At 45.4% G+C, this 123,643-nt stretch overlaps 4 protein-coding genes and 1 non-coding gene across 10 annotated transcripts; 4 read left to right on the top strand and 1 right to left on the bottom strand.

Annotated features, from left to right (window-relative positions):
* Window positions 1-3,300: 3,300 nt before the first annotated feature.
* Window positions 3,301-21,595, bottom strand: ANKRD16 (ankyrin repeat domain 16). 2 transcript variants are annotated; one of them, XM_058191922.1, is made up of 8 exons: window positions 21,392-21,595; window positions 19,047-19,413; window positions 15,820-16,040; window positions 12,565-12,607; window positions 10,178-10,286; window positions 6,703-6,864; window positions 4,529-4,607; window positions 3,301-3,488 (listed from the first exon to the last, which is right to left on the bottom strand). In XM_058191922.1, exons 2-8 carry the CDS (start codon window positions 19,382-19,384, stop codon window positions 3,319-3,321), a joined length of 1,122 nt encoding a protein of 373 aa, XP_058047905.1. In that variant the 5' UTR covers window positions 19,385-19,413; window positions 21,392-21,595; the 3' UTR covers window positions 3,301-3,318. The 2 variants fall into 2 exon arrangements, with proteins under 2 accessions (XP_058047905.1, XP_058047906.1); XM_058191923.1 differs by having other exon boundaries at window positions 3,446-3,574.
* Window positions 21,596-25,706: 4,111 nt separating this feature from the next.
* Window positions 25,707-25,778, top strand: TRNAP-AGG (transfer RNA proline (anticodon AGG)). Its single transcript has one exon. It is a non-coding gene; the product is annotated as a tRNA-Pro (tRNA).
* A 5,923-nt stretch (window positions 25,779-31,701) lies between these two features.
* On the top strand, window positions 31,702-70,048 carry LOC131201862 (F-box DNA helicase 1-like). Of its 3 annotated transcripts, none has more exons than XM_058190176.1 (21): window positions 31,702-31,766; window positions 33,762-33,926; window positions 37,405-37,550; window positions 39,441-39,571; window positions 41,741-41,879; window positions 42,687-42,877; window positions 43,787-43,891; window positions 45,959-46,047; window positions 49,428-49,596; window positions 50,539-50,719; window positions 51,215-51,302; window positions 52,473-52,559; window positions 54,294-54,430; window positions 55,318-55,414; window positions 55,499-55,614; window positions 55,878-55,965; window positions 58,749-58,955; window positions 60,585-60,698; window positions 61,806-61,909; window positions 64,738-64,869; window positions 68,002-70,048. In XM_058190176.1, coding segments are annotated over exons 1-21 (2,625 nt in total). In that variant the 5' UTR covers window positions 31,702-31,765; the 3' UTR covers window positions 68,140-70,048. The 3 variants fall into 3 exon arrangements, with proteins under 3 accessions (XP_058046159.1, XP_058046158.1, XP_058046160.1); XM_058190175.1 differs by having other exon boundaries at window positions 61,803-61,909; window positions 68,002-70,047; XM_058190177.1 differs by lacking the exons at window positions 60,585-60,698; window positions 61,806-61,909; window positions 64,738-64,869; window positions 68,002-70,048 and adding an exon at window positions 59,140-59,375.
* Window positions 70,049-70,083: 35 nt separating this feature from the next.
* Window positions 70,084-79,800, top strand: LOC131201863 (uncharacterized). Of its 3 annotated transcripts, none has more exons than XM_058190179.1 (3): window positions 70,084-74,017; window positions 77,175-77,336; window positions 79,277-79,800. In XM_058190179.1, exon 1 carries the CDS (start codon window positions 70,609-70,611, stop codon window positions 71,692-71,694), a length of 1,086 nt encoding a protein of 361 aa, XP_058046162.1. In that variant the 5' UTR covers window positions 70,084-70,608; the 3' UTR covers window positions 71,695-74,017; window positions 77,175-77,336; window positions 79,277-79,800. The 3 variants fall into 3 exon arrangements, with proteins under 3 accessions (XP_058046162.1, XP_058046161.1, XP_058046163.1); XM_058190178.1 differs by having other exon boundaries at window positions 77,170-77,336; XM_058190180.1 differs by lacking the exon at window positions 77,175-77,336.
* Window positions 79,801-81,098: 1,298 nt separating this feature from the next.
* FBH1 (F-box DNA helicase 1) lies at window positions 81,099-118,635 on the top strand. The gene is made up of 20 exons (XM_058190174.1): window positions 81,099-81,691; window positions 83,626-84,155; window positions 86,801-86,931; window positions 88,670-88,808; window positions 94,865-95,055; window positions 95,911-96,000; window positions 98,151-98,239; window positions 99,424-99,592; window positions 100,799-101,021; window positions 102,425-102,512; window positions 103,121-103,207; window positions 104,199-104,335; window positions 105,644-105,743; window positions 105,827-105,951; window positions 107,041-107,101; window positions 108,978-109,172; window positions 112,791-112,916; window positions 113,699-113,814; window positions 114,863-114,994; window positions 117,730-118,635. Exons 1-20 carry the CDS (start codon window positions 81,331-81,333, stop codon window positions 117,898-117,900), a joined length of 3,261 nt encoding a protein of 1,086 aa, XP_058046157.1. The 5' UTR covers window positions 81,099-81,330; the 3' UTR covers window positions 117,901-118,635.
* The last annotated feature ends 5,008 nt before the right edge of the window (window positions 118,636-123,643 follow it).

Raw genomic sequence — 123,643 nt, 5'->3', positions numbered from 1 at the left:
TAGAGAGTATGGTGGCATATCAGTTTCCCTTGCACCTGGATGAAACTGTCTATCTAGACCCGTTCCAGTCCGGCTTCTGGCCCGGTTACAGCACTGAGACGGCTTTGGTCGCGTTGGTGGATGATCTCTGGAGGGCCAGGGATAGGGGATGCTCCTCTGCCCTGGTCCTATTAGACCTCTCAGCGGCTTTTGATACCATCGACCATGGTATCCTGCTGCGCCGGTTGGAGGGATTGGGAGTGGGAGGCACCGTTTATCGGTGGTTCTCCTCCTATCTCTCCGATCGATGCATGAGCAGTGTTGACAGGGGGCAGAGGTCGGCTCGAGACACCTCACTTGTGGGGTGCCGCGGGGTCGATCCTCTCGCCTTCTGTTCAACATCTATATGAAACCGCTGGGTGAGATCATCAGTGGCTTGGTGTGAGGTACCAGCTGTGCGCTGATGACACCCAGCTGTACTTTTCACACGGGCCACCCAGCGAAGCTATCAGTGTTGTCCCGGTGCTTGGAAGCCGTGCGGGTCTGGATGGGAGAAACAGGCTCAGGCTCAATCCCTCCAAGACAGAGTGGCTGTGGATGCGGCATCTCGGTACAGTCAGCTGAGTCCTCAGCTGACTGTCGGCAGTCATTGGCCCCGATGGAGCAGTCGCAACTTGGGCGTCCTCCTGGATGAGCGGCTGTCTTTTGAAGATCACTTGACGGCCGTCTCAGGAGAGCTTTTACCAGGTTCGCCTGGTGCGCCAGTTGCGCCTTTCTGAACCGGGATGCCCTGTGCACGGTCACTCACGCCTCGTGACGTCTCGCCTGGATTACTGCAATGCTCTCTACATGGGGCTCCCTTGAAGAGCATCCGGAGGCTTCAGTTAGTCAGAATGCAGCTGCGGGTGATAGAGGAGCCCTCGTGGCTCCGTGTGACACCTATCCTGCGCAGACTGCACTGGCTGCCTGTGGCCTTCGGTGCGCTTCAAGGTTCTGGTGAACATCTTCAAAGCGCTCCATGGCATAGGGCGGGTTACTTACGGGACCGCCTACTGCTACGGATACCTCTCACCGTCCGTGCGCTCTCACAGAGAGGGACTCCTCAGGGTGCCGTCAGCGAGACAGTGTCGTCTGGCGACACCCAGGAAGGGCCTTCTCTGTGGGGGCTCCCACCCTCTGGAGCGAACTCCCCAGGACTTCGTCAACTTCGGACCTCCGAACCTTCCGTCGCGAGCTTAAAACTTATTTGTTCATCTGCGCAGGACTGGATTAGTTTTTTAAATTCGTGGGTTTTTAAGGGGTTTTAAATGGGTTTTGAATGGGTTTTTAATGGGTTTTATTATTTGCTAAATTTTAATTGCGGCCAATTTGAATAAGTTTTTTAGTGGTATTTTAATAGTATTTATTTTGTAATAGTACTGTCATTTTATCTGGCTGTAAACCGCCCTGAGTCCCTCGGGAGAAGGGCGGTATAAAAATTTAAATAAAATAATAAATAAAATACAACACAATTGATGGTCAATATATCAATATAAATCATAAGGATTGCCAGCAACAAAGTTACAGTCATACAGTCATAAGTGGAAAGAGATTGGTGATGGGAACGATGAGATTAATAGTAGAGCAGATTCAGTAAATAGTTTGACAGTGTTGAGGGAATTATTTGTTTAGCAGAGTGATGGCCTTCGGGGAAAAAACTGTTCTTGTGTCTAGTTGTTCTAGTTGAGTAGAATTCTATTCTACTCAAAATTACAACAGCACTGAAAAAGTAACTTAGGACCGTTTTTCACACTTACGACCTTCACAGCATCCTCATAGTTGTGTGATCAATGTGTATGCTGTGCAGGACTTATTAATATGGAGGGCTGAATAAAGCATAGATTTCCACACATTATGTGATACCGGCTAGGTTCTCAGCAGGGGTATGGTCCACTTACCTTCGCTTACTTACTTACTTACTTACTTACGCTTGCATCCTGGACATAAACTGTTTCAACTCCTACCCTCAAAACGACGCTATAGAGCACTGCACACCAGAACAACTAGACACAAGAACAGTTTTTTCCCGAAGGCCATCACTCTGCTAAACAAAAATTCCATCAACACTCAAACTATTTACTGAATCTGCACTACTATTAATCTTCTCATAGTTCCCATCACCAATCTCTTTCCATTTATGACTGTATGACTATAACTTGTTGCTGGCAATCCTTATGATTTATATTGATATATTGACCACAATTGTGTTGTAAATGTTGTACCTTGATGAAGGTATCTTTTCTTTTATGTACACTGAGAGCATATGCACCAAGACAAATTCCTTGTGTGTCCAATCACACTTGGCCAATAAAAAATTCTATTCTATTCTACCGGTGCACAACAGGAGCTCATGCGCAGAAGCTTCTGCACATGTGCAGAGCATCCGTGATGATGTCCAGGCGGGTGGGCAGAACCTCCTGCCCAGGGGGGAAATGCTCCCGGATCGGACCGGATTGTGCGATCCAGTAACGATCGTAGCCGGTGGTTCGGCGATCCGGTAGTGATGGCAGAGCAAAGCTCCGCCCACCTGCCTGGGTGTCATTACTTCCTGGTTTTAACCAGGAAGTAATGTGTTTTTTACCTCCTATGCATGCGCATGGCGCATGCACTTCCAAACCGGTAAGAAAGATAAGTAGATTTCATCCATGCTCCCATTGCTGCTACTACCGGTCCTAAGAACTGGTAATTTGAGTATACGATCGATTGTTGGATAAGTGATTGTACTGTACACTGGTCAAATTGTTGGAATTATTATGGAAAATAAAAACTTTTTTTGGAAGAAAGAAGAACCGGAGCAAACCGGTAGGAACCAACTACTGGTTCTCAGCCTTAGAATCTTTCACATGGGTGAACTTCAACTCCCAGAATTCCCCATCGACTAACAAACTCCTCCCCCTACTACCGTGTTTTCCTGAAAATAAGACCCTGTCTTATATTTTTTTTGAATCCCGAAATAAGTGCTTGGCCTTATTTTCGGGGAGGTCTTATTATTTTGGGGTGTGTGGTGCAAGATGGGGCTCCTCTGGCCGTCTTAGCTGATTTCCAGCTGTCTCCCTAAACCTAACCAATGGCAGGGACTGACTGTGCATGCGTTTAAATATTTTCGGGGAGGGCTTTCTTTTTAGGGGGGGGGCTTATTTTAGCGCATGCACTCAAAAGCCCAATTGGGCTTATTATCCAGGGAGGTCTTATTTTCAGGGAAATAGGGTCCAGCATTTTGGGAAACAGCCTCTGGAAAACTTTTGCTCGCAAATCATATCAAAAAACAGTTGAGAAGGTGTGTGGTTTTTTTTTTTTTTTTTAATGCTCATTCCCAGAAAGTCGGTTGTCCTCAAAGAGTTGGACAAGGTCGGTCTTCTTGGCCAGCTGCCTGGCGTACGTCCAGGCATCGTCCGGAGAATCCTTTAATCCTGCCTGCAGGAGGAAGCGCACGCATGGGGTGTGTTGTCTTGCGGAAGCCATGTGCAGCGCTATGGGGCAGAGAGAAAGCAGAGCGACGGTGAAGGTTTTCTGTGTCCCACGGGAGGACGCAGCCATGCGATTTCGGTCCCACCAGCTGTTATCAAAGTCAACATTTAATCTTCATTAACACAGTATTTTTATATTTATTGCTTAACTGATTAGCCTAGGGGTCTGCAAACGTGGCTCTTTTAACACTTGTGGACTTCAACTCCCAGAGTTCCTCAGCCAGCTTTGAACTCTGCCAGCTTTGAACTCTGCCAGCTTTGGAACTCTGGGAGTTGAAGTCCACAAGTCTTAAAAGAGCCAAGTTTGCAGATCCATGGATTAATCTATAGGCCATATCAACGTACAGGTTCAAACACATATTAGCAATAAAATTCTAAACAAACAATTTAAAATGAGAGTAGGGTAAAATACAATAGTTCTAGGGTAAAATACAAATTGTAAATTGGAATAAAATGTCGTAAAATTATATTTCGTTATCACCTCTGCAATCTACCCCAACCAGGCCCACAAATGCTGATTGCAGTCATTTTAGTCAGAAATTGTGCTGTATTAAATGCCGTCAAATGTGGTGAAGACATCAGGCGGGAAACCAAGAGTGGTGAGTTCTAGTCCCGCCTTAGATATGAAAGACAGCTGGGTGATTTTGGGCCAATCACCAGGAGACGGTGAGTTCTAGTCCCGCCTTAGGCATGAAAGCTGGCTAGATGACATTCAATCAATCACCAGGAGATGGTGAGTTCTAGTCCTGCCTTAGGCATGAAAGATGGCTAGGTGACTTTGGGCCAATCACCAGGAGACGGTGAGTTCTAGTCCCGCCTTAGGCATGAAAGCTGGCTAGATGGCATTCAATCAATCACCAGGAGATGATGAGTTCTAGTCCCGCGTTAGATATGACAGACAGCTGGGTGATTTTGGGCCAATCACCAGGAGACGGTGAGTTCTAGTCCCGCCTTAGGCATGAAAGCTGGCTAGCTGACATTGAGATTACTCCTTGACATTGCAGGACCTGTGGGGTGCTGTAGGGACAGAGAGGCAGCCTTACCAGTTCGATGCTTCTTGTCCTTCATGTGCAAGGAAGCCCCCAAGGAAAGCAGGCATCGGATCGTGCCCTGGTGCCCTTCCTGCATGGCAGAACAAAAACCCACAGATCAGGTCTGAGCTCCTTGAATTGTCATGTATGCAATTCATTGCAATCCACTGAGCTTACCCAACGGGTTAACACGCTAACCACAGTTGCCATCTTTATATATTATTCATCTATTGAATTTCTCCTCTTCTGTTCTGTCCCCCCTCACCTCCGTCCGAGCGATGGCTTAATTAGCTGGCACTATCAGCTCTGGCAGCAAACTACCGAGCGTCTGCCAAGTGACTCTGTTATCTCCCTTAATGCTGATGAGTCACCCAGGAACAAACAGTACTTAGGGTCCAGCCAGGCCTGATTGCCATCAGCTGGGTCTGGAGGCATGGCCTGGGGGAGGGGGGAAGAGTCAGGGGATGGAAGCCTCATTATCTCTTCCACCTGGCCTGCCTCTGGCTCCTGGAGCTGAGCCAGGGAAGCCGGTGCTCCCGAGGTAAGTCCTGACGGCCCTTCCCCCTCACTGTCCAAGTCACTTTCTGGCAGGGGGCCCGGCTCGGGGGGGGGGGCGCAGACACAACATCTTCCCTCAGCTCAGGAGCAAAAGATAGAATAACAGAGGTGGAAGGGACCTTGGAGATCTTCTAGTCCAACCCCCTGCTCAGGCAGGAAACCCTATACCATTCCAGACAAATGGTTGTCCAATCTCTTTTTGAAAACCTTCATTGAAGGAGCACCCACAACTTCTGGAGACAAGTCCTGTTGTCTTAAGCTTAAGCATGAAAGCCAGCTGGGCAAATTTGACCCAATCACCAGAGGAAAGGGAATTCTAGTATCGCCTTAGGCATGAAATTGGTTGAGGGACTTTGAGCCAATTGCCAAGTCCTGTTCTAGTCCTGCCTTAGGCACAAAAACTAGTTGGATGACTTTGAGCCAATCACTAGGAGACGGTGAGTTCTAGTACCGCCTTGGGCATGAATGCTGGCTGGGGGACTTTGGGCCAATCACCAGGAAAGAGTGAGTTTTAGTCCCGCCTTAGACCTGAAAGTCAACTGGGGGAATTTAAGCCAATCAGCAGGAGACAGTGAGTTCTAGTCCCGCCTTAGCCATGAAAACCAGCTGGATGACTTTGGGCCAGTCCAACCCACCTCACAAGGTTGTTGTTGTGGGAAAAAGAGGTAGAAGATATGTTGGGTACTTTCAGCTCCTTGACTTATTTGTAAAAATAATAAAGGCGGGATATAAACAAACAAAATATTTTATTTATTTATTTATTTATTTATTTAAATTTTTATACCGCCCTTCTCCCGAAGGACTTGGGACGGTGTACAGCCAAGGTTAAAACAGTTAAATATACAAAATTAAAATATCAATTAAAATACATATTCAATAATGGCCAAATTAAAACAGTCAAATTGACCCAGCCTAAAATACCCCATATAAATTACTAAAAATTAAAAAATTTGAAAATTTAAAAATCAAGCCAGTCCCGCTTGGATAAATAAATAAGTTTTTAATTCACGGCAAAAGGTCCGAAGGTCAGATAGTTGGCGCAAACCGGGGGGAAGTTCGTTCCAGAGGGTAGGTGCTCCAACAGAGAAGGCCCTTCCCCTGGGGGCCGCCAGCCGACATTGCTTGGCGGACGGCACCCTGAGAAGACCCTCTCTGTGAGAGCGTACGGGTCGGTGGGAGGCATAGGGTAACAGCAGGCAGTCCCGTAAGTACCCGGGCCCTAAGCCATGAAGCGCTTTAAAGGTGGTAACCAGAACCTTGAAGTGCACCCGAAAGACCACAGGTAGCCAGTGCAGACTGCGCAGGAGTGGTGTTACCCGGGAGCAACGTGTGGCTCCTTCAATCACCCGCCCAGCTGCATTCTGGACTAACTGGAGTCTCCGAGTGCACTTCAGGGGTAGCCCCATGTAGAGAGCATTGCAATAATCCAGACGAGAAGTGACGAGAGCATGAGTGACCGTGCATAAGGCATCCCGGTCCAGAAAGGGGCGCAACTGGCAAACCAGGCGAACCTGGTAAAAGGCTCTCCTGGAGACAGCCGCCAGGTGATCTTCAAACGACAGCCGTCCATCCAGGAGAACGCCCAATAAAAGGAAGCCACCCCAAATCCCAATGAAAAAGGCAGGTACCTTTGCGGCGTAATGCAGGGCAGTGAGACCGAGGTTCGTGGCCCCTTCGTCAACCTCAACCCCAAGATCGGACACAAGGAACCGAAGCCCATCGTCCTGTCCGGTGATCGCAGCTCGGTGCAATGGCTGATTGCCAATAGCATCTCTGATCTTGTAATCAGCCTGCAAGAAGGGGAACAGAACGCAGAACGCGAATATTTTTTTTATTATTTGCATTTATATCCCGCCCTTCTCCGAAGACTCAGGGCGGCTTACACAGTGTTAAGCAATAGTCTTCATCCATTTGTATATTATATACAAAGTCAACTTATTGCCCCCCCAACAATCTGGGTCCTCATTTTACCAGCCTTATAAAGGATGGAAGGCTGAGTCAACCTTGGACCTGGTGGGACTTGAACCTGCAGTATTTGCAAGCAGTTGCTGTTAATAACAGACTGTCTTACCGGTCTGAGCCACAGAGGCCCAAATGAAGGCTGGGGAGGACAGAAAGGATGTCACAGAAATCTTGGGATGGCATACAGGTAGTCCTCGACTTACAACAATTCATTTAGTGACCGTTCAAAGTTACAACGGAACTGATCGTTTTTCACACTTACGACCACTGCAACATCCCCATGGTCACATGATCGAAATTCAGTTGCTTACCAAGTTGTTCATATTTAAGTCCACGGTTGTCCCAAAAGGGGGCTTTTTCACAAGGCAACTGCACTTTAGTTTTTCCTTCAAGACGTTTCACTTCTCATCCAAGAAGCTTCTCCAGTTCTGACCGAATGGTGGAGGATGGAAGGATTTCTATTCCTTGCAGTCGTCTGGTTGTTAGTACTCTTTCTGAGAGTCGCTGAGGCCACTTGGAGGTTTATCTGTGCCTATTCTGTTCCCCCCCAACTCTCCAATGAGTACACGCCAGCCGAGGCCGTCCGCCAGCAATTTATTTACAATCGGCCGAGTGTCCTTTGGCAGAGAACAGTTCTGGCATCGTTTCTTCACGTGCCTGGCAAGTCTCTCATCAAGCAGCAGAGTGCTGACAATCCGTTGCCAAAGCAACCAGGAGCCCGCAGAATAATCCAAAAGTTACTCACACAGAAATCCCAGCCTTCAATCCAAGAGTATGAAGAAGCTCATCCTAGTAGCTCGTAGCTTTGTCCGACACAAGGGCCTACAGAGCAACCCCACCTGCTTTTATCCCCTGTGGGGTGTGGCTCCGTGACTCAGCACTCCCTGGGCCTGCCCTACCTCCTCCTCTGCAGCTCATGCCTTTCTCGATATCGCTGTCTCGGATCGAGCCAAGATTGATCCTCCGCAGCTGGCTCTTGGGGCGTTGCCAGGGAGGAGGAGGGGTCGGGGGAAAGAGGCCTTGTTAGCTCCTCCTCCTCCTCTTCCTGGCCTGCAACTGGAACCTGGGATGGTGCCAGGGAGGAGGAAGGTCCAGAGGGGAAAAGAGGCCTTGTCAGCTCCTCCTCCTCCTCACTCTCTGAGTCATCTGGCTTTAGGAGGCCAGGCCCAGGGGTCGGAGCCACAACAGTGCCCTCCAACTTTCAAGTGGTCTCAACGACTCTCAGAGAGAGTACTAACGACCAGACGACTGCAAGGAATAAAAATCCTTCCATCCTCCACCATTCAGGTCAGAACTGAAGAAGCTTCTTGGATGAGAAGCGAAACATCTTCAAGGAAAAACAAAGTCCAGTTGCCTTGTGAAAAAGCCTCTTTGGGACAGAAAGATCGCAAAAACGGATTGCATAACCACGGGACACTGGAACCATCATAAATATGAGTCAGTCGCCAAGGGATACTGCAGCAGTCCCAATTGTGGATAAAGAGATAAAAGTAACTTTTTTCAATGCCATCGTAAACATTGAATGATCCAACTTTTTTTACTACCGGTTCTGTGGGTGTGGCTTAGGTGTGGTGTGGCTTGGTGGGCATGGCAGTGGAAGAATACTGCACAATCTCCATTCCCACCCCACTCTAGGGGAAGGATACTGTAAAATCTCCATTCCCTCCCCACTCTGGGCCCAGCCAAAGGTGGTATTTGCTGGTTCTCCAAACTACTCAAAATTTCCACTACTGGTTCTCCAGAACTTGTCAGAACCTGCAGGATTTCACCCCTGGTTGAATGGCCATGTCATGCACCCATCGGAGACAGAAAATGAACAGCGGATAGAGAGTGGGAGAGTAGCTCCGTTGGCTATGGAGGAAACTGGGGAAGGGCAAAGTCAGGCTGGGCAGAGCAGGGGAGAGATAGAACAATGGAGAGGGGGTTCAGATGAAGACCAAGGCCCAACCCCTCCTCATCCTAGGGCACGCAGGGAAGAACGCAGAAGAGAGTAACATGGGTTGCGTGGCTTACGAAGAAGGAAAGGGCCCTGATTCCCTTCAGAAGGCACACCTGGGGATGGAGTTTAAAGGAGAGGCGTTTGTCGGGAACAAACACTGAATTCTGGGCTGCATAAACAGAGGGATAGAATCAAGAACACGTGAAGTGTTAATAACACTATATGATGCCTTGGGAAGGCCACCCTTGGAATATTGCATTCAGTTTTAGTCGCCACGATGTAAAAAAGATGTTGAGACTCTGGAAAGAGTGCAGAGAAGAGCAACAAAGATGATTAGGGGACTGGAGGCTAAAACATATGAAGAACGGTTGCAGGAACTGGCTATGTCTAGTTTAACAAAAAGAAGGACTAGGGGAGACATGATAGCACTGTTCCAATATCTCAGGGGTTGCCACAAAGAAGAGGGAGTCAAGCTGTTCTCCAAAGCACCTGAGGGTAGAACAAGAAGCAATGGGTGGAAACTGATCAAGGAAAGAAGCAACTTAGAACTAAGGAGAAATTTCCTGACAGTTAGAACAATCAATAAGTGGAACGACTTGCCTGCAGAAGTTGTAAATGCTCCAACACTGGAAATTTTTAAGAAAATGTTGGATAACCATTTGTCTGAAATGGTGTAGGGTTTCCTGCCTGGGCAGGGGGTTGGACTAGAAGACCTCCAAGGTCCCTTCCAACTCTGTTATTATTATTAATTCATCTAGTATTGAGAGTTGTGGCCTGCATTCCTGGCATTTCTCCTGACTGTTTGAATTATTGTCGTGCTTCTGTGTGGCTATCTTGACTTGCTGGAATTATTGCCGTGAATTCTGTGCTTCTGGGACTCCTTACCTTGTCCTGCTGGAGTGACTGATTTGCAGTCATTCTGCTTACAGCGTTTGGACTGGAGTGTCTGCAGCCAGAAGCTGCTGCAGTTTCGTGGGAGAGCTTTTTTGCCAAGCCGGAGAGTAAACGGGATGTTGGGGGCAAAGTTGTTGCCCGTAAAAGGACTCGTACCGCTTCTCTGGCTGTGCTGCCTTTGTGCCACGCCCCGGGTCATCACAGGCCACAAAATGCACTGTTGTAAGTCGAGAGCTACCTGTACTCTTAAGTTACCAGGGATAAAACTTCCAGATACACCTGTCGGACCAAGTAGAAGACAAACGCACCTGATGTTTCTCTAGAAGCACCCTGGCAATGTCCAAGTGGCCGTTTTGTATAGCGTCCATGAATGGGGTCACCCCACAGTGGTCCCGACTGTCCGGCATGTAGTGGCACCTTGGAATAAAGGCAGAAAAGACAGTAAAATTGACAGTTTGAACCCAGCCCAAAGCACAATCAAGAGCCAGCTGGGAAAATCAGTGAAGGTGCGGGACCAGAGACCAGGCGGACGGTGAGTTCTAGTCCTCCTCTAGTCACAGTAGTTGGCTGGGGGATTTTGGACCAGTCGCTCAGCCCATCCCACCCTACAGGACTGTTGTGCTGGGACAAGTAGCAAACGGGGGGTGGGGGGGCACACATGCTGCCTTAAGTTGTACCATACAAAATTGAACCGAAATTGTAATAATCCATCAATTAATCAATGGGAAGGAAAGAGAAGATTTTACAGATTAACAGAGTTGGAAGAGACTTGGTAGGTCCCTTGTAGGTCATCTACTCCAACCCCCCGCCGAAGCTGGAGACCCTACACCATTGCTGACAGATGGCAGTCCAGTCCAGTGATGAAGCTCCCACAACTACTGAAGGCAACTGAAGGGCCTCTGTGGCTCAGACTGGTAAGACAGAATAGAATAGAATAGAATTTTTTATTGGCCAAGTGTGGTTGGACACACAAGGAATTTGTCTTGGTGCATCTGCTCTCAGTGTACATAAAAGAAAAGATACGTTCATCAAGGTACAACATTTACAACACAATTGATGGTCAATATATCAATATAAATCATAAGGATTGCCAGCAACAAAGATACAGTCATAAGTGGAAGGAGATTGGTGATGGGAACGATGAGAAGATTAATAGTAGTGGAGATTTAGTAAATAGTTTGAGTATTGAGGGAATTATTTGTTTAGCAGAGTGATGGCCTTCGGGAAAAAACTGTTCTTGTGTCTAGTTGTTCTGGTGTGCAGTGCTCTATAGCGTCGTTTTGAGGGTAGGAGTTGAAACAGTTTATATCCAGGATGCGAGGGGTCTGTTATTAACACAGTCTGTTATTAACACAGCTGCTTGCAATTACTGCAGGTTCTAGTCCCACCAGGCCCAAGGTTGACTCAGCCTTCCATCCTTTATAAGGTAGGTAAAATGAGGACCCAGATTGTTGGGGGCAATAAGTTGACTTTGTATATAAATATACAAATAGGATGGAGACTGTTGCTAACTTAGTGTAAGCCGCTCTGAATCTTCGGAGAAGGGCGGGATATAAATGCAAAAAAAAAAAAAAACTTCTGTTCCATCGGTTGATTGTTCTCACTGTCAGAAAATTTCTCCTTATTTCCAGGTTGAATCTCTCCTTGGTCAGTTTCCATCCATTATTCCTTGCCTGGCCTTTGGATGTCTTGGAAAAAAACTTGACCCCCTTCCTCCTCTCTGTGGCAGCCCCTCAAATATTGGAAGACTCCTATCCTGTCTCCCCTGGTCCTTCTCTTCACTAGACTAGCCAGGCCCAGTTCCTACAACCGTTCTTCATATGTTTTAGCCTCCTGTCCCCTAATCCTCTTGGTTGCTCTCCTCTGCACTTTTTCTAGAGTCTCCACATCTTTTTATAGTGTGGGGATCAAAACTGGATGCAGGATTCTAGGTGTGGTTTTACTAAGCTTTATAGAGTGGTATTATACCTCACTTGATCTTGATTATATCCCACTGTTAATGCAATTTAGGATTGTATTGGCTTTTTTGGCTGCCGCCACACACTGCTGGCTCATATTTAGCTGGTTGTCCACTACGACTCCAAGATCCCTCTCACAGTTACCGCTATTAAGCCTGGTTTCCCGCAGTTTGTGTGTGTCCTTTTTCTTGCCTAAGTGTAAGACTTCATTTTTCTCTACATCGAATGACCAAACACCACGGCAATGAAAACACCTGGATAAGACTTGAAGGACCAAATTCAGGCCAGTTTCTCCAGGAGAAAGTCTTATGTTTGTGGTCACTTAAGATTCCGCAACGATCTGATGGTATATCCAGGTAGTCCTTGACTTACAACAGTTCATTTAGTGACCGTTCAAAGTTACAACAGCCCTGTAAAAAGCGACTTAGGATTGTTTTTCGCACTTACGACCGTTGCAACTGACTCGTATTTATGACGGTCACAGTGTCCTGGGGTCACGTGATCCCGTTTGCCGACCTTCTGACAAACAAAGCCAATGAGGACGCCAGATTCACTTAACAACCGTGTTACTGAGTTAACAACTGCAGTAGTTCACTTAACCACTGTGGCAAGCGAGCTCATAAAAATAGAACCAAATTCATTTAAGGACTGCCTTGTTGGGAGCAGAAATGTGGGGCTCCTTTGTGGTCGTAAGTCGAGGACTATCTGCAAATCGGGAGGAGCAAAACTCAGCTCACCTTTCAAGGAGAATTTTCACGACCTCCAGGCATCCGTGCATCGCTGCAACAGAGAAGGAAACGTGGCTAGTTTTGAACACTGGCAGCAGCTTCCATCATGTGGGCCCTTTCCAGATATCTTACACTCCAGCCCCCGTCATCCCCAGCCGCCCAAATTCCCAGGAAGCTCTAAATTGCAAAAGAAAGATTTTTCTCCTGAGATATTTACTCATCAAATTCGATCCTTAAACTTAAGCAAGTATCATGTTTCCCCAAAAAGAAGAGCCAACCGGAAAATTTTCAGGATGCTCGTAATTAATAAGCCCTACCCACAAAATAAGCCTCTTAAGATTGTCGGTCAGATGGATGCATTTAGTACAGTATTTCCCCAAAAATAAGCTCTAACCCGAAAATAAGCCCTAATGTGTCTTTTGAAGCAAAAATTAAGATAAGACCGGGTCTTATTTTTGGGGAAACACGGTATATGTTGAGGGCAGCAGCTGTTTTAAATCACAACAACCCTGCAAGGGAGGTTGGGCTGAAGTCCCTCTGCTCGGTTCTAGACTCCGCCTTCCCCACAATGGTGAAGAAAGTCAAGACACCACAGGAAACTCTGGCCACCCTCTTTTGACTAGCTAAAATCATTCCTGTTGACTAAATGAAAGATTCCTTTGTTAAGGTTTATTTACTCAATTTCTACAGCTGCCCGTCTCATTTTGACAAGATTCTGGGTGGCTTAAAATAAAATAATGCAGGGATTATATAAATAATGCATTTATTCAGTGATTGTTTGAAGTTACAACTACACGGTAAAAAGTGACTTAAAGGCCTTGAAGGAGGCGGTGGTGAGACCTCTCCTGAAGAAGCCCTCCCTGGACCCAGCTATTTTGGGAAATTATCGTCCAGTCTCCAACCTTCGCTTTTTAGCAAAGGTTGTAGAGAGTGTGGTTGCATGGCAGCTTCCCTGGCACCTGGAGGAAGCTGTCTATCTAGACCCGTTCCAGTCCGGCTTCCGACCCGGTTACAGCACAGAGACGGCTTTGGTCGCGTTGGTGGATGACCTCTGGAGGGCCAGGGATAGGGGTTGTTCCTCTGCCTTGGTCCTATTAGATCTCTCAGCGGCTTTTGATACCATCGACCATGGTATCCTGCTGCGCCGGTTGGAGGGATTGGGAGTGGGAGGCACCGTTTATCAGTGGTTCTCCTCCTATCTCTCCGACCGGTCGCAGACAGTGTTGACAGGGGGGCAGAGGTCGTCCTCGAGGTGCCTCACTTGTGGGGTACCTCAGGGGTCGATTCTCTCGCCTACCCTGTTCAACATCTACATGAAGCTGCTGGGTGAGGTCATCAGTGGTTTCGGGGTGAGTTATCATCTGTACGCTGATGATACTCAGCTGTACTTTTCACCCGGACCACCCCAGCGGTCAAGTGCTGTCCGGAAGCCGTACGGGTCTGGATGGGGAGAAACAGACTCAAGCTCAATCCCTCCAAGACGGAGTGGCTGTGGATGCGGCACGGTACAGTCAGCTGCACCGCAGCTGACTGTTGAGCAGTTAGTGGCCCCAAAGGAGGTGGTTCGCAACTTGGGCGTCCTCCTGGATGGTCGGCTGTCCTTTGATGAACATCTGGCGGCCGTCACCAGGAGGGCCTTTTACCAAGTTCGCTTGGTTTGCCAGTTGCGTCCCTTCCTTGACCGGGATGCCTTATGCACGGTCACTCACGCTCTGGTTACGTCTCGGCTGGATTATTGCAATGCTCTCTACATGGGGCTGCCCTTGAGGTGCACCCGGAGGCTGCAGTTAGTCCAGAATGCAGCTGCGCGAGTGGTAATGGGAGCCTCTTGTGGCTCCCACGTAACACCACTGCTCCGTAGTCTGCACTGGCTTCCTGTAGTCTTTCGGGTGCGCTTCAAGATCCTGGTTACCACCTTTAAAGCGCTCCATGGCTTAGGACCCGGCTACTTACGAGACCGCCTGCTGTTACCGCATGCCTCCCACCGACCCGAACGCTCTCACAGAGAGGGCCTTCTCAGGGTGCCGTCCGCCAAACAATGTCGGCTGGCGGCCCCCAGGAGTAGGGCCTTCTCTGTGGGAGCACCAACGCTCTGGAACGAACTCCCCCCTGGCTTACGTCAAGTGCCTGATCTTTGGACCTTTCGGCGTGAGCTAAAAACATATTTATTCATTCAAGCAGGACTGGCATAAATAGTTGATTTTAAATTGGGGTTTTAGTAATATTTTAAATTTTTAAATTTTTTAAATTATCGGCCGTTTAGTAATAGTTTATTTTAAATTCTTTTAATTGTATATATTCTGTATTTTATTTTGGCTGTACACCGCCCTGAGTCCTTCGGGAGAAGGGCGGTATAAAAATCTAATAAAATAAATAAATAAATAAATAAATAAAGAGAGAGGGATGGAGGGAAGGAGAAGGAGAAGGAGAAGGAGAGCAAGATAAGTTAGGGGATAAGAGTAGGAGAGAAGGTGAGAAAGGAGGGAAAGAGGAGAGGAGTGGGGGAGAGGAAAGGGAAGTAGGTATGAGGAGGGAGAGGAGGAGGAAGAAGGTAGGAAAGGAGAAGAAGGAGGGAGGGAAAAGGAAGAAGAAGACTTGCTGTAAAATGGAGGGAAAGAAAGGGTAGAAGAGCAACTCCAAATGCAATTAAAATGTTTTATTTTTGTGCTATCTTTAGAGAAAATATGTATGATTATCTATGAATAAGAAAATGTACATTTACTATATGTGTATAAGAAAATAAAAAATAAAAAACTTTTTACCAAAAAAAAAGTGACTTATGACCGGTTTTCACACACTTAACCATGCAGCATCCCCATGGTCACGTGAATCAAAATTCAAATGCTTAGCAACCGTTTCATATTTATGACGGTCGCAGTGTCCCGGGGGGGGGGGGGTCACACGATCCCCTTTGGCGATCTTCTGACAAGCAAAGTCAATGGGGAAGCCAGATTCCCTTAACAACTGTATTTCCAACTTAACAAGAGCAGTGATTCACTTAACAACTCTGGTCAGAAAATGAGGCAAAACAGTCTGACTTAGGCAGCAGAAAATTTGGGCTCAGTTGCGGTCGTAAGTTGAGGACTGCCTGTAGATTGCAACTCCTGGTGGATGGATTGAACCCGGGGGGGGTCAGGATAACCACCAAGAAAGTTCAAAGCAAAATCCTGTCTAAGGAATTGCACCCATTTCCCAGAGTGACTTATTCACCGACTGCCGATCAAGCAACTCAAACCCTTTTAAGAGGGGCGCACGCGATGCAACCTGCTGTGTGGAGAGGGGTCCTTCGGATCCGGCTTTCCGTGTCCCAAATATCCGGAGAAGCATCCAGCAAGTATTGGACGATCCTTGGATCTCCTTCGCGGCTGGCGATGTGGAAGCAATTCCAGCCGTCCTTGTTCTTCAGCCGCAGGTTGGCTCCGTGCTGGACAAGATCTCGGATGATCTCCAGGTTCCTCCTCGTACAAGCCATCATAAGAGGAGTCCTAGAAAATGGAGAATAATTAACCTTCTCAAGACTCTTCATGGGAGATCATCCAGACGTATCAGAAAAACAGCTCCCAGGTGGATCTCCGTAGACTTGAACTAACAAAATGAATAGAATAGAATAGAATAGAATAGAATAGAATAGAATAGAATAGAATAGAATTTTTTATTGGCCAAGTGTGATTGGACACACAAGGAATTTGTCTTGGTGCATATGCTCTCAGTGTACATAAAAGAAAAGATACGTTCATCAAGGTACAACATTTACAACACAATTGATGGTCAATATATCAATATAAATCGTAAGGATTGCCAGCAACAAAGTTATAGTCATACAGTCATAAGTGGAACGAGATGGGTGATGGGAACTATGAGAAGATTAATAGCAGTGCAGATTTAGTGAATAGTTTGACAGTGTTGAGGGAATTATTTGTTTAGCAGAGTGATGGCCTTCGGGGAAAAACTGTTCTTGTGTCTAGTTGTTCTGTTGTGCAGTGCTCTGTAGCGTCGTTTTGAGGGTAGGAGTTGAAACAGTTTATGTCCAGGATGTGAGGGATCTGTAAATATTTTCACGGCCCTCTTCTTGATTCGTGCAGTATACAGGTCCTCAATGGAAGGCAGGTTGGTAGCAATTATTTTTTCAATGTATGAAATTCAATGAAATTCAATGTAGGAAAAAAAAGTAAGGCAAGAAAAAGTCAATTGTACAGGTACCAACTAGGTGAAAATTTTGCTCTGTTGTAGTAATTGTGAGAATGATCTTGGAGGCCTAGTAAACAAACACTTAAATATGAGCCAGCCGTGTGCGGGAGCTGCCAAAAAAGCCAATGCAATCCTTGGCTGCATTAACAGAGGGATAGAATCAAGATCACGAGAAGTGATATACTGCTTTATAATGCCTTGGTAAGGCCACACTTGGACTTCTGTATCCAGGTTTGGTCCTCACAATATCAAGATGTTGAGACTCTGGAAAGAGTGCAGAGAAGAGCAACAAATTTGATTAGGGGGCTACAACATACGACGAAAAGTTGCAGGGCCTGAGTACGTCTATTCTAATGAAGAGAAGGACCAGGTGTGACATTATAGCACTCTTCTAATATTTAAGGGGCTGCCACAAAGAGGAAGGGGGTCAACACATTTTTCCAAAGCACCAGAAGACAAGACAAGAAGCAATGGATGGAAACTGAGCAAGGAGAGAAGCAACCCGGAATTAAGGAGAAATTTTCCTGACAGTGAGAACAATCAACCAGTGGAACAGAAGTTGCCTTCAGAAGTTGTGGGAGCTTCATCGCTGGAGGGCTTTTAAGAAGGGACTGAACAACCATTTGCCTAAAATGGCATAGGGTCTCCTGCTTAAGCAGGGGGTTGGACTAGAAGATCTCCAAGGTCCCTTCCAATGCTGTTATTTTGTATTCTGTATGATCTCTGGCCTCCCTGGGACCAGCCAGAAATCTCTTTGAGAGGTTGAGGAACCTCAACTGAGAAGGTTCGTCTTCCCCTTTGATTCCTCCTTAAGTGGTACAATAAGCCTTTGGCAAGTTCATGCCGGATTTGCTTAAGTGACTGTGTGATTCCCTTAACAATTGCACTGATTTGCTTAACAATTGTGCCAAAAAGGGGGTGTAAAATCAGATGTGACTTACTGAACAAGCACCCGCAACAGAAATTCTGGTCCCAATTGTGGTCGTAAATCAAGGACTACCTGTAGATTAATATCTACATCATCTTCATCTAGAAACCCAAAATTTTGTTTATTATTTCGCTGTACATGGCCCCCTATCTCAAGTTCATGACTCTAGGTGGCTAAAGTAAATTATAATATAAACACCCACACCTGAAGCCCTTATAAAGAGAACAACACTAACACATTCCTTAAACTCCACTGAAGTTGTTACCTAGCCTGGTAACGAAATGTTCAGAAAGCTTGGAGAAGAAACCTTCACCCTCATAACATAAAGCTATATATATATATATATATATATATATATATATATATATATATATATATATATATATATATATATATATATATATATATATATATATATATATATATATATATATATATATATATATATATATATATATATATATATATATATATATATATATATAAAAATAGAACCACACGCATGAAACCTCAACTGGAATTAAAAACTGACCCATTGGTCAGAATTAACATAGCCAATTGCATGGGCCCAGCCCCATATCCTGCCCCTTAGAACCAAAGCAAAAGGCCAGCAGGGTCTGGGCTCTTGTGATCTCCTCGTGGTCTCCCAAGAATGTTCTTTCTGCGCCAAACTGCCCAAGGAGCTGCTGATCCAGTTCTACAGAGGAATTTTTGAGTCTACCATCTGCACCTCTATAACTGTCTGGTTTGGCTCTGCAACCCAACAAGCCAGACACAGACTTCAGAGGATCATTAGAACTGCAGAAAAAACAATGGCTATCAACCTGCCTTCCATTGAGGACCTGTCTACTGCAGGAGTCAAAAAGAGGGCTGTGAAAATATCTACGGACCCCTCACATCCTGGACATAAACTGTTTCAACTGCTACCCTCAAAACGATGCTACAGAGCATTGCACACCAGAACAACTAGACACAAGAACAGTTTTTTCCCGAAGGCCATCACACTGCTAAACAAAGAATTCCCTCAACACTGTCAAACTATTTACTAAATCTACACTACTATTAATCGTCTCATCGTTCCCACCACCAATCTCTTTCCACTTATGACTGTATGACTGTAACTTTGTTGCTGGTATCCTTACAATTTATATCGATATTGGTTCCTGATTGCTTATTTGTACCCTATGACTATCATTAAATGTTGTACCTTATGATTCTTGATGAAAGTATCTTTTCTTTTATGTACGCTGAGAGCATACGCCCCAAGACAAATTCCTTGTGTGTCCAACCACACTTGGCCAATATAATTTTTTATAAAAAATTCTACTCTATTCTATTCCATCTGAGAAAAATTCTTCAGACCAACCCACCATACCAGTCTGCGTTTTTTAAGCAATCTACTGTGGCTTTCTGTTCCAAAAGGTATAAGAGGCAATCCCGGTGGCCCATGGAGGCAGCTTCATGGAGGGGACGCTTGTAGTCCCTGTTCACCAGCTCAACGTTCATTCCCACGATCTCCGTGAGGTAACGCAAGATATCCAGCTTGCCATGCCTGGCCGCGAAGTGGAGAAGCGTGTCTCCCGACTTCTCCCAGTGCTTCTGTCTCACGTCTCTGTCCAGGTCAGGAATTTTTTCCATCGCTTCTTGGAGAAGGGTAAACCTCCCTTCCCGTATTAGCCGAGGGAAGAGATTGGCGATTTTTCCTTCTTCCATCGCCGGCCCAGAACTCCAGAGGGAAAGACCTAAAGCCCGTTAAAGGAAGTTTGGCAGTTTAGAGATATGTATATTTACATACGCTGGCATATATAATGAAATATATTTCTACAATATATAATTTAATTTATATACAAAATATATATTTTTCTAATATCATATATAAGATATATATGTAAATATGAAATATATATATTGTACAATATACAGTTACATATGTATCAAATATATCTTTTTATAAAGGAGCTGCTGATCCAGTTCTACAGAGGAATTATTGAGTCTGTCATCTGCACTTCTATAACGGGTTTGGTTCTGCAACCCAACAAGACAGATACAGACTTCAGAGGATCATTAGAACTGCAGAAAAAACAATGGCTACCAACCTGCCTTCCATTGAGGACCTGTATACTGCATGAATCAAGAAGAGGGCCGTGAAAATATTTACAGATCCCTCACATCCAGGACATAAACTGTTTCAACTCCTACCCTCAAAACGACGCTATAGAGCATTGAACACCAGAACAACTAGACACAAGAACAGTTTTTTCCCGAATGCCATCACTCTGCTAAACAAATAATTCCCTCAACACTGTCAAACTATTTACTAAATCTGCACTACTATTAATCTTCTCATTGTTCCCATCACCCATCTCCTTCCACTTTTCACTGTATGACTGTATCTTTGTTGCTTGTATTCTTAAAATTTATAGTCATATTGTTTCCCAGTTGCTTATTTGTACCTTATGACTATCATTAAGTGTTGGACCTTAGAATTCTTGTTGAACGTATATTTTCGTTTATGTACAATGAGAGCATATGAACCAAAGACAAATTCCTTGTGTGTCCAATCACACTTGGCCAATAAAAAATTCTATTCCATTCTATTGTATATTCTATATATATGATTGCTTATTTGTAGCCTATGACTATCATTAAGTGTTGTACCTTATGATTCTTGATGAACGTATCTTTTCTTTTATGTACACTGAGAGCGTATGCACCAAGACCAATTCCTTGTGTGTCCAATCACACTTGGCCAATAAAAAAATTCTATTCTATTCTATTCTATTCTATTCTATTCTATTCTAATAATAATAATAATAATAATAATAATAATAATAATTCCATCAACACTGTCAAACTATTTACTCAATCTGCACTACTATTAATCTTCTCATCGTTCCCATCACCAATCTCTTTCCACTTATGACTGTATGACTGTAACTTGCTGCTTGCAATCCTTATGATTTATATTGATATACTGACCATCAATTGTGTTGTAAATGTTGTACCTTGATGAAGGTATCTTTTCTTTTATGTACACTGAGAGCATACGCACCAAGACAAATTCCTTGTGTGTCCAATCACACTTGGCCAATAAAAAAAAATTCTATTCTATTCTATTCTGTTCTATTCCATTTTATAAACTATATGTGTAAATATGAAGTATATATTTTGTACAGTATATAATTTACATATAATGAAATGTCTTTTTAAATATCTATTTTATATATAAAATACATGAATACGTAAATATGAAATATTTTTACCATATATAATTTACATATATATATATATATGAAATATATATCTATTATTATTTTTAATTTTTTTTGCATTTATATCCCGCCCTTCTCCGAAGACTCAGGGCGGCTTACAGTGTGTAAGGCAATAGTCTCATTCTATTTGTATATTTACAAAGTCAACTTATTGCCCCCCAACAATCTGGGTCCTCATTTTACCTACCTTATAAAGGATGGAAGGCTGAGTCAACCTTGGGCCTGGTGGGACTTGAACCTGCAATATTGCAAGCAGTTGCTGTTAATAACAGGCTGCATTAGCATATTTGAATATGTAAATATATTTTATATATTTGTAGTACATATAAACATATAAATATGAAATATATTTTATAAAAGTTTTAAAATATTTGAAAAATGAAATAATAAATTAAAAAATATATTTTTATAAACTATATATCGATATGAAATATAAATACACACATACTGGCACAAGGTTCAACTCAGCTTTGGGCGTCCTCTTTTATCCAAAAGGGGAAGAGAACACCGGAGTTTTCACGTTCAGACAGATGCCTTTCTTTATAAAAGCACATTAGCCAAAAATATCTGGAAATTAGCTGGGGAGAACAACTTTATTGGGGTAACCTGCATTTACGGCATAAAGCGCAGTGCCGCACCGGAAGTGACTACTATAAAGCACTCCATATTTATGGCTGGTTCCAGCACTTTTATAGTCTTTCGTGCATTACGTCATTAACTACGCGCGACGCCTCATTGGTCCGCACCTGGCAACTCTTCCGCTTGAAGGAGGAGCCATAGGGAGCATGCTCTGCGATAGGGCGATAGCGGCACCACTCTCGGAGAAGCATCAGGCTCAGAGGGCGGGTTTCGCGGGCGGAGTCGTCAGCATGTGTTAGGTTGCGCGTGGCCAAAGGGCGGGGGAAGCAAGTTGAGGTGCGCGGGCAAGAAGGGGCTGGTGGCTTGCTTGCAAGGTAGAATAGAATAGAATAGAATAGAATAGAATAGAATAGAATAGAATAGAATAGAATAGAATAGAATAGAATAGAATAGAATAGAATAGAATAGAACAGAGTAGAATAGAATAGAAGAATAGAATAGAAGAATAGAATAGAATAGAATAGAATAGAATAGAATAGAATAGAATAGAATAGAATAGAATAGAATAGAATAGAATAGAATAGAATAGAATAGAATAGAATAGAATAATATTGGAATGAAAGGATAGGATAGAATAGAATAGAATAGAATAGAATAGAATAGAATAGAATAGAATAGAATAGAATAGAATAATATTGGAATGAAGGATAGAATAGAATAGAATAGAATAGAATAGAATAGAATAGAATAGAATAATAATGGAATAGAATAGAATAGAATAGAATAGAATAGAATAGAATAGAATAGAATAGAATAGAATAGAATAGAATTCTTTATTGGAATAGAATAGAATAGAATAGAATAGAATAGAATAGAATAGAATAGAATAGAATAGAATTTTTATTGGCCAAGTGTGATTGGACACACAAGGAATTTGCCTTGAGAGACGATTGAGATAATCAAAGTAAATCCAAATAACCAGGTTTAATTAAAAAAAAACTAATTAATCGCTAATGAGATCTTGGAGGCTAGAGCTGGAAAGGATTGGCATCCAATCCTTTCCAATAAAGTAAAGATTTGTTCCTTTAAAAAAATGTCTATTCTCTTAATAGGATTTAAACAATAATAAGAACTGTTAGTATAATGAAGATTTTGAACATATTAATATAAAACTGCAGCAAAACAGAATTAAGTTTGCAGGAGTTGACTCGACTGATGATTTTGTTCATTTATTTAAAAATAGCCCAGGGTCAAATAAAACACAGTCTTGGTTACATTTGAATCCAGGCCGAATCATTTGCTATCCTGATTTTGGAGAAAAATAATTGAATTATTTTTTGGGAAAGGAGGGTGGGGGGGGAAAAAGTGAATTGCAGCCCGGTGTTCGTCAACCTGGCGCCCTCCAGATGCTGAATTCCTTACTACAGCTAGTCCTCGACTTACGACCACAATGGAGCCCAAAATTGCTGCGGCTAAGCGAGAGGGGTTGTTAAGTTAATTTTGCCCCATTTGACTGCCTTTCTCGTCAACAGTTGTTAAGTGAATCACTGCAGTTGTTAAGTTAGTAACACGGTTGTTAAGTGAATCAGGCTTTTTCCCCATTGACTTTGCTGGCCGGGAAGGTCGCAAAAGGAGATCACGTGACCCTGGGACATGCAACGGTCATAAATACGAGCCAGTGGCCAAGCAGCTGAATTCTGATCATGCAGAGGCTGCGATGGTTGCAAGTGTGAAAAATGGTCATAAGTCGGCTTTTTCAGTGTCGTTGTAATTTTGAACAGTCACTAAGTGGACTGTTGTAAGTCAAGGACTACCTGTACAGTCCTGTCCTTCTGAGCATCCCGGCTATTGCATCCCTTCTCATTCCTCATTGGCTTAGGTACTATGAGGTTACACTCTCCCCACCCACCCCCCGCCTCCTAAAAGTTTGCTGAGATCCTCCCCAAACATACTAAATCATACATCACATGTGTATAATAATTAGCATATAATATAATTAATATGTAGTCTATTAAACATGTGCTTTGCTTCCTGTTGTACTACTGTTACTTCTCAGGAAAACCACCTGTAACTAACAATTTCCTCTTGCAGCTGTGGGAAGCTGCCCCTTTCTAGAGAATGAAATATTTTGGAGGATATTAAAAGAGGCAGAATAAGAATTTATTATTATTATTATTATTATTATTATTAATTGAATTTTTATACCGCCCTTCTCCCGAAGGACTCAGGGCGGTGTACAGCCGGAGATAAAATACAAAATATGTACAATTAGAACAAATTAAAACACATCAAAATTACAAAAACGGCTAATAATTAAAATTAAATTTAAAATATTTAAGAATATTAATAAAACCCCAATTTAAAATCAAACTATTATGCCAGTCCTGCTTGAATAAATAAGTATGTTTTTAGCTCACGACGGAAGGTCCGAAGATCAGGCACTTGACGTAGGCCAGGGGGGAGTTCATTCCAGAGCGTCGATGCTCCCACAGAGAAGGCCCTACTCCTGGGGGCCGCCAGCCGACACTGTTTGGCGGACGGCACCCTGAGGAGACCCTCTCTATGAGAGCGTACGGGTCGGTGGGAGGCATAGGGTAGCAGCAGGCGGTCTCGTAAGTACCCGGGTCCTAAGCCATTTACATTCCCCCCACCCAAATTCTAAGGACAGGACAGGACTTTTACAACATAATAGGATTAATAGAGGACAGGAAGGCCTGGAGGAACATTGTCCATGGGGGCGCGATGGGTCGGACATGACTTTGCAACTAACAACAAGGATTAACCCATCGCCATTAGAATAGCAAAAGACACAAGGCTCACTACATTGCACAACCCCCTGGAGCATCTCAAACACCAAACTCCCAAACCCTATAAAAATCCATCCTCTGACTCCGGTATTTTGCCAGCCACCCCAGAAACATGCTGCTGCCACTGAAGTTTCTGGAAAACCAAGAAAACTGAGGCCTCATTTCCTTGTAGCCAGCCTCCATTTTATTTCCAGCGTTTTTATTCTCCTGGCTTGGAACCGGACTGGGTTTTTCTTCCGACACAGCTATTTTGCAACTTGAGTGGTGTGGTGGCCTAGAGGTGGAGCTCTTGCCTCACAATCAGGAGGCTGTGAGTTCGATCCTAGGTAGAGGCAGATATTTCTCTCTCTGGGCACAATGAGAATATATTTGCTGCAAAAACTCTGCATTGGTGACAGGAAGGGCATCCGGCCAGTAAACACTCAACTCCATTCAGTTGCTCCAACTCCACCATTCAAAGAATTATGGGGTCTTTAAGTGATGAACAACAGCTATTTTGCAGCTTAAATCCTTACTCTGAAACCTCCTCTGGGTGGTTATGCTATGGTTATCATTGGAGTTTGAGGAACTTTCCTGTTATTCTAATTATTTACTTCTGCGGTTAAGTTAGCTATTTCCTTTTGATAACTTTCCGAAAACCCTTCATCCATATACTCTATCATCACTAAACCAGTAGTACTTATAAATCTTTTCTACTTGCTTTGCAAGTAAGTAGGCTAAGTAATCCCTCTTGCTCCCTTTGGAGCCACCACCAAATTGCCATGGTACTCCTTGGGTTTCACTTAGCGACAGTTTCATTTAATGATCAAGTTGCCAGTCTCAATTGTGTCTGCTAAAGGGGAACTACTTTTTTTCCTCTGGTCCATAAATTTGATTGAGTTGTTTTTTTACAAAAAAAAAAAATCCTCATGAAAGAATAGTTGGGGCTGCAGGGCCATCATCTGAATGCATGTTAGAAGGACTCCCTCTCCCATAATCCCCTACCCCAGAGTCACTGGACTTGAGTGGCAGATACATTTAATAAAACTGTAGATGCGGTAGCATATTTCTTCCCAAGTATCTCCAGCAAAATTTAAAACTTTTGCATTTGAACGTTTATGCAACGAAATAAATTTCAATTCATTTATTTACGTAAATAAATTTAAATGTTTATGCAGTCTCTCATCATGCTCAAACTTTCCTGGATGATGTGCTTGGTTGACAGTCCAAATCCCAGTAAAGAGTTAAGAATTTTTCTCTCCAAAAAATGTGCAGGCAACAAGCGCATGAACTTGGCACATCACTGGCTCTACTGGTTGCCATGAGCCAAGAAAGAAATTTGAGCCTCTAATTAGCCGACTGTCTGAAGCAAACATCTGGAAGGCATCTGAAACAGCTGGCTCGTTGGTCTAGGGGTATGATTCTCGCTTAGGGTGCGAGAGGTCCCGGGTTCAAATCCCGGACGAGCCCAATTTTTTTCTCTCCCTGGAATAACTTCTCCAGGAAGCAGAGAGAGAAAGACAGAATTTTGAGCGGTATTTCTTGGTGTAGATGCTGACTAGGGGATTCTGGGAGTTGAAGTCCACCCACCTGAAAGTGCTAGCTGGGGAATTCTAGGAGTTGAAGTCCACCCACCTGAAAGTGCTAGCTGGGGAATTCTGGGAGTTGAAGTCCACCCGCCTGAAAGTGCTAGCTGGGGAATTCTGGGAGTTGAAGTCCACATTTCTTAATGTTGGTTGGCTGGAGAATCCTGGGAGTTGACCGTATGATGGTTGCCTTCAGAGGTGGGTTCTACTTAACTCTACTATCGCATGCGCAGGTCGTCCATGATGACGTCGGGGCAGGTGGGTGGAGCCTCCCACCGGTTTTACTACTGGTTCGCAAGAACCGGACTGAACTGGGAGCAACCCGCCACTGGTTGCATTGTCCTGAGATCATCTGATCCTCTTTTCTGACCTTTTGATGAGCAAAGTCAATGGGGAAACCAGATTTGCTTAACAACTGTGTTACTAATTTAGCACTTAGAACACGGGTGTCAAACTTGCGGCATCATGTGACGTATCACGTTTTTTCCCTTCCCGGAGCTGGGGCGGGCATAGCCTGCATCTGATACATCCGGCCCACAGGTTGACACCCGACCTAGAAGAATCATAGAATAGAGCTGGAAGGGACCTTGGAGGTCTTCTAGCCGTTTCCTGCTCTAGCAGGAGACCCTATACCCGTGATGGTGAACCTATGGCACACGGGCCACAGCTGGAACATAGAGCCTTCTCTGCGGGCACGCGAGCCGTCACCCAGCTCAGCTCCACTGAACATGCTATGCATGCACCTCCTGCCCGACAGCTGATTTTCGGGATGAGCAGGGGTGTTCTGTCCTCCTTCGCCTCCGTCCGAGCGATGACTTAATTAGCCGGCACTATCAGCTCTGGCAGCAGAATAGCGAACATCTGCCAAGTTCTCTGATATCTCCCTCGACGCTGGTCAGTCACTCAGGAACAAACTTCAGCTCTTAGTTAATCAGTTGATTTGCCTGCTACGAAGAGACACAGCAGTGCTCACTGCCTTTATATCCTGTGGGGTGTGGCTCCATGACTCAGCACTTCCTAGACCTGCCCCACCCCTGCTTCTGTTGTTCTCTCCTCTCCTGCCTACGAAACCTAGGGTCCAGCCATGCCTGATTGCCATCAGCTGGGTCTGGAGGCGTAGCCTGGGGGGGGGGGGGAAGAGTCAGGGGATGGAGGCCTCATTATCTCCTCCACCTGGCCTGCCTCTGGCTCCTGGAGCTGATCCAGGGAAGCCGGTGCTCCAGAGGTAAGTCCTGATGGCCCTTCCCCCTCACTTTCCAAGTCACCTTCTGGCAGGAGGCCTGGCTCGAGGGGCGCAAACACAACAAGGGGGGTGGGGTGCATGTGGGAGATGCGTGCACTTGCACAGAGGGGGCAGGGGGTAACGCACGGATGCGTGGGGGGTGGAGCACAGGTGGTGCCAGTTTTTGAACCCAGGAAGCTTCCAGGAGTCTCCATGCGGCCTGATTTGGATGTCAGGTAAGCGCAGGGCCCGTGCGGTGCCTGGGGAGGGCAAAAAACGGGCCTTCTGGAAGTCTTGAAACGGGCCCATTTCTGGCCTCCAGAGTCTCCGGAGCCCGGGGGAGGCTGTTTTCGCCCCCCCAGAGGCTCAAAAAAAGCCTCCGGAGCCTGGTCCCCCCGAAAACATTCCCCCCCTGCTGTGGTGCAGCAGGCCAAGTAGGCGTAGCGGCAGAGGTGGGTTTCAGCAGGTTCTGACCAGTTCTGAAGAACCGGTAGCGGAAATTTTGAGTAGTTCGGAGAACCGGTAGTAAAAATTCTGACTGGCCCCGCCCCCATCTATTCTCTACCTCCCAAGTCCCAGCTGATCGGGAGGAAATGGGGATTTTGCAGTATCCTTTCCCTGAAGTGGGGAGGGAATGGAGATTTTACAGTATCCTTCCCTTGCCACGCCCACCAAGCCACAGCCACCAAGCCACACCCACAGAACCGGTAGTAAAAATTCTGACTGGCCCCACCCACATTTATTCTCTGCCTCCCAAGTCCCAGCTGATCAGGAGGAAATGGGGATATTGCAGTATCCTTCCCCTGAAGTGGGGAGGGAATGGAGATTTTACATTATCCTTCCCTTGCCACGCCCACCAAGCCATGTCACACCCACCAAACCACACCCACAGAACCATTAGTAAAAAAATTTTGAAGCCTACCACTGCGTGGCATTGCTTTGTACCAGCTACAAGGGCCTCTGGTGGCTCAACAGGCTAAGTCTGTCTGTTATTAACACAGCCGCTTGCAATTACTGCAAGTTCAAGTCCCACCAGGTCCAAGGTTGACTCAGCCTTCCATCCTTTATAAGGTAGATAAAATGAGGACCCAGATTGTTGGGGGCAATAAGTTGACTTTGTATATAAATATACAAATAGGATGAAGACTATTGCTTATGGGTGGAAACTGATCAAGGAAAGAAGCAACTTAGAACTAGGGAGAAATTTCCTGACAGTTAGAACAATTAATCAGTAGAACGACTTGCCTGCAGAAGTTGTGGATGATCCAACACTGGAAATTTTTTAAAAAATGTTGGATAACCATCTGACTGAGATGGTGTAGGGTTTCCTGCCTGGGCAGGGGGTTGGACTAGAAGACCTCCAAGGTCCCTTCCAACTCTGTTGTTATATTATATTACATTACATTATATTATATTACATTTTATTTTATTTTATTTTATTTTATTTTATTTTATTTTATATTAACACATTGTAAGCTGCCCTGAGTCTTCGGAGAAGGGCGGGGTATAAATTCAAACAAACAAACAAATAAGTATAGGGCAGCAGAAGCCCTGTTTTATTTTGGAACTTTCTCCTTTGGGTTTTTAAGCATTAATTTGGAAATGCAGCCCTAAAGGCCTCTGCAATGTTAGCTTTTAAAAGCTTCTCTGGCCTTGTATATAAATAATGAAGTTAAAACCTAAGATGCAGTTATTTGGACATCTTGCTTGATCATCTCTTTATAAAGACAAGAGCTCAAGAGAGAATAGTTGCCCGAGGAAAAAGGCGGAAGCACAAAATTGTTGCTTCTTGTTCTGGGCAAAGCATGTTAATAATAATAATAATAATAACAACAGAGTTGGTATAACTAAAAGGACCAGCTGGCTGCAAGAAATATAAATCCTTCCTTTCCCCACCATCCAGTCAGAGCTGAAGAAGCTTCTTTGGATGAGAAGCCAAACATCTTCAAAAGAAAAACAAACAAACAAGAAATGTCCAGTTGCCTCTTGAAAAAAAAAAAGCACCTTTGGGACCTCAAAGGAGACTTTGACCAGGGCCCAAACACGGGGGTGGGGGCTCATAGAATCATCTATTACAATGTCCTTCCTGTCGAAGACTACTTCAGCTTCAATCGCAACAATACACGAGCACACAATAGATTTAAGGTTAATGTGAACCGCTCCAATCTTGATTGCAGAAAATATGACTTCAGTAACAGAGTTGTTAATGCCTGGAATGCACTACCTGACTCTGTGGTCTCTTCCCAAAATCCCCAAAGCTTCAACCAAAAACTGTCTGCTATTGACCTTCCCCCTTTCCTAAGAGGTCTGTAAGGGGCGTGCATAAGAGCACAGGCGTGCCTACCATTCCTGTCCTATTGTTTCCTTTCGTTATATCCAATTAATATAGTTATTACATACTCATACTTACATATATGCTTCTATATTGTATAATTATTTCATGTTTATGCTTCTATATACTGTGTGACTAAATAAATAAATAAAAAATAAAATAAAATCACTCTGCTAAATAAATAAATAAATAAATAAATAAATAAATAAATAAATAAATAAATAAAATCACTCTGCTAAACAAATAATTCCCTCAATAATGTCAAACTATTTATTAAATCTACACTACTATTAATCTTCTCATCGTTTTCATCACCAATCTCTTTCCACTTATGACTGTATGACTGTAACTTTTTGTTGCTATCATTAAGGGTTAAATTGCAACTTATGACTATCATTTGTGTTGTAAATGTACCTTTGATTAAGGTATTTTTTTCTTTTTTCTTTTCTTTTATGTACACTGAGAGCCTATGCACCAAAACAAATTCCTTGTGTGTCCAATCACACTTGGCCAATAAAATTCTATTCTATTCTATTCTATTCTATTCTATTCTATCTTCATTCTATTCTATTCTATTCTATTCTATTCTATTGTATTCTATTCTATTCTATTCTATTCTTTCTTCATTCCTCCTATTCTGTTCTGTTCTGTTCTGTTCTGTTCTGTTCTATTCTATTCTTTCATTCCAATGTCTATTCTATTCTATTCTATTCTATTCTATTCTATCTTCATTCCTCCTATTCTATCCTATTCTATTCTATTCTTTCTTCATTCCTCCTATTCTATTCTATTCTATTCTATTCTATTCTATTCTATTCTATTCTATTCTTTCATTCCAATGTCTATTCTATTCTATTCTATTCTATCTTCATTCCTCCTATTCTATTCTATTCTATTCTATTCTATTCTATTCTATTCTATTCTATTCTATTCTATTCTATTCTATTCTATTCTTTCTTCATTCCTCCTATTCTGTTCTATTCTATTCTATTCTATTCTATTCTATTCTATTCTATTCTATTCTATTCTATTCTATCTTCATTCCTCCTATTCTATTTTTTTTTTGTTTACATTTATACCCCGCCCTTCTCCGAAGACTCAGGGCGGCTTACAATGTATAAGGCAATAGTCTCATTCTATTTGTATATTTTTTACAAAGTCAACTTATTGCCCCCCCAACAATCTGGGTCCTCATTTTACCTACCTTATAAAGGGTGGAAGGCTGAGTCAACCTTGGGCCGGGCTCGAACCTGCAGTAATTGCAGGCTCTGTGTTCTAATAACAGGCTTCTCTACTGCCTGAGCTATCCTGACCCCTATTCTATTCTTCTATTCTATCTTCATTCCTCTATTCTATTCTATTCTATTCTATTCTATTCTATTCTATTCTATTCTATTCTATTCTATCTTCATTCCTCCTATTCTATTTTTTTTTTGTTTACATTTATACCCCGCCCTTCTCCGAAGACTCAGGGCGGCTTACAATGTATAAGGCAATAGTCTCATTCTATTTGTATATTTTTTTTACAAAGTCAACTTATTGCCCCCCCAACAATCTGGGTCCTCATTTTACCTACCTTATAAAGGGTGGAAGGCTGAGTCAACCTTGGGCCGGGCTCGAACCTGCAGTAATTGCAGGCTCTGTGTTCTAATAACAGGCTTCTCTACTGCCTGAGCTATCCCGGCCCCTATTCTATTCTATTCTATTCTATTCTATTCTATTCTATTCTATTCTATTCTTTCATTCCAATGTCTATTCTATTCTATTCTATTCTATTCTATTCTATTCTATTCTTTCTTCATTCCTCCTATTCTATTCTGTTCTGTTCTGTTCTGTTCTGTTCTGTTCTGTTCTGTTCTATTCTATTCTATTCTTTCATTCCAATGTCTATTCTATTCTATTCTATTCTATTCTATTCTATTCTATTCTATTCTATTCTATTCTATTCTTTCTTCATTCCTCTTATTCTGTTCTGTTCTGTTCTGTTCTGTTCTATTCTTTCATTCCAATGTCTATTCTATTCTATTCTATTCTATTCTATTCTATTCTATCTTCTGCATCCCTTTGGGGGAAAGGAGGAGTCCAATTTGCGAGCGCCTTGTCATTGGTCCGGACCAGGCCAGTCTTCAGCTTGAAGGGGGAGGAGCAATAAGGAGCGAGCTCTGCCATAGGCCGGAGAGACCCATCAGTCGCAAAGAGGCGGGGTTTCGTTGGTTGAAGTTTTCAACATATGATTGCGCTGGCTGGGCGGGGGCGGCTTGTGGTGCGCTTGCAAACAAGGAGCGGTGGCTTATTTTGCAACTTAGGCGGAGGTCAAAGTAAGTCCAAGTCGCTTCATTTAAATTAAAGTGTAATTCATTGCTAATTAGAGCTGGGAAAGGATGGCCATCCGGGCAGAATTATTATCTGGATTTTGGAAAAAAAAACTTAATTTCTTTGGGAGGAAAGGTGGGGTTGGGGGGGGGGGAAATCCATTGCAACCCGTCCATCGTCAACCTGGCGCCCTCCAGATATTGGGGGTATTACACGTCCTATGGTCCCCTGCGTGCAGGGTGGGGGATTCTGGGCGTGGGAATCCACAAGCGTAAGGCTGCCAAGCGTGAGAAACGGCGGTTCAAGGCATCTTAAAGCAGGGGTCTCCAACCTTGGCCACTTTAAGCCTGGAGGACTTCAACTCCCAGAATTCCCCAGCCAGCAAAGCTGGCTGGGGCATTCTGGGAGTTGAAGTCCTCCAGGCTTAAAGTGGCCAAGGTTGGAGACCCCTGTCTTAAAGGCAAAGGCTTGTTAATGGGATGTCTTGAAGTTTAAAGATCAGGGACATTAAAATCCCTTTTTGACTTTTATTACTGTTGAGCCCCCCCCCAGAGTCGCTTCGGATAGTGAGATGTAAATGCAACAGGAAGACAACGGTCCCTTTGCATGAAAGGCCAACCTGGGCACTGAACTGCACTCTTCCGTATTTCTTTATACTTTTGTTACTTATATTTAGTTTTCCCAACTTTACTCTTTTTGCTAAAAGGAACAGTGATTAATGTGTCTGTGTATGGGTATCTATGGGTACAGGTGTGTGTGTGTGTGTGTGTGTGTATACATATATACATACATACATAGAATAGAATTTTTTATTGGCCAAGTGTGATTGGACACACAAGGAATTTGTCTTGGTGCAAAAGCTCTCAGTGTACATAAAAGAAAAGATACCTTCATCAAGGTATATATTCTGAGGTTTTCGCGGGTGTTTGTATGTAGGTCTTTGGTTATTCGGGTTTTCTCCTGCATAAAATTGGAAGTGTCTTGGCGACGTTTCGACGAAATCCCATTCGTCATCTTCAGGCTAGGTGCTTACAGCTTCATGCTTCGAAATCTCCAGAACCGTAAAGCCTACAAACTTGAAATTTGGGGATAAGATAGGGGAAGCTTCTGTGGAGTAAGGGAGAGAGGCTTCTGTGGGGCAAGGCTGAGGGAGAGAGGGGGATAGGATAGGATAGGATAGGATAGGATAGGATAGGATAGGATAGGATAGGATAGGATAGGATAGGATAGGATAGGATAGGATAGGATAGGATAGGATAAGATAGGCTTCTGTGGGGCAAGGCTGAGGGAGAGAGGGGGATAGGATAGGATAGGATAGGATAGGATAGGATAGGATAGGATAGGATAGGATAGGATAGGATAGGATAGGCTTCTGTGGGGCAAGGCTGAGGGAGAGAGGGGGATAGGATAGGATAGGATAGGATAGGATAGGATAGGATAGGATAGGATAGGATAGGATAGGATAGGATAGGATAGGATAGGATAGGATAGGATAGGATAAGATAGGCTTCTGTGGGGCAAGGCTGAGGGAGAGAAGGGGATAGGATAGGATAGGATAGGATAGGATAGGATAGGATAGGATAGGATAGGATAGGCTTCTGTGGGGCAAGGCTGAGGGAGAGAAGGGGATAGGATAGGATAGGATAGGATAGGATAGGATAGGATAGGATAGGATAGGATAGGCTTCTGTGGGGCAAGGCTGAGGGAGAGAAGGGGATAGGATAGGATAGGATAGGCTTCTGTGGGGCAAGACTGAGGGAGAGAGGGGGATAGGATAGGATAGGATAGGATAGGATAGGCTTCTGTGGGGCAAGGCTGAGGGAGAGAAGGGGATAGGATAGGGGAGGCTTCTGTGGGGATCTGCAGTGGCCGCACTAAACCATCATTTGCGGTTTGCAAAGGGCAGGGTCTGGGTTTGCAATGGGATCCTGGTTTTGTCTTTTACTAGGAGGTCTTCTGTCCTCCAGTGTCCTTTTTCTCTGTTTTCTCTTGTGGCTCAGTGACCTCTTTCAAGCAACCCCACCTGGCAGCGAGCGATTGTGAAGATCCTCCTCAGAGCCCAGAAGGCACAGCCGCCCTGAAGCAGCCCTTCAACCAGAGTCCGGACAGCCAAGATGCCTCTGGAGGCTTTTGCGAAACTCCTCAGAAAAACAAAGATTCCCAAGGTGACGAATCTTGCATCGTGTTGCAAGACTAAGCAGCTGCTTTCCTGAAAAAAATTAATGAATCAGTGAATGGTTTCGGGGTAGCACTTGCTGCTTTTCATGTTTTGGTTAAATCAATCAAAAAAGCATTGTGCTGTTGCAATGCAAGGCTTGCAGGATTTGTTACAACATGTTGGTGCTGCGTTTGTCATTTGTTTCCTGTAGTTAGAGGTTGACTCCCTGTTTATATAGCCAGCTGTATATAGAGAGCAAACCCCACCTCCTCCTAGCACTGATGATATTACCTAGAAGGGTCATGAAACATCTACAGGAAAACCACCAAGCTCAGGGAGCACCAAGGACCCCACAGCCCTTCTCCTCCTCCTCTTCCTCCTCCTCCTCTTCCTCCTCTTCCTCCTCCTCCTCCCATAAACCCCATTCTCTTCTAGCACTGATGATGTTCCCAGTGCCGTTGTAACTTCGAACGGTCACTAAATGGAACTGTTGTAAGTCGAGGACTACCTCTACAGATCCCTGCCATTGTCCACCTTGCTTTTCTGCCGGGCGCAGCTTGTCCTTTGAAGGTACTATAATTTGTCTTCCCTTTTCTGCCTCTGTTGGGTTTGCAGGCCACCAAAGGACCATCACAGATTACTTCAGGGCAGGGGTGAAATGCTCCCAGTTCGGACCGGATCGGGCGAGTAGGTAGCGGAGATTGGGGCTGGTTCGCCGAACCGGGAGCAATGGCTGGCTGGCTACGCCCCCAAACCGGTCCATGGCAGGCGGATGTCTGCAGCTGACAACTATAATGAATATGTCCACCTGCCCTCCCGAAGCTGCACCGCGGCGAACAAAACAACCCCATTGCTCCACACCTCTTCCTGCAGCCAAACGCGCCCAGCCATGGGTGCCCTTTCCTCAGATGGGCTGTGCATGGGGCGCTTGGAGAAAGAGCGAGCGAGAGAGCTCTCCAACCTCTGTTTTTTGTATGTGTGTGGGTGTGTGAAAGGGAGGGAGGGAGCGATCCGAAGCCGAGCCACCCAAACTTCTGGCAGAAGTGTCGGCGGCTTCTGAGCAGCCCTGAGTAGCCAGCTCCACCCGACCTATTCCCTGAGTCTCGCCGTTCTCCTCGCCCCACTCAAGCAGCGGCTTAGTAACCTTCCCCTGGAGTGTGTGGGGTGGAATGGGGATCTTAGGCTTGCTGTCAAACATCAGCCATAATACTAATGACTGTTTTGAACAATACGCAGGTTGTGTTACATGACTGGCTATTTTATATGTGAAATTATGACTGAAACCTATATAGGTTCACACTGTCAGGAAGTTTGTCCTTAGTTTTAGGTTGCTTCTCTCTTCGTTGAGTTTCTATCCATTGCTTCTTGTTTTGCCTTCTGGTGCTTTGGAAAATACTTTGCCCCCCCCCTTTCTTTCTAGCAGCCCCTTAAAACCTGTTGCCTATCACACTCTTGGGCAAAGCATGTGAGCCATTTCCTCCTTTCAGTGGTCCGTGAAAGGGCATCTATAGCAGAGGTCTCTAACCTTGGCCACTTTAAGACTTTAAGACAGCAAAGCTGGTTGAGGAATTCTGGGAGTTGAAGTCCATAAGTCTTAAAGTGGCCAAGTTTGGAGACCCCTGATCTATAGTATGCAGATAATAAAGTTGAAAAAAGGTGAACAACATTTTTGCAGAACTATAAATACGTTGAGGTTAGGTGTGACAAGGAATGGCTGGGAGGGGAGGGGCCAGGCAAGGTACTCCTTGACGTGAGTGACATTGAGTTGGCCACGCCTACCCAGTCACATGACCACCAAGCCACGCCCACTGTCACATGACCACCAAGCCACGCCCACAAAAATAAGCCACGCCCACAGAACAGGTAGTAAAAAAAAATTAGAACCCATCCCTGGGTTGGGCACATTTGACTGCAGGAGGAGGCCCGGGTGGAAGGCAGCTTTTTCTGCAGCATCCCCCCTCCCCTCTTTGGATCGTCCTGCAAGGGGGAGGCTGTGCCTTTGCAGAAATGGGGCGGGCGGTTTGTATAGAGGATTGGCGGGGGAATGCGCAGCCCTCCGGGATGAAGAGCAGAGTGAGAGAAAGCTTCAAAGTTCGCTTGGGCACTTGAGAGGGAAACTCAAAGCGTTGGGGGCTTCAGAAAGGCAGAATGTGCTTTTGTGCAGCTCCTGGCTTCTGTGGCAGTCTGTGAAAGACAGAATATGCTTCAGACTGTGGATGTTCTGTCTCCTTCCCCACTTCAGACCCACGAGCTGGCCTTCAGCCAGTGGATTCACGGCTCTTATCAGTCCTGGCAGAGAAATCGCAGCTGCCTGCCAAAGTTCAAACAAGTGACTCACGTAGCAAGACTTTCAGCTCTTTTTGAAACGGTTCAGCTAAACTTTTGCTTCCCGTGGAACTGAGAGCAGTCCCAAAGCTCCTTATATATCCTTTGGGGTGGGGCTCCTGCCCCACCCTTCCCTTTGATGACGCCGCCTCTCTAATCTTCTGAAACGCGGGTCAAGCCAAGCTTGATTATTATTATTAGTTGGGTCTGAAGGCGTAGCCTGGGGAAGGGAGGAATCAGGGGATGACGGCCTCATTACGTCCTCCGACTGGCCTGGTTCTGGCTCCTGGAGCTGAGCCGCAGGAATCGGTGCTCCCGAGGTAAGCCTTACTGGCCCTTCCCCCTCACTTTCGGAGTCACTTTCGGGCATGGGGCCAGGTTTGGGGGCTGGAGTCACAACAATGGAGCTCCTGGCTCTAGCAGTGAGTTACATGGGTGATGTCAAGTTGGCCACGCCCACCCAGTCGCATAACCACCAAGCCACGCCCACAGGGGTATGTGGTAAATTCAACCTCTCTAATTGTTGCTTGCAAATTGATGAAACAGGTTAATGATGAAGCCTCTAGCCATGGGAAAGAAAACTTTGGTCAAGCTAAGGAAATGCCTTGTCAGCTATACTAAGAAACTGCTCTCCCAGCCTGATGTATGGCCCTGTGACACCCATAAATATGCTGAGTTCAGATAACCATATTATGTTTTCTTGCAGTAACGACATCCTGTTATCGTTATGAACATACTTGTGCTACCTCCCCTATGTCTGGTATCAGTTCCCCAATATTCATTTCTTGGAATTATAACCATATATGGAATGTAACATGCTGAGATAATGTATATGCATCTTACACGTAACAAAAGGGTATATAAAGCCCTTGGAATTCCCCTGCTTTGTTCAGACCCTCAGCTTTGTTCTGTATCCTGAACCTGCGCATATAATAAACCCTTCCTTCCCAGAGGAGCTGGCTTGTGTCTCGTCTTTCTACAACAGAACCGGTAGCAAAAAAAAATAAAATAATTTCACCCCTGCTTCAGGAGTAAATCCCACATCTCAAGATGCTCCAATAACGTGGCGGAAAGCCACAAAATCAGAAATGAGGAACATCTGGAGAACTTCACTCTTGACTCAGCATCCGACTCAGACGGCTCTTGTATTCTTCTTGCAGATGAAGGAGACACATCGGTGCCCCCCAGGAAACCTAGCGGCTCCAAAGGAAACACTGGCCAAGAGGTCCAAGAACCATTGTTGGTGAGGCTTCTTGAAGAGAGCTCATGCGATGGAACTGTCCAGCAGGAAATTCAAGATGTTGAGGTGGGTCCTCTTCCTGATGTCCAGTCTGAGCTCTCCAGAACTACATCTGGGGATTTATTTATTATTTATTTATTTATTTAATTAGATTTTTATACCGCCCTTCTCCCGAAGGACTCAGGGCGGTGTACAGCCAAAATAGTTAAAAAAACCCCACAATATACACGTTTAAAACAAAACTTAAAACCAAGCATATAACTTACATGGCCAAAATTTAAAAGAATTTAAAACCTTAAGATACATAAAACCCCAATTTAAAAATTTAATAAAACTTTTAAGCCAGTCCCGCTTGAATAAATAAATGCGTAATATCACGTAATAAAATGCGTGATAAAACAAAACAACGATGAATAAATACAAGATAAACCAATAATTAAAAGACTTATTAAATTTGGCCCCAATTAAAATATATTTAAAACAATAAAACCCCTAAATAAGATGATGTATCTCAGGTAACCATGGAGAAACTGCCACATGAAATCCTTCAGGAGATCTTTGCCCTGGTACCTGTGGTTGATCTCTTCCAAAACCTCTGTTTGGTGTGTAAGCATTGGAAGTGTTTCATCTCTGAAATGGATGTCAGTGATGTCTTTATTTCGTCTTCCAATATTTGAAGCGTTGCCACAAAGAAGGGGGGGTCAAACTATTCTCCAAAGCCCCTGAAGGCAGGACAAGAAGCAATGGGTGGAAACTAATCAAGGAGAGAAGCAACTTAGAACTAAGGAGAAATTTCCTGACAATGAGAACAATTAACCAGCGGAACGACTTGCCTCCAGAAGTTGTGAATGCTCCATACTGGAGGTTTTTAAGAAGAGATTGGACAACCGTTTATCTGAAATGGTATGCCATCTCCTGCCTGACCAGAGGGTTGGACTACAAGACCTCCAACTCTTGTTCTCAGGAAGATGGACAGGACCTGGTGCAGACATAGTCTCCCTTACAAAATTTCTTCCATGGTCTAACCCTAGTCAGGGACTTACCCCTGTTTAAAAATCCCTTCTGTTTACAGAATAATAGAATTAAATCGGACCTTGGAGGTCTCCTCCTGAGCAAGAAAACCCTATATCTTTTCCGACAAATGGTTCAATCTCTTCTTAAAAACTGCCAGTGTTGGAGCATTCACAACTTCTGGAGGCAAGCCGTTCCACTGGTTAATTGTTCTCACTGCCAGGAAATTTCTCCTTAATTCCAGGTTGTTTCTCTCCTTGCTTAGTTTCCATCCGTTGCTTCTTGTCGTGACTTCAGGTGCTTTGGAAAATAGGTTGACCCCCCCCCTCTTCTTTGGGGCAGCCCCTCAAAGTTTGGAAGATGTACTCATGTCTAGGCTGGCTGGTGAATTTGGGGAATTGAAGTCCACAGGTCTTAAAGTTGCCGGATTTAACCAATATTGATCTAACAGGTATCTGCTAACCACACTTTGTAAGTGATTAGCCAAACAATGGTGCAGGTAAGTAATGTTTGAATTATACCAGACTTCTTCTATTCTTGGAAGTCAAATCTCCTATTTCTCCTCTGACTAAGGTTTTTATGAGTCAAGACAATCCCAAAGACAATTTAATTTCTAATTTAGGGGATCTAATACCAGGAATGCTTCCGAGAGTTCAAATCCCTGAAGCGAAGATTGTGCCCGATCCAAAGTGAACCTGATTCAGTTTGGAACATATGAAAAGATTAAAGACGGGATTTTAAAAAATCTTTTTTAAAAAACGATGTGGAAAAACGTGTTGTTTCTATGTGTCGCATAATGTATGTGGGTATATGCATAATTTTGTATGCATTTATTTATCTGGTCATGCTTATGTAGCAAGTAGTATTGGAAGGGGTGACCTTTTGAGAGCCATACGCAATGAAATTTCATTTTAATGTATGCTGATTAGTGCTCTGGAATTTTAGTTAATTCCTTGGAAGACGCTGTACAATCAGTATTTGGAAAAAGCTGACCATGCCTCGCAGACCGTAGGAGTCATTCTGCAACGGTACGGCCTAACCAAGGAGCACCACCAGTGCATGCTGGGATTTATTCGGTGAGTGGCCAGCTGCACATCATCTCCTTTGTTTTAATTAATGGGGTATCCGGATACGGGTCAATTGAGCTACACATTTCTGTTGCTAAGCCAGACAATTTTATTTATTTATTTATTTTTATTTATTTTTATTTATTTAATTTTGTCATAGCAATATACACAAGCATCACACAAAAAGATTATATAATATGTAAACATATATATGATGAGAAACAAGGAAGTATAAGCATATATATATATATATATATATATATATATATATATATATATATATATATATATATATATATATATATAGGGAAAGAAACAATAGGACAGGAACGGTAGGCACATTTGTGCTCTTATGCACGCCCCTTAAAGTCGTCTTAGGAATGGGGTGAGGTCAACAGTGGATAGATTTTGGTTAAAGCTTTTGGGGTTATGAGAAGAGACCACGGAGTCGGGTAATGCATTCCAAGCACAGATAATTCTGTTACAGAAGTCATATTTTCTGCAATCCAAATTGGAGCGGTTGAAAATAAATCTATTTATTTTCTATTTTAAATCTATTGGTAGCTCTTGTATTATTGCAGTTGAAACTGAAGTAGTCATTAACAGGAAGGACATTATAATGGATGATTCTATGAGCTAAACCCAGGTCCTGTTGGAGGCGACGGAGTTCCAAGTTTTCTAAACCCAGCATATCAAGTCTGGTGGCATAAGGTATTTTGTTGGTTACGGAGGAGTGGAGAACTCTTCTCGTAAAATACCTCTGGACACGCTCAACTGTATTGATGTCAGAGATGTGGTATGGGTTTCAGACAGGCGAGCTGCAATCAAGAATTGGCCTAGCAAATGTTTTATATGCTCTGGTCAATAGTGTGGTGTTTTTAGAAAACAAGCTACGCAAGATTAGGTTTACAACTCTTAGAGCCTTTTTTGCTATGCAGTTGCAGTGGGCTTTTGTTAAGCAAGTTTTGCCTGATGTTATGACCTTCTTTGACAAAGTTGTTAAGTGAATCCCTGCAGTGTGAAATTAACAACACAGTCATTCAGCAAATCCTCGACATTGCTCATTGGATGCTCCTGGGTGATGAGCACATGACTCCCTGCCAAGCTATGATTCCACCATATTTTATTGTGTGTCTTAGCTTCGGTGTGAATCTAAATCTGTGTTTCTCAAACTTGGTCACTGTAAGAGGGATGGACTTTGACTCCCAGAATCCCCCAGCCTGGGCCGGAATTCTGGGAGTTGACGTCCCATCTACCTTAAACTGGCCATGTCTGCCGCTCTAAACCCTGGTTTGTGCACCGAAAGTCTTCTGCCTTCTGACCTATTCTCCGTCTCTCCACAATCCATGAAAAGGGGATCACGTGACCCCAGGACACTGCGACTGTCGTAAATATGAGCAATGGTCGTAAGTGTGAAAAGCGGTCACGAGTCACTTTTTTCAGTGCCGTTGTGACTTCGAACGGTCACTAAATGAATCATAAGCCAAGGATTCGTCATCCTAGTCCCGTGATGGCGAACTTACGGCATGCGTGACACAAGTAGCACGTGTAGCCATATCAATGGGCATGCGAGGTCAATTCTGGCGCGCGCACGCTGATTTTCGGGCCTTCTGGGCCCACTACAAGTAGGGAAACAGGCTCCGGAGGGCCTGGGGGTTGGTGGGGAAGGCCCGTTTTTCTTTCTTACCTGGCTCCAGAGCCTCTGTATGAGTCTGGGGAGGGCAAAAATGGCATTCCCCAACCGCCTGGAGGCCCTCCAGAGGCTCCTAGAGAGGCTAGGAGGCTGGGGACAGCAAAAAAGTCACTTCTTGTCCAACCGGAAGTTGGCAAATAGGCAGTTTCTGGCCTCTGGAGGACTTCTTGGCGGGTGGTGAAGGCCATTTTCGCCCTCCCCAGACTCATACAGAGGCTCTGGAGCCAGGTGAGAGAGAAAAACGGGCCTACTGGGCCATCACGTGCCAGGAGCAGGAGAGGAGTGGGGGGGTCACATGCGCAGGGGCGGGGTGCATAGAATTATGGGTGTGGGCATGCACGCGCGTGACCCCCACCCCCCGCCTCCTAGCACGTGATGGCAATCCTCTCCTATTAGGTTATCTAGGGGCTGCCATCCTGCGAAAATGACAAAAATTAGTGGAACTGGGGAAGCAGTCCACGTCTGTATTTCTCTTCCCCATCCAGGTGCGCGGCTAATGTTCGGAGCTGCCGCTGCCGAGATCCCACCGCTGCCCTCGCGTGTCTGAAACGCCACTCGCTCTTTCCCAAGGCGGAAATCTGCATCGCCAAGAACCTCCCGGATTTGGATGGGCGCAAAGAGAAAGTATGTCTTGGCAGGCTTAAACGCTCCCTGGAATTGAGGTTTTGGGGGTGTTTCCGTCCTGTTTTCTCTTGGATGTGGATTTTCTTGGCTCAGAATTTGGGGATGTCACTCAAAAGGCAATGGATTCCCGGACAGATAATTCCAGCAACCATTTGTTTGAGCAACTGTTTAGTGCTTAGTCTAAGTGCTAGGCTTCCAAACACCAAGATCTCATCGTTCTTTTCCTCCTCCTCCTCCTCCTCCTCCTCCTCCTCCTCCTCCTCCTCCTCCTCCTCCTCCTCCTCCTCCTCCTCCTCCTCCTCTAATCCCTCCCTTCTTCCACTGATAATGTTACTTAGTTGGGTCATGAAATGTCTGCAAGAAAATAACCCAGCTCAGAGCACCAAGGACCCCACAGTCCTCCTCCTCTTCCTCCCTTCCTCCTCCTCCTCCTCCTCCTCCTCCTCTTCCTCCTCCTCCCCCTCCTCCTCCTCTCTGCAAAAGCCACTCTTTTCTAGCACTGGTGATGTTAGCTAGTTGGTTAATAAGATGTCTGCAAGAGAACAAGCAAGGTCAAAGAGCACCTCCCCCTCCTTCTCCTCTTCCTCCCACAAACCCCACTCCCTTCCAGCACTGATGATGTTACCTAGTTGGGTCATGAAACGCCTGCAAGGAAACGACCAAGCTCAGAGAGCACCAAGAACCCCACATTCCTTGATTAGTTGCAAGGGGAGCCCTTCATCCTGCTCCCCCGTAGGTGTCAGACAGGACAGAGAGAAAAAATGGTTGCCTCCCACCCCTGTAATAATCCAACCGATGTTCTTCCAGCCGGCCTACGTTCGGGCAGTGACGGCGGCCATTGTGCTCTTTGCTGGAGGCGTTCGCGATATTCAGGAGCTGGTGCGCTGTCTCCAAAGGCCCAGCTCCACCATGTCGCTGATGGACGCCCTCGAGATGTTGTATTCTACGGCCACCCTACTTTACGCCATGCGAGAGAATGAAGTCTGGATCAGTAACAGGTAAGTTTGCAAAGGCTCAGGAGGCTCCTAAGACAGATACCTGTAGTTTACGGCAGTAGTAAAACTAGGAGTATCTTTGGTGGAGAGGAGCTGTGCATGCTTTGAAAAAAAAGTGCACAATCTAGCATGAGAGCCAGTTTGGTCCAGTGGTTAAGGCACCAGGCTAGAAAGCAGGAGACTGGGAGTTCTAGTCCCGCCTTAGGCATGAAAGCTGGCTGGATGACTCTGGGTCAATGAGTAGGAGACATGAGTTCTAATTCTGCCTTAGGCATTGAAAGCTGGCTGGACCAATCACCAGCAGACAGTGAGTTCTAGTTCTGCCTTAGGCATGAAACTCTGGGCCAATGAGCAGCAGACGGTGTGTTCTAGTTCCGCCTTAGGAATGAAACTCTGGGCCAAGGAGCAGCAGACGGTGTGTTCTAGTTCCGCCTAAGGCATGAAAGCTGGCTGGGCCAATGAGCAGGAGACATGAGTTCTAGTCCCGCCTGGGGCCTGAAAGCTGGCTGGGCCAATGAGCAGGAGATGGTGAGTTCTAGTCCTGCCTTAGGCATGAAAGCCGGCTGGGTGACTTTGAGGGTTGTTGTTGGGAGGAGGAGGAGGAGGAGGAGGAGGCTGCATTGGATATTTTCACCCCCTTGAGTTAAAATAAAGGCAGGATACCAATAAATACAACTAAAAATAAACAACTCTCCTATTCATTAAAGCAGCTGCAACTTTGCTCAGGCATCTGCGAAGCGATGCTGCTGCTTTTAAGCGTTGGTTCATTAAAACAGAAATCTGCCGAGCTGTGTTGATTCCCTCCTCTGAATTATTTTTCCTGGGTTTTATACAATTTTATACAGTTTTATACAATTTAAGAGTTTACTTTGAGGTTCATTTTAATTTTTCCCCATTTCTGTATCCTCCTAGGTTTCACTACAATGTTTTTTATTGCTTGCATCACTTGGAGAAATCACCCGACAACATGCCTGCCATAAATGATCTTGAATTATCCAGCAGTAATGGAGATCTTGGGTACGTCTGTTAAGATTCTGTGTTTGTTTAGTGACCAAAGTTACGACGACATTGAAAAAAGTGACTCATGACTGCTCTTCACACTTATGACCAATTGCAGCCTCCCCGTGACCATGTGATCACAATTGGGACACTTAGCAACTGACTCGTATTTATGACGGTCGCCGTTTCCCCGGGGTCACGTGATCCCTTTTGGCGACCTTCTGACAAGCCGAGTGAAGGGGGGAGCCAGATTCACTTAACAACCGGGTCACTAACTTAACAACTGCGGTGATTCATTTAGCAACGGTGGCAGGAAAGGTGGGGAAATGGGGGCAAAACCCGCTTAACAACTGCTAACAACAGAAATGTTGGGCGCAATTGTAGTCATAAGTCGAGGACTACTTGTTTGAACAATGGGATTTTACAGAATGTTTGCAAACGTGTGCAGGTAGTCCTCAACTTACATCCGCAATTGAGCCTAAAATTACTTGTTGCTAAGGGAAACATTTGTTAGGTGAATTTTGCTCCATTTTACGACTTTTCTTGCCACCGTTGTTAAGTGAATCACTGCAGCTGTTAAGTGAGTAACCCGGTTGTTAAATGAATCTGGCTTCCCCCGTGACTTTGTTTTTCAGAAGGTCGCAAAAGGAGATCACGGGACACCCCCCCCCCCAGGACGCTGCAACCGTCATAAATATGAACCAGTTGGCCAAGCATCCAAATTTTGATGACGGATGCTGCAACGGTCGTAAGTGTGAAACACAGTCATGAGTCACCGTTGTCAGTGCTGTTCTAACTTTGAGCGGTCACTAAATGAACTGTTGTGAGGCGAGGACTCTTGCATAGCTTTTCCAAGGAGAACTGGAGAACAGTTTAGCCCAATGTGTCTCAACCTTGACAAGCGTAAGCCGTGTGGACTTCAACTCCCAGAATTTCCCAGCCAGCAAATGCAAATGCTAGTTGGGGAATTCTGGGAGTTGAAGTCCATACATCTTAAAGATGCCAGGATTGAGAAACCTTGAATTAGACCCTGTTTGCTTTGATGGCTGAGGGACTCTGGGAGTTGAAGTCCGCAAGTCTTAAAGGGACCAAGGATGGAGACCCCTGTTCTAGACTCCCAGGAGGGAGGGGCCGCTGGCTGAGGGACTCTGGGAGTTGAAGTCCACAAGTCTTAAAGGGACCAAGGTTGGAGACCCCTGTTCTAGACTCCCAGGAGGGAGGGGCTGCTGGCTGAGGGACTCTGGGAGTTGAAGTCCACAAGTCTTAAAGGGACCAAGGTTGGAGACCCCTGTTCTAGACTCCCAGGAGGGAGGGGCTGCTGGCTGAGGGACTCTGGGAGTTGAAGTCCACAAGTCTTAAAGGGACCAAGGTTGGAGATCCCTGTTCTAGACTCCCAGGAGGGAGGGGCTGCTGGCTGAGGAACTCTGGGAGTTGAAGTCCACAAGTCTTAAAGGGACCAAGGTTGGAGATCCCTGTTCTAGACTCCCAGGAGGGAGGGGCTGCTGGCTGAGGGACTCTGGGAGTTGAAGTCCACAAGCCTTAAAGGGACCAAGGTTGGAGACCCCTGTTCTAGACTCCCAGGAGGGAGGGGCTGCTGGCTGAGGGACTCTGGGAGTTGAAGTCCACAAGTCTTAAAGGGACCAAGATTGGAGATCCCTGTTCTAGACTCCCAGGAGGGAGGGGCTGCTGGCTGAGGGACTCTGGGAGTTGAAGTCCACAAGTCTTAAAGGGACCAAGATTGGAGATCCCTGTTCTAGACTCCCAGGAGGAGCAGCTGGCTGAGGGACTCTGGGAGTTGAAGTCCACAAGTCTTAAAGGGACCAAGGTTGGAGACCCCTGTTCTAGACTCCCAGGAGGGAGGGGCTGCTGGCTGAGGGACTCTGGGAGTTGAAGTCCACAAGTCTTAAAGGGACCAAGGTTGGAGACCCCTGTTCTAGACTCCCAGGAGGGAGGGGCTGCTGGCTGAGGGACTCTGGGAGTTGAAGTCCACAAGCCTTAAAGGGACCAAGGTTGGAGACCCCTGGTATAGACCACATCATTACTTATGTTAACCTTTTACTATCTTCTGGTTCTGTTCACCAACAGCTCTGTTTTACGACCTACTAGTGAACAACAACAGATCTTAAACCATGAGCTTAAACCACGAGAGCGGGTAATAATTGAAGGTTTCGCAGGTAAGGCAGCCCGAGCCCAGAAGATTCTTGATTCCCGCTGTAGGTGCAAACTCACTAATCATTGCATATTTCTTGAGCTGCTGTAACCTTGTCCAGATCTTCATTTCACTGGCTAAAGATTCTCTCTGTGGCTGATGCATGCTGCGATGGTTCTTCTCCACTGTTATGGAGATTGTAGCGTTGCTGATAGAAGAGAATATTTGTAGCTCAGGGTTGAACTGTGGAGGGTCCTGGGTGCTCTCTGAGCTGGGTGGTTTTCTTGAAGACGTCTCGTGACCCAACGAGGGAACATCATCACTGTTTAGTAGCCTTTTAGCACAAACCTTCTAGCACTGATGATATAATCTAGTTGGGTCATGAAACATCTGCAAGTTCAGAGAGCACCAAGGACCTCACTTTCCTCCTCCTCCTCCTCCTCCTCCTCCTCCTTGCAAACCACCCTCCCTTCCAGCACTGATGATGTTACCTAGTTGGGTCATGAAACGTCTTCAAGAAAAACACCAAGCTCAGAGAGCACCAAGGACCCCATGGTCGTCGTCGTCGTCGTCCTCCTCCTCCTCCTCCTCCTCCTTGCAAACCACCCTCCCTTCTAGCACTGATGATGTTACCTAGTTGGGTCATGAAACGTCTTCAAGAAAACCACCAAGCTCAGAGAGCTCTAAGGATCCCACAGTCGTCGTCCTCCTCCTCCTCCTCCTCCTCCCCCCACTCCTCCTCCTCCTCCTCCTCCTCTTCCTCCCCGCTCCGCCGCAAACGCGACTCCCTTCTAGCAGTGATGAAGTTACCTAGTCTGGTAATGAGATGTCTGCAAGGGAAGCAGCCAAGCTCAGAGAGCTCTAAGGATCCTACAGTCTTCCTCCTCCTCCTCCTCCTCTTCCTCTTCCTCCCCCCACTCCTCCTCCTCCTCCTCCTCCCTGCAAACCCCCCTCCCTTTTAATAGTGATGATGTTACCTAGTTGGGTCATGAAATGTCTTCAATAAAACAACCAAGCCACAATTTTTCCTTTTGGGAATTATAACGGATTGTACAGGGATTGAGACTAAATTGATTCTGAACTTAATAACAGCAGCAAGACTGTTGATTGGACAATACTGGAAGAAAGAAGAGATACCTACAATAGAAGAATGGATATTGAAAGTTATTAATTTGGCTGAGATGGCTAAAATCTCAGCGTTTTTAAAAGACAATACGCAGGAAAGATATTTAATTGAATGGAAAAAATGGATTGATTATCTACAAAACAGATATCGGATTAAGAAATATCAGATTGCCTTTGAATAATTAGAAAGTTATTTTATGTAATGGGGAGGGGGTTGGGAGACGAAAAGCTTTGGATGTGGTTATTTGGATTGGAAGGGAAAATTTTATTCTATGTTTGGTTTATGTATAACTATACCTTGTGATTGACCTGGGAAGCCGGGTGGGGAGGAGGGGTGTTTTGTTTTGTTTTGGGAGGGGGAAAAAGGGGGGAAAAATGTTTTTGTTTTTTTAAAACTCTTTCAATAAAAAAAAAAAAAAAGAAAACCACCAAGCTCAGAGAGCACCAAGGACCCCATGGTTGTCGTCGTCGTCCTCCTCCTCCTCCTCCTCCTCCTCCTCCTCCCCCTCTCCCTCTCCTCCTCCTCCCTTCAAACCTCCCTTCCTTCTAGCACTGATGATGTTACCTAGTTGGGTCATGAAACGTCTGCAAGAAAACCAACCAAGCTCAGGAAGCAGCAAAGACCTCACAGTCCTCCTCCTCCTCCTCCTCTTCCTCCTCCTCCTCCTCCTTCTCCTCACCACAAACCTCCCTCCCTTTTAGGACTGATGATGTTACCTAGTTGGGTCATGAAATGTCTGCAAGAAAACAAGCAAGCTCAGAGAGCATCAAGGACCCCACAGTCCTCCTCCTCCTCCTCCTCCTCCTCCTCCTCCTCCTCCTCCTCCTCCTCCTCCTCCTCCTCGCAAACCCCATTCCCTTCTAGCACTGATGATGTTACCTAGTTGGGTCATGAATTGAATGCAAAAAGACAACCAAACTTAAAGCGCATCAAGAACCCAAACATTCAACCCTGAGCTACGAATATTTTCTTCATTTACTCTCTCTCTCTCTCTCTCTCTCTCTCTCTCTCTCTCTCACACACACACACACACACACACACACACACACACACACACACACACAAACACACACACACACTTATGCACATCCTTCTCCACTAGGCTAGCACTCCTTTGAACCCACAAAATCCTTGCTTTGTAAACTGACGGCTACTAACATACAGGTACAACAGTTCACTTAGTGACCATTCAAACGGCACTGAAAAAAGTGACTGATGAGCATTTTTTCACACTTAAGGCGGTTGCAGCATCCCCGTGGTCATATGATCAAAATTCTGATGCTTGGAAACTGACTCACATTTATGACGGTTGCATTGTCCTGGGGTTCCACGATCCCCTTTACCAACCATTTGATAAGCAAAATCAGTTGGAAAAGCCAGATTCAATTAACAACTGGATTACTAATTGTAACAACTCCAGCGATTCACTTAACAACTGTGGCAAGACAGGTTGTAAAATGGAGCAAAAAGCACTTTAACAAATGTTTCACTTAGCAACGAAAGGTTTTGGTCGTATCTGTATTGTTGATTTTGAAGCACCTGAGGGTAGAACAAGAAGCAACGGGTGGAAACTAATCAAGGAGAGAAACAACTTAGAGCTAAGGAGAAATTTCCTGACAGTTAGAACAATTAATCAGTGGAACGACTTGCCTGCAGAAGTTGTGAATGCTCCAACACTGGAAATTTTTAAGAAAATGTTGGATAGCCATTTGTCTGAGATGGTGTAGGGTTTCCTGCCTGGGCAGGGGGTTGGACTAGAAGGCCTCCAAGGTCCCTTCCAACTCTGTTATTGTATTGTATTGTATTGTATTGTATTCTATTCCTATTCTATTCTATTCTAAGTCTGATAGCCGTTGATGAGATTTCTGACATTTTTTTCTTCTTTGTTTTTTTAATGACTTGGTTCCTTTGCATCTGAAGGGATCTATTAGACAAGATTCCTGGATTTTATCCACCTTGCTTAATTTCATCTTTACACATAGAAGCTTCAGCCTATAAAATCCTGGGAATTTTTTCTGTCACCCTGGCTGTCTGGAAGGAACCAGGCCAGGGGGAAAAAAGCAACAACAACCCAGAAGGACTTAATTTTTATTTATTTATTTATTTTGTCAGACACAACAGTATATGTAAGTATAAGCCTGAAATAACCATACGAGTTGGATACAATCAAAGGGAACATTAGGACAAGGACGGTAGGCACGCTGGTGCTCTTATGCACGCCCCTTATTATTAAATTTAAATTTAAATTTAAAATTTAATGTTGTTAATTTTTCACGCAGGCACCGGCAAAACATCCACGCTGATCCAGTATGCCAGGAAGTGGTCCGAGCTGAACTTCTTATACTTGGTATTCAACAAGACCATGGCACAAAAGGCGTTGCAGGTTTTCCCTGCCAACGTCACCTGTAAAACCATCCACTCCTTAGCTTATGCCAAAGTCGGCCGAGAGTAAGTGACTGCATCCTATTTAATGAATCTGCCCTGTTTTGTTTTGTTTTTTTAAAAAAACAGCAATAAGATTTGGTATAAAATAATGTGGGGGGGAGAGAGATAAACCCACTAAAAATAATAGCGATAAAACCAAAGAGATGGTAAGATCCCAACAAACCAGAAACGAAGCAATAATTTATTATTTTGAAATGGTTTCTTAGAACAGGGGTCTCTAACCTTGGTCCCTTTAAGACTTATGGACTTCGACTCCCAGAGTTCCTCAGTCAGCTTTGCTGGCTGAGGAACTCTGGGAGTTGAAGTCCACAAATCTTAAAGTTGCCAAGGTTGGAGTCCCCTGGTCTATTCAACAGAGCAAATAGGCAGCAAGAGGCTGACTCTGTAAACTGCTTAGAGCAGGCTGTAAAAGAATAGAATAGAATAGAATAGAATAGAATTTTATTGGCCAAGTGTGATTGGACACACAAGGAATTTGTCTTGGTGCATATGCTCTCAGTGTACATAAAAGAAAAGATACGTTCATCAAGGTACAACATTTACAACACAATTGATGGTCAATATATCAATATAAATCATAAGGATTTCCAGCAACAAGTTATAGTCATACAGTCATAAGTGGAAAGAGATGGGTGATGGGAACTATGAGAAGATTAATAGTAGTGCAGATTCAGTAAATAGTCTGACAGTGTTGAGGGAATTATTTGTTTAGCCCTGTGAAGCGGTATATAAGTCTGAGGGCTATTGCTATTTAAAACGCCAGAGAATTCCTGCCATGCAGAAGAAGAAGAAAAATCAGCCATCAACAGGCACATTGAGGGAAACAACAACTACATACCACTGAAAACAGACAATCAAAAAGCCAAAAAGGAAACAGAGAGACCAAAAGGCTTCCTTGCCAGTAATCAACATTCAAATAAGCTTCCCTCTTTTGTTCTGCTGTAGGTACGAGAATAAATTTATTCCGGACTTACTGACCGACGAGGTAAGAAGTGTCCTCTCCAATCCTGAGACCAGTGCCACGAAAGTCGTTCAGACCCTCAAAGCCTTTTTCGCTTCAGCAGATGACGCCATCACTGTGGAGCACACCGGCTATGGAGAAAATGTGGAGGAATGCAAAAAGCAAGTGAGTACTGGTTCTTAGGACCTGTGGCAGGTAGTCCTCGACTTACAACAGTTCACTTAGTGACCGTTCAACGTTACAACGGCACTGAAAAAAGCGACCTAGGACCGTTTTTCACAATTGCGACCGTTGCCGCATTCCCTATGGTCACGTGATCTAAATTCAAGACGCTTGGCAACTGATCCGTATTTATGACGGTCCTGAGGTTATGCAACACCCCTTTTGTGACCTTCTGACAAACGAAACCAATGGGCAAGCCAGATTCACTTAACAACCGTGTGATTCACTTAACAACTGCAGTGATTCACTTAACAACTGTACCGAGAATGGTTGTAAAATGTAACAACTGTATTGCTTAGCAATTGTGGTTGTAAGTCGAGGACTAGCTAGAGATCCAGACCTTCCTTCTCCTTCAAGATCTCTGGGCAACCTAGATGAGAAAACTCTGGATCTGATATTTCCACCTACAAGATCTTCTTACCGGCTTTTGCTTTCTAGATCATTGTTGAAGAAGCGAAACAAATATGGACCAAGATGAAAGCGCCGGGCCCAACCACGGAAATGGCACACAGAATGACGCACGACGGTAAGTGGAACATGGGAGGGAAGGTTGGTAGCATTTAGCTCTGCTGAAGAAACAGGAAGAAAAAAAAAAGAATTAAAGGGTTGATTTTCTTCATGGAGGGAAATTCTAGTCCTACCCTAGGCATAAAGCCAGCTGGATGACTTTGAATCAGTCACCAGGAGAAGGTGAGTTCTAGTTCCATCTTAACTTGAAAGCTGGCTGGAGGACTTTGGGCCAATCACCCAGAGTCAGTGAGTTCTAGTCCCGCCTTAGGTATGAAAGCCGGCTAGGTGACTTTGGGCCAGTCGCTAGGAGACAGTGAGTTCTAGTTCCACCTTAACATGAAAGCTGGCTGGGTGACTTTGGGCCAATCACCAGGAGACGGTGAGTTCTAGTCCTGCCTTGGCCACTTTAAGACTCATAGAATAGAATAGAATTTTTATTGGCCAAGTGTGATTAGACACACAAGGAATTTGTCTTGGTGCATATGCTCTCAGTGTACATAAAAGAAAAGATACCTTCATCAAGGTACAATATTTACAACACAATTGATGGTCAATATATCAATATAAATCATAAGGATTGCCAGCAACAAGTTACAGTCAAACAGTCATAAGTGGAAAGAGATTGGTGATGGGAACTATGAAACGATTAATAGTAGTGCAGATTCAGTAAATAGTCTGACAGTGTTGAGGAATTATTTGTTTAGCAGAGTGATGGCCTTCGGGAAAAAACTGTCCTTGTGTCTAGTTGTTCTGGTGTGCAGTGCTCTATAGCGTCGTTTTGAGGGTAGGAGTTGAAACAGTTTATGTCCAGGATGCGAGGGATCTGCAAATATTTTCACGGTCCCCTTCTTGATTCGTGCAGTATACAGGTCCTCAATGGAAGGCAGGTTGGTAGCAATTATTTTTTCTGCAGTTCTAATTATCCTCTGAAGTCTGTGTTTTTCTTGTTGGGTTGCAGAACCGAACAGAAGACTCATGGACTTCAATTCCCAGAATTCCCCACCCAGCATGTCGGGAGTTGGAAGTCCACACATCTTAAAAGTGGCCAAGGTTGAGGAACCCTGTATGAAAAGGAAATTATAGTGCTTCCTTTTTAAAATAATCGTGGCAGGAGCTCAAGAACACAAAATCATACAGTGTTGTTTGATTGTACACTGATTTTAAGCATCGTTCTTGTGCCTTTTAGGTTACTTGAAACTTTGGCAACTCCGGAAGCCGTCTCTTTCCAAATACGACGCCATCTTGGTGGATCAGGCCGAAGACTGCACCCCCGGTGAGTGAGGTGTGGATTCCGGGTTCAAGTACAGATAATCCTCGACTTCTCAACAGTTCGCTTAGTGACCGTATGAAGTTACGCCAGCACTGAAAAAAGCGACATGACAGTTTTTCGCACAACTCCGTTGCAGCATCCGCATGATCAAAATTCGGATGCTTGGCAACTGACTTGTACTTAAGACGGTTGCAGTGTCTTGGGGGTCACATGATCCCCTTTTGCGACCTACTGACAAACAAAGTGAAAGGAGAAGCCAGCAACCGGGTGACTAACTTAACAACTGCACCTCACTTGTGGGGTGCCGCAGGGGTCGATCCTTTCGCCCCTTCTGTTCAACATCTATATGAAGCCGCTGGGTGAGATCATCAGTGGCTTCGGTGTGAGGTACCAGCTGTACGCTGATGACACCCAGCTGTACTTTTCCACACCGGGCCACCCCAATGAAGCTATCGAAGTGCTGTCCCGGTGTTTGGAAGCCGTACGGGTCTGGATGGGGAGAAACAGGCTCAAGCTCAATCCCTCCAAGACTGAGTGGCTGTGGATGCCGGCATCCCGGTACAGTCAGCTGAGTCCTCGGCTGACTGTTGGGGGCGAGTCATTGGCCCCGATGGAGAGGGTGCGCAATCTGGGCGTTCTCCTGGATGAACGGCTGTCTTTTGAAGACCATTTGACGGCCGTCTCCAGGAGAGCTTTCCACCAGGTTCGCCTGGTGCGCCAGTTGCGCCCCTTTCTAGACCGGGATGCCTTATGCACGGTCACTCACGCCCTCGTGACGTCTCGCCTGGATTACTGCAATGCTCTCTACATGGGGCTCCCCTTGAGGGGCATCCGGAGGCTCCAGTTGGTCCAGAACGCGGCTGCGCGGGTGATAGAGGGAGCCCCTTGGGGCTCCCGTGTTACACCTATCCTGCGCAGACTGCACTGGCTACCTGTGGCCTTCCGGGTGCGCTTCAAGGTGTTGGTGACAATCTTTAAAGCGCTCCATGGCATAGGGCCGGGCTATTTACGGGACCGCCTACTGCTACCAAATACCTCTCACCGACCGTGCGCTCCCACAGAGGGACTCCTCAGGGTGCCGTCAGCTAGGCAGTGCCGTCTGGCGACACCCAGGGGAAGGGCCTTCTCTGTGGGGCTCCCACCCTCTGGAACGAACTCCCCCCAGGACTTCGTCAACTTCCGGACCTCCGAACCTTTCGTCGCGAGCTTAAAACGCACTTATTCATCTGCGCGGGACTGGATTAGATTTTAAAGTTATTGGTTTTAAGGTTTTTTTTATTATTTATATTGTTTTTTAAATTCGGCAATAGAATAAGTTTTTAATTGCTGTTTTTTAATTTGTATTTATATGTATTTTAACTGCCTGTGAACCGCCCTGAGTCCTTAGGGAGATAGGGCGGTATATAAATTTGAAAAATAAATAAATAAATAAATAAATAAATAAATAAATTCACTTAACAACAGTGGCAAGAAAAGTCATAAAGTGGAGCAAAACTAACTTAACGGTCTTGGAATAGAAGGGTGCGATTTCCTCTAGATCTCTTTCCTGTTTTCGAAATTCCAGTTCCCATCATTTCTGGTAAAGATTAAAAGGTTAAAATCCCCGGCTCGTTAAAAATTAAAATCCATGGCTCATGAAAGCCACTATCTCATTTTGAGGGTCTTGTTCCTATGAGAATGTTGGTCTCCTTTCCACATCGAACTTCTAAAGATCTTTTTTTTTCCCCCTTTCTCTAGCTATGATGAATGTTGTCCTCTCACAACAATGTGCTGTGATCTTGGCAGGAGATCTGCACCAACAGATCTACACCTTCCGAGGTTCTGACAACACAGCTTTTGATGTGCCCCACAGCCACGTCTTTTACCTGACGCAGGTAAGCCGAGGCAGGAGGACAGGCGAGCTGAGATGTTTGACTGGGAGTTGTGGGTTAGCTGTAGATCGAAGAGCTGGAAGATTCCGTTCTTAGTGATTCAGGAATCTCATTGTGATCTTCTCTGGTTCCAATGGAAAACAATCTCATGATGTTGTGTCTTCGGCTCCCGAGCTGGGCCTCCTGGCAGAGAGTGACTCAGAGAGTGAGGGGGAAGAGCCGACAGGGCTTCCCTCTGCAGGACCTTCCTTTCTGGCTCCGCTCCAGGTCCCAGAGGCAGGCCAGGTGGAGGAGATGACGAGGCCTCTTTCTCCCGCACCTTCCCCCACCCCCAGGCAACGCCTCAAGACCCAGCTGCTGACAATCAGTCCTGGTTAAATCCCAGGCATCGCAGAAAGGAGAGGCGGGAACAACAAAAGAAGGGATGGGGCAGGCCTAGAGAGTGCTGAGTCACGGAGCCACACCCCACAGGGTATAAAAGCAGGAGGAGCTGCTCTATAGCTTCTTGTGATGGACAAAAACTGACTCTTGGAAACTGTGGTTGCAATATTTCGAGACTAAGAATTTGGCTTCTGGATTTCTGTTTATTTCTGAACTCTTGGTTGCTCCAGCAACGACCAGCAGCTACGCTGGAGATAAGAGAACTTGGCAGGCAATCGCAGGTTCGTTGCCAGAACTGATATCTGTCGTAGGAATAAATTGCTGGCAAATATAGTCAGCTCGCGTGTCTTTTGGGTTGTGGTTGAGGGGGACAGAACACATGATTCCAATTGGAGATGATCCACAATTCAGTTCTGGTTGGGTTAATCAGTTCACTTGTCCCCTGCAAAACAAAATTGTAAAATTGGATTAGTGATGCTGCATTTTCCTTTCCCCTCTTGCTTCCGCAGAGTTTTCGGTTTGGCTACGAAATAGCTTACGTTGGTGCAATCCTTCTGGATGTTTCCCAAAAAGTCCGGAAAGTCCTGGTGGGAAACAACAAGGGCAGTGAGTGTTTTTAGTCAGTTGTCTTTTAATTGCTCCAGGTAAGTCTTGCTAAGTGGGGGTGACAGGTTGCTCTGATTTTGACAGGTGATGCCAGCGTGGATGGGAAGGTGGCTTGTTTATCCTGGACCAACAAAAGTATCTTTGAGAAAGCTGTGAGCATTACAAGTGGAGACTTACCTGCTAAGATACACTTCCTGGGGGTGAGTGTGAGAAGGTCCAGGAAGGGTGCAGTAGGGATTCCTCCCTTCCTCCCTCTTTTCCTTCCTTTCTGGAAGCCCCTCAGATATTGGAAGACTTCTATGTTGAGGCATGTGTTGCCAAACCAGTGAATTTGGCAGATGCACTTTGCTGTATGGAGGGCATTAAGGAGCCCCAAAGTACAGACAGATAATTATCACTATGCATCGGACTGCAACCCCTATCTCTTAGTGTTGTACTTGATATTGTTGTCTTTTTTCATTAGGGTATTAAAGCTGTTGGCCTGGATATAATTGAAGATCTTTGGAAGGTCCTGGATCCTGACTGTGACTTCTCTCAAATGGATTTTTTATGTAATAATAATAATAATAATAATAATAATAATAATAATAATAATAATAATAATAATAATAATAATAATAATAATAATAATAATAATATTATTTTAATTTTTATACCGCCCTTCTCCCGAAGGACTCAGGGCGGTTAACAGCCAGCTAAAATACAATATGACATACAATAAAACCAATTTAAAAAACTTATTCAATGTGGCCCAATTAAAATTATAATGATAAAAGACATGATATAAAACCCCGTTTAAAAATCCAATTTAAAACCCATGTTATGCCAGTCCTGCTCGGAAGAAAAGATATGTCTTCAGCTTGCGGCGAAAGGCCCGGAGGTCAGGAAGTTGACGGAGTCCAGGAGGAAGCTCATTCCAGAGGGTAGGTGCCCCCACAGAGAAGGCCCTTCCCCTGGGGGGTCGCCAGCCGACATTGTTTGGCTGACAGCACCCTGAGGAGACCCTCTCTATGAGAGCGCACCGGTTGGTGGGAGGCATATAGTAACAGAAGGCGGTCCCGTAAATATCCGGGTCCTATGCCATGGACATGTAGGTGTCCAAGCTGTAAGAAATGCGTGGTCATATGTTGTGAAGTCATAAAATGGGTCAGTTATGTGGCCAACCTGATTTTACGATCCTTTTGACAGGGGGCATTAAGCGATATCTCTGGTTAAGTGAACTAACGGTTCGCTGTGGGCCAGGCTTTGATCAAAATACGGAAGGAAGTGCGGCTTTTCAGCAAAAATGTGACTGGAAAGGGCCGTAAAGGCTACCACATTGCAGGGGACACCATAAGAACAATCTTCCTTGCCACGGTCGTTAAGTGAATCAGCGCAGTGGTTCAGTTAGCCACACGGTCCTTAAGTGAATCTGGCTTCCGCATTGACTTGGCTTGCCACAAGGTCACCAAAGGAGGTCACATGATCCCGGGACACTGCGAGCGTCATAACTATGAATCGGTTGCCAAGATCAAAATTCAGGTGCTTGGCCACTGGCATGTATTGATGTTAAATCAATAATTTAAATAATAATTCAAACATGTTAGAATCTTAGGGGATTTCCTTCCCTCAAGCCATCCGTCAACAACATAAAAAAACCCTGACATCAATATCAAGTTGCCTGATTTGTATATTGACTTAATCCTGGTTTGTTGACTAAGCTACAACTGCCATCATGCTAAACTGTAAACCAGAGGCCTTGAAACTTGGCAGCTTTAAGAAGTGGCTTAGGACCGTTTTTCACACTTATAACCATTGCAGCATCCTCCCGGTCACGTGATTAAAATTATCTTTTATTTTATGTTCACTGAGAGCAGATGCACCAAGACAAATTCCTTGTGTGTCCAATCACACTTGGCCAATAAAAAATTCTATTCTATTCTATTCTATTCTAAAAAGTCATTGAAGCCCCTTGGAGGTTGGAAGGAGGGCAGAAATAAACTTCCAAGGGGCCTCAATGACTCCCTAAAAGAATGCAAATGACCAGCTGTCTGCAAGGAATATAAACCCTTCCATCCTCCACCATCCAGTCAGAGTTGAAGAAGCTTCTGGGATGAGAAGCGAAACGTCTTCAAAGAAAACAGAGAAAGTCCAGTTGCCTCTTGAAACACAAACTCTCTTGTTTGGCTTTCCTAGTGAAATTCGAGGTGAAGGATCCCTTCATCAAGAGGTGGGTTTACATATTACATAATAACAGAGTTGGAAGGGACCTTGGAGGTCTTCTAGTCCAACCCCCTACCCAGGCAGGAAACCCTACACCATTTCAGACAAACAGCTATCCGACATTTTCTTAAAAATTTCCAGTGTTGGAGCATTTACAACTTCTGCAGGCAAGTCCTTCCACTTATTAATTGTTCTAACTGTCAGGAAATTTCTCCTTAGTTCTAAGTTGCTTCTCTCCTTGATCAGTTTCCACCCATTGCTTCTTGTCCTGCCTTCAGGTACTTTGGAGAACAGCTTGACTCCCTCTTCTTTGTGGCAACCCCTGAGATACTAGAACACTGCTATCATGTCTCCCCTAGTCCTTCTTTTCATTATTTATTTATTTATTTATTTATTTATTTTTCATATTTTTATACTGCCCTATCTCCCTAGGGACTCAGGGCGGTTTACAGGCAGATAAAAATACATATAAATACAAAATAAAACAACAATTAAAAAACTTATTCCAAATAGCCAAATAATTAAAAATAACTGTGTACATATTAAAACCCCTTAAAACCAATTTAAATTTAAAATTTAAAATCTAAAATCTAGTCCAGTCCCGCGCAGATAAATAGATGAGTTTTAAGCTCGCGGTGAAAGGTTTGGAGGTCCGGAAGTTGACGAAGTCCTGGGGGAAGCTCATTCCAAAGGGTGGAACTAAGGCTTAAACTAGACATACCCAGTTCCTGCAACCGTTCTTCATATGTTTTAGTCTCCAGTCTCCTATTCATCTTTGCTGTTCTTCTCTGCGCTCTTTCTAGAGTCTCAGCATCTTTTTTACATCGTGGAGACCAAAACTGGATGCAATATTCCAAGTGTGGCCTTACCAAGGCATTATAAAGTGGCACTAACACTTCACGTGATCTTGATTCTATCCCTCTGTTTATGCAGCCCAGAACTGTGTTGGCTTTTTTAGCAGCTGCTGCACACGGCTGGCTCATATCTAAATGGTTGTCCACTAGGACTCCAAAATCCCTCTCACAGTTACTACTATTGAGCAAAGTACCACCTACACAGTACCTGTGGATTTTGGTTTTTTGGCCTAAATGTAGAACCTTACTTTTTTCACTGTTGAATTTCATTTTGTTAGATAGCATCCAATGTTCAAGTCTGTCAAGATCCTTGAGCCTATCTTCTGGAGTTGAGGAGGGCTTGGCCAGCATCAAGGACTATGCTGAAAAAGCGGAAGACAAACAACTGGAAATAAAAATTGGAATTGTGGAGAAATACCGGGAACGTATTCCGGAGCTGGTAAAAAGGATACGCAAGTGCCATGTATCGAATCCTGAAAATGCAGGTAACTATCACTTGCAAACAACCAGATCCACACACATAGCATTCAAACTTCCCTACTTTATCGTTGCCTATAATACAGGAAATCCTCGACTTAAAACAGTTCATTTACGGACTGTTCGAGTCACAACGGCTCTGAGAAAAGTGGCTTACGACTGTTGTTTTTTTACACTTTATAATCATTGCAGCATCCCCAGGGGTCACATGATTTACATTCAGATAATTGACAACTGACTCATGTTTATGACGGCTGAAGTGTCGCACCGATCCCCTTTTGCGACCTGACAATCAAAGTCAATGGGAAGCCAGATTCGCCTAACTAACTGAATAACTAACTGGATAACTGCAAGTGTTTCACTTAACAACGGTGACAAGGAAGGCTGTAAAATGGTCATAAAATTGGGGCAAACCTCACCTAACAGCTATTCTGCTCAGCAATGGAAATTTTAGGCTCAGGTGCGGTCGTAAGTCGAGGAATACCTGTATAGGAATCTTTCCAGTCTGCTAAGATTAGATAAGACTCGGAGACATTTGTGTTTACATTGGAAGTCTAGGCCAGGGGTCTGCAAACGTGGCTCTTTTAAGACTTGTGGACTTCAACTCCCAAAGCTGGCTGAGGAACTCTGGGAGTTGAAGTCCACAAGTCTTAAAAGAGCCACGTTTGCAGACCCCTGGTCTAGGCTAATTCCTCGTTTGAGCCTCCACCAGACTGGTTGCTTTCTAATATTAAAGCAAGGTGAAAGTGGGATTCAAATAGAATCTTTGGAGGGAAAAAAAACGTATGAGCTCAACTGATAATGTTCCCTAGTTGGGTCATAAAATGTCTGCAAGAAAACAGCCAAGCCCAAAGATCACCTAGGATCTATTTATTTATTTATCAAATTTTTATACCGCCCTTCTCCCGAAGGACTCAGGGCGGTGTACAGCCAGAGATAAAACACAGAATATGTACAATTAAAACCAAATTAAAAAATAGCAAATTACAAAAAAAGGCTGATAATCAAAATTTAAATTTAAATTTTTTTAAAAAAAATCTTAGGATCAGGGGTGAAATGCTACTGGTTTGGGCGAACCAGTGTGTGGTTCAGTGAACCGGTAGTGGCGGAAGCGCGAGGCTCCGCCCACCCGCCTGGATGTCGTTACTTCCTGGTTTTAACCAGGAAGTAACCTGGTTTTGACCCTCTGCACATGCGCAGAAGACTTTGCGCATGCACAGAGGGTCTGTTCGCTTGACGTGCACGCGGAACGCGCGCTTCCAAACTGGTAGGGAAGATAAGTAGATTTCACCCTTGCCTAGGACCTCGCCCTCTTCCTCCTCCTCTTCCTCCACAAAACCCATTTGGTTCTAGCACTGATGAAGTTACCCAGTCGGGTCATGAAACATCTGCAAGTAAACCACCAGGCTCAGAGAGCAGGAGGGCCACTGAACCTCTCGGTCCAGTCTTGACTTCAGGTCCCTGTGCGGTTGATGGAAGTCAACTTTGGAGCAGAGTGGGAATGGAATGGAGCCATTATTATTCCGAGCATCTGTGGAGCTTCAGGCCTCCCTCCCTTCGAGATCTCTGCTGCTGGTGAAAATCAGGTGGAAATGAGGTGTTACGGCTCTCACGGCTTCTCCTCTCTGTGTTTTTAGATTACGTCCTAGGGACTGTGCACAAGGCCAAAGGGCTGGAATTTGACACCGTCCAAATTGATGATGATTTGATGAGCAACTCCAGTCTTGCAAGGTTGCGTTTGAACCAAATTGGTGAGCATAACTTACTCACTTCCTACCTACCTACCTACCTCTATCATCCTCCTCCTTTCTTCCTCCCTCCCTCCATCATTCTTCTTCCTTCCTTCCTCCCCTCCTCCTATCTTTATCATCTTCCTCCCTCCCTCCCTTTTCTTTTTTTCACCTCCCTTCTTCCCTTCCTTCCATCCATTCCCCTCCCTCCCTTTCTCATCTCTTTAGGGAAGCCCTGATAGCGACGTCTAATCAACGCTGGAACACCTCCCTTTCTTGGTGGCTGGGATGGCGCGCCACTCGGTGCTCAAGCGTTCCGATGTGTCTTTGGAGCAGATCTGTTCAAAGAATTCCCATTTATATTTATAAGTAGATTATAAATATAAATGTACAATTATGAAATGATAGATTGGGCAAAATGGAAAAGGAACTGAAAAGAAAGTATATATTATTAGAGAATCGGAGTTGCTCGGATACCAAATAAGGGAAATATTACACAAGAAAGAAAGGAGAGAGGAAGAGAGGGTAAGATAGAGGAAGAGAGGGAAGGAGAGGAATGGAAGAAAGGGGAAGGAGAGGAAGATAGGAGGGGGCAGGGGTCTGCAAACTTGGCTCTTTTAAGACTTGTGGACTTCAACTCCCAGAGTTCCTCCAGCTTTGCTGGCTGAGGAACTCTGGGAGTTGAAGTCTACAAGTCTTAAAAGAGCCAAGTTTGCAGACCTCTGGTAGGGGACAAGAGTAGGAGACAAGGTGAGAAAGGAGGAAAAGAGGGGAAGAATGGGGGAGAGGAAGAGGAAGGAGGAAAGAGAGGAAGAGGAAGAAAGTAAGGGAGGCGAGGAGGGAGGGAGGGGAAAGAGGAGAAGACGGATTGCTGTGAAAGGAAGGGAAAGAAAGGGTAGAAGAGCAACCCCAAATGTAATTAAAATGTCTCACGTTTCTTCAGAAACGTATGATTATTTATGGACTACATTTACAGCATGTGTAATAAGAAATAAAAAAATAAAAAAAAACTTTTAATAATTGAAAAAAAAGAGTTCCGATGTGTGTTTGGAGCAGATCTGTTCAAAGAATTCCCATTAAATTCCGTTTTTTCCTTTTCCCTCCTCCTCTCTTGATCTCTCCCAGAAGGCATTCCGAAAGATGAGTGGAATTTGCTGTACCTCGCTGTCACTCGAGCCAAGAAGTGTCTCACCCTGCCCAGGTTTTTTGCTGATATCCTAAAAGCCGCCAAGGTGAGTTAAAAGCCGCTCGCAACGCAGGTAGTCCTTGACTTCATTTAGGGACCGTTCAAGCTCACAGTGGCCCTGAACAAAGGGATCTCACACTAACGATGATTCCATCACCCCCATGATCGAAACCTGGACACTTAGCAACTGACTCGTATTTGTAACGGTGGCCTTTTCCCGGGGGGTCACGTGATCCCCTTTTGTGACCTTCTGACAAGCCAAGTCAAGGGGAAAAGCCAGATTCACTTAACAACCGTGTCACTAACTGAACCACTGCGGTCATTCACTTAGCAACGGTGGTGGGAAAATGGGGCAAAACTCACTTAACAAATGTCTCGCTTAGACACAGAAGTTTTGGAGTCGTGGTCGTAAGTTGAGGACTACTCTTTCCCCACCCCACCCCCGAAAATAAGACAGGGTCTTATTTTCTTTTGAACCCCAAAATAAGGGCTTGGCCTTATTATCGGGAGGGCGGTGTGTCTTATTATTTTGGGGGAGCAGGAGGCGGCGAGCGTTGGACTGGATGTCCCATCGCCGCCCCTCCCTGTTCTTCGTGCTGGCTGAGCGGCTGGCTGCCGCTGCCCTGATATTTCCCACCGCTGCCAGAGCAGGACTCTGCAAGGCTTGCTGTGCTGTTGCATGCACAAACCGCAACACTGCCGTGAGCGTCATCGTACCAGCACAGCTCTCGTCCTGCCGCTTGCAGCTGTGCCGGTATGTCAAACTTCACGGCAGTTGTCCTGTCCCACTCCTCCGCTGACGGCCGGGTCAGGGAAATCCGAATCAGGCATGCCTCTGCAGCTCTGCCCAAAGTCCTAGCAAAGTCCTCAGAGCAGGCAGGAGACCAGTAAGTGACTTCAGCAAGATAAGTTCGACTTTGCCTGACTCAGAGACTGCCAGAAAGCAGATCCTTTATATAGGCCATGGGGTGTGGCTCCATGACTCAGCACTTATCGAGGCCTGCCCCTCCCTTCCTTCTGTTGCCTCCGCCTATCCAGTCTTCTGATGCGAGGGTCACTCCAATCAGCAGCTGTTGGAAATAAACTTTCCTCAGGCTCACATGCTGTGGAGGAGGGGGAGGGGTCTAGCTGCTCCGTTTGCCTGGGCATGGAGCCAGGGCTGGGGCCGGGGGATGTTCCCTCCTCTGCAGCCTGCTTGGGCATGGAGCCAGGGCTGGGACCGGGAGGTGCCCCCTCCTCTTCAGCTTGTCTGGGCATTGAGCCAGGACTGGGGCCGGGAGGCATACATTCCTCCGTGTTCGTGAGCAGATAAGAAGGCCCCGGCTGCTGTGAGAGCGGGCAAGACACAACAGCAGTGCTTCCGTTCCTGCGAGCAACAGCACAAGCCTTGCAGAGTCCTGCTACATGAGGCGGCGGCGGTGGCAGCACAACAAGTTTCACAAAGACTCATTTCTGGCAGGTGGTGTGGGGGAGAAGCGAAATGTGTGGAGCGAGACATGGCTCCCCTTGCCATCTCTTCTCTCTCCCCTGCCCTCCGTGCATGGCAGGGCTCCCGCCCCTCGCTTAGCCACCCGCCCCTTTAGGGATGCAATTTGGGGTTGGCAGGTGGGGCGGGCAAGAAGTGAGATGCGCGTCTGTTCTGTCCCCACCTCAGTCCGGGAGGCACGTGAACTGACTCAGTTAGCCAGCAATTTAGTCCACAGCAGCTATCGGCTCTGGCAGCAAACCAGCGATCATCTGCCAAGGTTTTCTTTATCTTCCCTGATGCCGGCGTCACAGAAGCTCGTTAACAGAGCAACTAGGAAGTCAGGAACAAACAGCAATCCATGCCAAATGCTCAGTCAAGTTTTCTCCAATCAATTTGTTTTGTCCATCACAAAGTAGTAGAGCAACCCCTCCTGCTTTTATACCCTGTGGGGTGTGGCTCCATGACTCAGCACTCTCTAGGCCTGCCCCACCCCTCCTTCTGTTGTTCCTGCCTCGCTTGTCTACGAAACCTGGGATCTAACCAGGATCTGATTTTTCACAGCTGGGTCTGGAAGCGTTGCCTGGGCGGGGGGAGATACAGGAGACAGAGGCCTCGTCACCTCCTCCACCTGGCCTGCCTCTGGCTCCTGGAGCTGAGCCAGAGAGGCCAGCCCTGCAGAGGGGAGCCCTGACAGCCCTTCCCCCTCACTCTCTGAGTCACTTTCTGGCAGGGGGCCAGGCCCGGGGGTGGGGGGCTGGAGCCACAACAGCGTCTTACCTTTCCAGCTCCGTCGCGTCCCTTGCCGTTGTGTCCAGGAAAACACGTAAAAAAAAAAAACACCACTTGCGAGTTCAATCAAACTTCTCGAACTGGCAAGACATTTTCTTTTACAGCGTGTTTCCCTGGACACAACGGCGAGGAACGCGACGGAGCTGGAAAGGTAAGGCGTGCGTCCCGCTTCTCGCCCGCCCCCACCTGCCACCCTCAAATTGCACCCCTAAAGGAGGCGGGTGGCTAAGCGAGGCGTAGGAGTGGGGTGCGAGGCACGTCGCTGGCCTGCCGCTCTTTTTGTGGCGGCCATCAGCGTTACCGGTAGGTACGGTAAGGGCGAGTGGGGTGCGTGGGCCATGTCCCCCCCACCTTTTCCGTCCCCCCCCCCCCGCTTCGGCCTCAACTCCTCATCTCGTGTTGTTTGCGCGGCAAGCGACCAGAGGAAATGGCGGGACCGGCTGTGCATATGTGCAAGTAGTTTGTGGGAGGGCTTATTTTACCAGCGGGAGGGAAGATGGGGGGCTTATTTTATCTCATGTGCTGAAAATTCCGATTGGGCCCGGAGAGCTCTTAGTTTTGGGGAAACACGGTACCTGTATTCCAATGCTTCTGGTGTTTGTTTCTTTTTGCCCAAGGAGTACTGTGTCCGGTTTGAATTAGCCACCGAACTGTCCAGTACGACACCCCTGGTCTGTTCAGAAGACAGCTGCCGCAGTGCTATCCCAGCGGATTCCGTGCTAATCCCCAAAAGGATCAATTTTCCTTACGTACGTATCTTCTTTTAGTAAGCAACCCGCTCAGGAAGATAATCTAGTAAGGCCACAGCTGGAATGCTGCATCCAGTTTTGGTCACCGCATTACAAAAAAAAAATAAAAAAAAAAAAGATAAATAAATGTTGAGACTTTGCAAAAAAGGACAGAGAAGAGCAAGTTGTTGTTGTTGTTGTTGTTGTTAGTTGCGAAGTCGTGTCCAACCCATCGCGACCCCATGGACAACATTCCTCCAGGCCTTCCTGTCCTCTACCATCCTCTGGAGTCCATTGAAGCTCAGGCCTACTTCTTCAATGACTCCATCCAGCCACCTCGTTCTCTGTCGTCCCCTTCTTCTTTTGCCCTCCATCGTTCCCAGGATTCGGCTCTTCTCCAGGGAGTCCTTCCTTCTCATTAGGTGGCCAAAGGATTTGAGTTTCCTCTTCAGGATCTGGCCTTCTAAAGAGCAGTCAGGGTTGATCTCCTCTAGGACTGACCGGTTGGATCGCCTTGCAGTCCAAGGGACTCGCAGGAGTCTTCTCCAGCACCGACTGCTCCAGCCACCTCATTCTCTGCAGCCCCCTTCTTCTTTTGCCCTCAATCTTTCCCAGCATTCGGCTCTTCTCCAGTGAGTCCTTCTTTCTCATTAGGTGGCCAAAGTATTTCAGTTTCCTCTTCAGGATCTGGCCTTCTAAAGAGCAGTCAGGGTTGATCTCCTCTAGGACTGACCGGTTGGATCGCCTTGCAGTCCAAGGGACTCGCAGGAATCTTCTCCAGCTCCAGAGTTCAAAGGCCTCCATTCTTTGGCGCTCAGCCTTCCTTATGGTCCAACTTTCACAGCCATCCATTGCAACTGGGAACACCAGAGCCTTGGCTATACGCACTTTTGTTGGCAGGGTGATGTCTCTGCTTTTTAGTACGCTGTCTAACTTTGTCGTAGCTTTCCTCCCCAGGAGCAAGCCTCTTTTAATTTCTTGGCTGCAGTCCCCATCTGCGGTGATCTTGGAGCCCAGGAAAATAAAATCTGTCACTACCTCCATTTAAGATGATGAAAGGCCTGGAGACCTATGTTTCTGGTCAACTTCTCTTACAAGCAGGAGATGGAAATATTTCCCACTTTTGCCGTGGTTCCTCGCAGCGATGATTTGGAGATCGCTCCCCATTTGGAGTAACGTGGGCTCCTTGGTGCTCTTTGAGCCCGGTTGTTTTCTTCCAGACGTTTTATTACCCAACTAGGTAACATTATCAGTGCTAAAAAGTGTGTGCTAGGAGGCTTCTAGCACTGCGGTTGTTACCTGTTGGATAATAAAGTGTCTGCAAGACAGCACCAAGGACCTCACAGTTCTTCTCCTCCAAACCCTCTGCCTTCTAGCACTGATGATGTTACCTAGTTGGGTCATGAAACGTCTACAGGAAAACAACCAAGGACTCCACAGTTCTCCTCCTCCTCCTCCTCCTCCTCCTCCTCCTCCTCCTCCTCCTCCTCCTCCTCCTCCTCCTCCTCCTCCTCCTCCTCCTCCTCTTCCTCCTTTCTGCAAGCCTTACTCCCTTCTAGCACTGAGGATGTTACCTAGTTGGGTCATGAAACGTCTGGAGTAAAACAACTAAGGACTCCACAGTCCTCCTCCTCCTCCTCCTCCTCCTTTCTGCAAACTTTACTCCTCCTAGCATTGAGGATGCTATGTAGAGGGTCATGAAACGTCTGGAGTAAAACAACTAAGGACTCACAGCCGTCCTCCTCCTCCTCCTCCTCCTCCTCCTCCTCCTCCTCCTCCTCCTCCTCCTCCTCCTCCTCCTCCTCCTCCTCCTCCTCCTCCTCTTCCTCCTTTCTGCAAGCCTTACTCCTTCTAGCACTGAGGATGTTACCTAGTTGGGTCATGAAACGCCTGAGTAAAACAACTAAGGACTCCACAGTCCTCCTCCTCCTCCTCCTCCTCCTTTCTGCAAACTTTACTCCTCCTAGCATTGAGGATGCTATGTAGAGGGTCATGAAACGTCTGGAGTAAAACAACTAAGGACTCCACAGTCCTCCTCCTCCTCCTCCTCCTCCTCCTCCTCCTCCTCCTCCTCCTCCTTTCTGCAAACTTTACTCCTCCTAGCATTGAGGATGCTATGTAGAGGGTCATGAAACGTCTACAGGAAAACAACCAAGGACTCCACAGTTCTCCTCCTCCTCCTCCTCCTCCTCCTCCTCCTCCTCCTCCTCTCCTCCTCCTCCTCCTCCTCCTCCTCCTCCTCCTCCTCCTCCTCCTCCTCCTCCTCCTCCTTTCTGCAAGCCTTACTCCCTTCTAGCATTGAGGATGTTACCTAGTTGGGTCATGAAACGTCTGCAGGAAAACAACTAAGGACTCCACAGTTCTCCTTCTCCTCCTCCTCCTCCTCCTCCTCTCTGCAAGCTTTACTCCTCCTAGCATTGAGGATGTTATGTAGAGGGTCATGAAACGTCTGCAAGAAAACAACTAAGGACTCCACAGCCGTCCTCCTCCTCCTCCTCCTCCTCCTCCTCCTCCTCCTCCTCCTCTGCAAGCCTTACTCCTCCTAGCATTGAGGATGTTACCTAGTTGGGTCGTGAAACGTCTGCAAGAAAACCACCAAGCTCAGAGAGCACCAAGGAGCCCACAGTCCTCCTCCTCCTCCCCTCCCCTTCTCTTCCTCCTCCATCTCCCCTCCTAGCACTGATGATGTTCCCTACCTAGGTCATGAAACGTCTGCAAGTTCAACCCTAAGCTACAAATATTCTCTTCTATAGTAACAGGGGCCGTGGATAGCTCAGGCTGGTAAGAAGCCTGTTATTAGAACACAGCAGCCTGCAATTACTGCAGGTTCGAATCCCAGCAGGCCCAAGGTTGGCTCAGCCTTCCATCCTTTATAAGGTAGGTAAAATGAGGACCCAGATTGTTGGGGGGGCAATAAGTTGACTTTGTAAATATACAAATAGAATGAGACTATTGCCTTACACACTGTAAGCCGCCCTGAGTCTTCGGAGAAGGATGGGATATAAATGTAAACAACAACAACAACAAAAAAAAACTCCAGGATCAGGGCGATGCTATTTAGAGCTACGTCCCACGAATGCTGGTGGTGGTGGGGGAGGTCATCCGTATTGTGAACCTCACTTTCCCCCCCCCCCCTCAACTTCTTTCTGACAGATGGACGGCGCCGAAAACCCCGAGGGATTTCTTTGTCCTTCTTGCGCTTCGTGCCAACTTGGCCCCGTTGCACAGCTCTCAGGATCTTCCAGGATTGAGGTTCCAGCTGTGGTTCACATCCTCCTTGAAGACTTTTGACTACTTCAACCAACCGACCAAAATTGCATGGGGGTTTTTCAAGCCAAAAAAAAAGCGAAGAATGTAGAAAGGAAGGTATCCTATTGATGTGTGTGAGGAGGGGTGATGCTTTTGGTGTGGTGCCTGGAGAGTCAGAATTCATCAGAACAGAGCTGCAAGGGACCTTCTTAAAAACCTCCAGGGATGGAGCTCTCACAACTTCTGGAGGCAAGTCGTTCCACTGATTAATTGTTCTCACTCTTAGGAAGTTTCTCCTTAATTCCAGGTTGCTTCTCTTAATGGAATGGAATAGAATAAGCAATAGGAATAGAATAGAATAGAATAGAATAGAATAGAATAGAATAGAATAGAATAGAATAGGAATTGGAATTGGAATTGGAATTGGAATTAAAATTAGAATAAGAATAGAATAGAATAAGGAATAGGAATAGAATAGAAATGAATAGAATAAAATAAGAATAAGAATAGAATAGAATAGAAAAGAAAAGAAAAGAATAGAAGATGAATAGAATAGAATTAGAATTGAAATTGGAATTAAAATTAGAATAAGAATAGAATAGAATAGACTAAGGAATAGGAATAGAAATTAATAAAATTAGAATAAGAATAGAATAAGGAATAGGAATAGAATAGAATTAGAATAAGAATAAAATAGAAAGAATAGAATAAGGAATAGGAATAGGAATAGAATAGAATAGAATAGAATTAGAATAGAATAAGGAAAGGAATAAAATAGAATTAGAATAAGAATAAGAATACAATAGAATAAATAGAATAGAATAAGGAATAGGAATAGAATAGAATAGAATAGGAATAGAATAGAATTAGAATAAGAATAGAATAGAATAAATAGAATAGAATAAGGAATAGGAATAGAATAGAATGCTCCTCAAAATCAGACAGTGTGCTTTTTTTATATCTTGTAAAGTTTTCTTTATAGATTTAAGCCATTCCAGCAGCCTTGCACTATTTATAAAGAGAGTTTTTTTAAAGTATTTTTGCTATGAAAAACAGGTAAAAAAAGGTGATTCTTCCCAACGATGTGCCTTAGAAAGGGACGGAAACCCTCTATCTCTTTCCAATAACTCTTTAGCACTTTCTCATTGGTTCTTCAGGAACAAAGTGATATTTGCAGTATGTTTTAGTAAAAATTGTTCTGGTTAAATGGTGAGAAATGTACTTGCTTATAAAGTTATTAATGAATCTGACCCATCCCAAAAAAATATCAATAAATAAACCAATAATTGATGTGAGTCACAATGGTATGACGGTTTCCTTCTTCATGAAATATGGATGGATGGATGATAGAGATAATAGATAGATAGATAGATAGATAGATAGATAGATAGATAGATAGATAGATAGATAGATAGATATAGACAAACAGTAATGGATGGATGGATGGATAAATAATAGGAAGAGATAGAAGATAGACATAGGTAATAAAGTGGATGGATGGATGGATAGAGATGAATAGATGATAGGTAGAGGATAGATGATAGACATGTAATAGTGGATGGATAGATGGATGATAGATAGAGATAGATGATAGATCATAGAGTGGATAGATCATAGAGTGGATGGCTGGGACAAATATAAACACACAGTGCATGGACAAAATTCAGAATCCATTGGCCACTAGATGGCAGGAGAGAGATATAAACGGGAAGATTGTGTGATATATATACACACACACATGAAATTATTTTGGAACTGCTCCATCCCTTTGTAGAGTTGCAGGTCGAGAAGATTTTTAAAATACATTTCAAAGTCCAACTTGATTCCTGCTGATTTCACGGAGGCCTCCCGGAAGTCCTCAGCTGCACAAATGACCCCGTGTCCTTCCTGGACAGTTTTCCTTTTAACTTCTCAGTTGACTTTAGAGCAGAGGTCTCCAACCTTGGCAACTTTACGCCTGGCGGACTTCAATTCCCAGAATTCTGGGAGTTGAAGTCCGCCAGGCTTAAAGTTGCCAAGGTTGGAGGCCCCTGCTTTAGAGCCCTGGGGTTTTACACCCTCTCCTCCCACCCAGCCATCCAGATCTGATCTCAGCCAATATCAACTTGGGGCTGCCAAACTCTAAGCTTACAAGGAGGATACTCTTGGTTGCATCCCTGCTGAAGGGACCTCATGAAGATATTTCTTTTGGCTTTCTCGGTTCCCTCTCTCCATTAAAAGAATAGTAATAAGAACGCTATTTATCTCTATGTCAAATAAGTCAAATGGGCCTTAGGAAATCTGAGCAACAACAAAGCTAGTGGAGGAGACAGTATTCCAGCTGAGCTATTCAAAATCTTAAAAGACGACGCAGTAAAAGTGCTACACCCAATTTGCCAGCAAATTTGGAAAACTCAGCAATGGCCACAGGATTGGAAAAGGTCAGTTTACATTCCAATTCCAAAGAAAGGCAATGCCAAAGAAAGTTCAAACTATCGCACCATTGCACTCATTTCACATGCTAGTAAGGTTATGCTTAAAATCCTACAAGCTAGGCTCCAGCAGTATATGGATCGAGAACTACCAGAAGTACAGGCAGGATTTCGTAGAGGCAGAGGAACTAGAGATCAAATTGCCAACATACGCTGGATCATGGAGAAAGCTAGGGAGTTCCAGAAAAACATCTACTTCTGCTTCATTGACTATGCTAAAGCCTTTGATTGTGTGGATCACAACAAATTGTGGCAAGTTCTTAAAGAGATGGGAGTACCAGACCATCTTATTTGTCTCTTGAGAAACCTGTATGCGGGTCAAGAAGCCACAGTGAGAACTGGACACGGAACCACTGATTGGTTCAAAATTGGGAAAGGAGTCCGGCAAGGCTGTATACTATCACCCTGCCTATTTAACTTATATGCAGAACACATCATGAGAAAGGCGGGGCTAGATGAATCAAAAATTGGAATTAAGATTGCCGGAAGAAATATCAACAACCTCAGATATGCAGATGATACCACTCTAATGGCAGAAAGCGAAGAGGAACTAAAGAGTCTCTTGATGAACGTATCTTTTCTTTTATGTACACTGAGAGCAGATGCACCAAGACAAATTCCTTGTGTGTCCAATCACACTTGGCCAATAAAAATTCTATTCTATTCTATTCTATTGATGCGGGTGAAGGAGGAGAGTGCAAAAGTTGGCTTGAAACTCAACATTAAGAAAACTAAAATCATGGTATCCGGCCCTCTCAATTCCTGGCAGATAGATGGTGAAGAAATGGAGCTAGTGACAGATTTTATTTTCCTGGGCTCCAAGATCACCGCAGATGGGGACTGCAGCCAAGAAATTAAAAGACGCTTGCTCCTGGGGAGGAAAGCTACGACAAAGTTAGACAGCGTACTAAATAGCAGAGACATCACCCTGCCAATAAAAGTGCGTATAGCCAAGGCTCTGGTTTTCCCAGTTGCAATGTATGGCTGTGAAAGTTGGACCATAAGGAAGGCTGAGCGCCAAAGAATGGAGGCCTTTGAACTCTGGTGCTGGAGAAGACTCCTGCGAGTCCCTTGGACTGCAAGGCAATCCAACCGGTCAGTCCTAGAGGAGATCAACCCTGACTGACTGCTCTTTAGAAGGACAGATCCTGAAGAGGAAACTCAAATACTTTGGCCACCTAATGAGAAAGAAGGACTCACTGGAGAAGAGCCTAATGCTGGGAACGATGGAGGGCAAAAGAAGAAGGGGACGACAGAGAACGAGGTGGCTGGATGGAGTCACTGAAGCAGTAGGCATGAGTTTAAATGGACTCCAGAGGATGGTAGAGGACAGGAAGGCTTGGAGGAATGTTGTCCATGGGGTCGCGATGGGTCGGACACGACTTCGCAACTAACAACAACAACAAATTTATCTCTATATTTAAAACCAAAAACCACTCATGCAGCGACCAAGAAATCTCCAGAACCGTAAAGCCTACAAACTTGAAATATGCCACGTATGTTCCTCTTGGCTGCTAGGTGCTCGCAAAGAAAGGATTTTTCAAAATCACTATCAGAGCATTAGTATTTCTTATATTGTTGTTAACAAGCTCTGATGCTAATTAGTTAGACGTTCTACTCCCCCTCCAAACCTGAAAATAACTGTGGAGAGAAGGAGATAGGATAGGGGAGGCTTCTGTGGGGCAAGGCTGAGGGAGAGAAGGGGAGAGGAGAGGATCTGTAGGGCTAGTTTGAGGGTGTTGTGGTCCGCCAGCAGTCCTCCCTCCTGACAGGAAGTCGGACAGTGAGGAGGCTGGGGAGGACCATGGCCAGTCCTGGAGTCAGGGGAAGGCCCAGATGAGGGCTCTGCATCGGAGGCAGGGGTGGGGCCAGGGCCATCTGGGAGCAATGTGCAGACTCCGGAGACTCCAAAGGCAGATAGCTGAGAGGCAGAGGACGCATGCAAAGAGCTGCCAGAAGGCAAGAGCAGCTGAAGAAAAAAGGACAACTCAGGAGTAAAGCCCGAAGGTGACTGGCCCCTCCCATAAGGCTTAAAAGACCAGCAATGAGCCTTGGGTTCTTTGTAGGAAAGCAATGTTGATTTCCATGCTTCTTGTCAGCGTCTCTTGAACTTTGTGGGGGGTTTGCCAAGAAAAGCCTTTGGCAGGTTGCCAAAGACATCAAAGGTTGGTGATAAGGCCGATGAACTAGTTATTAAGGATTTGGTTTTGGGGGAAGCTGAGAATGAATGAATTCTCAGCTGTTTTAATAAAATAAGTTTGTGGAGGACTGAATCGTGTTTAATAATCACTACTTGGTCCTTGGTCACAACCGAGGGAGAGAAGGGGAGAGGAGAGGCCGATGGTAACTACTCATTAATTTTCAAACTGTGTCGATTTATCAAGCCCAGTCATGTAGTTTCGTAGAGGAGCACGGGGTATTCAGCTAGTTCTTCATAGTATTAAGAGTTATATTTCAGACACCTCTCCATATTTTCTTCCTATTTTTACAGAGAAATGAGGAACGCTCACTGTATTTTCTTAAAAGAGTTAACTCTAGGGAGTCCTCGGCTTACGACCAAAATTGAGCTCAAAAATTCTTTTGCTAAGCGAGACAGTTATTAAGTGAGCTTGGCCTCATTTTACAACCTTTCTGGCCTCAGTTGTTAAGCGACGTGGCTTTTTTCACACTTATGACCGTCGCAGCAGCTCCACGGTCACGTGATCAAAGTTCAGACATTTGGCAACGGACTCATATTTATGACGGTTGCAGACTCCCGGGGGTCCCGTGATTCCCCTTTTGCAAATGTCTGAGGAGCAAAGTCGGTGGGGAGAGCCAGATTCACTTAACAACCATGTGACCCACTTAGCAACCGCAGTGACTCACTTAACAACTGAAAGGCAATGCAGGTCATAAAGTGAGGCAAAACTCATTTAAGAAATGTTTCACTTAGGAACAGACATGTTGGGGGGGGGGCTCAGTGGTGGTCGTAAGTCGAGGACTGACTGGAAGGACGCATATCTGGATTCGAACCAGGGACAAAGTTCATATCAGGGGAGTTTGTCCTCCCAGAATGCTCTGGGGCAGACCTCCAAATGACCTGAAAGGAAGGGCTGAATTCTGCCTTTCCCCGCAAGCCCGCGGGAGAACCGGAAGTGAGTCTTGCGGGGTACTCTACGCTTGTAGTTTTTCTGTGTCTGTTTGAAGAGGGGAGGGCCCGTCCAACGGCGCGCGCGCGCCTTTTCATTGGTCCGCACCGGGCGACTCTTCCGCCTGAAGGAGGAGGAGCAATAAAGGAGCGAGCTTCGCGATAGGGCAAGCAGAGACCTCCATCAGTCGTGCGGGCAAAAGAGGCGGGGTTTCGTTCGGCTGAAGCGACATCGGGTTAGGTTGAGCTCGCTGGGAGCAAGTTGCGGTGCGCTTGCAAACAAGGAGCGGTGGCTGTTTTGCAACTTAGGCGGAAGTCCCAAGTAAGTCCAAGTCGCTTAATTTAAATTAAAGCGTAATTCATTGCTAATTAGATTCTTGGGATTAGAGCTGGGAAAGGATGGCCATCCGGGCAGAATTATTTCCCATCTGGATTTTGGAAAAAAAAAACTTAATTTCTTTGGGAGGAAAGGTGGGGTGGGAAAAAAGTCCATTGCAACCCGTCCATCGTCAACCTGGCGCCCTCCAGATATTGGGGGTATTACACGTCCTATCGTCCCCTGCATGCAAGGTGGGGGATTCTGGGCGTGGGAATCCACAAGCTTTAAAGCTGCCAAGCTTGAGAAACAACGGTTCAAGGCATCTTAAAGCAGGGGTCTCCAACCTTGGCCACTTTAAGCCTGGAGGACTTCAACTCCCAGAATGCCCCAGCCAGCTTTGCTGGCTGGGGCTTTCTGGGAGTTGAAGTCCTCCAGGCTTAAAGTGGCCAAGGTTGGAGACCCCTGTCTTAAAGGCAAAGGCTTGTTAATGGGATGTCTTGAAGTTTAAAGATCAGGGACATTAAAATCCCTTTTTGACTTTTATTACTGTTGAGCCCCCCCAGAGTCGCTTCGGATAGTGAGATTTAAATGCAACAGGAAGACAACGGTCCCTTTGCATGAAAGGCCAACCTGGGCAATGAGTAGAGCCCATATATATGTGTGTATAAAGGTAAAGGTTCCCCTCGCACATAACGTGCTAGTCGTTCCCGACTCTGGGGGGCGGTGCTCATCTCCGTCTCAAAGCCAAAGAGCCAGCGCTGTCCGAAGACGTCTCCGTGGTCATGTGGCCGGCATGACTCAACGCCAAAGGCGCACGGAACGCTGTTACCTTCCCACCAAAGGTGGTCCCTATTTTTTCTACTTGCAATTTTTACGTGCTTTCGTAGGTTGGCAGAAGCTGGGACAAATAACAGGAGCTCACCCCGTTACACGGCAGCACTAGGGATTCGAACCGCCCCTGAACCACTGTGTCCCTATATGTGTGTATGGGTTTATATATATTTTCTTTTGAGAAATGGAAATATAGAATATATATCCCTGCTTTTCTCCTTCTCCTTCCCCCCGCCCCGTCTTCCTCTCTCTTATCTCGCTCTAGTGTATGTGTCCACACACTCATGTGTCCACACACACACACACACACAGCTAGCCAGTTTGGTCTACGATTAAAGCCACTTAGTCGTAGACAAAACCAGGGGTGAAAATCCAGCAGGTTCTGGAGAACCGGTAGCAGAAATTTTGAGTGGTTCGGAGAGAACTGGAAAATACCACCTCTGTCTGGGCCCAGAGTGGGGTGGGAATGGAGATTTTGCAGTATCCTTCTGGCACGCCCACCGAACCACACCCACAGCACCGGTAGAAAAAAAATTGGATTTTACCACTGGACAAAACGCTCTCTCTCTCTCTCTTTGTCCATCTATTCCCACCCACACACCCTCTCTCTATCAATCTCTCATGTCTCTCATCTGTCTGTCTGTGTTGTCTTTCTATATCCCTATCCCTATCTATCTATCTATCTATCTATCTATCTATCTATCTATCTATCTATCTATCTATCTATCTTCCATATCTATCTATCTATCCCCCTCTCTTTATCTCTTTCTTTCCTTCTTTCCATTATCTATCTATCTATCTATCTATCTATCTATCTATCTATCTATCTATCTATCTATCTATCTATCTATCTATCTATCTATCTATCATCCCTATCTATCTATCTATCTATCTATCTATCTATCTATCTATCTATCTATCCCCCTCTCTTTATCTCTTTCTTTCCTTCTTTCCATTATCTATCTATCTATCTATCTATCTATCTATCTATCTATCTATCTATCTATCTATCATCTATCTATCATCTATCATCCATATCTATCTTATCTATCTAGCTATCATCCATATCTATCTATCTATCTATCTATCTATCTATCTATCTATCTATCTATCTCTATCTATCATCTATCTATCATCAAACATCAAAAACATCATTAAAAAAGGACAACAAAGAATGTTCTTTCTGCGCCAACTCAGTAAGCTCAAACTGCCCAAGGAGCTGCTGATCCAGTTCTACAGAGGAATTATTGAGTCTGTCATTTGCACCTCTATAACTGTCTGGTTCGGTTCTGCAACCCAACAAGAAAAACACAGACTTCAGAGGATAATTAGAACTGCAGAAAAAATAATTGCTACCAACCTGCCTTCCATTGAGGACCTGTATATTGCACGAATCAAGAAGAGGGCCGTGAAAATATTTGCAGATCCCTCGCATCCTGGACATAAACTGTTTCAACTCCTACCCTCAAAACGACGCTATAGAGCACTGCACACCAGAACAACTAGACACAAGGACAGTTTTTCCCCGAAGACCATCACTCTGCTAAACAAATAATTCCCTCAACACTGTCAGACTATTTACTGAATCTGCACTACTATTAATCGTTTCATAGTTCCCATCACCAATCTCTTTCCACTTATGACTGTATGACTATAACTTGTTGCTGGCAATCCTTATGATTTATATTGATATATTGACCATCAATTGTGTTGTAAATGTTGTACCTTGATGAACGTATCTTTTCTTTTAGGTACACAGAGCATATGCACCAAGACAAATTCCTTGTGTGTCCAATCACACTTGGCCAATAAAATTCTATTCTATTCTATCCATATCTATCTATCCATCCATCCATCCATCCATCCATCTATCTATCTATCCATCTATCCATCTATCTATCTTCATCTTCTATCATCCATCCATCCATCCATCGCCTAACTATGGTAACTAAATATACAGTAAATGAAATCATGAGGGAATGCACCAAATCTCACATATTTTAACAACCAATTTGCTTGGAAGCCAAACCATTTTTTTCATTTGTTAAATTTATTTGCTGCCTATCTCGCGACTCTGTACTGAACTACATTACTGAACTATGCTGTGCTATTATGCTACTCTGAATTCTTCATGCTGACTGAGGGTCAGATGAACCCTGGTGGATTGCTTAAAATGCGATTGGCAGTGGCCACACTTAAACCATCAATTGCGGTTTGCAGAGGGTTGGGGTCTGGGTTTGCAACGGGTCCCTGTTTTTTGTCTTTCATGAGGAGGTCTTCTGTCATCCAATGCCGTTTTTCTCTGTTTTTTCCTGTTGGGTCAGTGAAGTCTTTCAAGCAACTCCGCCTGACAGCGAGCGATTGTGAAGTTCTTCGGCAGAGCCCAGAAGGCACAGCCGCCCTGACACAGCCCCTCAGCCAGAGACCAGGCAGCCAAGATTCCTGTAGGCGCTTGGCCCAACTCCTCGGAGGAGGAGGAAGTGTTCTAAAGGTGTGATGAGTAGTGATGTTTGCATTGCGTTGCAAGAAGGTGCTTTCCTGAAACGATGAGTGAATGGTTTCTGATGCTTTGGTTAGAACCCACAAAAGCGATGTTATGTCACTGCAATGCAAGATGGAGGGTGTGTTGCAGCAGTTAGGGGCTGCGTTTTGTCCCCTGTTGTTAGGGCTTGGCTCTCTGTTTATATAGCCACGTGCATACAGACAGCAAACCCCACCTCCTTCTGCCACTGATGATGTTACCTAGTTGGATCATGAAATGTGCATGAAGATCACTAAGATCAGAGAACACCAAGGACCCCTTCCTTCCTTCCTTTCTCCGTCCCTCCCTCCGTCCCTCCTCCCTCCTCCTCCTCTTCTCCACAAACCCCACTCCCTTTCAGCACTGATTACATATCCTAGTTGGGTCTTGAAATGTCTGCAAGAAAACAACCAAGCTCAGAAAGCATCAAGGACCCGACAGCCGTTCCTCCTCCTTCCTTCCTTCCTTCCTTCCTTCCTTCCTTCCTTCCTTCCTTCCTTCCTTCCTTCCTTCCTTCCTTCCTTCCTTCCTTCTGTCCCTACCTTCCTCTCTTTATCCTCCCTCCCTCCCTCCCTTCTCCATCTTTATCGGCAGTTTTAAACAGTTCCTTTCCCTCATATACCTTGCTTGTCTGATGTGTCCAGAGAAATTGGCATTTGCAAACTTCTTTGATTGACCCTAAATGACAAGGGAGAAATTAGAAGCAGGGTTGGCTGAGCCATCTCTTGTCCCACCCCTATGGTGATGGGACCTCCTTGCCTTACCCATTACCTCTTCATTTTTCTCCACTTTTCCTTCCTTCCTTCCTTCCTTCCTTCCTTCCTTCCTTCCTTCCTTCCTTCCTTCCTCCCTCCCTCCCTCCCTCCCTCCCTCCCTCCCTCCCTCAAAGTCCCTCCTTTCCTTTTCATTTTCTTCCCTTCCCTTCCTCCCCCTCTCCCCCTCCTCCTCCTTTCCACAAACCCCACTCTCATTTAGCACTGAAGACGTTCCATGGACGGGTCATAAAACATTTCGTGCAAGAAAACCACACACATCTCCTCTCTTGCTTGTTTCAAGGTTGCGGCGTTTGTAAGCAACCCTGCTGCGCTGGCACCAGGCTTAAATAGAATAGAATAGAATAGAATTTTATTGGCCAAGTGTGATTGGACATACAAGGAATTTGTCTTGGTGCATATGCTCTCAGTGTACATAAAAGAAAAGATATGTTCATCAAGGTACAACATTTACAACACAATTGATAGGAGATGTGAAGGCACAAAGTACAGGCAGCTTTCAACTTTAGCTCACTGTATATTTTAATTTTCAGGCCAATTTTAAAATAAGTTTTTTAATTTCATTTTAAATTATATATTGTACTGTTTGTTTTATTTTTGCCTGTACACCGCCCTGAGTCCTTCGGGAGAAGGGCGGTATAGAAATCAAATAAATAAATAAATAAATAAATAAATAAACAACCACAATTGAGCCCCAAATTTCTGTTGCTAAGCGAGACAGGTATTAAGTGAATTTTGCCCCCAAGTTACGACCTTTCCTTGTCCCTGTTGTTAAAGCGAATCACCACAGTGGCTAAGTTAGGAACCACAGTTGTGAAGCAAATCTGGCTTCCTCATAGACTTGTCAGAAGGCCACCAAAGGGGATCACGTGACCCCGGGACATTGCGACCGTCATAAATACGAGTCACTTGCCATAAATATGAGTCAGGGGGTCAGTTGATTACGTGACTGTGGGGATGCCACATCTGTCCAAAGTCGCTTTTTTCAGCGCCGTTGTAACTTCGAACGGTCACTAAATGGAACTGTTGTAAGTCGAGGACTACCTCTACAGATCCCTGCCGTTGTCCACCGGGCGCAGCTTGTCCTTTGAAGGTGCTATAATTTGTCTTCCTTTTCTGCCTCTGTTGGGTTTGCAGGCCACCAAAGGACCATCACAGATTACTTCAGGGGTAGATCCCACATCTCGCCGTGCTCCAGTAAGATGGCGGAAAGCCAGCAACCCAAAGTTGAGGAACCTCTGGAGAACTTCGCTCGTGACTCGGCGTCCGACTCGGACGGCTCTTGCAGTCTTCTTGACGATGGAAGGGACACGTCGGCGGCCCCCAAGAAACGGTCACGTTTCTCCCTGGGACCTAGCGACTCCGACGATGGAAGCGCTGGCCGAGAGGTCCAAGGACACAAACCGTGGTTGGTGAGGCTTCCTGAAGAGAGCTCAGGCGATGGAACGGTCAAGCAGGAAGTTCAAGATTTTGAGCTGGATCCACTTCCCGATGTCCACTTTGGGCTTTTAGGAACCACATCTGGGGAGGATGTACCTCAGGGAACCATGGAGAAACTGCCAGATGAAATCCTTCAGCAGATCTTTGCCCTGGTACCCGTGGTTGATCTGCTCCAGAACCTCTGCCTGGTGTGTCGACGTTGGAAGCGTATCATCTCTGACGTGAAGGTAAAGGGATGCTGTTATCTCAGGAATGGTGGACAGGACCTGGGGCAGAACTTTGTCTCCCTTGCCTGGTTTCTTTTGTGATTCACCGTATTTTTCGGAGTATAAGACCCACCTTAGCTTTTGGGGAGGAAAATAAGAAAAAAGCTGATTGGCAGGTGGATCGGCCTCCCGGAATACCCCCAATCAGCTGTTCCCAGAGGTGAATTTTAGCAACAGGTTCCTCTGTGCCTTGCTTTTTTATCTATCTATCTATCTATCTATCTATCTATCATCCATATCTATCTATCTATCTATCATCTATCTATCTATCTATCTATCTATCTATCTATCCCCTCTTTATCTCTTTCTTTCCTTCTTTCCATTATCTATCTATCTATCTATCTATCTATCTATCTATCTATCTATCTATCTATCATCTATCTATCATCTATCATCCATATCTATCTTATCTATCTAGCTATCATCCATATCTATCTATCTATCTATCTATCTATCTATCTATCTATCTATCTATCTCTATCTATCATCTATCTATCATCAAACATCAAAAACATCATTAAAAAAGGACAACAAAGAATGTTCTTTCTGCGCCAACTCAGTAAGCTCAAACTGCCCAAGGAGCTGCTGATCCAGTTCTACAGAGGAATTATTGAGTCTGTCATTTGCACCTCTATAACTGTCTGGTTCGGTTCTGCAACCCAACAAGAAAAACACAGACTTCAGAGGATAATTAGAACTGCAGAAAAAATAATTGCTACCAACCTGCCTTCCATTGAGGACCTGTATATTGCACGAATCAAGAAGAGGGCCGTGAAAATATTTGCAGATCCCTCGCATCCTGGACATAAACTGTTTCAACTCCTACCCCTATAGAGCACTGCACACCAGAACAACTAGACACAAGGACAGTTTTTCCCCGAAGACCATCACTCTGCTAAACAAATAATTCCCTCAACACTGTCAGACTATTTACTGAATCTGCACTACTATTAATCGTTTCATAGTTCCCATCACCAATCTCTTTCCACTTATGACTGTATGACTATAACTTGTTGCTGGCAATCCTTATGATTTATATTGATATATTGACCATCAATTGTGTTGTAAATGTTGTACCTTGATGAACGTATCTTTTCTTTTATGTACACTGAGAGCATATGCACCAAGACAAATTCCTTGTGTGTCCAATCACACTTGGCCAATAAAATTCTATTCTATTCTATCCATATCTATCTATCCATCCATCCATCCATCCATCCATCTATCTATCTATCCATCTATCCATCTATCTATCTTCATCTTCTATCATCCATCCATCCATCCATCGCCTAACTATGGTAACTAAATATACAGTAAATGAAATCATGAGGGAATGCACCAAATCTCACATATTTTAACAACCAATTTGCTTGGAAGCCAAACCATTTTTTTCATTTGTTAAATTTATTTGCTGCCTATCTCGCGACTCTGTACTGAACTACATTACTGAACTATGCTGTGCTATTATGCTACTCTGAATTCTTCATGCTGACTGAGGGTCAGATGAACCCTGGTGGATTGCTTAAAATGCGATTGGCAGTGGCCACACTTAAACCATCAATTGCGGTTTGCAGAGGGTTGGGGTCTGGGTTTGCAACGGGTCCCTGTTTTTTGTCTTTCATGAGGAGGTCTTCTGTCATCCAATGCCGTTTTTCTCTGTTTTTTCCTGTTGGGTCAGTGAAGTCTTTCAAGCAACTCCGCCTGACAGCGAGCGATTGTGAAGTTCTTCGGCAGAGCCCAGAAGGCACAGCCGCCCTGACACAGCCCCTCAGCCAGAGACCAGGCAGCCAAGATTCCTGTAGGCGCCTTGGCCCAACTCCTCGGAGGAGGAGGAAGTGTTCTAAAGGTGTGATGAGTAGTGATGTTTGCATTGCGTTGCAAGAAGGTGCTTTCCTGAAACGATGAGTGAATGGTTTCTGATGCTTTGGTTAGAACCCACAAAAGCGATGTTATGTCACTGCAATGCAAGATGGAGGGTGTGTTGCAGCAGTTAGGGGCTGCGTTTTGTCCCCTGTTGTTAGGGCTTGGCTCTCTGTTTATATAGCCACGTGCATACAGACAGCAAACCCCACCTCCTTCTGCCACTGATGATGTTACCTAGTTGGATCATGAAATGTGCATGAAGATCACTAAGATCAGAGAACACCAAGGACCCCTTCCTTCCTTCCTTTCTCCGTCCCTCCCTCCGTCCCTCCTCCCTCCTCCTCCTCTTCTCCACAAACCCCACTCCCTTTCAGCACTGATTACATATCCTAGTTGGGTCTTGAAATGTCTGCAAGAAAACAACCAAGCTCAGAAAGCATCAAGGACCCGACAGCCGTTCCTCCTCCTTCCTTCCTTCCTTCCTTCCTTCCTTCCTTCCTTCCTTCCTTCCTTCCTTCCTTCCTTCCTTCCTTCCTTCTGTCCCTACCTTCCTCTCTTTATCCTCCTCCTCCTCCTTCTCCATCTTTATCGGCAGTTTTAAACAGTTCCTTTCCCTCATATACCTTGCTTGTCTGATGTGTCCAGAGAAATTGGCATTTGCAAACTTCTTTGATTGACCCTAAATGACAAGGGAGAAATTAGAAGCAGGGTTGGCTGAGCCATCTCTTGTCCCACCCCTATGGTGATGGGACCTCCTTGCCTTACCCATTACCTCTTCATTTTTCTCCACTTTTCCTTCCTTCCTTCCTTCCTTCCTTCCTTCCTTCCTTCCTTCCTTCCTTCCTTCCTTCCTTCCTTCCCTCCTCCTCCTCCTCCTCCTCCTCCTCCCTCAAAGTCCCTCCTTTCCTTTTCATTTTCTTCCCTTCCCTTCCTCCCCCTCTCCCCCTCCTCCTCCTTTCCACAAACCCCACTCTCATTTAGCACTGAAGACGTTCCATGGACGGGTCATAAAACATTTCGTGCAAGAAAACCACACACATCTCCTCTCTTGCTTGTTTCAAGGTTGCGGCGTTTGTAAGCAACCCTGCTGCGCTGGCACCAGGCTTAAATAGAATAGAATAGAATAGAATTTTATTGGCCAAGTGTGATTGGACATACAAGGAATTTGTCTTGGTGCATATGCTCTCAGTGTACATAAAAGAAAAGATATGTTCATCAAGGTACAACATTTACAACACAATTGATAGGAGATGTGAAGGCACAAAGTACAGGCAGCTTTCAACTTTAGCTCACTGTATATTTTAATTTTCAGGCCAATTTTAAAATAAGTTTTTTAATTTCATTTTAAATTATATATTGTACTGTTTGTTTTATTTTTGCCTGTACACCGCCCTGAGTCCTTCGGGAGAAGGGCGGTATAGAAATCAAATAAATAAATAAATAAATAAATAAATAAACAACCACAATTGAGCCCCAAATTTCTGTTGCTAAGCGAGACAGGTATTAAGTGAATTTTGCCCCCAAGTTACGACCTTTCCTTGTCCCTGTTGTTAAAGCGAATCACCACAGTGGCTAAGTTAGGAACCACAGTTGTGAAGCAAATCTGGCTTCCTCATAGACTTGTCAGAAGGCCACCAAAGGGGATCACGTGACCCCGGGACATTGCGACCGTCATAAATACGAGTCACTTGCCATAAATATGAGTCAGGGGGTCAGTTGATTACGTGACTGTGGGGATGCCACATCTGTCCAAAGTCGCTTTTTTCAGCGCCGTTGTAACTTCGAACGGTCACTAAATGGAACTGTTGTAAGTCGAGGACTACCTCTACAGATCCCTGCCGTTGTCCACCGGGCGCAGCTTGTCCTTTGAAGGTGCTATAATTTGTCTTCCCTTTTCTGCCTCTGTTGGGTTTGCAGGCCACCAAAGGACCATCACAGATTACTTCAGGGGTAGATCCCACATCTCGCCGTGCTCCAGTAAGATGGCGGAAAGCCAGCAACCCAAAGTTGAGGAACCTCTGGAGAACTTCGCTCGTGACTCGGCGTCCGACTCGGACGGCTCTTGCAGTCTTCTTGACGATGGAAGGGACACGTCGGCGGCCCCCAAGAAACGGTCACGTTTCTCCCTGGGACCTAGCGACTCCGACGATGGAAGCGCTGGCCGAGAGGTCCAAGGACACAAACCGTGGTTGGTGAGGCTTCCTGAAGAGAGCTCAGGCGATGGAACGGTCAAGCAGGAAGTTCAAGATTTTGAGCTGGATCCACTTCCCGATGTCCACTTTGGGCTTTTAGGAACCACATCTGGGGAGGATGTACCTCAGGGAACCATGGAGAAACTGCCAGATGAAATCCTTCAGCAGATCTTTGCCCTGGTACCCGTGGTTGATCTGCTCCAGAACCTCTGCCTGGTGTGTCGACGTTGGAAGCGTATCATCTCTGACGTGAAGGTAAAGGGATGCTGTTATCTCAGGAATGGTGGACAGGACCTGGGGCAGAACTTTGTCTCCCTTGCCTGGTTTCTTTTGTGATTCACCGTATTTTTCGGAGTATAAGACCCACCTTAGCTTTTGGGGAGGAAAATAAGAAAAAAGCTGATTGGCAGGTGGATCGGCCTCCCGGAATACCCCCAATCAGCTGTTCCCAGAGGTGAATTTTAGCAACAGGTTCCTCTGTGCCTTGCTTTTTTTTTTTTTTTTGCTTTTTTTCCCCCTGCTTCTGAAAAGTTTCCGAAAAAACTTTTTTCTGCCTCTGAAAGCCTCCAAAACAGAGCTTCAGAAAAAAAGCCTCTGAAGCTCCGTTTGGGGCTTTTTTTTCTGAAGCTCCGTTTGGGGCTTTTTTTCTGAAGCTCCATTTGGGGCTTTTTTTCTGAAGCTCCGTTTGGGGCTTTTTTTCTGAAGCTCCGTTTGGGGCTTTTTTCTGACGCTCCGTTTGGGGCTTTTTTTCTGAAGCTCCGTTTGGGGCTTTTTTTCTAAGCTCCGTTTGGGGCTTTTTTTTCTAAGCTCCGTTTGGGGCTTTTTTTCTGAAGCTCCGTTTGGGGCTTTTTTTTCTGAAGCTCCGTTTGGGGCTTTTTTTTCTGAAGCTCCGTTTGGGGCTTTTTTTCTAAGCTCCGTTTGGGGCTTTTTTTCTGAAGCTCCGTTTGGGGCTTTTTTTCTGAAGCTCCGTTTGGGGCTATTTTTCTAAGCTCCGTTTGGGGCTTTTTTTCTGAAGCTCCGTTTTGGGCTTTTTTTCTGAAGCTCCATTTGGGGCTATTTTTCTAAGCTCCGTTTGGGGCTTTTTTTCTGAAGCTCCGTTTGGGCCTTTTTTTTCTAAGCTCCGTTTGGGCCTTTTTTTTCTAAGTTCCGTTTGGGGCTTTTTTTCTAAGCTCCGTTTGGGGCTTTTTTTCTGAAGCTCCGTTTGGGGCTTTTTTTCTGAAGCTCTGTTTGGAGCTTTTTTTCTGAAGCTCCGTTTGGGGCTTTTTTTTCTAAGCTCCGTTTGGGGCTTTTTTTCTGAAGCTTCGTTTGGGGCTTTTTTTCTGAAGCTCCGTTTGGGGCTTTTTCTCTGAAGCTCCGTGTGGGGCTTTTTTTCTGAAGCTCCGTGTGGGGCTTTTTTTCTGAAGCTCCGTGTGGGGCTTTTTTTCTGAAGCTCTGTTTCTGATGCTTTTTTCAGCCTCTGAAACCTACGTTTGAGAAGCTGGGCGGGGCTACATTCCGAGTATGATACGCGCCCAGATTTTCACCCTTTTTATGGGGGGAAAAAGGTGCATCTTATACTCCAAAAAATACAGTAACTATCATGGTTCAGGGACATTCTTCTGCTTGGAACCCTTTTCCATTCGGCAATTATCTTTTAGATTACAAGGATATTAGATTAGGATTAGGATTCTTTATTGGCGAAGTGTGACTGGACACGCCAGGAATTTGTCTTCGGTGCATAAGCTCTCAGTGTACATAAAAGTGACGAATCATTTGAACTCTAAATTTTGGCATCTGGTGTTTGACATAAGTAAGCCACAAACCATCAGAAATACTTTGGAGTCATCCCTGGCAGGTGGCAGGGTTATGTTCATCCTTGACTTTCTCAAAGAGTTGGAATGCCAACTTTAAGAGAAGCGCAGTGGTGGGTTTCTACCGGTTCGCCTCGGTTCGGGCAAACCGGTTGTGGCGGCGGTGGGAGGCTCTGCCCACCATCACGGATGTCAGCACACACGCGCCTCCGATTACGATTAGAGGAGGAGGAAGAGGAGGAGAAGGAGGAGAAGAAGACTGGGGTGCTTGATGCTCTCTGAGCTTGGTGGTTTTCTTGCAGACGTTTCATGACCCAACTAGGGAACATCATCAGTGTTAGAAGGGAGTGGGGTTTGTGGAGAGGAGGAGAAGGAGGAGAAGATGGACTGTGGGGTCCTTGGTGCGCTCTGAGCATTTCTTGCAGATGTTTCATGACCCAACTAGGGAACATCATCAGAGTTATACTGCAGTGTTTTTCAAACTTGGCCACTTTAATGTGGATGAATTTCAACTCCCAGAATTCTGGGAATTGAATAAGCATAACTCCTCCTTCTCCTCCTCCTCCTCCTCCTCCTCCCTCCTGTAAAATCCCAATTCGTTCTAGCACTAATGAGTTGAAGGTATTAACTAGTTTGGTCGTGAAACATGGTAGCTGGGGAATTCTGGAAGGTGAAGTCCATGGGTCTTAAAGTTGCCAGGTTTAAAAAGACAGCGGTATCTGCTAACCATGCTTTGGTTAATGATGAACCCAGCAATGGTGCCACCGTTGAATTCTGGGGAGCTGGGCCATGTTCAGAATTGTAGCACGCTTCCTGTGATCCAAGTCAAATCAAGGGTAATTTTTCCTGCTTTTTTGTTTGTTTGTTTGTTTGGCGATTAAAGTTTTGGCCTTGCTTTTTATGAGACCCACAAACTTTCAATTCTTAATTTTGTGGATCCTGCACCGGGGGTGTGTGCTTTTGATAGCTTGGTTCCCTAAAGCGGAAAATGCATGCAGTCCACAGCGAAGGACTCGATTCAAAGCGTATGAAAATAATAAAGGCTGGATTAAAAAATAAAAATAAGAAATCCCAAATAATAATATCCGATGTTTTGCTTTGGTTTTTCAGTTCATTCCTTGGAAGAAGGTTTACTATCAGTATTTGAAGGGAGTGGACCACGCCTTACTGACCCTTAGACCCGTTCTGCAACAGTACGGCCTAACCAAGGAGAACCCCCAATGCATGCTGAGATTTATCCGGTGAGTGTCCTTCGGTATCTCAACTGCAAACCATCTCCTTTGCTTTCGTTAACGGGGTATCCTGGTATACGGGTCGTCCTTGCATTATGACCTCAATGGGGAGCAGTACGTATTTTCTTTGCTAAGCGAGGCAATTGTTAAGTGTACTTGACTTTATGATCTTTTTTTTTTTGCCACGGTTCTTAAGTAAATCATTGCCGTCTTTAAGTGAACCATTTGGGTCTTTAAGCGAATCCAGATTCCCCCCCTTGAGTTTGCTTGTCGATAGCCAGCTGGGATGGTTGCAGAAGGCGATAAGGTGACCCCATGTGCACACACACACACAGAGAAGTGTGTTTTAGAGAGTTTATTATTATTCCCTGGCAATTCCTTTCACCCAGCCTCAGAACTGTCCTAAATAAATCCAGCCACAAGCAGGCCACGATTAGTCCACAAGGCAGGTCTTGTTTTTCTTTCAAGACGTTTCGCTCCTCATCCGAGAAGCTTCTTCAACTCTGGCTGGATGGTGGGGAAGGGTAGGATTGATACTCCTTGAAGAGGGCTAGTCATTTGCATCCTTTTAGAGCAGCGGTTCTCAACCTGTGGGTCGGGACCCAGTTGGGGGTCGAATGACGATTTGCCAGGAGTCGCCTAAGACCATCGGAAATATGGGAAGTATACTTGCGAGTCGAAGAATCGTGCTCCAATGGTTGACTCCACAAGCCAGCTGCAGGCTCTTCAAATCGCTAGCTGAATTCGGTTTCAGGCGTCATCAATTAAAAAAAGAGAGAAATCTTTGCTCTGATGTCTCCCTCTCAAGCCAGCTGCAATCACTCCCAATCGCTAGCCTAATCTGGCTTCAGGCGCCATAAACTTAATAGGGGAGGAGTCTCCGCTTTAATGCCTCCGTCCTCAAGGCAATCGCAAGCAGTTCAGATCGCTAGCCAATACGGCTTCAGGCGCGATAAATTCAAAACGAAAATAATTTTATGGTTGGGGTCGCCACATCGTGGGGAATTGTATTAAAGAGGTCGCAGCACTATAAAGGTTGAGAACCACTGTTTTAGAGAGATGTTGAGACCACTTGGAAGTTTGTCTATGTCCTTAGGGTCACCTGAGTGGTGCAAATTGGAGTGGAGATTTCTTGGAACTGCTGAAAGGACTCTGTTGTAGACTGGAGATAGATGGTGTCGTATCCCTGCCCCTCTGTTGAGGCAAGGCTCAGTTTTGACCTAGATGGCCTCATGGGCCCCTCTTTCAAACCAGCGGTCCCCTCTGTCCAGAACGTGGACTTTGTTGTCTTCAAAAGTGTGGCCTTTGTCTTTTAAATGCAAATGGGTGCTGAATCTTGGTACGAGTGGTTTGTTCTCTGGCGTTGTGCCACGAGTTTGTGAAGTGGCTGTTTTGTTTTCCCAGTGTACAGATCTGTACATGGCTCCCTGCATTGTACTTTATATACCACGTTGCTCAGTTTCTGTCTGGGTGTTTTACTTTTGGGGTGGACAAGCTTCTGCCTTAGCATATTCTTGGGTTTGAAGTGTGCATATATGTTGTGTTGGCTGAAGATCCTCCAAAGCTTTTCCGATATGCGGGCAACAACGTTGCTGCATTTATTGTTGTTTATTGTTGCTTCGTTTATTGAAGCTTCTTGGATGAGAAGTGAAACGTCTTCAAAAAAACAACAACCAGAAAGTTCAGTTGCCTCCTGGAAAAAGCACCTTTGAGATCTCACCTATCCATGTTTCTCTTCCCCATCCAGGTGCGCGGCTGATGTTCGGAGCTGCCGCTGCCGAGATCCCACCGCTGCCCTCGCGTGTCTGAAACGCCACTCGCTCTTTCTCAAGGCGGAAGTTTGCGTCGCCAAGAATCTTCCGGATTTGGACGGGCGCAAAGAGAAAGTATGTCTTGGCAGGCTTAAACGCTCCCTGGAATTGAGGTTTTGGGGTGTTTCCGTTGTGTTTTCCCTTGGAGATGGGTTTTCTTGCTCAGAATTTGGGGATGTCACTCAAAAGGCAATGGATTCCGAGAGAGACGGTCTGTTGTGGCTCCCGCCCCGAACCTGGCCCCATGCCCGAAAGTGCTTTGGAGCCGGGCCTGCTGCCAGAAAGTGATTTGGACAGTGAGGGGGAAGGGCCATCAGGACTTACCTCGGAAGCACCGGCCTCCCTGGATCAGCTCCAGCAGCCAGAAGCAGGCCAAGCGAAAGAGATAACGAGGCCTCCTTCTCCTGACTCTTTCCCCCCCCAGGCCACGCCTGCAGACCCAGCTGACAGCAATCAGGCTTGGCTGAATCCCAGGTTTCATAGGCAGGAGAAAAGGGAACAACAGAAACGGGAGGGGCAGGCCTAGGAAGTGCTGAGTCATGGAGCCACACCCCACAGGATATAAAAGGCAGCCAGAGCTAGTGTGTCTCTTTGTATCAGGCAAATCCACGGATTGACTAGAGCTGAAGGTTGTGAGTCACCAGCGTCTTGGCAGCCAACGAGGGCTCTTGGCATACGCTGGCTCTTTTGCTGCCAGAGCTGATAAGAGCCGGCTAATTAAGCCATCGTTCGGACGGAGGCAAGGAGGACATAACACGGTCCTTTGACTTACAACCATTTGTTTAGTGATTTATCTGAATGCCAGGCTTCCAGGAACTCTCTACTGTTTTTTGGACTCAGTTTGTCTAGGATGGTCACTGTTTTCCAGTTGAAACTATGGCGAAGTCTGTCCATGTGTGGTACAATTAAGGAGTGAACCCATTTCCCCACTAGATAACATCATCAGTGCCTGGTTGGGTCATGAATTGTCTGCAGGAAAAGAGCCAAGATCAGAGAGCATCAAGGACTCCATAGTTCTTTTCCTCCTCCTCCTCCTCCTCCTCCTCCTCCTCCTCCTCCTCCTCCTCCTCCTCCTCCCCCCTTCTTTTCCACAAACTCCACTCTCTTTCAGCACTAATGATGTTCTCTAGTTGGGTCGTGAAACGTCTGCAAGAAAACCACCAAGCTCAGAGAGCACCAAGGACCCCAAAGTCCTCCTCTTCCTTCCTCTTCCTCCCTTTCATTCCTTCTTACTCTTACCCTCCCCTTCTTCCTCCTCCTCTCCATAAACCGCCCCCTCCCTTCCACCCCTGATGATGTTCCCTAGTTGGGTCATGAAACATCTGCAGGAAAACCACCCAAGCCCAGAGAATATCAAGGGCCCCATAGTTCTTTTCCTCCTTTTCCTCCTCCATCATTGATAATGTTACTTAGTTGGGTCATGAAACGTCTGTAAGAAAACCGCCAAGCTCAGAGAGCATTCAGGACCCCCCACAGTTCAACTCTGAGCTGCTAACATTCTCTTCTACTACCGGTAGTTTAATACAATGCAGTCCTTAGAAAAGATTGAACTTTTGCAGCCTTCTCTGAATTCAGCTTTTAAAGAAGGGGCGTTCCCAAGTGCTTATCAGTTGCAAACAGGCTGTCTCCACTTCCCTCACCCCTTGCCCCCCAACACATAGGCAGATAGAATTTCCTCCTAAGAGTAAATGATAAGAATTAAGTCAGAGAGAAGCAAACATGCGCTATTTAACACCGTTCCTTGACGATAAATGGAACTGGACTCTTTTAGGAAGGCAGGGAGAGCGGATTAGGAATTTTTAATCTTTCTTCAGTCTCGCAGTACCGTATTTTTCGGAGTTATAAGACGCTCCGGAGTATAAGACTCACCTTATTTTGGTGGGGAGTAAAATAAGTAAAAAAAAAAAAATCGGCTTGAAAGGCCCTCGATTTGAGACGCTCATTTTTTTGTTTCGTTTACATTTATATCCCACCCTTCTCGGAAGACTCAGGGCGGCTTACAGTGTGTAAGGCAATAGTCTCATTCTATTTGTATATTTATATACAAAGTCAACTTATTGCCCCCCCCAACAATCTGGGTCCTCATTTTACCTACCTTATAAAGGATGGAAGGCTGAGTCAACCTTGGACCTGGTGGGACTAGAACCTGCAGTAATTGCAGGCAGCTGTGTTTTAATAACAGGCTATCTTACAGCCTGAGCCACACCGCGGCCCATTTGCAGCCTCCAAAAGCTCCATTTGAGAGGGTGCAAAGGGAGAAGGGGGGGGGGCTACATTTGGTGTATAAGACGCGCCTAAATTTTCACCCTCTTTTAGGGGAGGAAAAAGTGCGACTTATACTCCAAAAAATAGGGTAAAGTAGAATTCCTCTGGAATCCTTGGGGCACTTCCTCACCAGGAATTAACATCCAAACTGTATACAAACACCCCCCCCCCCCCGTCCAGGAACTAACAATTCAGACAATAAAACAGTAAACAACAGCCTAATCAAGGGACCGCCAGGACCATTCCCCTCAATACTGATAAGGCGTTTGCAAAGCCCACCCCTTTCTAGCACTGATGATGTTACCTAGTCAGTAATAAAATGTAAGGAAACAACCAACCTCAGAGAGCATTGCAGACTGCACAGTCCTTCCTCCTCCTCTTCCTCCTCCATCTGTCTTCCTCCTCCTGGTCTGCAAACCCCACTCCCTTCTTTCCACAAACTCCACTCTCTTTCAGCACTAATGATGTTCTCTAGTTGGGTCGTGAAACGTCTGCAAGAAAACCACCAAGCTCAGAGAGCACCAAGGACCCCAAAGTCCTCCTCTTCCTTCCTCTTCCTCCCTTTCATTCCTTCTTACTCTTACCCTCCCCTTCTTCCTCCTCCTCTCCATAAACCGCCCCCTCCCTTCCAGCACTGATGATGTTCCCTAGTTGGGTCGTGAAACGTCTGCGAGAAAAACACCCAAGCCCAGAGAATATCAAGGGCCCCATAGTTCTTTTCCTCCTTTTCCTCCTCCATCATTGATAATGTTACTTAGTTGGGTCATGAAACGGCTGCAAGAAAACCGCCAAGCTCAGAGAGCATCCAGGACCCCCCACAGTTCAACTCTGAGCTACTAACATTCTCTTCTACTACCGGTAGTTTAATACAATGCAGTCCTTAGAAAAGATTGAACTTTTGCAGCCTTCTCTGAATTCAGCTTTTAAAGAAGGGGCGTTCCCAAGTGCTTATCAGTTGCAAACAGGCGGTCTCCACTTCCCTCACCCCTTGCCCCCCAACACATAGGCAGATAGAATTTCCTCCTAAGAGTAAATGATAAGAATTAAGTCAGAGAGAAGCAAACATGCGCTATTTAAGACCGTTCCTTGACGATAAATGGAACTGGACTCTTTTAGGAAGGCAGGGAGAGCGGATTAGGAATTTTTAATCTTTCTTCAGTCTCGCAGTACCGTATTTTTCGGAGTTATAAGACGCTCCGGAGTATAAGACTCACCTTATTTTGGTGGGGAGTAAAATAAGTAAAAAAAAAAAAATCGGCTTGAAAGGCCCTCGATTTGAGACGCTCATTTTTTTGTTTCGTTTACATTTATATCCCACCCTTCTCGGAAGACTCAGGGCGGCTTACAGTGTGTAAGGCAATAGTCTCATTCTATTTGTATATTTATATACAAAGTCAACTTATTGCCCCCCCCAACAATCTGGGTCCTCATTTTACCTACCTTATAAAGGATGGAAGGCTGAGTCAACCTTGGGCCCAGTGGGACTAGAACCTGCAGTAATTGCAGGCAGCTGTGTTTTAATAACAGGCTTCTTACAGCCTGAGCCACACCGCGGCCCATTTGCAGCCTCCAAAAGCTCCATTTGAGAGGGTGCAAAGGGAGAAGGGGGGGGGGCTACATTTGGTGTATAAGACGCGCCTAAATTTTCACCCTCTTTTAGGGGAGGAAAAAGTGCGTCTTATACTCCAACAAATAGGGTAAAGTAGAATTCCTCTGGAATCCTTGGGGCACTTCCTCACCAGGAATTAACATCCAAACTGTATACAACACCCCCCCCCCCGTCCAGGAACTAACAATTCAGACAATAAAACAGTAAACAACAGCCTAATCAAGGGACCGCCAGGACCATTCCCCTCAATACTGATAAGGCGTTTGCAAAGCCCACCCCTTTCTAGCACTGATGATGTTACCTAGTCAGTAATAAAATGTCTGTAAGGAAACAACCAACTTCAGAGAGCATTGCAGACTGCACAGTCCTTCCTCCTCCTCCTCTCTCTTCCTCCTCCATCTGTCTTCCTCCTCCTGGTCTGCAAACCCCACTCCCTTCTTTTTATTTATATATACATATACATATACATACATACATACACACACACACATATATATATACACATACATACATACATACATACATACATATATATGTAGGTCTTTGGTTGTTCGGGTTTTTTCCCGTGTAAAATTGGAAGTATCTTGGCGATGTTTCGACGAAGTCTCATTCGTCATCTTCAGGCTTCAGCTTCGTGTTTCTGGGAGCAAGAATAATATATATATATATATAATATATATATATTATTTTTTAGACAAACATACATAAAAACATCTTCAATACAAACACAAACAGTGTGTCAGTTGGTTGATTACAAAGCTTTTGTGCAATTTCACCAAATTAATGTCTTTTAACGCAAACCCCACTGCCTTCTAGCACTGATGATGTTACCTAGTTGGGTCATGAAATGTCTGCAAGAAAACCACCAAGCTCCGAGAGCACCACAGTCGTCCTCCTTCTCCTCTTCCACCACCACTACCTCCTCCTCCTCCTGCTCCCCACAAACTCCACTCCCTTCTACCACTGTTGACGTTATCTAGTCAGGTGATGAAACGCCTGCAAGAAAACCACCCAGCTCAGAGAGCACTGAGGACCTCACAGTCGTCTTCTTCCTTCATCTTTCTCCCTTTCATTCCATCTTACTCTTACCCTCTCCTCCTTCCTCCTCCTCTCCACAAACTGCCCCTCCCTTCCAGCACTGATGATGTTACCTAGTTGGGTCATGAAACATCTGCAAGAAAACCACCAAGCTCAGAGTACATCAAATGTCCTCCTTCTCATTTTGTCCGTCCTTCCATCCTTCCTTCCTTTCTCCCTCCCTCCCTCTTTATTCCTGCTCCTTTCTCTTCTTCCTCCTCTCCACAAACCCCCTTTTAACTCTGATGATGTTCCCTACTTCGGTCATGAAACGTCTGCAAGAAAACCACCAAGCTCAGAGATCACCAAGGACCCCCACAGGTCTCTCTTCCTTCTCCTTCTCCCAAACCCTTTCAGCACTGATGCTGTTACCTAGTTGGGTCATGAAACGTCTGCAAGGAAGCCACCAAGCTCAGAGAGCACCAAGCACCCCACAGTCATTGTCGTCTTCCACCTCCTCCTCCTCCTCTTCCACTACCACCTGCTCCTCCTCCTCCTCCTCTCCACAAACGCCACTGCCTTCTAGCACTGATGATGTTCTCTAGTTGGGTCATGAAACATCTGCAGGAAAACCACCAAGTTCAGAGAACACCAAGAACCCCACATTCCTTGATTAGTTGCAAGGGGAGCAGTTCTTGTGCCTTCATCCTGCTCCCCTGTAGGTGTCAGACAGGACAGAGAGAAAAAATGGTTGCCCCCACCCCTGTAATTGCCCCCACCCCTCCCACCAACCCGTACGCTCTCACAGAGAGGGACTTCTCAGGGTGCCGTCCGCCAAGCAATGTCGGCTGGCGGCCCCCAGGGGAAGGTCCTTCTCTGTGGGGGCTCCCACACTCTGGAACGAACTTCCCCCGGGTTTACACCAAATACCTGACCTTCGGACATTTCGCCGCGAACTGAAGACACATCTTTTCATTCGCACGGGGCTGTCTTAAATTGAATTTTATTAATTTTAAATTCTTATTAATTAATTTTAAATGGGGTTTTTAGTTTATTGTATATTTTTATTTCTCAGGCCAATTTTAAAATAAGTTTTTTTAATTGCATTTTAAACTGTACATTGTATTATCTGTTTTATTTTTGCCTGTACACCGCCCTGAGTCCTTCGGGAGAAGGGCGGTATAAAAATCAAATAAATAAATAAATAAATAAATAAATAATCCAACCGATGTTCTTCCAGCCGGCCTACGTTCGGGCAGTGACGGCGGCCATTGTGCTCTTTGCTGGAGGCGTTCGCGATATTCAGGAGCTGGTGCGCTGTCTCCAAAGGCCCAGCTCCACCATGTCGCTGATGGACGCCCTCGAGATGCTGTATTCTACGGCCACCCTGCTTTACGCCATGCGAGAGAATGAAGTCTGGATCAGTAACAGGTAAGTTTGCAAAGGGTCAGGAGGCTCCTAAGACAGATACCTGTAGTTTACGGCAGTAGTAAAACTAGGAGTATCTTTGGTAGGGAGGGGCTGTGCATGCTTTGAAAAAAAAGTACACAATCTAGCATGAGAGCCAGTTTGGTCTAGCGGTTAAGGCACCAGGCTAGGAAGCAGGAGACTGGGAGTTCTAGTCCCGCTTTAGGCATGAAAAGTGGCTGAGCGACTTTGGGCCAATCACCAGGGGACAGTGAGTTCTAGTCTAGCCTTAGGCATGTAAAGTAGCTAAGTGACTTGGAGCTTGGTTAAGGCACCAGGCTAGGAAGCAGGAGACTGGGAGTTCTAGTCCTGCTTTAGGCATGAAAGCCAGCTGGGAGACTTTGGGCCAATCACCAGGGGACAGTGAGTTCTAGTCCCGCCTTAGGCATGTAAAGTAGCTAAGTGACTTGGAGCTTGGTTAAGGCACCAGGCTAGAAAGGAGGAGACAGGGAGTTCTAGTCCTGCCTTAAGCCCAAAAGCCAGCAGGGTGACTTTGGGCCAATCACCAGGAGACAGTGAGTTCTAGTCCCACCTCAGGCATGAAAGCCAAGTGGGTGACTTTGACTAGTCTCTCTCTGCCTCCCTCCCCCTTCCTCTCCTCGGTTGTTATAGTTGTGGGGAAAGGAGGAGGAAGTAGCTGTATTGTATATATAATTCGCCGCCTTGAATTAGGTGCAAAAATAATAAAGTCAGGATACCAATAAATAAATAAAAATAAAACACCTACTTGTTAAAGCAGCCGCAACTTTGCTCAGGCAAAGTTTAGACTTTTTACTCTGAGGTTCGTTTTCACTTTTCCCCTTTTCTGTCTCCTTCTAGGCTTCACTACAATGTTTTTTATTGCCTGCATCACCTAGAAACTTGTCCCTTCAGCCCGGCTGTCAGACATAATCCCCAACTACGTCTCAGGTGGGTACGTTAACTTTATAGGTTAATGCAGGTAGTCCTCGACTCAACAACTGTTCGTTTAGCGACCAAAGTTGCAGCAGCACTGGGTGGGGGAAAAAAGTGACTTATGACCGTTTTTCACCCTTACGACCGTTGCGGCCTCCGTGTGGTCACATGCAGGGGTGGCATTCACTTACTTTCCCTACCGGGTTCGCAAATGTGAGCGCACGCACCCTTCTGTGCATGGGCTTTGCTCGTGCGGCTTGCAGGTATGCGCACGGCTTGAAAACATGCCTAAATAGGACGGAATAGCGCCTGGGAGGGTGGGCGGCCCACCTGCAGGTCGCTACTACCGGCTGAATACCATGTCTGGTCACATGATCAAAATGCAGACATTTGACAACAGATTCATATTGTTGTGTCTCATCCGATCTCACCACAGCCGGGGCCTTCTTATCTGCTTCCGAACGCTGAGGAATGTCCTAGTATGCCTCCCGGCCCCAGCCCTGGCTCCATGCCCAGACAGGCTGAAGAAGAAGAAATACCTCCAGCCCCCAGCTCTGGCTCCATGCCCAGGCAAACGGAGCAACTAGACCCCTCCCCCTCCTCCACAGCATGTGAGCCTGAGGGAGGTCAATTGCCAACAGCTGCCGACTGGAGTGATCCTCGCGTCAGAAGACTTGATAGGCGGAGGCAACAGAAGGAAGGGAGGGGCAGGCCTGGATAAGTGCTGAGTCATGGAGCCACACCCCATGGCCTATATAAAGGATCTGCTTTCTGGCATTCTCTGAGTCAGGCAAAGTCTAAACATATCTTGCTGAAGTCACTTGCTGGTCTCCTGCCTGCCCTGAGGACTTTGCTAGGACTTTGGCAGAGCTGCAGAGGCACGCCTGATTCGGATTTCCCTGACCCGGTCGTCAGCGGAGGAGTGGGACACGAGACATATTTATGACCATTGCAGTGTCCCGGGGTCATGTGATCCCCTTTTGAGACCTCCTGACAAGGAAAGACAATGGGGAAGCCAGATTCCCTTAACAGCGGTGTGACTAACTGAACAACTGCAGTGATTCACTTAACAACTGTACACAGAATGGCACAAAGTGGGGGCAAAACCCACTTAACAATAATCTCACTTAGCAACATTGAGCTCCATTGGGGTCGTACGTCGAGGGCTAGCAGCCCGGGCAGTCCCTGTTAAAAACTGTGACGTAGAGATTGTATAATGTGTTGCTTGAAATAGATTCGGAAAAGGATTTGGTAAAGGATTGTATGATAAAATGGGCACAGAATATTCAGGAACCAATAATGTTGGAAACATGGGAGAAAATCTGGGTTAGAAATGTTAAGTTTACACAAGCACAGAATTTAAGGGAAAATTTTTATAAGATGTTTTATAGATGGCACTTAGATCCCAAAAAATTATCATGTATGTATCCTAATATCCAAGCGAAATGTTGGAGGTGTGATTGTGATGACGCTACATATTTTCATATTTGGTGGACTTGCAAGAAAATTAAGGTCTTTTGGATAAGAATTTGGTGGATTATTCAAAATGTACTGAAGAAGAAGATAAAGTTCCTGCCACAATTTTTCCTTTTGGGAATTATAACGGATTGTACAGGGATTGAGACTAAATTGATTCTGAATTTAATAACAGCAGCAAGACTGTTGATTGGACAATACTGGAAGAAAGAAGAGATACCTACAATAGAAGAATGGATATTGAAAGTCATTAATTTGGCTGAGATGGCTAAAATCTCAGCTTTTTTAAAAGAGAATATGCAGGAAAGATATTTAATTGAATGGAAAAAATGGATTGATTATCTACAAAACAGATATCAGATTAAGAAATATCAGATTGCCTTTGAATAATTAGGAAGTATTATTTTATGTAATGGGGGTTGGGAAATGAAAAGATTTGGATGAGGTTAATTGGATTAGAAGGAAAATTTTACTCTATGTTTGGTTTATGTATAACAATACCTTGTGATTGACCCGGGAAGCTGGGTGGGGGGGGGAAGGGAGGGGCGAAGGGGGTTTTCTGGGAGGGAGGGGGGGAAAAAGGGGGGAAAATGTTTTTGTTTTTTAAAACTTTTTCAATAAAAAAAACCAACTGTGACGTTACACAAAGTTCACAAACAATTATAATTACTCCTTTTGTTCACCAACAGGCCTGTTTTACAACCTACTAGCGAACAACAACAGATCTTAAACCACGCCCTTGCACCTGGAGAGCGGGTAAAAATTGTGGCTTTCGCAGGTAAGGCAGCCCGAGCCCACAAGATTCTTGATGCTCTCTGTAGGATGGGCGCGATCGAAGAAAATGAAATTCAAGGGTGAAAAAAGTAAGGTTCTATATTTAGGCAAAAAAAATATCAAATGCACAGGTACAGTACAGGTGGTCCCGGGCTCAATAGTAGTACCTGTGAGAGGGATCTTGGAGTCCTAGTGGACAACCACTTAAATATGAGCCAGCCGTGTGCTGCAGCAGCCAAAAAAGCCAACATAGTTCTGGGCTGCATAAATGGATAGAATCAAGATCACGTGAAGTGTTAATACCACTTTATAAGGCCTTGGTAAGGCCACACTTGGAATACGGCATCCAGGTATCTATTTTATTTTATTTTTTTCGCCTTTTAATGACCCCATAATCCCTTACATCGGGCCAGAGTTGGGGAGCTGAGTGTTTACTGGCCGGATGCCCTTCCTGTCACCAATGCAGAGTTCGCAGCATATAATTTACTCATTGTGGCTCCAAAGAGAGAGAAATATATGCCGCTACCTAGGATCGAACTCGAATCCACCCGATTGTGAGCTTCACCTCTAGGCCACTGCACCACTCATGCAGGATTCCAGGTGTCGTGTCCCACTCCTCCTCCGACAGCCGGGTCTGGGAAGTCTGTATCCAGCGTGGCCACGAAGCCTCTGCAGCTTTGCCAAATTCCTGTCAGAGTTCTCAGGGCAGGCAGGAATCCAAGGTGTGACTTCAGCAACCAGATGAGACTTTGCCTGACTCAAGGAATGCCAGAAAGCAGATCCTTTATATAGTCCATGGGGTGTGGCTCCATGACTCAGCACTTATCCAGGCCTGCCCCTCCCTTCCTTTTGCTGACGTCGCCTCTCCATTCTCCGGAAGCGGGGATCCGTCCACTGTGACTTTCCGTCCTCCTGCTCAGCTGCCGGCAATTCTAGCTCGTGGCTGGCTTCGTGCTCACACGCTGTAGGAGGGAGGTTTGTTTGCTCAGTCTGTCCGGGCATGGTGCCAGGGCTGGGGGCTGGAGACGTGCCAGGCCATTCCTCTTCATTATCAGACTCTGGCTCAGATAGCAGGAGATGGGAGGGGCCCAGCTGAGGAAAGGAGGGCGGGCGAGGCACAACACCAGGTGTGGTCTAACTAAACAACAAACAAACCCAGAAGGACTGAAATGTTAATTTTTCACGCAGGCACCGGCAAAACATCCACGCTGATCCAGTACGCCAGGAAGTGGTCCGAGCTGAACTTCTTATACTTGGCATTCAACAAGACCATCGCACAACAGGCCTCGCAGGTTTTCCCTGCCAACGTCACCTGTAAAACCATCCACTCCTTAGCGTTTGCAGAAGTCGGGAGGCAGTAAGTATCCGGGTCTTCTTTACAGGGAGTTAGTCCTCGATTTGTGACTTTTAACATTTTTGAGCCCAACATTTTGGCTACTGAGTGAGACAATTGTGAAGTGAGTTTTGCCCCATTTTACAACCTTCGCGTTAAGTGAATCAGTGGGGCAGTCTAATCTCCTTTTTGAAAGCCTCCAGTGATGAAGCTCCCACACCTTCTGAAGGCAACTTCTGTTCCATGGGTTGATTGTTCTCATTGTCAGGAAATTTCTCCTTATTTCCAGGTTGAATCTCTCCTTGTTCAGTTTCCATCCGTTAGTCCTTGTCTGGCCTTCGGGTGCTTTGGAAAACAGCTTGACCCCCATCCTCCTCTCTGGGGCAGCCCCTCAAATATTGGAAGATGCCATCCTGTCTCCCCTGGTCCTTCTCTTCCCTAGACTAGCCAGGCCCAGTTCCTGCAACCGTTCATCGTATGTTTTAGCCTCCAGTCCCTTAATCATCCTGGTTGCTCTTCTCTGCACTCTTTCTAGAGTCTCCACATCTTTTTTAGATCTCTTGCAGCATGCAGGGACTTTTTTTATTTTATTTGCATTTATATCCCGCCCTTCTCCGAAGACTCAGGGCGGCTTACACTATGTCAAGCAATAGTCTTCATCCATTTGTATATTATATACAAAGTCAACTTTTATTGCCGCCAACAATCTGGGTCCTCATTTTACCTACCTTATAAAGGATGGAAGGCTGAGTCAACCTTGGGCCTGGTGGGACTTGAACCTGCAGTAATTGCAAGCAGCTGTGATTAATAACAGACTGTCTTACCAGCCTGAGCCACCAGAGGCCCCTTGTGACTTATGACTTGTGACTTATGACACGTTTGACCCCTTCTTCAGGCTCAGCATGGATGTGTCCTACAAGCTCCTTGCCAGCAATCCACCCCCAAATAAGCAGAGATTAATTCCACCTACCAGTCTAGTGGCCTAGAAGCGGAGCTGTCGCCTCTCAATAAGGAGGCTGTGAGTTCGATCCTAGGTAGAGGCAGATATTTCTCTCTCTGGGCACAATGAAAATATATCCGCTGAATAAAACTTCTCATTGGCAACAGGAAGGGCATCTGACCAGTAAACACTCAGCTCCATTCAAGTCGCCCACCCCGATACAAGGGATTATGGCGTCGTTAAAAGGAGATGATGATTATTTCCGCCTTCCCTCTTTCATTCTGCTGCAGTTACGGACGGCAGCTTAACCCGGGCTCGCTGACCTCCTACCTGGTCAGCTTTGTCCTCTCCAATCGCGAGGGCCAGTCTCCGTTCATCAGAGCCAAGACGGTCGTTCAGACCCTCGCTGCCTTTTTCTCGTCGGCGGATGCGGCCATCACCGTGGAGCACACGCCCATTTGGTGCAAGAACAACCGCGGAGAAAACGTCCTTGTGCAGGAACGCGAAAAGCAGGTGAGTAGTTTGGTTGTCGGCACCAGGGACCGTTAATCCTGGGCTTATGGGGATTCGTTTAGCGACCAATCGGAGTTACGCCGGCCCTGAAAAAAAGGACTGGATCATTTTTTCACACTTATGACCGTTGCAGTATCCCTGTCGTGTCCCACTCCTCCTCTGACAGCCGGGTCTGGGAAGTCTGTGTCAAGCGTGGCCACAAAGCCTCTGCAGCTTTGCCAAATTCCTGTCAGAGTTCTCAGGGCAGGCAGGAATCCAAGGTGTGACTTCAGCAAACCAGATGAGACTTTGCCTGACTCAAGGAATGCCAAAAAGCAGATCCTTTATATAGGCCGTGGGGTGTGGCTCCATGACTCAGCACTTATCCAGGCCTGCCCCTCCCTTCCTTTTGCTGACGTCGCCTCTCCATTCTCCGGAAGCGGGGATCTGTCCACTGTGACTTTCCGTCCTCCTGATCTGCTGCCAGCAATTCTAGCTCGTGGCTGGCTTCTTGCTCACACGCTGTAGGAGGGAGGTTTGTTTGCTCATTCTGTCCGGGCATGGGGCCAGGGCTGGGGGCTGGAGGCATGCCAGGGCGTTCCTCTTCATTATCAGACTCTGGCTCAGATAGCAGGAGATGGGAGGGGCCCGGCTGAGGAGAGGAGGGCGGGCGAGGCAGAACAATCCCTGTGGTCATGCAGTTCCAAATTCAGGCCCTTTGCGAGTAGCACTTAACCACAGTGACTCTTCAAAGTTACAACGGCAGAGCAAAAAGCGAGTTATGTCAGTTTTTCATACTGACAACCGTTGCAGCATCTCCAGGGTCATTTGATCAAAACTGGCAACTGACTCATATTTATGACGGTTCCTGAGGTCACCGGAGATCCGCCTTTACGACCTTCTGGCAAGCAAAGTCCATTGGGAAGCCAGATTCACTTAACAGCCGTGTTCCTTACTTAACGTCTGCAGTGATTCGCTTAACAGCTGTGGGAAGAAAGGTTGCAACATGGGGCAAATTTCACTTAAGAACTGTCTCGCTTAACAACAGAAATTTGGTGCTCCGTTCTGGTCGTAAGTCGGAGACTATCTCTATTTATGACGGTTGCAGTACCCTGGGGTCATATGATCGTTTTTTGCGACCTTCTGACTAGCAAAGTCAATAGGGAAGCCAGATTCACTTAACAACCGTGTGATTCACTTAACAACTGCAGTGATTCACTTAACAACTGTGCTGAGAATGGTTGTAAAATGGGGCAAAACTCACTTAACAACTCTATTGCTTAGCAATTGTAAGTTGTAAGTCGAGGACTAGCTAGAGATCCAGACCTTCCTTCTCCTTCAAGATCTCTGGGCAACCTAGATGAGAAAACTCTGGATCTGATATTTCCACCTACAAGATCTTCTTACCGGCTTTTGCTTTCTAGATCATTGTTGAAGAAGCGAAACAAATATGGATCAAGATGAAAGCGCTGGGCCCAACCACGGAAATGGCATACAGAATGACGCACGACGGTAAGTGGAACATGTGAGGGAAGGGTGGTGGCATTTAGCTCTGCTGAAGAAACAGGAAGAAAAAAAATAAGAATTAAAGTGTTGATTTTCTTCATGGAGGGAAATTCTAGTCCTACCCTAGGCCTAAAGCCAGCTGGATGACTTTGGATCAGTCACCAGGAGAAGGTGAGTTCTAGTTCCACCTTAACATGAAAGCTGGCTGGAGAACTTTGGGCCAATCACCCAGTCAGTGAGTTCTAGTCCCACCTTAGGTATGAAAGCCGGCTAGGTGACCTTGGACCAATCACTAGGAGACAGTGAGTTCTAGTTCCACCTTAACATGAAAGCTGGCTGGGTGACTTTGGGCCAATCACCAGGAGACGGTAAGTTCTAGTCCTGCTTTGGCCAATTTAAGACTCATGGACTTCAGTTCCCAGAATTCCCCACCCAGCATGTCGGGAGTTGGAAGTCCACACATCTTAAAGTGGCCAAGGTTGAGGAACCCTGTATGAAAAGGAAATTATAGTGCTTCCTTTTTAAAATAATTGTGGCAGGAGCTCAAGAACACAAAATCATACAGTGTTGTTTGATTGTACACTGATTTTAAGCATCGTTCTTGTGCCTTTTAGGTTACTTGAAACTTTGGCAACTCCAGAAGCCGTCTCTTTCCAACTACGACGCCATCTTGGTGGATGAGGCCCAAGACTGCACCCCCGGTGAGTGAGGTGTGAATTTCGGGTTCAGTTTTTCAAGTAGAGGCAGTCCTCGACTTACGACCACAACTGAGCCCAAAAATTTATGTTTTGCTAAGTGTGAAAATTATTAAGTTTTGAGTTTTGCCCCATTGTATGACTTTTCCTGCCGTGGTTGTTAAGTGAATCATTGCGGTTTGTTAAGTTAGTCAACCGGTTGTTAAGTGAATCTGGTTTCCCCGTTGATTTGGCTTGTCAGAAGGCTGCAAAGGGTCCCTGCCCGACCCCCACATGCCCAGCTGAGCCGCGCAATCATCAGAGGTCTTTTTTTTTTTTTAACTTCTCCTTATTTTTTCTTCGGCAGAAAAATGCTTTTAAAAATAAAAAAAAAAGCCTCTGATGATGGCATGGCTCAGCTGGGATCATCAGAGGCTTTTAAAAGCATTTTTGTACAACTTTTTTCAAAAAAGCATTTTAAAATGCTTTTAAAAGGCTCATCTGGAAATCCCAGCTGAGTTGCCTGATCATCAGAGGCTTTTAAAAGCATTTTTTTAACAACCTCTTCGGCTGAAGAGGTTGTAGAAAAAATGCTTTTAAAAGTTAAAAAAAAAAGTTGGCCACGCCCACCCAGTCACATTACCACCACCCCCAACCAAGCCACGCCCACAGAACCGGTAGTAACAAATTTTACATTTAACCCCTGGGGATTCGAACCGCTGAACTGCCGACCTTTCGATCGACAAGTTCAGCGTCTTTTAGCCACTGAACCACCATGTCCCTTGAGTTTTGGAGTAGAGAGGTGCAATTTCCTCTAGATCTCTTTCCTGTTTTCAAAATTCCAGTTCCCATCATTTACGATAAAGATTAAAAGGTTAAAATCCCCGGTTCGTTAAAGATTCAAATCCATGGCTCATGAAAGCCACTATCTCATTTTGAGGGCCTTGTTCCTGTGAGAACGTTGGTCTCCTTTCCACACTGAGCTTCTAAAGTTCTCTTTTTCTTCCCCTTTCTCTAGCGGTTATGGACATTGTCCTCTCGCAAACTTGTGGCGTGATCTTGGTAGGAGATCCACACCAACAGATCTACACCTTCCGAGGTGCCGTCAACTCACTTTTGAATGTGCCCCATAGCCGCATCTTCTACCTGACGCAGGTAAGTCGAGGCAGGAGGGCAGGCGAGCTGAGATGTTTGACTGGAAGTTGTGGGTTAGCCGTAGATTGAAAAGTAAGAGGATTCAGTTCTTGATTCACGGATCTAAATTGTGGATCTTCTCCAGTTCCAGTTGAAAGCAATCTCATAATTCCAATTGGAGAAGATACGCAATTCGATCCAGAAGATTTGTTCCTAGAAATTGATGGATCTCATTGTGGGTCCTCTCCAGTTCTAGTACCACCTTAGCCAGTGGTAAAATCGGAATTAGTTTGCCACCGGTTCGCTAGCTGCGCATGCACACCAAACGCATTGTGCGGGTGTGCGCCTGCACAGTACACACCAAACTCGTGCTTCACGCGGAAAAAAGCGGCTTTGGAAGGTAAGTAGAAGAACAGGGAGGGAACAGCTGTGCTGCGCGATTTAGATTCACTAGAAAGCAGGATTTCCTGATTTCTAGCAATTTTAAATCACACGGCACAGCTGATCATTCGAAATACCAGTTCGGAGGAACCGGTAGCTTTTTTTTACTATCGTATTGTCTGAACTGGTAGTTTTTAAGACTAGCGGTTCACCCGAACCAGTGGGAACCGGTAGCATTTCAACACTGCACCTTAGGTATGAAAGCCGGCTAGGTGACTTAGGGCCGATTACCAGGAGATGGTGAGTTCTAGTCCCGCTTTAGGCACAAAAGGCAGCCATAGCTTATGTTGTGACTCCAGCCCCCGAACCTGGCCCCATGCCCAAAAGTGACTCCGAGAGTGAGGGGGAAGGGCCGGTAAGGCTTATCTCGGGAGCACCGATTCCTTTGGCCCGGCTCCAAGAGCCAGAACCAGACCAGTCGGAGGACGTAATGAGGCTGTCATCCCGTGATTCCTCCCTTCCCCAGGCTACGCCTTCAGACCCAGCTGATAATAATAATCAAGCTTGGATCGACCCGCGCTTCAGAAGATTAGAGAGGCAGCGTCATCAAAGGAAAGGGTGGGGAAGGAGCCCCACCCCACAGGATATATAAGGAGCTTTGGGACTGCTCTCATTCCACGGGAAGCAAAAATTAGCTGAACCTTTTCAAAGAGAGCTGAAAGTCTTGCTGCGTGAGTCATTTGTTTGAACTTTGGCAGGCAGCTGTGATTTCTCTGCCAGGACTGATAAGAGCCGTGAATCCACTGGCTGAAGGCCAGCTCGTTGCTCCGAAGTGGGGAAGGAGACAGAACATCTTAGGGGGAAGACAGCCCAGCAAATTGCACATCTATTACGGAATCCAATTCTAACCTCATTGAAGGATCTTTTTCTCCTTTGCCTCTTCCCCAGAGTTTTCGCTTTGGCTCCGAAATAGCCTACGTTGGCGCGACCCTTCTGGATGTTTGCAAGAAAATCCGGAACAAGACCCTGGTGGGAAACAACCAAGAAAGTCAGTGTTTTAAACCTGTCGTCCTTTTATTGCTCCAGTAAGAGTTGCTAAGCAGGACCGACATGGTGTTCTGTTTTCCACAGGTGATGTCAGTGGGGTCGGCGTGGAGGGGAAGGTGGCCCGGTTATCCCGGAACAACCAAACCGTCTTCGAAGATGCTGTGAACGTTACAGATGGAGGCTCACCTGCTAAGATACACTTGCTGGGGGTGAGTGTGAGAAGGCCCAGGAAGGGTGTAGTAGGGATTTCTTTCTCCCTCCCATTTCTGTCCTCCCTTCCTCTCCCCCTCCCTTCCTCCCTTTTCGCTTTTTCCTTCCTCCTCCTTTCTCCTTCCTTCCTTCCTTCCATTTCACCTTTTTTCTTTCTTTCTCCTTCCTTCCTCCCTGCCCCTCCCCTTTTCCTTCTTTTCTTCTTCCCTTCCTCCCTCTTTCTTTCCATTTCACTTTTTCCTTCCTCCTTTTTTCTCCTTCCTTCCTCTCTCTCCCTTCCTCTTTCCTTTTCCTTCCTTTTTTCCTCCCTCCCTCCTTCTTTCCATTTCACTTTTTTCCTTCCTCTCTTTCTCCTTCCTTCCTCCTTTTCCCTTCCTTCTTTCCTCCCTCCTTCCTTCCATTTCACCTTTTTCCTTCTTTCTCCTCCTTCCTCCTGCCCTCCCTTTTCCTTCTTTTCTTCTTCCTTCCTCCCTCCTTCTCTCCCTCTTTCTTTCCATTTCATTTTTTCCTTCCTCCTTTTTTTCTCCTTCCTTCCTGTCTTTTCCTTCCTCTTTCCTTTTCCTTCCTTCTTTCCTCCCTCCCTCCTTCTTTCCATTCTACCTTTTTTCCTTCTTTCTCCTTCCTTCCTCCCTGTCCCTCCCTTTTTCCTTCTTTCCTTCCTTCCTTTTCTTCCTTCCTCCCTCCGTCCTTCCTTCCATTTCACTTTTTTCCTTCCTCTCTTTCTCCTTCCTTCCTCCTTTTCCCTTCCTTCTTTCCTCCCTCCTTCCTTCCATTTCACCTTTTTCCTTGCTCCTTCCTCCCTCCTCTCCTTTTCCTTCTTCCCTTCCTTCCTCCCTCCCTCCCTCCTTCCTTCCTTCTCTCCCCCCCTCCTGACAACCTCTTCTCTGTGACAGCCCTTTTAATACTGGAAGATTGCTATGTTGTGTTGCCTGTTGCAAACACACTAAATTCTGCAGACCCATCTTACTATTTGAAGCATATTAAAGAGCCCCAGAATATAGACAGATAATTAGGACTGTGCGTCGGACTACAACTCCCATCTCACAGGGCTCTACTTGATATTGTTCTTGTCGTTGTCTTTTAATTAGGGTCTTAAAGCCTTTGGCCTTGAGAAGATTCATGATCTCTGGAAGCTGCTTCATCCTGAACGTGAGTTCTCTCAACAGGGATTTTTGTTGTCGTGCAAGTTGTGCACAGATAGTCCTCAACATACGACCGTAATGGAGCCTGGCCACTACGGTCATATGTAGTAAGAGTCTCAAATGGCTCAGTCATTTACAGCCCCCTGCTGTGATTCACTTAACAATGGTGACAAGAAGGGTTGTGAAACGGGGCAAAACTCACCTTAACAAATGTCTCACTTTGCAACAGCAATTTTGGGCTCAGTTATGGTCGTAAGTCGAGGACTGCCTGTATAGAAAGTCAAGACGGCATTACAGAAGAATTCCTAGAGCTGCTGGGTGTAAAATAGGAGCTGTGTTTATACCAATCAAGGTGGCACTTTCTCTTCTCCAGGCAACAAAACTTCATTTTAATCTATGCTGATTAGTGACAATAAAGTTATTATTCTATTCTGTTCTATTCTGCATTCTATTCTATTCTATTCTTATTCGATTCCTATTCTATTCTTCATTCTATTAATTTCTATTCTGCATTCATTCTATTCTATTCTATTCTTTTTTTTTAATAAATTTTTATTTTTTTACAACAAACAAACATAAAAGCCTCTTCAATCCAAATACAATGTGTTGATGGGGTGTTTGCATATCTCTTGTGCAATTTCAAAGTAAATATCTCTTTCATTCGTCTGATCTTACATTATCCAAATCTCTTAATCAATTTTTAATTAAACAATGATTGTATTTCATATTCTCTTTTCAAGTCAATTTCCCCAAGTTAGTGTTTTGTCTAATAACATCATTCATTCCATTCTCCTTAGTCAATTTAATTCCTTCTCTTAACCAGAACCTTTTTTAACTCTTTTCTAACATATCTTTTCTTCTAACCATTAATAAAATAAATCCCATATTTTATAATATTTCTTATCTTCTTGTTCTCTAATTTCAAATGTCAATTTGCTCATTTCTGCACATTCCATCATTTTCCTAATAATTTCGTCTTGCAAAGGTAATTTCTCATTTTTCCAATTTTTAGCAAACACAAGCCTAGCTGCTGTAACAATATTCACCATCAAATATTTTAATTCTCTACTATATATTTCAGGTATAATCCCCAACAGAAAAACTTCTGGCTTAAAGTCTATATGTTTTTTAATCATTTTCTCCAACCATGTGTGTATTTTAGTCCAATATCTTTTAGCTTCGACGCATGTCCACCACATATGGTAGTATGATCCAGGTATCTGATGGCACTTCCAACATTTTTCGGATTTGTCCTTAAACATTCTGGCAATTCTTGTCGGGGCCTGTTCTATTCTATTCTATTCTATTCTATTCTATTCTATTCTATTCTATTCTATTCTATTCTATTCTATTCTATTCTATTCTCTCTCTATTCTATTCTATTCTATTCTATTCTAATTCCATTCTATTCTATTCCATTCCATTCCATTGCATTGCATTCCATATTTTCTATTCTATTCTATTCTATTCTATTCTATTCTATTCTATTCTATTCCATTCCATTCCATTCCATTCCATTCCATTCCACTCTATTCTGCATTCTATTCTATTCTTATTACTATTCTATCATCAAGCACAAGGAAGTTGTTTATAATTTATAAACAACTTTATAATTTCACCTGGTTGTTAGCACTCTCGCCGAGAGTCGTTGAGGCCACTTGGAGGTTGGAAGGAGGTCCGAGATAAACCTCCGAGTGGCCTCAATGACTCCCTAAAAGAATGCAAATGCCCAGCTGTCTGCAAGGAATACAAACCCTTCCATCCTCCACCATCCAGTCAGAGCCGAAGAAGCTTCTCGGAGGAGAAGCAAAACGTCTTCAAAGAAAAACCGAGAAAGTCCAGTTGCCTCCTGAAACACAAACTCTCTTGTTTGATCTTCCTAGTGAAACTCGAGGTAAAGGATCCCTTCATCAAGAGGTGGGTTGAGAAAGGCTTGGCCAGCATCAAGGACTATGCTGCAAAGGCGGAAGACAAACAGCTGGAAATCAAAATTGGGATTGTGGAGAAATACCGGGAACGTATTCCGGAGCTGGTAAACAGGATACGCCAGTGCCATGTCTTGGATCCAGAAGATGCAGGTAAATATCATGTGCGAACAACCAGATCCACACGTAGAGAATTCAAACTAGCTACTTTATTATTGTCTGCCTATAACCGTGATGGCAAACCTATGGAATCGGGGCGGAACGGGGAGTGAGCACATACGCGGGAGACCGGGGTGCGCGCATGGGGGGGGAGTTTGCACGGACACGCATGGGTGGGGGGGGGGGGTTGCACGCACATTGGATTATGGGTTATAAGTGCAGGGAGGCCTACTAGGCCCAAAACGGGGTGCAGGGGAGGCGCCCCCCCCCTCCATGGCCCGTTTTTTGCTCCCAGGAGACTTCAGGGAGGCCTATTAGGCCCAAACGGGGCCTTTGGCATGTGACAACTAAAAGGTTAGCCATCACTGGCCTATAATATAGGAAATCCTCGACTTACAACAGTTCATTTAGTGACCAAAGATAACAACGGCACCGAAAAATGGGACTTAGGACCGTTGTTCACACTTAAAGACCGTGGCAGCATCCCCACGGTCACATGATCAAAATTGAGACACTTGGCAACTGGCGTGTACTTACGACGGTTGCAGTGTCCCTGGGGTCACGTGATCCCCTTTTGCGACCTTTGGACAAGCAAAGTCAATTTGGAAGCCAGATTTGCTGGACAGCCGTGGGACTAACCTAAACCCTGGAGCGATTCACTTAACGACCGTGGCAAGAAAGGTCGTAAAACGGGGCCAAATTCACTTAACAAAAGTCTTGCTTAGCAATAGAAATTTTGGGTCCAATTGTGGTCGTAAGTCGGGGGTTACTTGTACAGGAATCTTTCCAGCATGGAAAGATAAGGTTTATGTGGGAAAGATAAGCTCAAAGACATTGTGTCTCATTTGTTGTTATTACGTAGGGAGTCTCCAGTCCAGCGGTGAAATCTAAACATTTTCCCTACCGGTTCTGTGGGCGTGGCTTAATTGGTGGGTGTGGCTTGGTGGTCAGGTGACTGAATGGGCATGGTCAATAATAATAAATAATAAAAATAATAAAGTATACAAAACTTGGGAGCACACTGGTCTACCTTCTTTAAAAATAGAGGCACTGGTCTACTAATTGCCTTTTTTTGGGAGGCACTGGTCTACCTTCTTTAAAAATAGAGGCACTAGTCTACCAATTGCTTTTTTTGGGGAGCGCCCCAGTCTACCTTCTTTAAAAATAGAGGCCCCAGTCTACCAATTGCCTTTTACTGACAGGCCCCGGTCTACCTTCTTTAAAAATAGAGGCCCCAGTCTACCAATTGCCTTTTACTGACAGGCCCCGGTCTACCTTCTTTAAAAATAGAGGCCCCGGTCTACTAATTGCCTTTTTTGGGGGAGGCACCGGTCTACCTTCTTTAAAAATAGAGGCCCCGGTCTACCAATTGCCTTTTTTTTTTTACATTTATATCCCGCCCTTCTCCGAAGACTCAGGGCGGCTTACAATGTGTAAGGCAAAAGTCTCGTTCTATTTGTATATTTACAAAGTCAACTTATTGCCCCCCCAACAATCTGGGTCCTCATTTTACCTACCTTATAAAGGATGGAAGGCTGAGTCAACCTTGGGCCTGGTGGGATTCGAGCCTGCAGTAATTGCAGGCTGCTGTGTTTTAATAACAGGCTATCTTACAGCCTGAGTGTGTGTGTGTCTCATTTGTTGTTATTACGTAGGGAGTCTCCAGTCCAGGGGTGAAATCTAAAAATTTTCCTTACCGGTTCTGTGGGCGTGGCTTAATTGGTGGGTGTGGCTTGGTGGTCAGGTGACTGAATGGGCATGGTCAATAATAATAAATAATAAAAATAATAAAGTATACAAAACTTGGGAGCACACCGCTCTACCTTCTTTAAAAATAGAGGCACCGGTCTACTAATTGCCTTTTTTTGGGAGGCACCGATCTACCTTCTTTAAAAATAGAGGCACCGGTCTACCAATTGCCTTTAATTGGGAGGCACTGGTCTACCTTCTTTAAAAATAGAGGCACCAGTTTACCAATTGCCTTTAATTGGGAGGCACCGGTCTACCTTCTTTAAAAATAGAGGCCCCGGTCTACCAATTGCCTTTTTTTTTTTACATTTATATCCCGCCCTTCTCCGAAGACTCAGGGCGGCTTACAATGTGTAAGGCAAAAGTCTCGTTCTATTTGTATATTTACAAAGTCAACTTATTGCCCCCCCAACAATCTGGGTCCTCATTTTACCTACCTTATAAAGGATGGAAGGCTGAGTCAACCTTGGGCCTGGTGGGATTCGAGCCTGCAGTAATTGCAGGCTGCTGTGTTTTAATAACAGGCTATCTTACAGCCTGAGTGTGTGTGTGTCTCATTTGTTGTTATTACGTAGGGAGTCTCCAGTCCAGGGGTGAAATCTAAAAATTTTCCTTACCGGTTCTGTGGGCGTGGCTTAATTGGTGGGTGTGGCTTGGTGGTCAGGTGACTGAATGGGCATGGTCAATAATAATAAATAATAAAAATAATAAAGTATACAAAACTTGGGAGCACACCGCTCTACCTTCTTTAAAAATAGAGGCACCGGTCTACTAATTGCCTTTTTTTGGGAGGCACCGATCTACCTTCTTTAAAAATAGAGGCACCGGTCTACCAATTGCCTTTTACTGACAGGCCCCGGTCTACCTTCTTTAAAAATAGAGGCACCGGTCTACTAATTGCCTTTTTGGGGGAGGCACCGGTCTATCTTCTTTAAAAATAGAGGCACCGGTCTACTAGCTGCCTACAGCGCTGATCAGCTGTAGTGCGGCCCTTTGAAGTGCCGCGGCAGTCATTTAAGGCCGTTTGCAGCTATATCACCACCGAGTGCTTCAGGGACAGAGAAAAGGAACAGCGAGGCGTGGGCGGTGGGGGGGGGGCAGGGATTTTTGCTACCAGTTCTCCGAACTACCTGTCCCCCATCGCTACCGGATCATGCAATCCGGTCCAAACCGGGAGCATTTCACCCCTGGTCTCCAACCAACTGGTTGCTCTCGTAGGTTTCAACCCAGAGAAAATTGGTGTTCGGGTGAGATCTTTGGAGGGAAAAAAATCAGTATGAGATATAACTGCATCTACATGGAGGGAAGTATGCAATGGAGTACCCAAAGGCTCTGTTTTAGGCCCAAAACAAAATGCACAGGTGCAGTATAGGTGGTACCTTGCTCAACAGTAGTAACTGTGAGAGGGATCTTGGAGTCCTAGTGGACAGTCATTTAAATAGGAACCAGTAAGTATGCAGCAGCTGCCAAAAAAGACAAGAGAGAGAGCCGGCCGGATTTGTTAGCCTGAAGTGAAAGAGAAATCTTTTGCCGGGGCTGCTGGTACTTCTAATAAAGGAATCACACTCCCTTCTGGCACTGATGAAGCTACCCAGTTGGGTCGTGAAACGTCTGCAAGAAAACCACCAGGCTCAGAGAGCAGAAGGGCCACTGAACCTCTCGGTCCAGTCCTGACTTCAGGTCCCTGTGCGGTTGATGGAAGTCAACTTTGGAGCAGAGTGGGAATGGAATGGAGCCATTATTATTCCGAGCATCTGTGGAGCTTCAGGCCTCCCTTCCTTTTGAGATCTCTGCTGCTGGTGAAAAGCTTGGAATTGAGGCGTTTCTCAGGCTCTCAGGGCTTCTCCTCTCTTGTGTTTTTAGATTACGTCTTAGGGACTGTGCACAAGGCCAAAGGGCTGGAATTTGACACCGTCCAAGTTGCTGGTGACTTTGTCAGCATCCCATTTACATGGCCCTATCTTGGAAGGTTTCCTCGGAACCCACCTGGTGAGTATAATTTCTTTCTTTCCTCCCTCCCTCCCTCCCTCCCTCCCTCCCTCCCTCCCTTCCTTCCTTCCTTCCTTCCTTCCTTCCTTCCTCACCCTCTTTCTATCTCTAGCATGTTCCTCCCTCCCTTCTCTTCCTTCCTCCCTCCCTTCTTTCCTTCCTCCCCTCCATCTCAGTCATCTTCCTTCCTCCCTCCCGTCCTTTGTCTCCTACCTTCATTCATTCCTCCTCCTTCCCCTTCCCTCTTCCTCCCTCGCTTTCTCTTCCTTCCTCTCCCTCTTACTTCCCACCCTCCCTCTTTCTCTCCCCTTTCTTTCCCCTTCTTACCTTCTTTCCTTCCTCCCCTTCTTCCTTCTTTCCTTTTTTCTTCTTCCTCTTCCTTCCTTCCCTCCCTCCCTTTTTCTCTTTCCTCTCTTCCCTCCCTTCTTCTCCTTCCTTCCTGACTTCATTCATTTCACCCTCCTTCCCTCCATTTTCTTTTCCCCCTTTATTTCACCTTCCTTCCTTCCTTCCTTCCTTCCTTCCTTCCTTCCTTCCTTCCTTCCTTCCTTCCTTCCTTCCTTCCTTCCTTCCTTCCTTCCATCCATTTCCCTCCCTCTCTTTCTCTCCTCTTTAGGGAAGCCCTGATAGCAATGTCTAATCAACAATGGAACACCTCCCTTTCTTAGCGGCTGGGATGGAGCGCCACTCAGTGCTCAAGAGTTCCGATGTGTGTTTGGAGCAGATCTGTTCAAAGAATTCCCATTAAACTCGGTTTTTCCCTCCTTCCCTCTTGTCTTAAGCTCTCCCAGAAGTCATTCCGGAAGATGAGTGGAATTTGTTGTACGTCGCTGTCACTCGAGCCAAGAAGCGTCTTGTCATGTCCAGATTTCTTGCTGATATCCTGAAAGTCACCAAGGTGAGTTAAAGCCATTCACAATGCAGGCAGCCCTTGACTTACGACCATTCGTAAGTCAAGGGCTGCCTGCATACAGCCCATGACTTACGACACTGTCAGACTATTTACTGAATCTGCACTACTATTAATCGTTTCATATTTCCCATCACCAATCTCTTTCCACTTATGACTGTATGACTATAACTTGTTGCTGGCAATCCTTATGATTTATATTGATATATTGACCATCAACTGTGTTGTAAATGTTGTACCTTGATGAAGGTATCTTTTCTTTTATGCACACTGAGAGCATATGCACCAAGACAAATTCCTTGTGTGTCCAATCACACTTGGCCAATAAAATTCTATTCTATTCTATTCTATTCTATTCTATTCTATTCTATTCTATTCTATTCTATTCTATTCTATTCTATTCTATTCTATTCTATTCTATCCTATCCTATCCTATCCTATCCTATTGTAACCTATGACTATCAATAAGTGTTGTACCTTATGATTCTTGATGAAGGTATCTTTTCTTTTATGTACACTGAGAGCATATGCACCAAGACAAATTCCTTGTGTGTCCAATCACACTTGGCCAATAAAAAATTCTGTTCTATTCTATTCCATTCTATTCGTTTAGTGACCGTTCAAAATTACAATGGCACTGAAAAACATGACTTATGACCTGTTGTCACACTTAAAACCATTTGCGTGACCACAGTGGTCACACGATCAAAATTCAGACGCTTGGCAACTGCCTCATATTTATGACCGGGGTCTCGAGATCCCCTTTTGCGACCTTCTAACCAGCCAACTCAACAGGGAAGCCCAATTCGTTTAACTGCGTTCCTAACTTAACGACGGGCAGCGATTCACTTAACACCTGTGGCAAGGTAGGTGGTAAAACGGGGGCAAAACTCACTTAACCAATGTCTCGCTTAGTGACAGAAATTTTGGGCTCAGTTGTGGTCGTAAGTCGAGGATTACCTGTATTCCAGTGCTCAGGAAGGAGCCTCTCGGTTTCCTAGCTGGCTAAACCCTTCTGGTTTTTTTCCCCCTCAAGGAATACTACGTACGTTTTGAATTAACCGAGGAAGTGTGCAAGAAGATGCCACTTTGGTGTTCGGAGCAGGGCTGCTGCAACTCCATCCCAGCGGATTCTGTGCTAGTCCCAAAAAGGATAAATTTTGTTTACGTACGTATCTTGGCTTAAGTAAGCAACCAGCTCAGGAAGATAATCTGGTAAGGCCACAGCTGGAGTGCTGCATCCAGTTTTAGTCACCCGAATATACAAAAAAAGATATGGAGACTTTGGAAAAAGTTCAGAGAAGAGCAAGTAAAATGATAATAATAATATTATTATAATAATAATAATATCAGAGTTGGAAGGGACCTTGGAGGTCTTCTAGTCCAACCCCCTGCCCAGGCAGGAAACCCTACACCATTTCAGACAAATGGCTATCCAATATTTTCTTAAAAGTTTTCAGTGTTGGAGCATTTACAACTTCTGCAGGCAAGTTGTTCCACTTATTAATTGTTCTAACTGTCAGGAAATTTCTCCTTAGTTCTGAGTTGCTTCTTTCCTTGATCGGTTTCCACCCATTGCTTCTTGTTCTAACCTCAGGTGCTTTGGAGAATAGTTTGACTCCCTCTTCTTTGTGGCAACCCCTGAGATATTGGAACACTGCTATCATGTCTCCCCTAGTCCTTCTTTTCATTAAACTAGACATACCCAGTTCCTGCAACCGTTCTTCATATGTTTTAGCCTCCAGTCCCCTCATCATCTTCGTTGCTCTTCTCTGCACTCTTTCTAGAGTCTCAACATCCTTTTTACATCGTGGCGACCAAAACTGAATGCAATATTCCAAGTGTGGCCTTACCAAGGCATTATAAAGTGGCACTAACACTTCACGTGATCTTGATTCTATCCCTCTGTTCATGCAGCCCAGAACTGTGTTGGCTTTTCTAGCAGTTGCTGCACACTGCTGGCTCATATCTAAATGGTTGTCCACTAGGACTCCAAGATCCAAGTAGCTGTATTGTATATATAATTCGCCGCCTTGAATTAGGTGCAAAAATAATAAAGTCAGGATACCAATAAATAAATAAAAATAAAACACCTACTTGTTAAAGCAGCCGCAACTTTGCTCAGGCAAAGTTTAGACTTTTTACTCTGAGGTTCGTTTGATGAAAGGCCTGGAGACCAAAACATAGGAAGAACGGTTGCAGGAATTGTGTATGTCTAGCCTAGAGAAAAGGAAAATTAGGGGGAACATGATAGCAGTATTCCAGTATTTAAGGGGCTGCCCCAAAGAAGGGGCTTTTTTTCTCATCTTCCTTTTGTTTGTGGTTGTTCTGGGAGAAAAATGTTGGCTGAAATTTATGGAGAACAGTTTCTTCAACCAATGGACCTTGTGCTCTTCCTCCTCTTCCTCTTCCTCCCTCTCTGCAAACCCCATTTTCTTCTAGCAGGGATGATGTTACCTACTTTGGGTGATGCAACATCTGTACGCAAACCATTAAGCTCAGAGATCACCAAAGACCCCGCAGTTCTCCTCCTCCCTCCCCGCCTCCTCCTCTGCAACTCTCTTTGCCTTCTAGCATTGATGAATGTTACAGTCTGTTATTAACAGCAGCTGCTTGCAAACTGCAAGTTCTAGCCCCACCAGGCCCAAGGTTGACTCAGCCTTCCATCCTTTATAAGGTAGGTAAAATGAGGACCCAGATTGTTGGGGGCAATAAGTTGACTTTGTATATAAATATACAAATAGGATGAAGACTATTGCTAACCTAGTGTAAGCTGCCCTGAGTCTTCGGAGAAGGGCGGGATATAAATGCAAATTAAAAAAAAAAAAAGTTGGATCATGAAACATCTGCAAAAAAACCCACCAATCTCAGAGAGTACCAAAGACCCGCAGTTCCCTCCCTCCCTCCCTCCCTCCCTCCCTCCCTCCCTTCCTTCCTTCCTTCCTTCTCCTCTGTCTCGGCAACGCCCCTTCCTTCCAGCACTGATGACGTTACCTAGTTGGGTCATGAAACATCTGCAAGAAAACCACCAAGGTCAGAGAGCATCAAGGACCTGCAGTTCCCTCCCTCCCTCCCTCCCTCCCTCCCTTCCTTCCTTCCTTCCTTCCTTCTCCTCTTTGTCTCGGCAACGCCCCTCCCTTCCAGCACTGATGGCGTTACCTAGTTGGGTCATGAAACATCTGCAAGAAAACCACCAAGCTCAGAGAGCACCAAAGACCCGCAGTTCCCTCCCTTCCTTCCTTCCTTCCTTCCTTCCTTCCTTCCTTCCTTCCTTCCTTCCTTCCTTCCTTCCTTCTCTCCTTCCATCCTTCCTTCCCTCCTCTCCCTCCGTCCCTTCCTTCCTTCCATCCTTCCTTTCCTCATCTCCCTCCCTCCCTCCCTCCCTCCCTTCCTTCCTTCCTTCCTTCCTTCTCTCCTTCCATCCTTCCATCCATCCTTCCTTTCTTCTCTCATCTTCCTTCCTTCCTTCCTTCCTTCCTTCCTTCCTTCCTTCCTTCCTTCCTTCCTTCCTTCCTTCCTTCCTTCCTTCTTTCTCCTCTTTGTCTCAGCAACGCCTCTCCCTTCCAGCACTGATGGCGTTACCTAGTTGGGTCATGAAACATCTGCAAGAAAACCACCAAGCTCAGCGAGCACCCAGGATTCCGCAGTTCTCCTCCTCCTCCTCTTCCTGTCTGCAATTCCCACTCCCTTATAGCACTGCTGATGTTACCCAGTTGGGTCATGAAACGTCTGCAAGAAAACCACCAAGGACCCCGCAGTTTAACCCTCAGCTACAAATATTCTTAGCTATTCCAGGATCAGGACGATGTGATTTACAGCCATGTTCCACAAACGCTGGTGGTCTTGCTAACCTCACTTTTCTCTCTCTCTCTCTCTCTCTCTCTCTCATCTTCTTTCTGGCAGATGGACGGCACCAAAATTCCCGAGGGTTTAATTTGCCCTTCCTGTGCATTGTGGAAACTTGGACCCATTGCACGGCTCACAGGATCGCCCACCACGGAGCAGGACGCAGCCAGTCCCCCAGAAAACATTGAGGCTCCCTCCATGGTTCACGTCCTCCTCGAAGCCTTCTGAGTTCTTCAAAAAAGAAAAGAAAATTAAAAAAAAATTGCACTGGGTGCTTTTCAAGAAAAAGAAAGGAAGGCAAAAAATTGTAAAAAAAAGGACTCGATAAAGAGTCCACCCGCCACGATAGAACGCCAGATTTCTGCTGCCAAGGAAGACGGATGTTCAGTAATTTCGACCCCTTTTACAACCTTTTTCATTTGCCTGAGTTGTAAAGTGAATCACCGCCGTTGTTCAGTGAGGAACAAGATGGTTGTAAAATGAAATCCGGCTTCCCCCTCGGCTTCGCTTGTCGGAAGGCCGCCAAAGAAAGTCACATGACTGTGGGACACTTGAGATTGCCAAGCATCTGAATTCTGATCACGTGACCAGAGATGCTGCAACTATGCGATGTGAAAAACAATCATTGTCACTTTTGTCAGTGCCGTCGTAACTTTGATCAGTCACTAAATCATCTTCTTTTAACGACCCCATAATCCCTTGGGGGGGCGGTGGAGTCTGGGCAACTGAATGGAGCTAGCAGAGCGTTAACTGGCCGGATGCCCTTCTTGTTGCCAATGCAGAGTTTTGTTCAGCAAATAGATTTTTCACTGTGCCTGGAGAGAGAAATATCTGCCTCTACCTGGGATCGAACTCACAGCCTCCTGATTGTGAGGCCACCGCACCACTTTGAACAGTCACTCAATGAACTGTTTTAAATCAAAGACTGCCTGTAGATTTAACTGATCAGAACTTGAATTCTGGTAGGTTTTTAAGCTCATTTAATCACCCACTGGCTTTCCATGCTGTGACCAGAAAGAAAAGTAGAAAGGATAAAAATGTTTATTTCTGGTTCTTTTATGGTCTTCCATTGTGAGAGAGGCTATTTCAATGCTGGTGCTCCTAAAAGTCCAAAAAAAATCTGGTTTTTTTATATTTTGCAAAGTGTTTATAGATTTAAGCCATTCCAGCAGCCTTGCACTAACGCCAGGGCCCCAAGCCTGCATTTTTTATAGAGCAAGGGTTTATTTTTTTTAAAAAAAAACTTTTTGCAAGAAGGAAAGGGTAATTTCTCCCAAATTGTTGTGCCTAGAAAGGGAAGGAAACCCTCCACCTCTTTCCAAATTCTCTTTCGCCCTTTCTCGTTCGTTCTTCGGGAACAAAGTGACATTTGCAGTCATTACTGTGTTTGTAAATAAAAATTGTTTTGGTGGGACGTGTACTGGGCTTGCTTTAGAATATTACTAGCTGAATACCCGTGCTCTGCTACAAAACTATGTAATCGGGCTTGATAAATTGACACTTACAATTTGAAAGTTAATGAGTAGTTACAATTGGCCTCTTGTTCTGCGCTCCTTCGCCTCCGTCCGAGTGATGGCTTAATTAGCTGGCACTATCAGCTCTGGCAGCAAACTAGTGAGCGTCTGCCAAGTGTCTCTGTTATCTCCATCGACGCCTATGAGTCACCCAGGAACAAACTTCAGCTCTTAGTTAAGCAGTTGATTTGCCTGCTACGAAGAGACACAGCAGCTCTTGCTGCCTTTATATCCTGTGGGGTGTGGCTCCATGACTCAGCACTTTCTAGGCCTGCCCCATCCCTGCTTCTGTTGTTCCCTTCTCTCCTGCCTACGAAACCTAGGGTCCAACCAAGCCTGATTGCCATCAGCTGGGTCTGAAGGCGTGGCCTGGGGGGGGAAGAATCAGGGGACGGAGGCCTCATTATCTCTTCCACCTGGCCTGCCTCTGGCTCCTGGAGCTGAGCCAGGGAAGCCAGTGCTCCCGAGGTAAGTCCTGACGGCCCTCCACCCTCACTTTCCAAGTCACTTTCTGGCAGGAGGGCTGGCTTGGGGGGCGCGGACACAACACATCTCCTCTCCCCTTCTCTCCCTCAAGCTGGCCCCACAGAAGCCTTTCCTCTCCTCTCCCCTCAGGCTTTGTAGCTTGTTCTCTCCCTCAGGCTTTTTAACCCGTCTCTACCTCAGGCTTTCTAGCCCATTTCTTCCTCAGGCTTTGTAGCTCCTTCTCTCCCTCAGGCTTTGTAGTCTTTCTCTCCTCAGGCTTTCTAGTTCTTTCTCTCCCTCAGGCTTTCTAACCTGTTTCTTCCTCAGGCTTTCTAGCCCATCTCTCCCTCAGGAGAGAACTGAACTTTCTCCTTCTCTCCCTCAGGCTTTGTAGCTCCTTCTCTCCCTCAGGCTTTCTAACCCATCTGTCCCTCAGGCTTTCTAATCCGTCTCTCCCTCAGGCTTTGTAGCCCCTTCTCTCCCTCAGGCTTTCTACTTCCTTCTCTCTCTCAGGCTTTCTAACCTGTCTCTCCCTCAGGCTTTGTAGCCCCTTCTCTCCCTCAGACTTTTTAGCTCCTTCTCTCTCTCAGGCTTTCTAACCTGTCTCTCCCTCAGGCTTTTAGCTCCTTCTTTCCCTTAGACTTTTTAGTTCCTTCTCTCCCTCAGGCTTTGTAGCCCCTTCTCTCCCTCAGGTTTTGTAGTTCCTTCTCTCCCTCAGGCTTTATAGCTCCTTCTCTCCCTTAGGTTTTGTAGCTCCTTCTTTCCCTCAGACTTTCTAGTTCCTTCTCTCCCTCAGGCTTTCTAGCCCCTTCTCTGCCTCAGGCTTTGTAGCTCCTTCTCTCCCTCGGGTTTTGTAGCTCCTTCTCTCCCTCAGGCTTTGTAGCTCCTTCTCTCCCTCAGGCTTTCTAGTTCTTTCTCTCCCTCAGGCTTTCTAACCCGTCTCTCCCTCAGGCTTTGTAGCCCCTTCTCTCCCTCAGACTTTCTAGCTCCTTCTCTCCCTCAGGCTTTCTACTTCCTTCTCTCAGGCTTTCTAACCTGTCTCTCCCTCAGGCTTTGTAGCTCCTTCTCTCCCTCAGGTTTTGTAGCCCCTTCTCTCCCTCAGAGAGAAGTATTATAATAATATAGGAAATACTAATGGCTCTGACAATCATTTCAAAAAAAAATTTCTTAGCATCTGGAAGGCAAGAGGAACATGCGTCGCAAATTTCAAGTTTGCAGGCTTTACAGTTCTGGAGATTTTGTGATCGCGGCGTGAGTGGTTTTCGCTTTTATATATATAGCTGAGTGAACCCATCAAAAAAGTAAACCCGTAATGGATGCTAGTCACGATGGCATTTAAGAAATGTTTCACTTAGCAACAGAAATGTTGGGGCTCAGTTGTGGTTGTAAGCCAAGGACTAACTGGAAGGACGCATATCTGGACTCAAGCCAAGGACAAAGTCATATCAGGGGATTTTATTCTCCCAAAATGCTCTGGGCAGACCTCAAAATGACCTGAAAAGAAGGGCTGAATTCCGCCTCTCCCCCCCCAAGCGCCTGGCAGAACCGGAAATGAGTGCTGTGCGGTACTCTACCCTTGTAGTTTTTCTGCACCTCTTTGGGTAAGGGAGGGCCTGTCCATTCGCACACGACTTTTCATTGGTCCGCACCAGGCAACTCTACCGCCTGAAGGAGGAGGAGCAATAAGGAGCGAGCTCTGCGATAGGGCGGCAGAGACCCATCAGTCGCAATAGGCGGGGTTCCATTGGTTGAAGTGTGAGCCCGTTAGATTGCGCTGACTGGGAGCAACTTGGTATTTCTTAATGAAATTTGGACGGATGGATAGATAGATAGATAATAGGTAGAGATAGATAGATAGATAGATAGATAGATAGATAGATAGATAGATAGATAGATAGATAGATAGATAGATAGATAGATAGATAAATAGATAATAGGTAGAGATAGATAGATAGATAGATAGATAGATAGATAGATAGATAGATAGATAGATAGATAGATAGATAGATAGATAGATAGATAATAGGTAGAGATAGATAATAGGTAGAGATAGATAGATAGATAGATAGATAGATAGATAGATAGATAGATAGATAGATAGATAGATAGATAGATAGATAGATAGATAATAGGTAGAGAATGGATGGATGGATAGAGATGAGTAGAAGATAGAGATAGGAATAGATAGAGACAGGAATGGATGGATGGATAGATGGATGGCTGGATGGCTGGATGGTAGGTAGGTGATAGACATGTAATAGTGGATGGATGGATGGATGGATGGATAGAGGGAGGAATGGCTAGAGGGATGATGGATGGATGGATGATAGGTAGAGATAGGTGATAGACAGATATAGATCATAGAATGGATGGCTGAGACAAATACACACACAGTGCGTGGACAAAATCCAGAATCCATTGGCCACTAGATGGCAGGAGAGAGATATAAACGGGAAGATTGTGTGATATATATACACACACACACGAAATTATTTTGGAACTGCTCCATCCCTTTGTAGAGTTGCATGTCAAGCAGATTTTTAAAATACATTTCAAAGTCCAACTTGATTCCTGCTGATTTCACGGAGGCCTCCCGGAAGTCCTCAGCAGCACAACCGACGTGTCCTTCCTGGACAGTTTTCCTTTTAACTTCTCAGTTGCCTTTAGAGCAGAGGTCTCCAACCTTGGCAATTTTAAGCCTGGTGGACTTCAACTCCCAGAATTCCCCAGCCAGCAAAGCTGGCTGGGGGATTCTGGGAGTTGAAGTCCACCAGGCTTAAAGTTGCCAAGGTTGCAGACCCCTGCTTTAGAGCCCTGGGGTTTTACACCCCCTCCTCCCACCCAGCGGTCCGGATTTGATCCCACCAATTTTTTCCCAAGATCAGCCAATATCAACTTGGGGCTGCCAAACTCTCAGCTTACGATACTCTTGGTTGCATCTCGTGAAGACTTTTCTTTTGGCCTTCTCAGTTCTCTCCATTAAAAGAATAATATTGAAGAACACTCTTAATTCCTAACAGTATTAAGAGCTATGTTTCAGACATCTCTCCGCATTTTATTCCTATATTTTTACAGAGAAATAGAATAGAATAGAATAGAATAGAATAGAATTTTTATTGGCCAAGTGTGATTGGACACACAAGGAATTTGTCTTGGTGCATATGCTCTCAGTGTACATAAAAGAAAAGATACGTTCATCAAGGTTCATCAAGGTAATGGGGAACACTCGACTGTATTTTGTTAAAAGAGTTAACGCCAGGTCGGTCCTCGAATTACGACCATGTGGAGCCCAAGATTTCTGTTGTTAAGTGAGACAGTTAAGTGAGTTTTGACACATTTTATAACCTTTCTGGCCCCAGCTGTTAAGCGACGTGACTTTTTCACACTTATGACCGTCGCAGCAGCCTCACGGTCACGTGATCCAAGTTCAAACGTTTGGCAACCGACTCGTATTTATGATGGTTGCAGCATCCTGGCGTCAGGTGATCCCCTTTTGCGATCTGACGAGCAGTGAATGGGGAAGCTGGATTCACTTAATGATGTGTTACTAAGTTAATAAGTGCGGTGCCTTTTATCACGACAGGGGCAAGAAAGGTCGTAAAATGGGACGAAATTCACTCAACTACCGTCTCGCTGAGCAACAGATATTGTGGGCCTAATTGGTGGCTCAGACTGGTAAGACATTCTGTTATTAACAGCAGCTGCTTGCAATTACTGCAGGTTCAAGTCCCACCAGGCCCAAGGTTGACTCAGCCTTCCATCCTTTATAAGGTAGATAAAATGAGGACCCAGATTGTTGGGGGGGCAATAAAGTTGACTTTGTATATAATATACAAATGGATGAAGACTATTGCTTGACATAGTGTAAGCCGCCCTGAGTCTTCGGAGAAGGGCGGGAAATAAATGCAAATTTAAAAAAAAATTGTGATTGTTAAATTGAGGACTAACTGTGGTTAATTATGTTTCGCTGGTTGGGGAATTCTGGGAGTTGA

The sequence above is a fragment of the Ahaetulla prasina genome, chromosome 7 (assembly GCF_028640845.1).
Source record: "Ahaetulla prasina isolate Xishuangbanna chromosome 7, ASM2864084v1, whole genome shotgun sequence".
Classification (NCBI taxonomy): Eukaryota; Metazoa; Chordata; class Lepidosauria; order Squamata; family Colubridae; genus Ahaetulla; species Ahaetulla prasina.
This window is presented reverse-complemented; position numbering and strand designations above follow the sequence as displayed.

Excerpts from the sequence above, each read along its gene's own strand:
- ANKRD16 (XM_058191922.1), bottom strand. The coding sequence starts at position 19,384 with ATGGAAGAAGGAAAAATCGCCAATCTCTTCCCTCGGCTAATACGGGAA. Across the intron at positions 12,608-15,819 it reads GACCCCTCTCCACACAGCAG|CGATGCACGGATGCCTGGAG; the intron begins GTTGCATCGCGT and ends TCTCTGTTGCAG. Across the intron at positions 3,489-4,528 it reads GGACAAGAAGCATCGAACTG|CGCTGCACATGGCTTCCGCA; the intron begins GTAAGGCTGCCT and ends TCTGCCCCATAG.
- LOC131201862 (XM_058190175.1), top strand. Across the intron at positions 51,303-52,472 it reads ACACAGAATGACGCACGACG|GTTACTTGAAACTTTGGCAA; the intron begins GTAAGTGGAACA and ends TGTGCCTTTTAG. Across the intron at positions 52,560-54,293 it reads GGCCGAAGACTGCACCCCCG|CTATGATGAATGTTGTCCTC; the intron begins GTGAGTGAGGTG and ends CCCTTTCTCTAG.
- LOC131201863 (XM_058190180.1), top strand. The coding sequence starts at position 70,609 with ATGCTTAAAATCCTACAAGCTAGGCTCCAGCAGTATATGGATCGAGAA.
- FBH1 (XM_058190174.1), top strand. The coding sequence starts at position 81,331 with ATGCTGACTGAGGGTCAGATGAACCCTGGTGGATTGCTTAAAATGCGA. Across the intron at positions 107,102-108,977 it reads GAAGCTGCTTCATCCTGAAC|TGAAACTCGAGGTAAAGGAT; the intron begins GTGAGTTCTCTC and ends TGATCTTCCTAG. Across the intron at positions 113,815-114,862 it reads ATATCCTGAAAGTCACCAAG|GAATACTACGTACGTTTTGA; the intron begins GTGAGTTAAAGC and ends TTCCCCCTCAAG.